General features: G+C 47.2%; 13 protein-coding genes and 1 long non-coding RNA gene across 32 annotated transcripts; 8 read left to right on the top strand and 6 right to left on the bottom strand.

The window, feature by feature from the left end:
* Positions 1-2,217: 2,217 nt before the first annotated feature.
* Positions 2,218-12,020, bottom strand: LOC120662959. The gene is made up of 7 exons (XM_039942002.1): positions 11,988-12,020; positions 10,968-11,165; positions 10,769-10,846; positions 10,459-10,558; positions 10,195-10,337; positions 9,687-9,833; positions 2,218-2,463 (listed from the first exon to the last, which is right to left on the bottom strand). The coding sequence occupies exons 1-7, from the start codon at positions 12,018-12,020 to the stop codon at positions 2,374-2,376; spliced, it is 789 nt and encodes a 262-aa protein (XP_039797936.1). The 3' UTR covers positions 2,218-2,373.
* LOC120662055 lies at positions 5,246-6,705 on the top strand. Its single transcript, XM_039941132.1, has 2 exons — positions 5,246-5,641; positions 5,755-6,705. The coding sequence occupies exons 1-2, from the start codon at positions 5,278-5,280 to the stop codon at positions 5,808-5,810; spliced, it is 420 nt and encodes a 139-aa protein (XP_039797066.1). The 5' UTR covers positions 5,246-5,277; the 3' UTR covers positions 5,811-6,705.
* Positions 12,021-12,764: 744 nt separating the features above from the next.
* LOC120659027 lies at positions 12,765-13,914 on the top strand. Its single transcript, XM_039937105.1, has 2 exons — positions 12,765-13,346; positions 13,432-13,914. Exons 1-2 carry the CDS (start codon positions 13,218-13,220, stop codon positions 13,639-13,641), a joined length of 339 nt encoding a protein of 112 aa, XP_039793039.1. The 5' UTR covers positions 12,765-13,217; the 3' UTR covers positions 13,642-13,914.
* A 722-nt stretch (positions 13,915-14,636) lies between these two features.
* On the bottom strand, positions 14,637-16,269 carry LOC120659026. The gene is made up of 2 exons (XM_039937104.1): positions 16,133-16,269; positions 14,637-16,010 (listed from the first exon to the last, which is right to left on the bottom strand). The coding sequence occupies exon 2, from the start codon at positions 15,753-15,755 to the stop codon at positions 15,033-15,035; it is 723 nt and encodes a 240-aa protein (XP_039793038.1). The 5' UTR covers positions 15,756-16,010; positions 16,133-16,269; the 3' UTR covers positions 14,637-15,032.
* Positions 16,270-17,159: 890 nt separating this feature from the next.
* LOC120662050 (probable glycosyltransferase STELLO1) lies at positions 17,160-19,923 on the bottom strand. Its single transcript, XM_039941127.1, has 3 exons — positions 18,201-19,923; positions 17,940-18,066; positions 17,160-17,849 (listed from the first exon to the last, which is right to left on the bottom strand). Exons 1-3 carry the CDS (start codon positions 19,781-19,783, stop codon positions 17,373-17,375), a joined length of 2,187 nt encoding a protein of 728 aa, XP_039797061.1. The 5' UTR covers positions 19,784-19,923; the 3' UTR covers positions 17,160-17,372.
* A 68-nt stretch (positions 19,924-19,991) lies between these two features.
* LOC120662052 lies at positions 19,992-22,477 on the top strand. The gene is made up of 5 exons (XM_039941130.1): positions 19,992-20,358; positions 20,468-20,615; positions 20,717-21,069; positions 21,179-21,248; positions 22,147-22,477. The coding sequence occupies exons 1-5, from the start codon at positions 20,255-20,257 to the stop codon at positions 22,156-22,158; spliced, it is 687 nt and encodes a 228-aa protein (XP_039797064.1). The 5' UTR covers positions 19,992-20,254; the 3' UTR covers positions 22,159-22,477.
* Positions 22,478-22,645: 168 nt separating this feature from the next.
* Positions 22,646-25,554, bottom strand: LOC120662051 (beta-glucosidase 26-like). 2 transcript variants are annotated; one of them, XM_039941129.1, is made up of 11 exons: positions 25,233-25,554; positions 25,076-25,134; positions 24,905-24,980; positions 24,760-24,831; positions 24,527-24,614; positions 24,196-24,439; positions 23,986-24,101; positions 23,587-23,804; positions 23,426-23,457; positions 23,224-23,326; positions 22,646-23,144 (listed from the first exon to the last, which is right to left on the bottom strand). In XM_039941129.1, exons 1-11 carry the CDS (start codon positions 25,498-25,500, stop codon positions 22,867-22,869), a joined length of 1,554 nt encoding a protein of 517 aa, XP_039797063.1. In that variant the 5' UTR covers positions 25,501-25,554; the 3' UTR covers positions 22,646-22,866. The 2 variants fall into 2 exon arrangements, with proteins under 2 accessions (XP_039797063.1, XP_039797062.1); XM_039941128.1 differs by having other exon boundaries at positions 23,224-23,457.
* Positions 25,555-32,148: 6,594 nt separating this feature from the next.
* Positions 32,149-32,625, top strand: LOC120662958 (skin secretory protein xP2-like). Its single transcript, XM_039942001.1, has one exon. The coding sequence runs from the start codon at positions 32,149-32,151 to the stop codon at positions 32,623-32,625; it is 477 nt and encodes a 158-aa protein (XP_039797935.1).
* Positions 32,626-36,789: 4,164 nt separating this feature from the next.
* LOC120662049 (CTL-like protein DDB_G0274487) lies at positions 36,790-40,271 on the top strand. The gene is made up of 4 exons (XM_039941125.1): positions 36,790-37,062; positions 37,203-37,442; positions 38,434-39,348; positions 39,454-40,271. The coding sequence occupies exons 1-4, from the start codon at positions 37,042-37,044 to the stop codon at positions 39,871-39,873; spliced, it is 1,596 nt and encodes a 531-aa protein (XP_039797059.1). The 5' UTR covers positions 36,790-37,041; the 3' UTR covers positions 39,874-40,271.
* Positions 40,272-46,487: 6,216 nt separating this feature from the next.
* On the bottom strand, positions 46,488-58,723 carry LOC120662048. Of its 3 annotated transcripts, XR_005670175.1 has the most exons (4): positions 58,298-58,723; positions 55,706-55,888; positions 48,188-48,337; positions 46,488-47,146 (listed from the first exon to the last, which is right to left on the bottom strand). XR_005670175.1 is itself a non-coding variant. In XM_039941124.1 (3 exons), exons 1-3 carry the CDS (start codon positions 58,322-58,324, stop codon positions 46,769-46,771), a joined length of 555 nt encoding a protein of 184 aa, XP_039797058.1. In that variant the 5' UTR covers positions 58,325-58,704; the 3' UTR covers positions 46,488-46,768. The 3 variants fall into 3 exon arrangements, 1 of the variants encoding a protein (XP_039797058.1); XR_005670176.1 differs by lacking the exons at positions 55,706-55,888; positions 58,298-58,723 and adding an exon at positions 49,211-49,657; XM_039941124.1 differs by lacking the exon at positions 55,706-55,888 and having other exon boundaries at positions 58,298-58,704.
* A 519-nt stretch (positions 58,724-59,242) lies between these two features.
* LOC120662046 lies at positions 59,243-61,790 on the top strand. Of its 2 annotated transcripts, none has more exons than XM_039941123.1 (3): positions 59,243-59,922; positions 60,290-60,439; positions 61,208-61,790. In XM_039941123.1, the coding sequence occupies exons 1-3, from the start codon at positions 59,260-59,262 to the stop codon at positions 61,589-61,591; spliced, it is 1,197 nt and encodes a 398-aa protein (XP_039797057.1). In that variant the 5' UTR covers positions 59,243-59,259; the 3' UTR covers positions 61,592-61,790. The 2 variants fall into 2 exon arrangements, with proteins under 2 accessions (XP_039797057.1, XP_039797056.1); XM_039941122.1 differs by having other exon boundaries at positions 59,243-60,129.
* A 10,754-nt stretch (positions 61,791-72,544) lies between these two features.
* Positions 72,545-79,327, bottom strand: LOC120662045. Of its 4 annotated transcripts, none has more exons than XR_005670172.1 (8): positions 78,861-79,327; positions 77,807-78,780; positions 77,062-77,111; positions 73,525-73,996; positions 73,270-73,329; positions 73,045-73,152; positions 72,919-72,960; positions 72,545-72,829 (listed from the first exon to the last, which is right to left on the bottom strand). It is a non-coding gene; the product is annotated as an uncharacterized LOC120662045 (long non-coding RNA). The 4 variants fall into 4 exon arrangements; XR_005670173.1 differs by having other exon boundaries at positions 77,807-77,876; positions 78,861-79,282; XR_005670174.1 differs by having other exon boundaries at positions 77,807-77,876; positions 79,103-79,282.
* Positions 79,328-80,808: 1,481 nt separating this feature from the next.
* On the top strand, positions 80,809-82,967 carry LOC120662044. Its single transcript, XM_039941121.1, has 2 exons — positions 80,809-80,877; positions 80,958-82,967. The coding sequence occupies exon 2, from the start codon at positions 81,281-81,283 to the stop codon at positions 82,217-82,219; it is 939 nt and encodes a 312-aa protein (XP_039797055.1). The 5' UTR covers positions 80,809-80,877; positions 80,958-81,280; the 3' UTR covers positions 82,220-82,967.
* A 2,560-nt stretch (positions 82,968-85,527) lies between these two features.
* Positions 85,528-89,014, top strand: LOC120662042. 12 transcript variants are annotated; one of them, XM_039941114.1, is made up of 6 exons: positions 85,528-85,770; positions 85,836-85,930; positions 86,343-86,447; positions 87,002-87,907; positions 87,998-88,147; positions 88,436-89,014. In XM_039941114.1, the coding sequence occupies exons 3-6, from the start codon at positions 86,424-86,426 to the stop codon at positions 88,817-88,819; spliced, it is 1,464 nt and encodes a 487-aa protein (XP_039797048.1). In that variant the 5' UTR covers positions 85,528-85,770; positions 85,836-85,930; positions 86,343-86,423; the 3' UTR covers positions 88,820-89,014. The 12 variants fall into 12 exon arrangements, with proteins under 12 accessions (XP_039797048.1, XP_039797052.1, XP_039797050.1 ...); XM_039941118.1 differs by having other exon boundaries at positions 86,049-86,447; XM_039941116.1 differs by having other exon boundaries at positions 85,819-85,930.
* Positions 89,015-110,132: the final 21,118 nt, after the last annotated feature.

The following is a 110,132-nucleotide window of genomic DNA, read 5'->3' as shown; positions in this document are numbered from 1 at the left end:
TATTCTAGAAATGTTTTCTGGGCCTATCAATTTTGTACAAGCCTATGCTTACCATATGCAACACTCTGGCCAAAGATGACATGCATCCAAAGGAAGGATCTTGAGATTTAAATAAAAGTGCATTAAACTAGTATTTAAAATAGAGAAAGATACATTGATTAAATGAAAAACTTTATATAACAAAAGTTGTAGATCTTGTTTCATAGAATCCAGAACAGTTGAGTTTGTATTTTTCCGATTTTTCTACGATTTTATATCTATTTTATAAGTTCGCTGTTTAATGCGTCCCGGACGCCAGGACCTAAATGTAATTTTTTTTTACATTTAGGTCATGTCGCCCAGCCAGAGGGCGACAGGCCCCCTGTCGCCCAGGCAAGGGGCGACAAGGGTATAGTTTTGAAATTTTTCGAAACCGCCATATATTTTTGAAATTTTAATTTTTTTTAAATACAAAAATGAAAAAAATCCAGGGCACGGCCGGCCTGGCCCATCGACCATCGCGCCGCTCGCCTGTCTGTCGCGCGACCTGATCAACCAACCCAACTGGTCCACCCCCTATCCTCTCTGCTGGATCTGGACCACCACGCTCGCTGCACGTTTCATCTCGAGCCAAACTTCTGTTTCAAGCCGAGCAGTAGGCTGCAAATCACGCTAAAGTTTGTCTTCTCTGAAAATTACTCGGGCGCGGGAGAGGAAGAGGATGCGAGCCTGTGGCTGCGATCCCAGCCCCAGCCCATTTCTGCTGCAAAGAGCCTCTTCATTCAGAAGCAACTTCTGTTTCGAAGAGTGAGCAGCACGAAAGGATCATAAAACTGTCTAGCCAGTGTGCCCATCTACCTAATGTCCTTTTTAAAATTCCCCAAATGGGCGCTGGACCTCATCAATACACATATGGCGAAACTGTTTGTGGAATGACTTTGAGGGTCATGGGAAAATTCACTTAGCTAGTTGGAAGTTGGTTAACTTGCAGAAAAAGCATGGAGGTATGGGTGTGCCTGATTTTAGAGATCTGAATCTGGTCCTCCTTGGCTCTTGGATAAAGAGATTCTTGAAAGATGAGGGGAAATTATGGTATAATATAATTACGCAGAAGTATGTGAGGAATGCTGTAAACATCTTTAGTCTTCCACACCCAAATTCTTCGGTTTTCTGGAGAAGAGTCCTTTGGGCATAAGATTATGACTGTCGACAATTTGAGCCGTAGAGGTGTCATAAAACCTCTTGAGTGTCAGTTCTGCTTGGATCATGAATCTGTCAACCATCTCTTTTTTGAGTGTGTTGTGGCACAATATATTTGGAAGCTCTTTCATAGCTTCTCAGGTGTTATGATCTCCAGTTATCTGGATCTGGCCAGCAAGTGGCCTTGTGAGAAAAAGTTTGCTTTGACTAACAGTATCTCTGCAGGAATACTGTGGGGTCTTTGGCTAACTCGCAATGATTTTGTGTTTAATCACCAGGCGTGGAAAAGCATGAAAACAGTTATCAGGAGAATCTGGCTGATTATGGTGGACTGGAAGCCAATGTATCAGGGGGATTTGGCGCAAGGTATGGACCGGTGGCGCTCTTTCTTGGAGGAGGCCCTCAAGATGCCACTGGCACTCGGCTGCTAGCAAAGAAGCTGAAGAAAAATGACTGGAATGATGGGAAGCCCTGGGTGCCAAACTTTTCTACCTGAAGCCCTTCCAGCCTCTTTCTTCCTTGTTTTTGGCTTCCTCTCTCTAGTCTTTTAGCTCTGTTGGGTGCTGTACCTGGTTTTAGTGTCTTTGTGGGTGCGCTGTGATGTGTGCTACTTGGACTGAACTTCTCTCAACACTGTAAACGTTTTTGGCTTCGTCTTAATCAAGATGGGGCAGGGCGCTTTTGCCTGTTCCTCTAAAAAAAGGATCATAAAACTGTTCAGGAAAAATGGATTTAATCACGGTGATAACGAATCATAAAACACACTTATTCACGCAAAGTCTGTAACCCCCGATAATTGTTTGGACACGGGAAGCAGAACCAGTTTATGAGATTATTCAGAGCCGGCTCTTGTTCATTCTCAGTCTTTGGGAATCTGCATTCACCTCCTGAAGTACTCGGAGTACTGATTGCGCTGCACTTGTTGCGATGTTGTTCCGTCAGAACAACTGACTGTAAGTCCATTATCTAAAAAAAAACTGATTGTATGTTGGAAACTCTCGCTAACTGACATGTTGGTCCAGGGGGCACATGGCAACGGAACCAAGCGGCAAATATCTCTTCTGCTTATAATGGAAGCATGTGCTCTGCAGCAATCAGAGGCTGTGAGATCAACAATTCTGCACAAAAAAGTTTCTAGTTCTTCCTTCAGTAGCTACAACAAATCTGATTTGGTCACTATACAATTTTACAGAGTCACAAATGTGGGATTGCACCCTCCTCGTGGTCGCCCTTGTGGAGATTGTGCAGGATGTAGAGAGAAGCCGACGACAAGAAGATGCACATGTTGGAAATATTTCAGTTAAGATAGATTGTGATCTTCACTATTAAGGAAGCGTTTAAATCATCTAAATGCGATTAAGAAAACCTAATGATAAAATCCTAATGGGCTGTGATCAGCAGGCCCATTAGGTCCGTTTCCAGAGGTTGGCCCCCAGCCCCACAGTGTCTATAAATATAAGATCGTGGTTAGCACCTTAATCACCCATTCGCGTCATTCTAAAACCCTAGCCACCGCTAGTCTGATCGCTAAGGGCACTGGAGGGGTTTGGAAGGCCAAGCACTCCCGTTGGCGCCTGAAGGACGCCGATTCGCTGCTGCATCTTCTACACCGACAAGAACGCCTACTTCCTCTACGGATCAGGCGTAAATGGCTGCTGCTACTGCTAACGCTGGTATAATATTTACCAATTTATTCCGCATTAGATTGATTTGTCATGAACTAGGTTATGTTAAGATCTTGGATTATTAGCCTCTAATGTTTAAGCCTGGCTAATTCTAACAATTGGTATTAGAGCCATCTTAATCTAGTCATGCACGGTCAATTTTGAGCCATGTTTATGCCTCTGTTTTCGTCGGTTTTTAAGATGCAAAACGTGCTGTGCAGATTAGATCCTATTGCACAGTTAAGTTTGATTCATGTTTTAGATGCAATTAGATCCTGCAGAATGGCTTTTATGTATTAATCATGCTTGATTAGATCTAAATCATGGTTAATTAAGTTTCTGATCACGAGATTAGATCTAATCTAATTCAATTTAGGTCAAGTTTAAGATTAATCTTGATCTGTTAATGCTAAGTGTCTCAGACTAAAAATAAATCATTAATGTTTATGCTAATTCATGGTTAAACCGAGACAAAATTGACGATTAGCTATGCAATTAAGGTTAGGGTTTACTGCTACTTAATCTGTTTACCAAATTAGATCTCTGTTCATGTTTAAATTCCGCAAATTAGATTCAGAACCATGAAAGAGATTGCATTAGTAAGCAATTGGAAGGAGGGGAAACACCAATTTCAGATCCCATGAGAAAAATCCCAAATTTATGATGAACCCTAACCCTAACGGATGAGTCTTTACCTGGAGGTGTGTCTGAGCCATAAGATCTCAGCGAAGGACACCCCAACGGAGCCCCTCGACGGGGAGCCGCACGACTCGGTCGCATGGCACCCCGGCGAAAGGACCCGGAAGGGCATCACGCGCACATGAGAAGGCGCATCAGAAAGCGCTGTCCCTGAGAGCTCGCGTGCGCATGAGGCAGGCGCTGCATGTGGGAGCAGTGGCGGCCTGCGGGTCCATGCACCGAAGCGGCGGCCGGCCAGCCGGACCTACAGCGGCCAGCTCCAAGGGTGGTCTGCGCGTGGCACACCATGGGCGCCAGGCGGTGGCCTGCGCGGCCCGCGTGCCGAGCCCCAGGCGGCGGCCAGGCCCTAGTGGGCGCTCCGCAAGCAGCCTGCAGGGCCGCGCCCCAAGGCGAGCGGCACGCCGCATAAGGGCCCGCGCACTGTGCTGCCTGCCAGGCCCGCGAGTGGCGCATCTGCACGCGGCCGGCGGCGGCGCATGAGGGCTGCGGGACCTGCGCGCGCAAGGCGGCGGCCATCCGGCTGGCTGCGTAAAGAGCGGCGGCGCCTCTACCTGAGAGCTGAGCGGCGGCTTGCTGCTGCGATCTGAGGAAGAGCGAAGGGAAAAGAGTGAGCCAGTTAGGTTTTCCGACCGGCTACAGAAATTTATATTGGATGGCATCAGTTTCCAACCGTCCGATCTGATCAACGGTCCAGATCACTTCACGTTAGGGTTTGTGGGCAGTTGGGCCAAATGGGCTGACTGGGCTTAACAGGCCGCGCGCAAGGGGATGTTTTTGGGCCTGTTTCATGAGTTTTAGCCCATTTAATGTTAAAGCCTTATTCTTTTACTGTTTCTTATGATTTAAGTTTAATTTTAATTGCTGTTATGTTTAAAGGTTTTAATTATTTCTGTTGCACTTATTATTACCAGCATTATGTTTATTTAATTTTTCATGAGTTATGTAAATGCTTTTAATTATATTTTAATTGCATTTATTCACTGAAAATTATGTTCATCCACCATAAGCAATTAAGATGCACTCTATTTAAATGGAACCATCGGGAAGTTTATTTAGAGCACTTGTAATTAATTCTGACCATCGTTGATTTAATTACGAGTTTTAATGATAAATTTCGTTTGTTTTCCCCATCGGTGATGCAAATTGAAATTTATGTATGATTTTAATCAGACCATCGTAGGGTTAATTTCATACTTCTTATGCGCATCTTAATTGTGAGTTTTATTAAGTTATTGTTCTCATGATTTTTAGTGAACACTGTGACGGGCTACCTGAAGTCTATTGAGCCCCTAAATGGCACCAACTACCCCCGCTGGTATAAAGATGTTCAGGTGGCCATTGCTGTGTGCGAGTATGATCTCGCCTTACGTCAAGATAAGCCAGCAGAGCCCGCTGATCCCAATGGTGATCGTACTGCCATTGAGAAGTGGGAGAGATCAGACAGGATGGCCAACATGATCATTAAGAATACGATCACTCCGGCCATCTGTGGTGCTATTCCTGATAAGGACAAGGATGGTAACGATTTGAGCGCAAGGCATACCTTGCCAAGGTGGAGGAGAACTTTAAGAGTTCTTCCAAGACTTATGCTAGCACCCTGATCATGAAGATGCTGACTTCACAGTATGATGGGCAAAGTGGAATCAGGGAGCACATTATGAGCACGTGTGACATGGCAAATAAGCTGAAAACACTATATATGGCTATCTCTGATGGTTTTCTGGTGCATTTCATCATGACTTCTCTGCCAGTACAGTACAGTCCCTTCAAAATAAGCTACAACACTCAAAAGGCGACTTGGAGCATGGCTGAGCTCATTAGCTACTGTGTTGAGGAAGAAGAAAGGCAGAAAGCTGAAAGGATGAAGGATGCTGTCAACATGGTCAGCGAGCGCTTTGGGCGTGTTAGCATGAGCAACACTCCTAAGCATCAGGCTGAGTCTGGCAGCAGTAGGCAGCATAAGAGAAAGTTTAAGGGCCATAAGAGCAAGGCTGTGTCACATAAGAAGACCTCTAATGAGAGGTTGTGCAAGTTCTGCAAGTCACCTAAACATGAGCAGAAGGATTGCCATGGATTTAAGGAGTGGCTTAAGAACAAAGGTACAATTACTGATTATGTATCTTTTATTGATGAATCATTCTTAGTGAATTTTTCTCCTAATACTTGGTGGATTGACTCAGGTGCCACTATGCACATTTCCAATTCACTGCAGGTATTCAGTTCGATCCGAACTATAAGAGAGGGGGAGCGAAGTCTAAGAGTGGCTGATGGCAATGAAGTGAAGGTTGAAGGCATTGGGAGCTTCAATTTGGAGTTACCAGGCGGCTTCAACCTTAGTTTGCATGATGTTCTTTATGTTCCCAGTTTGAAGAGAAACCTTATTTCTGTTTCGCGTTTAGATAAGTCGGGACATATTTGTGAGTTTGGCAACTCTGTGTGCAACATTAAATTTCATAATTTAAGTGTGGGCCTTGGTCATTTGCAAGGCGATCTTTATTTGCTCTCTCTTGATAAAGTTTATTCTGCAATGAATGTGGATGATGTATCGCATAAGCGTAAGCGTGATGATAAGACTTCTTCGAAATTGTGGCATTGTCGTTTGGGCCACATTTCGAGGGGGAGAATTGAGCATCTCATAAGAGAAGAGATACTCCATTCATTAGATCTCTCAGACTTAGATCAACAATGCGTTGATTGTATTAAGGGGAAATTCGCTAAGACAATTAAGAAAGGAGCTACTCGGAGTTCGGGCCTATTAGAAATAATTCATACTGATATTTGTGGCCCGTTCCCAGTAAAGTCTATTGATGGTTTGACTCGTTCATTACTTTCACAGATGACTTCTCTCGTTATGGTTATATTTACCCCATTCGTGATCGATCCGAGTCATTAGATAAATTCAAAATATTCAAGGCTGAAGTGGAAAATCAGCATAATGTCACTATTAAATTAGTGAGATCGGATCGAGGTGGTGAATATTATGGGAGACATGCTCCATTCGGCCAAGTACCTGGACCATTCGCTAAGTATCTTGAAGAGAATGGTATAAAGGCCCAGTACAGTATGCCGGGCGAACCACAGCAAAACGGAGTTGATGAGCGTCGTAACCGTACACTAATGGACATGGTACATAGCATGCTTAGTTATTCTACTTTGTCTGTGGAGCTGTGGATGGAAGCATTAAAAACAGTTGCGCACATACTTAATAGTGTTCCTTCCAAATCCGTGTCAAAAACACCTTATGAGTTGTGGTTTGGGAAGAAACCATCGCTTAATTATTTGCGTGTGTGGGGCTGTCCAGCCGAAGCTAAGTTATTTAATCCACAGCAAAAGAAATTAGATGATAAAACGGTGAGCTGCTATTTCATCGGATACCCTGATAAGTCTAAGGGATACCGATTCTACTGTCCTGATCATTTCACTAAGTTCGTTGAGACCAGGCAGGCTGTATTTCTAGAGGATGCAGGAATCAGTAGGAGCTTTCCGAGGAGGGAAATTAATCTTGAAGAAATACGGGCTGAGCTTCCCATCCCGGTGATTCAAGAAATAGTAACACCTCAGTTAGTGCCGCTGTTTGTTCCTTCCGTTCAGAATACACCATCTGTTCAGATTACGCCTCCTGTTCAGAGTACTAGCGCTGCTCCGCCTGTTGAAGTAGTTCCTGATCCTGCGAGCGAACAACAAGCTGAGCAAATGGCACCTAATATTGAAGTTGAGAACCCTGTCGAGGTGCCTCAGACTGCACCTCAACCAGCACCTCAGCCTGTTGAACCATTAAGAAGATCACAGCGGGCTAGGAAACAGACAGTTTTCCCTGATTATGAGACATACTTAAGTGAAGACATGTATGATATTGGGAAAGCTGATGATCCTAACTCGTTTAGAGAGGCAGTATCATGTGAGAACTCTGCCAAATGGGTTGAGGCCATGGAAGAAGAGTTTAAGTCCATGAGTTCCAATGATGTTTGAGATCTGGTAGATATTTCTAATGGAGTCAAACTAGTAGGCTGTAAATGGGTCTACAAGACTAAATGTGATTCTAAAGGGAATGTCGAACGATTCAAAGCAAGGCTTGTAGCCAAAGGTTTTACACAAAAGGAAGGGGTTGATTATAATGAAACTTTCTCCCATGTGTCTAAGAAAGATTCATTCAGAATCGTTATGGCGCTAGTGGCTCATTATGACTTAGAGCTACATCAGATGGATGTCAAAACTGTGTTCCTTAATGGTGACTTGGATGAGACCATCTTCATGGCACAACCGGAAGGTTTTGTTGTGAAGGGCAAGGAACATTTGGGATGCAGACTTAAGAAATCCATTTACGGGCTTAAGCAAGCGTCAAGACAGTGGAACCTTAAATTCGATCAAGTGATTAAGAAATTCGGATTTAAGGAGAATGATGTGGATAATTGTATCTACACTAAGATAAAGGGTGGTAAATTTATAATTCTAGTGCTTTATGTGGATGATATCCTATTAGCGAGCAGCGATAAGCGTATGCTGCATGAGACAAAGGGATTTCTTTCATCCAATTTTGATATGAAAGATCTTGGTGAAGCCTCTTATGTTCTGGGCATTGAGATACACCGAGATAGGACCAAAGGAGTACTAGGATTGTCTCAAAAAGCATATATTGAGAAAATGCTTAAGAGATTTAATATGGATAAGAGTAAGGCCACACCTGTTCCATTAGCGAAGGGTGATAAGTTTAGTGAAGCCTAATGTCCTAAGAACCAATTGGAATCAGATGAGATGAAGGACATACCTTATGCTTCAGTTGTCGGAAGCCTGATGTATGCACAAGTCTGTACGGGTCCTGACTTGGCATTTGCTACCGGAATGTTTGGAAGATATCAGAAAAATCCCGGAAAGGTCCACTGGGTTGGTGTCAAGAAGGCATTACGTTACTGCCAAGGCACTAAAGACTTCATGCTCACATACAAAAAATCAGATAATCTTGAAGTCGTGGGTTATACTGATGCTGACTTTGCTGGATGTGTGGATAGTAGAAAATCTACATCAGGATATATCTACACGTTAGCTGGTGGAGCTATATCATGGAAAAGCTCTAAGCAAAATTTAGTTGCAGCGTCGACGATGCAAGCTGAGTTTGTGGCATGCTATGAAGCAACTGGACAGGCTGTTTGGCTTAAGAATTTTATTCCGGACCTCAAGGTAATTGACAGCATTACGGAACCTATAACGTTATACTGCGATAATCAGTCTGCAGTATTCTTTTCGAGTAACAACAAGTCAAGTGGTGCTTCCAAACACATTGACCTTAAGTATCGTGTTGTGAAAGAAAGATGCCAGGATCGAACCATTAAGATTGAGCACATAAGAACTAATTCTATGTTAGCGGATCCGCTCACTAAAGGCTTACCACCGAACGTGTTTAAGCAGCACGTTACTAATATGGGTTTGGTGGATAGTCTTTAGATCCTGGTTTAGGGCCATTATGACTCCCAACTAACGAATAAGCGTTCTACCGAGGTGTTTCAGTGAGACTGTGGGTAATGGGGTCCCAGTAGTGCATCAAGCTACTGACGACGCATTGGTCCGGTACTTTCTGTTACTACTAAGGGTGAACATTAGTATGATACGAACATTAGCCTTAACCGTTCGATCAAGTGGGAGAATGTTGAAAATATTTCAGTTAAGATAGATTGTGATCTTCACTATTAAGGAAGCGTTTAAACCATCTAAACACGATTAAGGAAACCTAATGATAAAACTCTAATGGGCTGTGATCAGCAGGCCCATTAGGCCCGTTTCCAGATGTTGGCCCCCAGCCCCACAGTGCCTATAAATATAAGGTCGTGGTTAGCACCTTAATCACCCATTCACGTCATTCTAAAACCCTAGCCACCGCTAGTCTGATCGCTAAAGGCACTGGAGGGGTTTGGAAGGCCAAGCACTCCCGTTGGCGCCTGAAGGACGCCGATTCGCTGCTGCATCTTCTACACCGACAAGAACGCCTACTTCCTCTACGGATCAGGCGTAAATGGCTGCTGCTACTGCTAACGCTGGTATAATGTTCACCAATTTATTCCGCATTAGATTGATTTGTCATGAACTAGGTTATATTAAGATCTTGGATTATTAGCCTCTAATGTTTAAGCCTGGCTAATTCTAACAGCACATGGCGTAGCTGAGGAGGTCCAGCCCTGTGGCTATCTTCACCATCTTGCTCCTCTCGAACATCTTCACCAGCAGAATCATCACAATGACATGCCCAACTTTCGTCTTGAGCTCGTCGAGGGATGTGATCTTCATCCACTTTGGCCGTTCCTGTATGAACAAGAAAATAGCAGCAATTAAGGCTTACCGTAATATTTCGCTGGCTTCAACACACACAAAAAAGGGCATGCTAGCTTCTAGAGTTTGCATGGTCTTTTTGTGTTTCTCAAGTTAAGAAGAAAATCGTTGATTTCTTCAAAAAGAAAAGAAGAAAATCGTTGAAATGACAGGAGCTGTTAGTCTGAATTGACTCGGTTAAGCAGTTGACTGAATAGCAATTGGAGCAAGCAATGCAACGCCACTGGCTACATGAGTGTACTAATAGTCCAACTGCAGATCGCTGAATGATTAAAATGCTTTCAGCTAAAGCTTGTAAAAAAATGTTTCGAGCCTAGCTGAGCACTGGTGTTACCTTCAAAGCGAACATCCCAAACAGCGATGATCCCCTGAGGGCACGATCTGAGTCTGAAGGCACATCGCTGGAAGTATTGCTGATGAACAGCCCGTAAAGACCCATCCCAAATATCAGCATGACTGTTCCAGCAAGATACACATCTGCAAAACATCGATGCCCGAGGCAGCAGTTTAGCAACAAGTCACAGACACGCATTACCGCGGCAAAGACCGTTGCTCGTGCTAACTGAACAAGAACAAATGCGCTGGATGAACATCTCACCGATGGCCTCGACGACTTTGAGAACCATCTGCCCAGAATGAATTCCCTTGACACAGCTCGACCAATAAACTTGGTACGCCTCTTTGATGAAGACACAGCCCTGGTCACAAGTAGACGTCAGATAACAATCAGATCCATGAGCCCTGCTGTTCAGTAACAGTAGTAAAAAGCAATGACGCTTAAGAATGCTAAGCAGTCGGACAGCTTGTGGCTCTCCCATGAAAATTTGGGATAAACACTACTAAACCGTACAAGTTGAGCTTATGATTAGCAGCAGACATGGAACGGGCAGGAATCAAAGATGGCTTACGTTGAGGAAGCACAGCAGGGAGCCGGTCAGCGACCCGGCGATCGCGAGGAGGGCCAGGAACCGGAAATCAAAGATCACCTGCGCCACGAACAGCATCAGGAATTCAGCATGCGTGTGGAAGGCTTCCTCAAGATCATCGCGTTCATGTATCGGGCGAAGCGAATCTTGGAAGAAGAACGAAACAAACGCGGGAACGTACCCTCTCGACGGTGGTCTCGATGGCGGTGGCCTTGGCGGTGGGCACGACGGTGCCGTTGGTCCCGCCCACGACCCCGTTGTCGCGGGCTCGTGACGATGCCACCTCGCCGGACGCGGCGGAGGAAGCCGCCGCCGAGGCGACCGCCACGAGCCGGGCCGGCCGCTCCCGCGGGCGGCCGGAGCGCCGGGCACGCGCGTGCTACGGCCGGCGCGGCGCCGGAGCTCAGCAGGGTAGCCATCTCGCGGTGGACGGAGACACGAGCGACTTGCTGCTGCTGCCTCCTGGCACGTGCCGGTGGGGTTCGAGCTGAGCAGCTGCCCGCCGCGGCTTGCGTGCGGCAGTGCAACGCCGGGCTGGGCTTTGGAGTGGAGCGAGACGAGTGATCTGAAGGGAGAGGTGGGCAGAGCGGGAGCGAGAGATATACTCTGGCATCGCGCGACGTCGCGGTCGGGCGCGTCCCCACGCACGCCGACACATAGCTGTTTGGTCTGTTCCGGCGCGTGGAACACGCCACTCGAGAGCACGACACGGCGTGCGGCCGACAGCCTCAGCCCTCAAGCACAAGTTCATTGGTCCTGAGCAGACAGACAGACGCCGAGGAGATGGTGGCCCAATTCGGACGGAAGAGACGTGAGATCTGTACTGGAGCTTGGAGATGGTGCCCTACAACCAGCTCCGCGACCAGCAGCAAGAAGACGAGGAGTGGACGAGGCGCCCCCCCAATTAGCAGAACCAAGACGAGCGAGCAGCGTCGCCATTGAAGCTCAAGCTAGCCGTCTTGGCCGTAGCAAGCAATCCCGTCTTCGCCTCTTCCCGGATCGTGGCGATTCGTCATCCATGATGCAATTCCAGGTGACAGGGGAGTGGACGAACAGCTGTTTGGAGCTTCACCCCCCATTCAGATGGCGCTGTAGGTTGCGCTCCCAGAGCCGGACGGAGGGATGCAGCCGACTGCCAACAAGGACAGGCAAGGCAGTAGCCAATTCCTCTTCGCCCGTGTGTTTCTGCAGAGTAGCTTGCCTTTTCATTTCTGTCATACCTGTATGGCTGCATCTGGATTTCAGTGAAAAATGTTTGTTGCTTGGAAATCACATGCGTATTGCACAAGAGGGCAGAGCACGTCAGCACGAGCAGCTCCGCGCTGGAGCTACCAGATGGACAGAACTGATGTGATGTGGAAAATTGAGATACTCCCACCGTTTCAAATTATAAATCATTCCAAAAATCTTAGAGAGTCAATTTTTTTTAAGTTTAACTAAATTTATATAACAAGATAATAACATTTATGATACCAATTAAGTATCATTAGATTCTTTGTTAGCTATATTTACATAGTATACCTATTTGATGTCATAAATCTTTGTGTTTGTCTTTATAATTTTGGTCAAACTTTGAGATGGTTTGACTTTCCAAGATTCTTGAAATGACTTATAATTTGAAATGGAGGGAGTATATCTTTCCACACAGTTACTGTCAGACTTCTCCCGGCGTTCTTCGCCGCCGGTGAGATGGCGACTTCGATCACAGCAACAATCACTTTTTTGTGTTTGTTTCTCCCTTTTATTGAACTGGAAATACAGAGGGCAAAGCTCTCGGCGGTAGCCCGCGCATCGCGCTCTGGTGCGTCCACCCTTCGTACTTTTTGCAATTGAGCCCTTTTTTGTAAAGATTTACACATTCAGGCCCTTTTTGAAACGACTTGTGTTTCTGGACCCCGGGGTCGGCGCCACAGATCGTGGCGCCGAGGTTACACGTCTCGGCGCCAGGTCTGCACAGTCCTCCAGCGTGGCAGGGACCTCGGCGCCACAGATCTTGGCGCCGAGCTAAGCGCCACAGGTCTTGGCGCCGAGCTCGGCGCCATGGATCTTGGCACCGAGCGTGCTTCCTTAACCCCGCGCCCTCTTCCCTTTCCCGAGCGTGCCTCCATTGTTCATCCTTCCTTCTCGGGTTTTTTCTCCACCTCAACTCGCCCAACCCTCCGATTCGTCGTATTTGACTGTGAAAACTTTGATTTCATCCGTAGATCGTCAAGAGTAAGGTATTCTCTCTCACCTCCTAAATTTGTGTGTTTTCATTTGGTCTATTGTACGCGTATTTTCGAAATTTAGGAACTTAGGGTTTAGGTTGTAATTGTTGTAACGTGTATTATGCAACTAGGATGCCTAGGCGGGGGAAATCAAAGAAACCCCCCCGGTGCGGACTGGTGATGCTTATGTCCGGTTGCCGCTGCCAAGTGGATTTCCTGTACCGATGTGCTTCTGCGGTGATCCTTGCAAGGTAGATGTGTCCGTTGAAGAGGACACATATAGACAGAGATATTGGATGTGTGCCAACTATGCCTTCGATCCAACACCTCGTCAGATCCGCATTGGGTTGCTGGTTAGTATTTATGTTTTGTCTACATTAACTTCGATATTATTTGGAATCGTGTGTGAATATTGTGTAACAATGGATTGTTTTGTAGACCCCTCCCCCGCTCTGTGACTTTGAGCAGTGGATTGACACTGAGATCAAGGAGGAGGACAAGAGGTATATGGAGATGTGCAAGAAGTGGGAAGCAGAGCGGCTAGAGAGGGTGGAGAAGAGACGCCAGGAGGAGGCAGCAGAAAAGGAGCGGCAGGAAAAACAGCAAAGGAGGCTGCCAGCTGAGCGTAGGGAGGAGAGGGAGCGGTAGCTTGAGCGTTTTTGCTGTGCTAAAGCCGCAATGGAGGAGAATCCAGATGCTTTGAGGAAGGGGAAGTGGCCTCGTTGCACGCAGTAGGATACATGTTTTCATTGGGCAAGTCTAGCTAGTAATGAACTATTCTGGTCGACTGATGTCGTGCTATCATGTAATGAACTATTAGGTGTGTGCTATCTTTTATTTATGTCTGTTCTTGTGTTGTCATGTACTGAACTTTTTGATGAGCTATCATGTACTCTAGTTTTAATATATTGCCATCATTCCATGTTTCAGTATACTTCTGTGTTCTTATGGCACTTAATATGATCATAGTATGCGAGTTAATTAGTCAACATAATCTTATAGAATTAAAGACATTCAACAGGGGACATTACATAATTAAACAAAGGCAACACAGGAAGTGACATGTCCGGTGGTGTACAATACTAGAATGATAAGGTTCTGGACATAACCTGCACTAAACTGGAGAAGAAACATTGCATGTAGCAACGGGGAGTGAGGGGCCGGGCCGAGCAACAGCGGGTACAATATAATAGGTCGGCGCCAAGATCCATGGCGCCGAGGTCAGCGTCAAGATCTGTGGCGCCGACCTCCCTGACACGTGGCGCCAGCGTGGCTGCCTTGCTGGACGGGTGTGCGGACCTTGGCGCCATGATCCATGGCGCCGATATGTGTTACCTCGGCGCCACGGTCTGTGGCGCCGAGCTCCAGAGTCCAAAAACACAAATCGTTTCAAAAATGGCATGAATGTATAAATCTTTAAAAAAAAGACTAAAGCAAAAAAGACGGTCCACCCGCACGGTGCTCGGCACAGGTAAGACTGAAAACAAAACATGCAAAAAAAAAAAACATGCCTATCTATCTGCAACTAACCCTGCGCATGGATTACTAACAGAACTCCTAAGCCGGGCGGATGCTCAACGAAGACGTCTTCCTGCAGTTCACCGTTGCGAAATGCGGACTTCACAACATAGGCCAGCCTTTTGTGAGTGATAACTAAATTGTGGATTCTAAGAGGTTCAGTATGTTGCAACGAACCAAACAACTTCTACAATCAAAAAGCTTCTACAACCAAAAAGCTACGGGAGAAAAGAAATCTGTATGCCTAGTTATCCGGTAGGAGCGCGAGGACCTGTGATTCGTGACTCTCAGCTCTCCCTTATTACTGTACTTTAGGCCAAACATAGTGAGACGGAGCACACAGCCGTCTTCATCGTCACCTAAGATGTACTTTGCCTTGCCTCTCTTGCACATCACACTCTCGAGAAGGCAAAACTTGCTTCTGCCCAAGTAGGTGAGAGAAGCCCTCGAGTCCCTCTCAGATTCCTTGCGAAACAATTTCTCATCCGTCATCTGCCAATCCAATTCCATTGTTCCAAGCTCTATTGGAGTTTCGCTGCCAATATCAGAGGGAAGCTCCAGGAACAAATGCACCCATCCTTGTGAAGCCCAACCCACGCATCTAGCTCCCTGTCAAAGTAACCTTGGTCTGTGAAAGGCAGAACCCAGGGGTGCCACCTCCACACACGGTACTTAGTGTTGAAGGAGTAGGTCCTCTTCTGGAGGCCCGGGCGATCGCTGTAGGATGTGGCCATGAAGACGGTGAGGCCGTCCGAGTGCACGGCATAGGAGGTAATGATCTCATAGGCGTCGAACGGCGGCGGCGGTGCCGGCAGGCTCCTCCAGGACCAGCCCTGCTCGCCTGGATCATGCCAGCCGGTGGGTGCGCATGACATCGCATCAAAGGAGTGCTGTTTGCTGCAGGCCGGAGGTGAAAATGCATAGATCATTTCACGGACAGAAACGATGATGTCCAAGCCACATTGCAGCTGCGCAGGAACGGCAGGGCCGATAGCCAGTCCTGCTGTCTCGGCGTCGTAGACGAGGGCAGGGGTCTGTCCATAGCGTGCATCAGTAACGATGAAGATCTTGCTGCCAGTGGCGGCGAAGAGCATGTCAGAGTCCCCTGGTGACGCCAGCCGCAGCGGCCGGAGGGTCCGGGAGGTGCCCTGCAACGGCAGCGCCGGCGTCCGGGTCGTCGTCGGAGTCCGAGTCGAAACCGTCGGTGTCGATCTTGTGGACGCTGAACCCCTTCTCCCAGTCATCCAAGATCAGATAGAGGTGCTTCCGCCGCCGGGCTGGCCGTGACCTTTTGCCGTCCAAATCGCCACCGCGGCGCTGGTCTTGGGACTCCTGCCCCTGCCGCTTAGGCATATTTCTTCCTTTCTATAATGAGTCGAATCACTGAGGCGGATGTGGATCTAAAAGACCCTGCTTTGTTGCTGGCCGGAGCACCTACTGATGATCTGCAATTGCCACGGCTGGTGGGTGCCTCCCCTCAAACTTGCTTGTGGATCGATCTGCCGATGCAAAGCAAACCTTTTTAGAATAATACTATATAGAGAGGATCCTGCAGCAGTGTTGCAATCGAACAGGAGTTGGATTCCGAAACTGATTCATTCACAGTCGCGAGTGCGTGTACCTGTCGGGTTGGCTGACCCGATCGGCGGGACACGAAACCGCCGGATCCGAGCTTCTCGGCGGAGGAGGGGCGGCCGGATCGATTGATCTCCCTGTGCTCAGCTCCCCGCCTCTTCTCTCTTTCGCACCTAGGGTTCGCCTCTTTTCTAATCTCCTGTTTCTGAAACTCTTCTGTAATCGAGAAACTCTGGCCTCGTTTAGATGTATGTTGTAAATTTTTTAAAAGGAAATCTTTTAATATTTGAAGTACTAAACATAGATTAATCACAAAACTAATTACATAACTTGTATGTAAACTTCGAGATAATCTAATGAGCCTAATCAATCTATTATTAGAGCATATGTATTGTAGCAATTACTGTAGCAAGTTAGTGTCTAATTATAGCCTAATTAGGCTCATTAGATTCGTCTCGCAATTTACAAGCAAACTATGCAATTTATTTTTTATTTCGTCTAGATTTACTACTCAATGCATGTAAAATTCTCATTCGATGTGATAGTTTTGAAATTTTGAATTTTGCATTGTTTCGACACCGTCAAATCCTAGCGTGCTACGGCTGGGCTTTTTCTTTGTTTTTTTTTTGTTGAAGAAATACGGCTTTGGTTTCCTCTCCTTATCCTGCGGCCCAGTCCGGCAGTCCGGCCCAACCATGGCGCTGATGCCGTGATGCGTGCCCGGAGGTTGCTGAACTGAACGAGCCAGGAGAGATGAACACGAGCTACATGTGCGCAGCGCAGGCATCCGCAGGAGCAATCGGAGGAGAATTGTTTTCTCAAATCAGAGCAACTTTGTACGTGAAATTGAGAATGTTCCACTTCAGCAAAATGATTTTCTGTTATTTGATTGTACATGTACACTGAGGTCAAGTTGCAGTAGATTATTTTGCTAAAGAAAAAGATGGGTGTTAAATTGAACTTACAGCAGAAATGCAGGACAAAACGGGAACGAAACAGTATCTTGGACATTCTTTTCTTTTCCCTTTAGGCCCCCCAAATATAAAAATGAGAGCACCTCAGGACTTGAAATGTCAACATTCCAACACAAGAAACAAAGTTTCTATTCTCTGATTGTACATGTAAAGTGAGATCAAGTGACAATAGATTATCCTTGCTAGTAAGGTGGATGTTAAATTGCAGTTACAGCCGATAGGGTGGACAAAAAGGAACAAAACAGTATCCTGAGTATTGTTTTGCTCTCCATTTCCAACCCATCTTTTTAAAAAAAATAGTGGAACCCTTGATCAGACTAATTCCATAAGCAATGGATCTCCTGAAGCCATTACTCTGATTAGCTTTACAAATTCTATCTCATTACGAATCTTCAATGGGTACACTGCATCCGCTTCAGCAGTATAAATTGATAAGGAAGAGGTATTCGATGGCAAATCTGCTCTATAGATAAGTTTTGTCAAAGCTTTGGATTCAAAGTGGCTTGGTGAATCCATTGCAAGGAATAGCATAGGGACTGCAATACTGTGATGAATGTCTAGGCTTCCAATAGCTTTAACAAGATATGAGAAGTCACCAACATGCCGTTGAGGTATGTAAAATATCTCACTACTGCAATGAACTATCTTATTTTCCCCAACACTTCTTCTGTAATTAGTTTGATAATGAGTTTGGAAACTGCCAACTGCCTTTTTAACCATATCTCCTTGGTTCACAAACCACTCAATTTTGTTACCTTGCAGAGGCACATCTGACCATGATTCCTTCACCTGGGGAGAGGTTAATTTGATCATATCATAAACTTCACAAGTTCTTTATTTCGTGTATATGGTTCTAGAAAACATGACATGGATATGCACCTGGTTGGTTATCCAGAGCTTAGCCTTATCAGCATTTAAGAGGTTCCAGTAATTGAGGACCACATGATCGTGAAGGAACAGAAATCCTTGAGCACCTGCAAACTGATCAAACACCTTTGGCAGGTACCTGCAACGAAAAATTATCAGTAAGCATTTACAAAATCCAAGGGAATAAAGTCTTACTGGATGCAGCGACCAGTAAGATTTATTTAGTGTTGCAAAATTTGTATCAAGATAAGAAATGAAGCTATTTTCACACACTTGTAGGCTTGTGCCAAGTTGCTGAATTCTACAACAAGATCAGAGTTGCTTTGTTCTGAAAGAATAAAAACTGCACGAAATATCCGACCGTAAAGCAGCCTCCACTCTAGTGCAGTTCGTTCCACAGGTTCGGTGCAATGCACTATGAGCACAATATCACCAAAATGCTTCCTCCACTTTATAAGATTGCCAATCTCAGTGCTTACTTCTCCAATCTCCTCAACACCAAGATGCACTGAAGGCAGCTTCTTGGGGACAAACTCCTCCTTGTCCCCATGTCCAATTGTTGCCCTTGGCCGGTCAATATCCAGTGACAGCAACCGTGGTTGCCGGTACCCAATAGCAACCAGATCTTGCAGCCACGCAGCCATGAAATGCAAATCCTTTTCACCCCAGAACCCTTCCTCTGTCATTGCATAGCTCAAATCAAGAATGCGCTCAAACAGTGTCCGCTTACTGGATCGCCACTCCATTAGGAACTTTATCAACCTCCCTATATTGACATGGATGTCCTTCTCATCATCAAATGGGTGAGCATGCACATTATCGATCCGGTGTACCGTTGGTGGATAGACCACTAGGTACCCTCCAATCTCCCATAGTATCCTTTGCGCCCAGTATCCACGTATGACATCTGATGCCATTGGACTCACTGAGACTGACAATGCAAGCCCCCAGAATGCCGGTGAGTGGAACAATGTATTAACAGAGTTGATGGGTGCCATCATGCCCTGCGGCAGCGCGACCTTAGGTGCATACACATCAAACTGGAAATCGAATGCCTCCATTTCTAAAGACTTCCGGGTGAAGTAGAACACTGCGTCAATATCTGGAAGGCCATTGCACATCCCCTGCTGTATGAATTGCCCACCGCTGAATATCTCAGTGTAGAAATCCTCAGCGTCCACCTCACCGGCCTTCTCCAGCGGCAGACCCCGCGGCCAGACCGACGGCTGCCCAAAGTGCACGAACGGGTTCACGACCTTCCGGTTAGGATCGGCGTGGCTGTACTGCAGCAGCACGGCGCCTCCCTGCCGCTGGTCCAGATTGACATCGAAGTGCTTGGTGAGGTTCCCACCCAGGACGGCGTTGCGCGCGTCCGCGTCGTAGATGACCTGCGCCCCACGCTGCACGGCGAAGAGGTACGCCGCGGCCTTGCGCGCCGGCCCTCGCGCGGGGAGGAAGGCGACGGAGCGGAAGCCGAGGCGGGCCTGGTCGGCGAGCGTGAGCAGCACAGAGCCCGGGTGGGACCAGTCCGCTGGGGTCGCCACGTCGGCGACGGCGAGGAGCTGCCACCCGGGGACCGCCCGCAGCGGGCGGTGCTTCGGGGCGTGCGGTGACGCGGAGAAGACGATCCAGCGGGAGGCGCGGAGGGCCGGGTGCGGCGAGGTGGGGAGCGCCGGGAGTGGGGGAACGCGGGACCAGACCACGGATGGGTAGGGGAGGCGGCGTGGGGCGCGGAACGAGGCGGGGCAGAGCGCGGTGGGGGAGGCGCCGCCGTAGAGAAGGAGGAGAAGGAAGGGCGCCGAGGCGAGCGCGGCGAGGAGGACGTAGGCGACGCGCTTGGAGGCGCGCGGTGGCATTTTGGGGAGGGAAAGGGTGAGGTGACCTGATGATGTGCCAGGGCCTAGGGAGGTGGCGGCGGAGAGTCAACGCCGCCGGCCCAAGCGCGACGGCCGCGGCGCCTCGCTGGTGGCGCAGCCACACCTGGTCGGCACTCCGGCCGGCGAGGGGACCGGAACGCGGAAGGCGTGGACTGTGTGTGGAGTAGGCTGCAACGGAAATGGCTTTGGACCGAACTGCGGGCCTCTTTCGATGGCACGGGCCGGGTTAGTCTCTCGATTCAGCCCATTAACATACCCACGAATCCCAAACCCGCACGCCTCTCCGAGACGCTTGAAAATTCAAAATGGCGCTGCTCGCCTGTCAAACCCTCCCTACCTGTCAGCCTCAGGCCCACACCACCGAAACTTTTCGAAAATCCCAGCACGGGCTACACCCCTGCCTCCAACTCCCGGCGACCTCTCCTCCTCTTTTGCCGGCTCGTCGGCGGCATGGGAGCGGACTACCCCAACTTCGCGGACGTCTCCGGGGCCAGCGCCCTCCTCTTCCTCGCCGACTCCTCGCCCGCACCGCCTCCGCCTCCTCCCGCTCTCAGGTACGTTCCTCCCCTTCCTCTCGTCGTACCGCCGAATTGCGTGACCGCACGCACTCCGTCGTTGCAATTTAATCGACCCTCCGTTGTGCTGCGCATCTGCACATTGCAGCGACGAGATCTCCTGTCACTCGGGCTCCTCCTCCTACTCCGGAGCGTCGGCGAGCTCGTGCGTTTCCGACTCGGCAAGGCGCGGCCGCCCCGTCGATCCCCTCCGCGTGCTAGCCGTTGTCGCCTCCCTCCGCCGCATCAACCCTAAGGTGAGCAATCCGATTCCTCGATTGCTGATCAGCGCGCGATTGCAAGCCGTCTCTTCCGCAGTTACGCACTGAATACTGATGGCTCTGCTCGTTGGCTCCAGGTGCTCGCCGAGGCCACAAGCACGCTGTTCCACAGCGGGGCGGAGAAGAAGCGGAAGGGTGTGTGGATTGATATCGACAGCTACTACGACGACGCGGACCAGAGCGAGAGGAGCAGCGCGGTGGCTAGTGAGGGGAGCACCGTCACGGCCGCCACGTCCGTGGGCTCCACGGCCACGTCGGGTAGATGCCGCCGGCCTCCGCGGGCGAGTGATTGTGGTGGTGGTGAGAAGCCGCCGAGGAGGGCAGACGTGATCATGCAGTGGTTTTCGCGGTCGCAAGCTGGGCCGGCCACGGAGAACGATATCCGCGCCGCGGTTGGGGACAACTCCGGGACAAGCAAAGCGATACGCTGGTGAGCAGGACTTTGCCTCCAACACCCATTTTAAGCGGTTTTGAAATGGTTGCCTGATTGCTGCCTGAACATGTGTATCTGCTTGCTTCTGTTCGTGCGAAATTTGCAGGCTGCTGAAGCAGAAGGGGGGCTTGCGGCGAGCAGGCACTGGCGGCCCCTTGGATCCATATGTTTATATGGTAAGATAAGATTCGTGCAAGAGTACTTAAATTAGGATGGTAGTTGGAATTGGATTTTAAATTCATATGTGTTGTGTTGAGTGAAGATTGCTAGTTTGTTTTAGAAATTTTGAATTGGATCTGTATGGACCTGGGTTATTGTGCAAATTTTGAGTGGAGACAGTGATCAGTTAGCTATTCACTTCTTGGAATACTATACTTCACTAGTATGAAGTGGCGCAGCATAGGATGACATAACTGATTCAAGTGTACACTGATCATTCTTGACTTTAATATTTCTAGAAATTTTACTGCAAATTTCAGAGATATTGTGGTCTGGTAGAAAAGTTGAAACCCTGAATATCTTTGCATTTTGGTTAACTGTGGAGTTTGTAAAAATGCTTGTAGGAGACTAGTTGTGAGATAAGAGCTTTTGAATTGTGAGATTCAGATACTGGGTCTATAAGGTCTTGTGTCAGTGTGCAAAGTTCGGATTGAAAGAGTTAGCAATTAGCATTTTGTAGTGACCCAATATGGAATAAACATTTGAAAAGTTAAGATGAACTGCTGAAAATGATTTGTGCTTATCCTGCTTTACAAAGATCTTACTTGACTTTATAGTTCTGAAGGTTCTATAGATTGAATTATCAGCTCTTATTTCTTGAATACTTAAATTATCAGCTCTGTACCACATCGGAAAGTTGAACACCTGAAGGCCAATGCACATCCAGGAAGGTGAAACCAATGAAATGTATAATTTATAAAAGTGATGTGGTTGTCGCAGCATAGTGTACTGTTGCAAGCTCGAATAGCAGTTCCAACCACATCCTGAGTTTTTTAAATTTTGCAGAATATGTATTTTATAGTTATTAACCCACATAATTTATCGTGTATAATAACTTTTTGAATGAAATTTCAGGTCGCAGGCTGACCCGGTGAAGTTATCTAAGTTGTGTTTATTGCAATGGGGATGTTTACTGTAGGCTATTGGAGAGGTCAAGTTATCTTCTGAAGAGTATTTAGTAATTTCTGCAACCTGTCATCTTAATGTCCCAGTTTTGCCTTCCTATGGAAGTTGTCACGTTAGCACTATGAAGATAAGCTCTTGGACAAGATATCGGAGAGATAAATAGATATAGAATCTGAAGTATAAGTTTAGTACAGAAATTACAGTGATGCATCTATCATACTTCTTTGTTCATTTATGCTGAGCTGATATATCATATAATCGAATATAATTTTTTGGATAATTGAATAGTAAGTGTTCATGTTTCAGCCTCTTGGATGCAATGGAATTGTAATTTGGCCCTTTTGTGTTAGTATGGTATTGATGTTGTTGAATTTTTTGAGCGGAGATGATGTTGTATTTTGTGTCATCTGCCTGTCACCCAGTAATTGTGCTTCTACTAGTTCTGTTATTGAAGCTCAAGGTCTTTTTTTTTTAGCATGAAACTCAAGGTCTTTTGAAGATACCACTTTACTACCTTAGTATTGCCACAATTAACAAAGCCAGATGTGTCGAGCTTGAAATACAGTTATTTTCACGGTTTTTTAAAGCTAAATCTGACACCCAAGAGTTAGATGTGCAGAGTGAACTGTTGTGTCACACCTGAATCCATTGGCCCTCTTGTCTGCAATCCTAGCTCCTCTTCTTGGAGAGCATGTGCTTGAACCAGAAAGCTGAATCCTTGGGGTACCTTTTCAGTGTCTTGTAGTCCACATAGACCAGGCCGAACCGGGAAGTGTATCCAAGCCTCCACTCGAAGTTGTCAAGCAGTGACCATGCAAAGTACCCAATGACTCTGGCCCCATCATCTATCGCCTTCTTGAGCTCCGTTATGTAGTCTCTGTAATAACGGATTCTTATCGTGTCATGCACACCCTGAGTAATACTGGCGTTACCTGGTTGGTCCATTCCTGCAAGAGCATAACACTGGTTAAAACCAAGCCAGAGATCATTCTTCTTTGGAACTTAATATTTCTTATTCATGAGTACCATTTTCAGCAAGGATCATTGTAGGATTTTCATAGGTTTTCTTGACATAGTTGACAGCCTTGTTGATTCCCCACGGTACAATGTACAACCAGTAGGAGTTTGCCTGCACAATCAAAGAATTCGCAGTTACATAATCAGAGGCAAAACCAACTTTCAGTTTTCCCTGCCTTTGATATTTGTAGGCATCTAGCAGTACACGTACATGAATGCCAATAGGAACACCGTTTCTTTCATCTACAGAAACATTTGAGAAGCATATTAGTGAATGAGCATCTAGTCACAGTTGACAGCAGCACAAGAAACTGTGGAAAGTGATATACGTTCCAGAATTCAAGAATTTGGTGTTGTGGAGTCAGAACTTACAGACAAAACCAACATGCCAATCATCCTGGTAGCTGACTGGCATCAGGTTCCATGTCCCAGGGTCCTTCATGTAGTAAGAAGTGTAGTGGTTGATGCCAACGTAGTCTATGGAGCCTTTCACCATCCTGGACTCTTCATCGCTGAACAATGGCAGCCTATCCTTGACAATCTCTTGCATCGAGTACGGGTACCGTCCATTTATAATGGGGTCAAGGAACCTGTAAGAAGATTTAATCAGTTTTCTCCTTGAAATGAGTTGTGTTAGTTTGCTTCCCTCCAAAAGAATATAGCAACATTTTGTGGCTAGCTGCCAACACTGTAACAATGTCGCTGATACAATGAACTTCTAAGGTGAGCAGTGATGTTTGATGCAGAATGGAGTACTTTTCAGGTTTTTACCAGCCGAGGTGGAAGTCCCTGGCTCGCTGTGCTGCAGCTCCATCTGCACTGCTGTTGCTGAAAGGTTCGTACCACACAAAATCCAAGAGAATTCCAATCCTCCCCTTTTGGTGTAGCTGTCCAATTGATGAACCACTGAAATTTTAACTGAACCAAAATCGCAGCGTGCAGTGCACGCTTCTAATAATTGAACTGATTTGCCATTTTCACCTGATATTTATCGCGATATCGCTTCACCGCAGCTGCATGAGAAAGGATGAGATGGTACGCAACTAGGTACGGCTCTGTCGTGGAGTTGCCTCCGGCAGCACACTCGGAACACCTTCCTGGTGCGTGCAAGCCATTGTCGTAGCCCAGGGCAGCGACACACCTCGGCTCGTTGAAGGTAAACCAGTTCTTCACCCTGTCTCCGAATGTCTGGAAGCAGAATTCGGCGTAGTCTGCAAACGCCTCCCTTCATGAGTGCAATATACAGTTGTGTCAGTCACACGAATGAATGAGTTGAAATATTATATCCCAGTTCCTAGTTTGAACTTCTTACACAATCTTTGGGCTAAGCCAGCCAAGGTACTGCTCATGGAGTGCCAATGGGAGATCATAGTGGTAGAGGTTTGCATATGGGGTGATTCCTGACATAGCAACAGATCAGTCATTTTTTTGAAAAAAAAAAGTAGGCCAAAAATCTTTTCTTTAGGAATCATAAACAAGTAATAAATCTGACACGAAGATTGCTTTCTTTATAAGGTTATTAGTCAAGGCAGTTGAGAAATTTACCTTGCTGAATCATGTAATCTATGAGCCTGTTGTAGTAATTCACTCCTTCCCGGTTCACCTTACCAGTTCCATCTAAATTTTATACAAAATTCCACATCACAAATTCCCTTGACCCAACAAAATTGTAAAAATGGAGCACACTTACTTGGGAAAATCCTAGACCAAGAGATCGAAAACCGGTACGCATCAAATCCCATGTTCTTCATTATGTTCACATCTTCCTACACCTCAAAGAGCATCTATCAGGCATCACACAAGGACACCACAAAACCACAGTAATCAGAAATTCAGAACGCCCATACAGCGTATGACACACCTTGTACCGATGATACTCGTCCACCGTAACATCAGCCGTGGCATTGTTAGGGATCGTCCCTTTTTGCCAACAAGAACACAGCAATTCCAAGTATCAGTATGACAGTATCACCATTATTTCTTCTCGATACACGGTAAACTACTCTGCAACTTCTTACCTGGTACCTCGATGAAGGCGTCCCAGATGCTGGCCCCCCGGCCTCCCTGCTTGGCCATCCCCTCGACCTGGTACGCCGACGCGGCCGTCCCGAAGACGAACCCCTCCGGGAACGCGCGGCGGCTGAGCCCGCCGGCGTCGTAGATCTCCGGGTTGAGCCAGTAGCATTGCGCCGCCGGCAGAGTCAGCAGCAGGACATGAGCTGCTGCCGCCGCCGCCGCGGCTAGCACTACCACCGGTGCCGTGAGCTTCTTCATGGCTGTCTGCATGGACCTCCGGAGGAGAGGGAGAGGGAGAGGGAGAGGGAGCAGGAAGGCCGTAGACACCAGGGTTAACCATTTCGTTTTCCGGTCAAATCCCGGTGTTTATCGGAAACGAAATTTCGTTCCGAAATTTCGGTAAATTTCGGCGAATTTCGATGAATTTCGGTCGAAATTTGTTGAATTTTGAATTTGAAAACGAAATTTTCCGAAAAATACCGAAATTTCGAATCCCGGTAACTAGCGGAAACGGGAAATTTTCCGAAATTTCGGCGAAATTTTCGCCGAAATTGTTAACCCTGGTAGACACAAGCCGCGCCTTCCGAAGTCCTTAAAAAAGACACGAGCGAAGGGGCAGAGATGGTGGAGCCATGCTCTCCTGTTGACTGTTGTTCAACTGTCTTTAACCTCTATATTTTTATGAAAATTGCTCTTGACATCTATATCTTTAAAAAATTTACTCGCATGTATATGTCCTGCCACCAATCTTTTTTTTACCCGTATACCCTTCCGTACACCTCCATCCAGTTTACACCGTTAACATACCCTGGCATGTGGGCCCAACTAGCGAAGATGACCAAAATGCCCCTGTCCTCTCCCTCACTCTGTTTAGAGATTGTTCGGCTGGTAGAATGAATAGGATTCAGCTAGTAGAATGAATAGTATTATATAAGAGGAAATAAGTCGAGATAATCCAACGTCAGACCAGCCGAACTTCAGCACTTAGTCTTCGTTAGATATTGATGGAGTTCTCTCCCTGCTTTTCCTCCTCCCTCTCCTCCTCGTTGGCTTCTTCTACCTTAGCAAGGCCAGCGCCGCCGGCCGGAACGCGCGGCTCTTGCCTCCAGCGCCTTGGGAGTTGGGACCTACCTCTGATCAGCAACCTGCACCAGGTGGGCGGGCTCCCGCACCGCGCCCTCCGCGCGCTCGTCGCGGCGCACGGCGCGCCCGACCTCTTGCGTCTCCACCTCGGCCAGGTCCCCGCGCTGGTCGCCTCCTCTCTGGCCGCCGCGGCGGCGCTCATGCGCGAGGATGATGGCGCCTTCGCCGCGCACCCGTACTTCCGCACCGCCGACACCGCTGTGCACCAGATCCGGGCAACCCGCGCGCCGGGCCGCAGGCGTGGCCCCGCCGAACCACCCGCGCGTAGGGCGTAGGGGCAGGGCGCGGCCACCCGAGCGCCGGGCTGCAGGGGCAGCGACAGCCGATAGGCAGCGGCTGCACAGCGGCAGGCAAACAGCGAGCAAGCAGGCAGCACGCAGGCTGGCAGCGCGCAGCACGCAGGCTGGCAGCGCGCAGGCACGCAGCTGCGCGCAGCGGCGGCGACGAGGCCCGCAGTGAAGCTGGCGGTGACGTTCGTGGCGAGGCCGTCGGCGCCGGTGCCCCGGCGCGCGAGTATGGCCTCCTTGGCCAAGTCGTAGGTGGCTAGCTGCGATGCCATGACGTTCCTGGCTCAATTCACCGTGAGCGATGAGCTCTCTTGCTTGGCAGCTAGTTTGCTTCCTTGCGCAGTACTTAGCTCACGGATAGGCAGCGTGCTTGCTTGGCTGCGAAGCACCCGCGCGCGCCTGCGGCCGAGCTCCCGTCCGCGAGCTCCCACCAAATTCGCTTGCTCGCGAGGCAGCGGAGCTCCCGCCCATGCAGCCGGCCGAGACCATGGTCGAGGACCTCGAGGTGGGCCGCTGTCACTGGCGAGCGGGCTGGACTTCCTCGGCGGCGCTACCGGGACATCTTGCGGGAGCGCCACGATCTGGCCGCCCGCGGGGACCGCGAGCGTCGGGCGCATCGCCTGCTGCGGCGCGCGGGCGTGGGCCGATGGCGGCCGCAGCGCCGGGGCCGAGGCACATGCGGGAGCGGGAGGCGTGGCTGGCCCAGGCCATGCGGGTGCGGAGCTCTGGATGGGCACTGACAAGAGAGAGGGAGAGGACAGGGGCATTTTAGTCATCTTTGTTGGTTGGTTCCACATGTCAGGCATGTTAACAGTGTAAACTAGATGGAGGTGGATGGAAGAGTACACGGATAAAAAAAAAATTGATGGCAGGGCATACAAGTGCGAGTAAATTTTTTAGGGTATAGAGGACAAAACAACTTTCATAAGGGTGTAGAGATTAAAAACTCTGCTCAACTCGAGTTCTGAACTCTGAAGCCGACAGGTCGCGTGCCGATTGCGTAGCTGGAGCCTAGAACTGGAAGGATCCTAAACCTGAAGCTCACAGTTAGAGTTGATTGGAAGAGCGCTGAGCTTAGCATTGTTGGTTTACCGTTTCATTTCAGCCTGGCTATATGGTGGAACTTCTATTTGGTTCACCGGGTCTACGTATCTCTGTCTCACGCGCCGTCGTGCACTGCTCCAGGCTCGCTTGCACCGGGTGAGCCAGGCCCGGCAGAAACAGCCAATTTCTGCGTTCTGGCCACGGAGGTGGCATGCGCAGAGTGTGGACGGACATAGAAGAGAACCAAAACAAAGATCTGTTGTCCAATGCGTAGAGCCTGTCCGAGAACTCGTGCAGCCTCCTAAAATATCTTTCCGACTTTCGCAGCTCTGCTCGCCTCCACTCTTTCCCATACCGACGGACCAGCCGTCGTCTCATCGGGTCACTGCTTCAATGATTGGCAGCGTTTGTGCAGTTTTTCGGTGGTGTATCGAGCTAAAAACGAAAATCTCTGGACAGTATTAATGTACTAAGGGCCTGTTTGGCTCCAGGACTTTTTCCAAAAGTCCCTATCACATCAAAAGGAATCTTACTATTTTATATTATTAAATAAAATCTGTTTATAAATGTTTTTTGACAGCTGAGTGCTTTTTCGCGAGACGAATCTAATGAGCCTAATTAATCGATGATTGGCTACAGTGATGCTACAGTAACCATTCGCTAATCATAGATTAAGATACATCATTAGATTCGTCTCGCAGTTTAGCCCCAGGGTTCTGCAGTTAGTTTTATAATTAATATTTATTTAATACTTCTAAATACTAAAAAGTCCCTAGGACTTTTTTGAAGTCCCTCAATCTAAACACCCCCTAAAATTTTTATGGCATCACCACGCCAGCCTTGGAGTACCTCAAAGGCTGCATTACCTGCCTAGTCCTTGCTCCAAATGAACCTCTGAACTGACGCGAGTTGGATACAAGGAGAAAGGAGTACCACGCACAAACTTCAGAACGTGGCTATTGGATATCGTGTCAGCACTCAGGGACAAACAACCGAACATACACGTGCCTGCTGCAAACACCGGCTCTGGTCTGGTCCTGGGGATAAGCCTGCCAGGATGGGGATATCCATCCGGACATGGGCGCGCCCGCAACGGGAAACAGGTCCCGTGCGCATCAACCGGAGCCTTGCCCACCGCGCCGCAATCGCGTGCGCGTGCAAGCTTGGGGCGATGTCTGTCGTGGCGTGCGACGGCACAACGGAGAGGGAGAGAGGGAGGCGCCCCTCGATCCCGCGCGTCACGCAGTTGCGTCGCCGCAGGGCCGTTACGCCATGGTAGCTTATGAATCCTGGTCCCGTGGTCCGCAGCGGCGGGGCGGGCGCGTCGACGCCTGCCCCATGCCATGCCACCGGGTGAGGGGCGGCGGGCGCAGCCGGCAAATGGGCGAGGCGGCAGCCGGCGCGCGCGATCCGCCGCCGAAGGTCACGTCGGTTTTGACGAGATCGCCGTGTGCCGTGCCAGTTGCCACTGCCGGCCAGTCGGCCACCGACACCCTGCCAAGGCGCTCGGCTTGGTGGGATAGGCTGGCGGGAGTCGGTTGCGGGACGGGGGACCCGGATGCTAGGAAAAGCGATCGGACAGGTCCACGTGCCCACAGTAATCTTACTCACCCCGGGTTTTTTTTTTTGAGGGAAACACACCCCGGTTTCTCGGGGTATAAGAAACTTGCCGGTTTCTTTCTTTCTTTTTTGTTTCATGAAACGCATATGGATATATGACACCAGATTTTTTTTTTGAGTGGGAGACACCAGATTCTTTTGGAAAAAGAAAATATGCCGAGTTGGCCTGTTTGGTACGAGGAATTCTGGAAGAATTAGGGCCTCCTTTTCGGACGCTTTTGGGCCAGACTTTGGACGGGTCATGAAAAAGGCAAAAGTCTATTTTACCTCCTCCAACTATCACCAAAGTTTGGTTTTCCTCCTACAACTATAAAACCGGGTATTTCACCTCCCTCAACTTTTCAAACCGTCCATTTTACCTCCCTCGAGCGGTTTTGAAGACTGTTTGCTACAGTAACCGTAGTTTTGTCTTTTCTTTTTTTTAAAAATTTCAGTTGAATCTTTGAAAAATCATAGTAAATCACAAAAAAATCACAAAATAGAAAATCCAATTTTGTTGGACTCCACATGAGTAGATATACGCAGTGAATATATTATATGGTATACTTTAGTACAATTTTTTTACTGTAACTTTAGATATATACTTTTCTGTAATTAATTTATAGCTACAGTTTTCGTCGTCCCATTATGGTGAAATTTTTATGGTGAGCTAATCATTATATGATTGAGTTGTAGTAAAAATTTTATGATTATTAGATCATGTTTGACTGATCTATAGATTTATCTATATAAACTAGATAAATCTATAGAAAAATCTAGACGAATCTATAGATAAATCTATACCTCAGTCATACATGATCTAATAATCACAAAATTTTTACTATAGCTCAATCATATAATGATTAGCCCACCATAAAAATTTCACCATAATGGGACGACGAAAACTGTAGCTATAAATTAATTACAAAAAAATATATATCTAAAGTTACAGTAAAAAAATTGTACTAAAGTATACCATATAATATATTCACTACGTATATCTACTCATGTGGAGTCCAACAAAATTAGATTTTCTATTTTATGATTTTTTTGTGATTTACTATGATTTTTCAAAGATTCAACTAAAATTTTTTAAAAAAAGAAAAAGACAAAACTACGGTTACTGTAGCAAACAGTCTTCAAAACCGCTCGAGGGAGTTAAAATGGATGGTTTGAAAAGTTGAGGGAGGTGAAATACCCGGTTTTATAGTTGTAGGAGGAAAACCAAATTTTAGTGATAGTTGGAGGAGGTAAAATAGACTTTTGCCCATGAAAAACAAAAGGAGGCGGCACTGGAAAAAAAAGATCAGAGTAATTTAGGCCATGGCTTGGTTTTGGCCCAGCCCAGACTTACCATTCAGAGGAGCCTGAACCCCGTCCGGGAAATGGCGCCATCAGCCACTAATAAGCGTGACTCGGACCGGATTTGCCATCCACAGTTCACACGGATTACGACCTCGATGAACCACTCCTAAATTCGCCCATCCATCGGAATCTCCAAGGTCCAAGCGTCCCATGTACGGCCCAGATTTGATCTAGGCACAAACGCGCATCAAGAGTCTAGAAGGGTCCCACCGGTGACCAAAGACCGTGAGCGTCGCCGTCGCCAGCACCTCTTTGGACGCGCATCGCCGTCACGGATTCAGAGTGGCCGTGACGCCTTCGCCCAATCTCACGTCTCGACCGGATTTGACATCCACAGTTCACACGGATTACGACCTCGATGAACCACTCCTAAATTCGCCCATCCATCGGAGTCTCCAAGGTCCAAGCGTCCCATGTACAGCCAGGTTTGATCTACCCTGTGTTCACTTCCAAAATTTTTCTCTCCAAATTTCACTATTCACCTATCACATCAAATCTTTTACTTCATGCATGAAGCATTAAATGTATATAAATAAAAAAATTAATTGCATAGTTTTGATGTACATGACGAGACGAATATTTTGAGCCTAGTTAGGTCATAGTAGGACAATAATTACCACAAACAAACAAAAAGTGTTATAGTGTGCCACAGTGTCCGATGTAATTTTTTTTACCACTATTTTACGGATAGCCCTAATCACAAACGCGCATCAGGAGTCTAGAAGGGTCCCACCGGTGACCAAAGATCGTGAGCGTCGCCGTAGCCAGCAGCCCAGCACCTCTTTGGACACGCATCGCCATCACGGATTCAGAGTGGCTCACCCAAAGTCTTCTTTTATCTCCGTCATCCTTGCACCAGAATCGTGAACAAATCCCCATTCCCCAGTCGCTGTCAAGGTTCGGTCTGCCGATTCGAGGGGCGTTTAGTTCTCAAAAAAAATTTTGTCGAAATTTGTGTTTTTTTCTTTGGACACATGTATGAAGCATTAAATGTAATTAAATAACAAAATTAATTTCACAGTTTGGATGTACACGAGGAGACGAATCTTTTGAGTCTAATTAATGCATGATTAGCCATAAAAATGCTAAATAAACCCACATATGCTAATGATGCGGTCAAAAGCCCCAAAAGATTCGTCTCGCGGTTTTCCAGGTGAGTTCTGAAATTAGTTTTTTAATTAGTGTTCGAAAAACTCTTCTGATATCTGGTCAAATCGTTGATGTGACACCAAAAAATTTTTAGTTTGGGAAGTAAACGGCCCCTCGATGCGGACATTTTGTATTTGAGAAATTAGTCTGTGGCACATCCCCAAATGATGATTTTGTGCACAACACACTCTATTCTTCGATTTTGTGCACAGCACACTGCGATTTTGTGTTTTTGTCTCCAACACACCGCAGCACATAAATGATCTTCTTTGCACTTGTAAAAACCGGACCCACCCGTCAGCTCTCTCCTTCCGCTCCGCCGCACTGCCCAATGCTGCTGCACCGCGCGGCACCGGCCGCCGTTCGCCGTCCCGCCAACTCGCCGGCTGCGTCGGAGAGGAAGGTGCAAGGAGGAGGAGGGAGGAGGGGCGCGCCGGAGCCGTGCCCGCGCGCTGCTGTCTCGCCGGCCCTCCTGCGTGCGCGGCTGCGGTGCTTGCCCCCGGCCCCGACCTCTCCCGACGCGGCGGAGCTCGAGGCCGCCGGAGAGGGCCCCCTGCCCGGCGCGCTCGAGGTGGAGAGGCGGAGCTCGAGGCCGAATCCGGGAGAGGGAGGTGGGAGGGCCGCCGACGGAGCCCGTCCCGCCGCGCCATTGCGTCCGCGCGTGCAGGCCGCCGGCGAAGCCCGCCCCGCCATGGCCACCGTGGGGGCGCGCGCGGGCGGGTCCACGGTGCCGCCCTGGTTCCGCCATGGCCTCCGCCGTCGTCATTCTCGAGCTCCGCTGGGGACCCGAGGTACCGCCGCCGCCTAGATTCTCGAGCTCCGCCGGGGACGGCGCGTGCGCGGCTTGTCCTCTTCAGCGGCATGCAGGGACGTGCACGGCGCCGCGCTCGAGGTGCGGCCGTCGCCGTGCGTGGAGCTCGCCACTGGTCTCGCATCAGGTGCCTGCCCCAATGAATTGCTCTGCTCCGCTTAGAAAGAAAGAGTGTGTAGAGGGGAAGGAGGAAGGGGGAGAGGGAGAGAGCTGACGGGTGGGCTCAATTTTTACAAGGGCAAAAAAGACTTTTTATGTGTTGTGGTGTGTTGGAGACAAAAACATAAAATTGCAGTGTGTTGTGCACAAAATCGAAGAATAAAATGTGTTGTGCACAAAATCACCATTTAAGGATATGCCACAGACCAATTTCCCTTTGTATTTTGCAGCCGCCTACCGGCCGGTACGCGCGGCGGACGGCCCAACGGCAGCGAGTTCGCGCGTGCCACTTGCCCTGCGACGGCGAGCGTCTGCTGGAGCTGGGTGGGCATCGCGTGATGTATACATGACAGGATGATGGTTGATGGTGATGACATGCGGCGTAATCAAAGCTGGTGATGACCAGGGTTTTTTTCCCAACCGGACACCCCAAACCTGAGCACTCCGGTTCCGGTAAACCGGACCGGTTTCACCGAAAACCGGTCAAATCCCAGTGCAAATTCAAATCGTCCGGCGCATTTGGGAACCGACCGGTTTGACCGGTATACCGGCCGGTTTGGCCGGTAACCGGTCAAATTCAAATTTTTTCTTTTTTTTAAATTCAAATGCCCGCAAAGTATACTAAATAAATGTTTGTATAACATATTTTAGTCTAAATGAACCCTTCAACCCTCTTTTGTACTACTTTTACATTGTATTTATATACTTTTATATGCAAGTTTTTTTGTTTAACTTCAAATCCCCGCAAACTATACTAAATGAATGAATTTTTGAGAAAATTTGACACCATTAGATTTTTCGCACCGTGAAGTATTTTTAAGAATTTTTTGAATTTAAATTTAAATTTTGAATTTGGGCCGGTTTGGTACCGGCCAAAATCGAAACCGGACCGGACCGGTTTGACAGGTAACCCGTCAAACCGGACCTGTTCCCACCGGTTAGATGAACCCTGGTGATGACTTGGCCTGCTCGGTCCACGAGGCTCATCCGTCATCTTCTGCGCTGCCGAGCTCTGCAGCCATGTCGGTTACCGGCTCCAAACGTGCCATTTGTTTTGGGCATCTCAAGATGCTTTCTTTTTCTGCACGTGTTTTCGGCCGTTGAAACTTGCCCGGCAGGACTTCGCGCTAGTATCAAGAAGCAGGGACACATTTTTTTTTTAAAAAAAATTGGTCATGACATGGAAAGGGAATCAAGTTCTTGTTTAGTTGCATCCAAAGTTCTAAAATTTTACAAAATTTCCCATCACATCAAATTTTTGAACGCATATATGAAGTATTAAATGTAACTAAACAAAATAACTAATTACACAATTTATCTGTAATTTGTGAGACGAATCTTTTAAACCTAGTTAACCCATGATCGAATAATAATGATCAAATACAAACGAAAGTGCTACAGTACTAAAATTTCAAAAAAAATTGCAACTAAACAAGAGCCAAGATAGATTATGTGAAGCTAAAAAAAAAACAGATAACGATGGTGGAATCCGGGAAGCGTCTTGTGCAGGGCCGAGATTTGATCCCGCACATAAACGTCCTCGCGTGTACAAGGGATGTTAGGGACGGAAAGGGCAAGAGCGAGGCGTCGCCGTCGCCCCCGTCGAGACGCATCGCCACCCCGTTCGACCATTCAGGAACATTCAGGTCTACTTTTTATCCCCGGCGCCGTCAAGGCCCTCGTCTGCCGGATCGGATGGTCGAACGGCGGCGAGCCCGTGCCACATGCCCCGCGGGAGGATCAAGCAAGCCATCTCCAGGGCATCGCATCGCATCCGCACGACGGCGATGCGCAGCGTCGCCAAGACGCCAACCGTTGGATTTGTATCTCCTCCGCAAGCAAGTCTTCAATGGCTTCCTCGCACGGCGAACTGGCAGTCTGACAGTTGGACGCGTATCAGGTCAAAGTAAAACTTGGCCGGCTTCGCGTGATCTTCTGGGGTGCAGTGCTCTGCAGCCGTGTCGGTTGCCCGCTCCGAACAAACGTGCCATTTCTTTCGGGCACGTCAGCCGTCAGGCGTGCGTCAAAGATGCTGCCCCTTCTTTCTGCTCGTGTTTTTAGCGTTGACTTTTCGTGGACCTTTTTTGAAAAGCATTTTGCCTGGACCTCGTGGTACTACCAGGAAGCAGTGCGCGGAGCAGGGGTGCTTGTGTGCTCCAGCCCCCCTACTCCTATAGAACCCATGGAGCCCCTAAAGCCTTCTCAATATTTTTCAAGCATGAGTGAAAAAAAGCAAGAAGAAAGGAGGAGGAAGAAAAAAAAAAGAGAGGAAAAAGAAAGAAAAATAAGACCCTCAATTTGAATCTCAGCTCCACCACTGTCAGAAAGCAAGTACCGAAGCAGAGCTTGCGCTCTCTCTCACGCACAAGAGTAGTATGCAGAGAGCACTTGGGATGAAAAAAAAGAGAGGAGGCCGTGCGGATGATCACCCGGATCACAAAAATCATCAAGGGTGTGTTTAGATGCCCAAATCCCCTCAAATCCAAACTTTCCATCACATCTCTGTCACATCGAAACATTAAATATAACAAATGACTCATGCATGGAGTACTAAATGTAGGTAAATAAAAAAACTAATTGCATAGTTTTGATGTACGTTGCGAGACGAATTTTTTTAGCCTAATTAGGTCATGGTAGGACAATATTTATCACAAACAAACAAAAAGTGCTACAATGTGCTACAGTGTTCGATGTGATTTTCTCTCACTTTTTCAGGGATCTAAAGCCCTAAGTGATGAAGACGCGACGATGCTTTTGATGACAGCCGCAGGCATCATGAGGACGTGATGGTGATTTCACCTTTCTGTCACTCCTACTGGCACGGTGAAAAGGGTAAAGACGACGACGTCACGCAGGCACGATTCGCATAATCTCGTCCTACCAAGCCATTGCGCCAGCGCGAGGAGTACGACCAAGTCTGACTGACAATGTGAGCCCAGGCCCCCAGGTTTCGAAGGTGGCAGGCAGCCCGGCCCACGTGGACCAGACACACGCTGCTGTTGGAGATCGGAGTGACACTGTAACCGTGTGTTTGGTTGGAGTTTGACCCGGTTTTGGATGTTTGGATGAGGGTTGGAGGTGAATTGAGTTCAACCTCTGTCAAATATATTGTGGAGATGCATGTTGGAACCGTCCCCCAAAAACGACGAACGGAGCCGCTGCCGCGGGTTGGCACACGTCATGCTGATGCATGCGCACGTCCGTCGACTCTCCGTCTTCTTCCATCGCGCCAGCTCCATCCTCGTGACTTCCGTCGCACCGCCACCCCAATCCCGTCCCTAGGTCCGGTGAGGCCGGATCCGGCGACTGCTTGCCGATGCGGGCGTCCCTATCCATGACGGGAGGCGGGGCTTCCTTCCCGGCGCGGGCGAGGAAGTGGCGGCGGTGGCGGGAGGTCCGACGGGGGCGAGGAGGTGGCGGCGGCGGCGCACGGGCCCACTAACGGAGTGAGTGTTGCATCCAACCCGTATTCCCAATTTCCTGAACCAAACAAGTGATGGGTTGACTCCGTCCCCAAAATCAGAATTGTAACTAAACAATGGATGGATTGACTCCGTTTTCAAAATGAGGGTTGGATCCAACCCAACCCGCCGATTCCGCAACCAAACAAACGGTAAAAAAAAAAAGGAAAAACGGGGCAAATCGCCACTCTCCCTTTGCGTGCTCAACCTCAACCGTGTGGACAACCCAGGGGCCCAAGAAACCAATTTCTACTCCAAACTTCAATGCTGGGTGACCAAAAAAAAAAAGTCAATTTGCTGTCCAGCACACAGCGCAGCCACTCTCTCCCAACCTGCTGACGAGGAGAGATAGAGAGAGCTCTTAAAGGAATTGCTTAACTCCCCGGTCTCTACAAAACAAAACGTAAACGCCACAGGGCCGCCCACAGGAGCACGGGGGCGCACCGCGCACCCTGCCCACGCGCCCACTGCCACGCCGGCCCCACCACGCCCCCGCGCGAGGCCACCTCACGAGCGAAAAGGCCACACCAACGGTCACACATTGGGCTCTCGCAGTTTCGTTTTCGTCTCCTCTTCTCTTCTCCCTCTCCCTCCTGTCGCCAACGCCACCAAGTTACCCCCACCCAAATCCTCGCCCGGCTCCCCTTTCCTCCCTCCTCCTGTTCTCCACTTCTCCATACCACCAATCGTCCACCCGTTCCATTCCTCTTTGCCCAGTTCTCCATTCCGCCAGGAGGGACAAGGCGTCGAGGCCGCGGCTGCGCGCTCCGGCGGCCGGGAGCAGCGGGGCGTCATGGGCGCCGCCGAGAACGCCGTACGTTTCTTTCTTCCTTTGTCGAGTAACGCCGCCACGCCGGTTGCTCGCTTGCTCTGGCCGCCGCTCTGCCTCGGGCGCGGCTGGTGGGTTCCTCGGCTTCGACGTCTGCTGACTCCATGCCTGTGACGCGTCTGCAGGCGCCGTCGCGGCAGGAGGCCGCGCGAGACAGGGGCGCGGCGCCGGAGGCGGTGGAGAAGGTGGTCGTCGTGGACCAGGCGTCGCCTCCGCCCGTGTCCAGGCTCCAGGCGCAGCGCCCGCTGGCGCCGCTGCAGGTCACCACGCAGGCGCCGCCGCCGCCCATTTCCGTGGCCTCCGGCGCCGTCGAGCCGCCGCCGCAGGTGGCGGCGTACCAGCCCGTCCCGCTGGCCCCACAGCAGGTAGGAAGAAATGTCCAGGCCCAATTGCCTAGATTCTTGCAGTAAAATAAAACCTCCATCGGATTGATTAGGATTTTCGGTTTAAATAGTGGGATTGCCTCGGCCCTTTTAGGACATGTGGGCGTGCTTGGTTGCGATCCGACTGTATCAATTCAGGCTGGTTGGTGGGCTAGGAGGGTAGTACAATAATTTTGTTTGGTACCAGTTGGTTTAGTGTATTGGCGGTGTCCTGCACTTCTGACCTTTGGGAGTTCATGCTTTGCTTGCTGAACTATTCTACCACAACACTACATTGAATTATTCTATCACCATGCTACATTGACAGTACGGATTTGAAAGTACTGCAAAAGGAATATCTCTCAAGAAGGGTCAAAGGATAGTCTGATGCTGATAGTTTGGTGTAGATTAGGATTAGGATGGGCGAAAGAGCAGTTAACATGCAGCTTTGCAAGTTGTGTCGTTGATATTTGAAGATATGTTAGATGCCAATAGGACAAAGAGAGAGAAAAAAAAGAGGTACTAGTCTTTATGTGCCTGTTTTAGGCTTAGGTTCTTCAATTATGGAGCTTCCACATAGCACACGGCAGCAAGCCAATAATGCATGATGGAATATTCAACATCACAAGCGAATTGTGTTTTCTTTTGAAGGTGGACGCCAAATGCAATTTAATAAGCAATCAAAGTGCTCAACCTGCCACAATAGAAAAAGATCATAGGTGGGTAGTGTTTGACACGATTTTAGTGATCTACGTATGCCGCATAACTTATAGCTTTGGTTAACTAGCTACACATGCATGATTCATAGGTTTGTTAGGCACTAATGTTTCCTCTAAAATATGCTCAAGAATGTACCAATGCTTGGAATCGAATCTCTGAATCTGAATGCGACTTATCGGTAATCTAAGCTTGTAGCTGATAATTAATCTGTATCTGCTAATGACATTCTGGTTCAGTTGAGCTGACAAGTTGAGTAACTGATTTGTCGTTGCAGGGTCCGCTTCCGTCGCTCAACTCTCACAAGTACACCAACGGCATAACGCTGTGCCTCTTCTTGCTCCACCTTGCCGCAGCGGGGTTCGCCGTCGGGTTCTTCGTGTTCAAGACCATCCATGACAACACCCAGAATCCGCGGTCCCGTAATGCGCGGCGCGAGCGCAGCTTGCTGCGCGATTGGCTGCTCCCCGTGGAGGGCACGGTGGTGCTCAGCATCGTGCTGGCCTTTGCGTGGCAGAAGGCAGTGCGTACGTGGCCGCGCGCCATGGTGCGCGTGATCCTCTGGTCCAGCTTCGCCATCACCCTGGGCGTGGGCGCGCTGCTCATGTGCTTCTCGACGCTGGCCACCGTCGGGCTCGGCGTCGCCATGGTGGTGTTCTCCATCGGCACAGGGCTGTACGCATGCTGGGTGACGCGCCGCTTGGGGTTCACGGCGCGGGTGTTCGAGCGCGCCGTGCAGCCGGTGGACAAGTTCCGTGGGCTGAACGGCCCCGCGTACCTGATGGTGGCGGCCGGGTTCGTGTGGATCTCCGTGTGGTGCGTGGCGGTGATCGGCGCCGTCAACTTCCGGTTCCCCGGGCTGACGATCCTGGCGCTGGTGCTGAGCCTGATGTGGACGGCGGAGGTGATGCGGAACGTGGCGAACCTGACGGCGAGCCGGGTGATCGCGCTCTACTACCTGCGCGGCATGCAGTCGAGCGTGCAGTTCAGCTTCCAGCGCGCTCTGACCTACAACCTCGGCAGCGCCTGCCTGGGGTCGCTCTTCGTGCCCACCATCGAGGCGCTGCGCATCCTGGCGCGCGGGCTCAACCTCCTGGAGGGCGAGGACGAGTTCATGTTCTCCTGCGCGCACTGCTGCCTCCACGTCATGAACGGCATCTTCAGCTTCGGCAACAGCTGGGCCTTCGTCCATGTGAGTTCAGATCGGCGGCCCGTTCTTCCTTCTTCAATTGGCGATGCGATTGCGACTGGCACTGATGACAAGCGAGGTGGTGACTTTGTTGGTGTGGTGTTTCAGATCGCGGCGTACGGGCGGGGGTTCGTGCAGGCGTCGCGGAGCACTTGGGGGCAGTTCGAGGCGCTGCCGGGGATGGCGGCGCTGGTGGACTCGGACATCACGAGCTCCGTGTGCTTCCTGACGGGCGTGACGAGCGGCGCGCTGTGCGTGGCCATGGCGGGGTCGTGGGCGTTCGCCACGCACCGGCACTACACGGCCACCGTGTCGCTGCTGGCCTTCTTCGTCGGGTACCTGATGACCCGGATCGGCATGGCGCTGCCGCAGGCGTGCGTGGGGTGCTACTACGTGTGCTACGCCGAGAACCCCGGGTCGCGGCTGTTCGACGACACCATCCCCGAGCGGCTGCGCAAGATGCAGGAGGGCCGCGACCCGCTCGTTGTGCCGACGCCGCGGTTCCCGCACCCGCGCGCCGCCGCGTGACTGGGCTGGGCTCCTCCGTTCGGCAAGTCTTCCTGCAGGCCCTGCTCGAGCAACCCAATCACGCTGCTGATGGAGTGGAACTGGGTGAGCCGGTCTCAGCGCAGCTCCATTTGACTCGGTGTACGTGGTGATAGATATAGGCGGCGGCTTCTGCGGTCGCGTGGAGGAAACGGAACTGGAGCTGGATGGTTGAAGACGGATCTCTCCCAGTCTAACCCAGCCCATACTGCCTCGCTGCAAGCTGAAGCATTTGTAAATCCATCCATTTTTTTGTGTCAGTAGAAATGAGGAATTCTCGGGGTTTGTAGACAGATCTATTCCTGGATAGTCAATGTGAATATTTAACTTCATTTTTTAGTGATTCGGTCACTTGATTTGGCCATGGTGACCACGAACAATGGCTAAGTTTGAGGCCACGGAGTATCTGATGAAAACAAAATTAGAAGTGGTCTGGTGGGGAAATGGGGGATAGCAGCCGGTCATTGTCGCTCGTCGACCCGTAAGGCCGTAACGAGCATCCACCAGGTTATTTGCTTCTCTTCCCGCTGGCGAAACTGAGCATCCCTTTCTTCAAAAAAAAAACAAGAAAAAAAGAAACTGAGCGCTCCAAACCCTAATGTACAACTTGATTCAGATTTGCCATGGGATATTTCAGATCTTGTAGTGATTATGAGTCGATTTCAGAATAGTTTTCGAGTCGAACTAGATACTGGCACCTTCATAAATAAACTCGAGCTTATGGTTAGTGATGAAGCAATAAACATGTGGACCATAAGAGATTTAGACCTTGCCATTGTTGATGACAAGAGCGCTGATGACTGCTATATATGTTGAGGGAATGCTTGAGCAAGCTCGTTCCGTGGATGGCTTTTTCAGTGCCTATCCTAGTGTGCTTAATTGCCTCACAAACTCTCGTTATATAATATTTGTTTTGCTGACTGGGACATGCATCACATCCTATTTGATTGTTGCAATCACCTGCAACATCTTTCTCTCACCAATTGTGATGCAGGGGGCGCTCAGTGTTGCAATCACTTGGTGTCCTCTCATTCCTTGAAGGAATTGTGCCTCTTTTGTGCTGCAACAGTGAATCATAATGGATTTATGTTAAGTGAGGTTCTAAGTGATACCGCAGCTATACATAATCTTACACTAAGTTTTCAAGGAGAAAAGGTAAATCTGCGTTCACGCATTGACATTTATGCACTGTTACTACGTATGTGTACATTATACACGGGTTTGCTTCTTATTTTATATCTTTTGATCATATCTATGCTCAGTTGTAATTCCAAAATTCCATATTCGGTTGTAATTCTAAAATAGCATTTAAAATATCAAGTTATTGTTGTATATCTTACTGTGCTACTTTAACATGGTGCATGCTTTACTTCACATTATCAAACAGTTATCAGGTGTAAACATTGTCCATTCTCGTTTTCATTTTCTGAATTTCTATTTTTGTTTCAGCTTTGGATCCAACCGGAAGGAAAACAACTATCCACTGCGTTCAACAAACTAAGGAAGCTATCTTTGCATGATATTTATATTGAATTTTCCCTTCTATGGATGATTGGTTCTCCTTGAAGCTGCGCCATCTGTTGCGATATTTGACATTGAGGTACTTGTATTTGCTTGTTTGTCCTCATTTTTTGTACTGGGCATACTCTTTACTAAATAAATTCCTCCTAGGAATACAATTTTTTTTATAGAAAAGGTATGGACTCTTATTAAATATAGAAATGTACTGCTCTTTTATAACAGTAGTCTAATTTACTATTTTGAAAGGGAATATCAATTTGTTTATTTTGTTTCAGAGCTTTCTATTTGCTTCAGTTGTAAGAAATGTTTTACAATCTTATATATTTCTTCTAAGTTAGGGTGGCATTGAAATTGCAGGGGCTATCTTAGCCATTGCCATTTTTCTGACCCCATTCCTCAGAGTAGTAAGTTACTGCTGAAATGCACATGAACCTAACTATGGGCTGGTGCATGACCACTTTTTTCCTTAGGTTACAAAACATCCCAACTCATTGAAATGTCCATCGTTCCTCATCCTCCTAGCTCTCTCTATGCTGGAGTCAGGTCAGATTCAAGTGCTCAACTTACCAAGTGATGTTTGGGTGGCTTCATGACCTTATTAGCTCTTGTATTCTCCTACTAAACCCTATAAAAAACTCATTTTTGATAGCTGACTGCTATATATGATTCTTTAGGCTTTACCACTTGCCAAATCCTGCCTCACCTTTTTCTTTGGTCAAGCCCATGGGATGAAAACGAGCAGAGCACCCAGCTGCATACTTTCCACTCACCAAAACGTTGGCCACCAACTGCATGTGCATTACATTAAGTCGAGACTAGCATGCAATCAGGGACCTCAGAGTGGAATTAGGTATAATAGATTCCACTAGGACTTCAATGGAGTTAGGGCCTCCTCAACAAAAGGTGAAGCTAGTACTAGTTATTCATACCATTTTATTGTATCCAGGCAGAAGACAGTGGCAAGCGTAAAATTTAGAACCAAGACCAAGAAATCTGACAATCTGATCACGAGAGCAGAGAAACAAGATCAAAGCCCTCAATCCCATTCATGTTGTCTAGATTGAATTAGATTTTAGCCTACATCTACCTCCCTAATTACAACTGTGGCACTTCCATTCTGAATAGCTCTCATAATTCATAAATCATGAAACTTTTCCCTAGTATATGCATGAAGTAGGGTATTTGAATGGGAGGGGCTCATTCCTCAGGTCCGTAAATCTGTTTTTTTTTTTAAAAAAAAGGAATACGCTGTTCTTGGTATGACACCAACTAGCCCTTTACCAATCAAGTTGGGGTAGGCTGAGATGAAACCCACCATGGGCCTCAAAAGGATGGAGGTAGTAGCATAATAGTGATAATAATAGTTAAAGGGGACTGTAGAAAAGAAATGGATGCACAGCCTGAAATTAAATCCATGTCATCATGGCAGATTTTATTTTGTACATTTGTATAGTTTTTTATTTTATTTACTATTTTGTATACTCGTGTTAGATCAAGTCGTAACCATAATCAAGTCTTTATCTACAGTAATTTGACTTTTGGTAATTAATGACAATATTTATGGACTAACAATTTCTTGAGAGAAAAATGAATATAGTTTGGTCCATGGGTGCATGAGAGTACACTGATGCCATAAAAAGATTTGGAGATGATGTTCAAGCCATGGGCTCAAAACAAAGGTATGAAGATAAGGCTCTTTATACTTTGCCTGTTACATAGTGTTTAGAGGATGAACATGACCGGATTAATAGTATAGATAGCCGTACTATCAAGAAGGGGTCCTTGTGCCTTTATTTGTCTGTTCTATAGTGTCATTTTGCTCAAACACTTGCATGGCATGCATGAGAGCTAACAACATTTGAAAATGGCAACTAAGGTTGAGAAAAGTGTGCTGACTGTCTAGGGGCGGACAATCCGGTCCCTTGTGGCGGACAGTCCAGTCCCTTGTGGTGGACGGTCCGCAACCTCCTTGAAAACCTTTGTTATAAAAGGTTTGTTTCTGTGTGGCGCTGAGATGGATAACGGCGGACGGTCCGGTCCGCTAGATCGAACGTCCAAACTTAAACCCTAAACCCTACACTGAGAAGGTTTGGATGTTAGAACATGTTGAGGTGCTCCTTCGGACGGATAGTCCGCCAGCTAACTTCGAGGTTTGGACAGAACCAATGTTGATTCTGTGTGGGCTGCGCAGTTGAATGGCAGACGATCCGCCCCCTGGGGTGCGGATGGTCTGCTGGTCACTTTGAAGTTTTGTCCGGAGACGTTTTCAACCTGGTGCTTGGAGTTTTTGTACGGCGGACGGTCCGCCCCTAGGTCGCGGACAGTCCGGAGGGGCTGTAACGATCATCTCTAACACGCAATCATTGCACTCTAACTCGGTGGTTTTAAATGGCGGGCAATCCGGTTTGTCTGAGGTGGACAGTCCGTGAGAACTTTGTTTTCATGGGTTTTGGGTGTAACGACTAGATTTCGAGAGGGGGGCTATAAATATCGGCCGTGGGTGCTTTCTCTTGGCCACTTTGAAAGCTTCCTTGACACATTTGAGCTGGTCCCCCCCCCCCTCTCTCACTCTTTGCTTAGAAATTGCATTCTTGTGAGTGTTAGAGCATCCTAGTGCATTGCATCAAGAGTATGAGCTTTGTGGCACTAGAGAATCTTCAAATAAGTGTCATCGACTTGTTACTCTTAGGAGTTGCTGCTCCCAAGACGGCTTGGAGATGGTGATTTCGTGGAGCCCTTCAAGAAGATTGTGGAGGTGCCCCGAAATTGGTTGTGAGAGGTTCTTGTGCTCACCTCGCCAGAGTGGTGAAGAGCAACTCTAGTGAAATCGAGGTTTGGAGAGTTCCATTGATTCAAGCCGGCTCAAGATCAAGAAGAGTCTTGATAAAGGAGTGGTTGATTCTTTGAATCCACCTCAACATGGATTAGGGGTGAACGACAAGTCATCAACACCACGAGAAAAATTTATTGTGTCAAGCTCGGATATTTATCTTTCTCATTTCATTTCTTGCAATTTACTTTGAGCATTTTACTTTCCTAGAGCTTGAATTGCATCTTGAACCCTAGGTTGCAAATCCCATTAGTGATAGGTTTTGCTAGGCATAGGAGCTTTCTTGTGTTTCTAATTAAGTTTCTCTAGAGTTTGTGATTTTAGTTAAAAAACCGCCCATTCACCCCCTCTAATTGGTGTCCTTGATCCTAGAGTGGCCCACCTGTTGGTGACGCACATTATCCAACTAGAGAGAGTACCAATTTGCATGGAAGATTTTTGGCGAAATCTATTTATCGCATATGCAATTTCAAATTGATCCATCGCAGAGTCTTCTTCCTCCTCCGGACTCACGATGGTGATGGTAGCGGCGGGGGTTGCGAGCTAGAGGAGGGGGAGGGGTGGTCGAGAAGGAGTGGTTGGTGGGCGGAGCGGCCGCCGGCGAGGTCTGCAGCGGTCGGGGTGGCGGGCGGGGCGGACCGCCGGTGGCCGGTGGCCAGCGGCGGGGGTGAAGGAGAATGCGGCGCAGTGGTGGATGGGCGGCGTGGTGGCAAGAAAGGTTAGTGTGGCGGCGGTGGAAAAAGGTTAGCGTGGTAGCGGTGGAGGGCGACCGCAGAGGCGCTGCCGGAGCCGGGTAGGTGGAGGAGGCGGGGGAGGCCGGGATGGATGAAGAAGAAGGGGGCACTTCTACGTTGGGAGCAGTATGCAAGGAATAGACGCCCCCTGATTTTTCAGACTGGCGTTTCCTTGTGTTAAACTAGGATAAAGATCTTTTGCCAACCTTGGATGGAAGCTTAGTTTCTTGAATAGTTTTCTCCTTTCCCCTCCTTCCCTAGTATTTTTCACCTTCTCTTTGCATCATATTATGATTCCTTATTAGTGGCTAGTTTTTAGGAGAGCTGCAGTTTTTGAGCAAGCCCCTGTAAGTTTCCCTGTACTTCGATCGGCGATCGCATATGATGATGATAATATGAATAAGGCCATTTTGCTTACTATTAAGTAAAATTCCTCGTTTATCTACTGTTCTGTTACTGTTTCTTCTTCTTCTTCTTCCTTTTTCTGGGATAATATCTGAACAGAACACCTCTGTCACTTCCTAACCGTACTAAATGTTTGCTGGGAGGGGCATTTGTTGTCATATGCTCCTGTGGTTTATGGTTGCGGGGTTTACATGTTTGCGAGCTCTCATGATAGGGTCATGTTTGGTTCTTTAGCCTTGGGCAAATTTGAGGACTAAAGTTTAATTCTTGAATTAGCCCTTTAAAGTTTAGCCTCTAGAGTTTTTAGGATCCATGGGCTAATTTGAGGACTAAAATACACATTTCAATCATTGACTATACCTTCTATGCATGTGGGGTGAGGAGAAAATTAACTTTTTGATAGGATCCATGTAGAAATAGCTCCAATGAGTGCCTCTTGGAGGGGCTAATTTTTTTAAGGATGTTAATTCACTTTAGCCCAAATAGTCTCACTTGTTTGGATCCTTTGGGGCTAATATAAAATGGGCTAAAAGGAGGGGGGGGGGGGTAATTTTTAGCCCTGTATCCAAACAAGCCCTAGGATTTGAAATTTGCTCTTGCTATAATCTGACAGCGAACGAAAAAATCATATTTTTAGACTAATATTAAGGTCTTTTCAGCATTGTATTCTTAGAGCATATCCAACAGTCCGCCAATAATTCTTTCTCAATAATCCTTTTCAAAATAAAATTCAAAACACGCATTATATGCTTTATTGTAATATATGCTACTTTGACCATTACGTAGCAAGTTTATATGCTAATAACATCGTCCACAACTTTGGTGCCCAAGGAAGAACACCCCTACAATTAGAAGGAAATAACAGAGGTTGATGGATTGTTTTATATAAGAGAAAAAGGTCGATGGATTTTTTTTCCAAACAGGGGCATGCGCGTGCAATGTATTAATCAACTTTAAAAATCTGTGGATAGTCCAGCTATTTGGACCCCGTATGGAAAAAAGGGAACTTCTGAAAAAAAAAACAATACAGAGAGCAGATACATAAATGTCATTTAAAAACGCACACACAGTACATTCGCGCACAACATGTGACATCGGCATCACCATTACATTAGATAATCTGCGTTGAGGTAATATCTGTTGATATACCACAACTGCAGAAAATAGTAGATATAGACTTAAACCTAGTGCAGGTTCATAAGTTTAACTAAGGAACACTGAACAACAACGCTTCAATCGGTCAAACAAACCTCTAACCTTCATACAGATCTGAAATTATTACCTTGTGAGCCAGGTACAAAGATAAAATAAGAGTTTTACAATAAAGTGTACTATGAACATTGATAATATTTGAAAAGATGACATCACATGACATGTTCCACAATTTTTAATCGCCAAAAATTATCTTAACACTGCACTCATCTCTGATAAGTTGTTCAACTACTAAGTCCTGCTCATACTTGCCCTTCGGAAACACACATTCTGCTGGTAATATCTCAGAACGAGGCAATGCGCCTATCTTCTCGCAGTAATCACAAGTCTGGTAATCATTCAGAATAATCCTTTGTAATTTGCGAGCTCGCTCCATCACAGCCCTTAAAAATACCATTTGTTGCTCCATTGGACTAAAGCCAGTAATCTGAACCTCTCTCAATACCCATTCCTTACAACTTTTGAATTCAAACATCTTCCATGAAGGATTTATTCTGTCACCGTAAACCTTTCGTCTTTCCTCATCATCAATTATGCATGGATGTTCCCATATCTAATTCAAAAGTAAACATCTCGTTAATATGAAAGGATATTACATTCACTTTCATTTCAAAAAAAGTGGACACGTCATAATAGAAAGGAAGAGTAAAATCCTTTAAAAATGATTCAAGGGACTTCAGTTACCCAAATTTCACAATGGCCTACTAATGAAAAAATAACAGATTTTGTGGAACTCAGCTAATGGAGGGTTTCTGAGTGATTCATAAATAATGAGCTTTCTTAGGTTTACGGTATCATAGTTGCAATGGATGAGTTAGATTTGGGTATATATTTGATTCAAATACAAACACCTAAATTAGTTGTGAGCTTGATCTTGATCCTTTGCCTCAGTTCTTTTATGCATTTCCTACTATTTCCATTGGTTTGAGACCTCCAATACCTGCTCGTATTGTCTCTAACTTAAAAGAGCCTAATTCTAGTGAAATCATAGTGATATCCACTGAACCTAATAATAGTGTGAGGTGAAGGTCCCTGTAAGTAGTCAGCGTACAAAATAGGCATGCCATGGGTAGGATAGATATGGTTTCAACTTCCAACAGAATTGGTTCTTGCTTCATCTCCAAGTACAACAGTGCTTCAACAAAGAGAGGGGTGAGCCTAACGAGTAGCATGTAGCAGTTCTTTTTCGAACGTGAGGCCACAAGCCAGCACATGGAGAGTTAACCCCAGTCTAGCTTGGGCTTACAGAAATACGAGGATGAAGTATGAACAAGAGGTGATGGTGTCAGGTTTCCATATCCTGGCTCCTGGGGGAAGTTATTGTCATGCACATAGCCCACAGATGTTAGGTATTCTGCAACTTGAACCACATAACCAGGGGCTTGCTAGAAAATGATGTAAGAAAAACTGAAAAATAATTGATATAAACCACTTCGGTTTGGATGACAGCCAAACTTTAGAGTATGTACAGATAATGGTGGAGTTGAAGGATTTCTTACAAGCGAACAAAACAAGAAGGCTTAAAGCAAATTTGATTAATAAATAGATCACCTTCATTAAAAGGAAAATTGAGGAAACAAACAAAAAGAAGTACCTCGATATCAAATATTGCAACAGTAGGTGCAGCTTCCAGGAGAACTATCGTCCATAATAGGTCAAACTCAACAAAAATACCATGTAGAGATAGCTTCTTTAGTTGTTTGAATGCAGTGCAGAATTGTTTTCCTTCTGGATTTATCCAAATCTAAAAGAAAAGAGATGCAGAAAACAAGAACATGAATGATTAATATGTCATTTATCTTATGCTTCTGGATAATTGCAAAAAAAATATCCAACATATTTTAAACCAGTTAAACAAAATGAAGGTATGGATCAGCCATAGTATTCCTCGGATTGATATTAAACACTAATCTATAGATTATAATATATAGAATATGAAGCACACCTGCACCATACAGATTGTAATAACAGTGTACACAAAATGAACATGGCTTTACCTTTTCTCCAAGGAAATTTAATGCCAGGTTCTCTACAGCTGTGGTATCTCGTAGAACCTTACTTAACTTAAATCCATGATGATCAACCATTGCCATACATACAAGGTTCAATTCTTTAAGGGATGGGACAGCATTAAATGACAACGGGGTATACCGACAAATCCAACTATCCCAACGAAGCCGCTCTAGTTTTGGAAGGCACAACACTTCAAGTTTCCCCAAACAGCAGAAGCATAATTTAAGAACACTAAGTTTTGAGTCTGGTGCATTAATCTTCCAAGCTGTCAGTTGTGACAGACACGCCGAGTTAAAACGCTTAATTAAGCGTAACCGCCATCATTTAAACACATCAGGCGCATTAGCTTAATTAAGTGTAGCTCGACAGGCTGTTTCCAACCCACAGGCCGATCGAAACATACTAGATGTCTCGCACGAAGGCGAGCGCAGAAGGTACCAGCATAATAAAATTTTACAAAAATTGGTAAATAATATAAAGACTTTTACAAAACAGCTTTAAATTTAAAATTTCCAAAAGAAAAAGTAGCAGCGGAAGCGAATCTAACTAGAGGAGCATTATTAATACAGAACAAATAAAATAAACAAAATAAATCGAGAACTACCGAGGCGTGAATACAGGATGCCACATTGAGCCCACCGATGTGAAATCTAGCTAGCTCCTATACCTGAAATAGGGTAAACAACAAACCCTGAGCAACTAATACTCAGCAAGACTTACCCGACCAATGGGTATAACTTAGCCCACATATCTAGACATGCAAGACATCTGGCTAGTGGTTATTTTGCAGAAAAAGCGACTAGAGTAATTCCTTACTTTCATCATTTTAGCCCCAGATTCTATATAAATTAACCATAATCTATCATTTGCATAAATTAGCTATAGCAAACATGGTAGAATATTAATCACAATTTAAATTAGACATCAACATATATAATATAACTCATGTTCCATATCATATTACTACGATGTGACGCAGTTGATCAAGGTGCTCATATCCGAGAGCGACTGACGGCGAATCGATCCGATTTAACCTTGCAAGGTGGACCTAACGAACACGGCACGTGAAAGCCCCGTCGGACCCCACGCACCAACATTTCCCCTCCCCGCCTCGAACTACAGGAACCAGCCCAACGACATATAGTCAGCCGAGCCCTACGTGAGACCACCAAAAGTAAACATATGCAACTCCTTTCTCCGCGGCCACTCGATTACTCTAGGAGTTGGGTGCGGGTTCCTGTACTTTCGAAGCAAGGCAGTACTCGGCTTACCGGTTTCGACTACCTCATACTCCCGGCATGCGGCTAGTACAATTCAACATGATCACCAGGGACAACAACAGTACGGTCCTTAATCGACACAGACGGGACTAGGACACCCAGGAACCCTCTCCTGCTGTCATACCTACATATCCTTATCATTCCCGTCCGGTCTCAATTCTCCATTCATTCCATATCGAATACACAACTCATGTACTAGAATAGGAATATATCATATATCTCGCGAGTAACTGGAAATTACTCGACTTCTAATCATCTTATATCTCGCGAGTGACAAGAGAGCACTCGTCTTCTACCGGGAACCATTAAGCATAGCACTTCTATTGTCCTATACATATTAGTATAACTCAAGGAAACCTAGGCCTCATGCAACTAGGGTTCCAAATAATTTCTAAACCTAATGCACAAATAATAGAGACATATATAGGTGTCATAATTTAAAATAATAGAATGGGCACCGGGGCTTGCCTGAGGGTAACACTAAGTTAGTGTTAATATTATTTTCGGCCTTGGGCCCTTCCGACCTTGGGCCGAGTCTTCGGTTGCTTCAGCAGATCCTTCCATCTTCTGGAGATGCCCACCGAACACCGTCTTGTGGTTCGGCCCCAACACCGCGTGCTGCACGTCCACACGTTGTATATCTAGCATACATAAATAAGGTGCAATGATGCATATGTATAAATGCAGGGACGATGCAGTAAAAAGTGCAACAACACAAGTATAAGTTCACTATTGTCTAAACATGAATAACTACATAAGCAAAGGTTAAGTAAATCTTGCATGAGTCTAAATAAAGTTAAGCCAACTTATTTTATATTTTTACCATTTTCCTAACTCCAATTATGCATTTACAAGCTATTAAAAGCATTTTATCTAGCATAATTAAAACTATATAGTAAAAGTTGTCAAATAATACATTTTATAGTTCTATCCTACGGAGCACGAAAATATAAAGCTAACAAACTTAATTTTACATTTTTCCCATTTTTCTAACATTTCCTATGAAATTTACAAGTTTCAGCTTAAGTTGCAAACCTAACAAAACCGATGATACCGGATAACAAAACCGGTGGTACCGGTTTCAGGCACCGGTCAGATCAAAACCGGTGGCACCGGATTTCCAAAACCGGTGGTACCGGTTTCGGCCAGCGGCGCACAGATTGGCGCTCGGGAAGGTCGAGGGGGATGCTTACCCCGTGTTCAGTTTGCGCGATGAAGGCCGGAGAAGGGAGATCGACGTGTGAGGCGAATTTTCAAGCGGCCACGTCGATGGGGAAGCAATTTCAGCCGTGGAACGGTTCAAATGAGCTCGGGATGGGTGGAGGACGAGGCGAGGCAGGTGTGGGTGGAAGGAATCGACGCCCGGCGGTCGGAGATGGCCAGAGCGGCGGCGACGGCGGCTCAGCTCGCTAGGGCACCGGAGGAGAGAAAGGAGTGGAAAGGAACACGACGCCAGGAGGGGATAAGTGAGACGGGGATAAGGTGACGTGGCGCATCCTCGGCGCAGCTCGCCGACGGTGACGCATGGCACGCCAAGATGCGTGCTCTGCCCCAAACCCGCGGAAAAACCGGTGGCACTGGTTTCCAAAAACCGGTGGCACCGGTTTTGGTCCAGTCAGACAGAAAAATTCTTAGCTAATGGTTTTGGTCGCGTAAGTTTAACTAATGTCCGTGACTAGATTTAATTATAGGTGATTAACACCAGTGATGTTACAATCCTACCCCCTTAAAGAAATCTCGTCCCGAGATTTAAAGGAAAGGAAAAAGGCCGAGAGTGGATTTCTAAGTTTCAGCTGATTTGATAGTTCTTTACTTGATATGGTTCTGGAAGACATAAGTTTTCTAGCAACCAGACGGTTATTACCTAAATAGAGACTAACAGTGGCGCTGAGGGAACTAATCAATTGTTTTTCCACACTAAAAAGCTCCTGGGTTTCAGCTTTTGCAGCGAGTGACTGGGGATAACATGTGTGGTCACAATTACCATCGAAGTCAGCTGAAAAGGGGCCGGTTGTCTAATAGGATCCTGCAGAGACGAGAGGTTCTAAACTAGGTCAAGTTGATTTCTTCTACTTGCCGTCTCTCTTCAACGAAACCAGTGTACATTTCTCATGCTGGATTCGCTAATGGTCACCTACTATGAACTTCAACCTTACCACGGTTAAACCCTCGGCATATTTTCATCCTTCTTTATTTTTAGAATAACGAAGTTACTCTTATTAAACATAAATCAAGTAGATTCTTAAAGGGAGTGAATTCTCGCTTGGTTGGAACATAAACCATCACCTACACATTGGAAATTTCGAGGGACTAATGGAAATCAGAAAGAGAGGGCACATTCTTGCTCAAGTTGTTTATTATTATTACTACTTTATTATTATATATATATATATTTTAAGTGATATGATGCAAGATGTATATGTGGCCATGCAAGTTAGTGGTTTGTGACCCTCAGAGACTGGAACCTAATACTACCCATGTACGTTGTTATTCCTATACGGCCTACCCCCTTAAAAACAGACTTGCATTACAAGGGTTGCCGAAAAAGACAGTCGTAGCAGTTTATGTCCGCATGTACTTAAGCACCAGCGCGCACCCAGCAGCTCAATCGTATGCGTGCATACGAGGCCCTAGGCTCCGTCGCGGCACTATAGTTCGAGGAACACTCACTACTACGTAAGAAATCATAGAGAGCAACCCAAACAACACAAGTAGTTAGAAAAAGGTTTACGAATGGAAAAAGTCTATATCACCCCCTCAACTATGGGGTTGGTCTACATAACCCCCCAAACTATGAAATCGTCTATATCACCCCCTGAACTTTCCAAAACCGGTCAAATTACCCCCTAAATCAGTTTTGAAAAATCATAGTAAATCACAGAAAAATCATAAAATAGAAAATCAAATTGTGTTAGACTCCAAATGAGTAGATCTACACAATGAACATATAATATGGTATGCTTTAGTACAATTTTTTATAGCTATGAAGAAAAACATAGATCTAAAGCTACAGCAAAAAAATTGTACTAAAGCATACCATATTATATGTTCATTGTGTAGATCTACTCATTTGGAGTCTAACACAATTTGATTTTCTATTTTATGATTTTTCTGTGATTTACTATGATTTTTCAAAACTGATTTAGGGGGTAATTTGACCGGTTTTGGAAAGTTCAGGGGTGATATAGACGATTTCATAGTTTGGGGGGTTATGTAGACCAACCCCATAGTTGAGGGGGTGATATAGACTTTTTCCGTTTACGAATTATGAACACAACACGAGTTCTGTCATTAGTTAGTCGGTCTATCGGGTTTCCCATGTCAGTCCCATACCTAAACAATATGTGATTATACAATGCAATAATATTGCAATCCTATTCATGCATGATGACTATAATGTATGTGCTCAAGTTCTTAATTCATTTATATCTATTCGAGCAAGAATGCAAGCGGATCCAATTTAGATATATAAATTAAGGTGATTAGAAATGAGCGAAGATCAACGCTAGCACAACAGGATTATCCTCCGTAACGATGGCCGGGATGGATTACCATAGAGCATTGGGATGGATTACCATAGAGCATTTAAATGAATGGCCTAGAGACAAGTATATCTGATCTCAAATTAACATTGACCTCTAGTGGAAAACACCAAACTTTGGATGAAATGGAATGGTTACAGAACCATGGATATCATAAGATTAGCTTATTGTGGTGGGGAGAGATATATCAGAATAAACAACTAAGGGTCTCATCTAAGGGTAACATCCTTACTTTGGCTCTCAAGGATAACCGTCAAGGGGATTTTTACCCGCGGAAATGTGAAACACTAATCCCTACTAAATTCGTAACTTCGCATTTCAATTGTTTAACCCAGTAGATAAACTTTGTTCAAATACTAAGCAGTGGTTTTCAGGTTTTCTTAACCACATGAGGTGCGAAATTACTGAAAACGAGATGTGCACAACGTGAAGAGATTTACACTGAAATGCTAATAAACATTCAACGCAAAAATAATACGTATGATATAATGCATGCATGACCTATACGTCCTCACAAAGGAAAAAATTTGCCACTCAAACTATGACAATATACGGATAACCTTCGGTGGCACAATACGTACTCTCCCTGTATACACTAGTCATTTGCTACTAATCTTCCCTGCGTAAGCGGGGTTAGTGTACCTGCAGAAGAACCACAGTATATCATATCTAATACTAATAAATGGCTATGAGTTAGTTAATATTCTATTTACGGCCACCTGATATAACCTACACTATGTAGGGCTTATGAGCTAATCTTTCCTAATCCCTTAAGCGCAAAGAAGCGTATTTTTCCGAAACTCATTTTTAGTTTTAAAAATACCAAAAATAATAATGCTGGTACCCCCTGGTGCATCTCAGCTCTGATACCAGCTGTGAAAGACCCGCCGAGTTAAAACACTTAATTAAGTGTAACCACCATCATTTGAACACATCTTTGAACACATCAGGCGCATCAGCTTAATTAAGTGTAACTCGACAGGCTGTTTCCAACCCACAGGCCGATCGAAACACACCAGAAGTCTCGCACGAAGGCGAGCGCGGAAGGTACCAGCATGATAAAATCTTACAAAAATTAGTAAATAATATGAAGACTTTTACAAAACAACTTTAAATTTAAAATTTACAAAAGAAAAAGTAGCAGCGGAAGCGAATCTAACTAGAGGAGCATTATTAATAGAGAACAAATAAAATAAACAAAATAAATCGAGAACTACCGAGGCATGAAGACAGGATGCCACATCGAGCCCACCGATGTGAAACCTAGTTAGCTCCTATATCTGAAATAGGGTAAACAACAAACCCTGAGCAACTAATACTCAGCAAGACTTACCCGACCAGTGGGTATAACTTAGCCCACATATCTAGACATGCAAGACATCTGGCTGGTGGTTATTTTGCAGAAAAATCGACTAGAGTAATTCCTTACATTCATCATTTTAGCCCCAGATTTAAAGTAGACATCAACATATATAATATAATCCATGTTCCATATTATATTACTACGATGTGACGCAGTTGATCAAGGTGCTCATATCCGAGAGTGTCTGACGGCGAATCGATCCGATTTAACCTTACAAGGTGGACCTAATGAACACGGCACGCAAAAGCCCCGTCGGACCCCACACACCAACCTTTCCCCTCCCCGCCTCGAACTATAGGAACCAACCCAACGACATATAGTCAGCCGAGCCCTACGTGAGGCCACCAAAAGTAAACTTATGCAACCCCTTTCTCCGCGGCCACTCGACTACCCTAGGAGTTGGGTGCGGGGTCCTGTACTTTCGAAGCAAGGCAGTACTCGGCTTACCGGTTTCGACTACCTCCTACTCCCGGCATGCGGTTAGTACAATTCAACATGATCACCAGGGCCAACAACGGTACGGTCCTTAATCGACACAGACAGAACTAAGACACCCAAAAACCCTGTCCTGCTGCCATACCTACATATCCTTATCATTCCCGTCCGGTCTCAATTCTCCATTCATTCCATATCGAATACACAACTCATGTACTAGAATAGGAATATATCATATATCTCGCGAATAATCGGAAATTACTCGACTTCTAATCATATTATATCTCGCAAGTGACAAGAGAGCACTTGTCTTCTACCGGGAACCATTAAGCATAGTACTTCTATCGTCCTATACATATTAGTATAACTCAAGGAAACCTAGAGATCATGCAACTAGGGTTCCAAACAATTCCTAAACCTAATGCACAAATAATAGAGACATATATAGGTGTCATAATTTGAAATAATAGGATGCGCACCGGTGCTTGCCTGAGGGTAACACTAAGTTAGTGTTAATATTATTTTCGGCCTTGGGCCCTTCCGACCTTGGGTCGGGTCTTCGGTTGTTTCAGCAGATCCTTCCATCTTCTGGAGATGTCCACCGAATACCGTCTTGTGGTTCAGCCCCAACACCGCGTGCTGCACGTCCACACGTTGTATATCTAGCATACATAAATAAGGTGCAATGATGCATATGTATGAATGCAGGGACGATGCAGTAAAAAGTGCAACAACACAAGTATAAGTTCACTATTGCCTAAACATGAACAACTACATAAGCAGAGGTTAAGTAAATCTTGCATGAGTCTAAATAAAGTTAAGCCAACTTGTTTTATATTTTTACCATTTTCCTAGCTCCAATTATGCATTTACAAGCTATTAAAAGCATTTTATCTAGCATAATTAAAACTATATAGTAAAAGTTGTCAAATAATACATTTTATAGTTCTATCCTACTGAGCGCGAAAATATGAAGCTAACAAACTTAATTTTACATTTTTCCCATTTTCCTAACATTTCCTATGAAATTTACAAGTTTCAGCTGAAGTTGCAAACCTAACAAAACCGGTGATACCGGATTACAAAACCGGTGGTACCGGTTTCAGGCCCCGGTCAGATCAAAACCGGTGGCACCGGATTTCCAAAACCGGTGGTACCGGTTTCGGCCAGCGGCGCACAGATTGGCGCCCAGCACTCGGAATGGAAGAAGAAGGGCTCGGGAAGGTCGAGGGGGATGCCGTGATGCTTACCCCGTGCTCAGTTTGCGCGAAGAAGGCCGGAAGGGAGATCGACATGTGAGGCGAATCTTCAAGCGGCCACGTCGATGGGGAAGCAATTTCGGCCGTGGAACGGCTCAAATGAACTCGGGGATGGGTGGAGGACGAGGCGAGGCAGGTGTGGGTGGAAGGAATCGACGCCCGGCGGTCGGAGATGGCCGGAGCGGCGGCGACGGCGGCTCAGCTCGCTAGGGCACGGGGGGAGAGAGAGAAGGAGGGGAAAGGAACACGGCGCCAAGAGGGGATAAGTGAGACGGGGATAAGGTGACGTGGCGCATCCTCAGCGCAGCTCGCCGATGGCGACGCGTGGCACGCCAAGATGCGTGCTCTGCCCCTGACCCGCGGAAAAACCGATGGCACTGGTTTCCAAAAACCGGTGGCACCGGTTTTGGTCCAGTCAGACAGAAAAATTCTTAGCTAATGGTTTTGGTCGCGTAAGTTTAACTAATGTCCGTGACTAGGTTTAATTATAGGTGATTAACACCAGTGATGTTACATCAGTCCCCCCGCATCGCAGGTTGAGAGATAGAGATGTTGCAGTTGCTTGCAGCAATCAAATAAGAGGTGATGTATATCCCATTCAGCAAAACATATATTGTATAAAGAGAGCCTTGTGAGGCAATGGAGCACACTAGGGTAGGTACTGAAGAAGCCATCCACACAATGAGCTTGCTGAAGCATTTCCTCATCATAGCAGTCATCTGGTTCTTTCTCGTCGACAATAGCAAGGTCTAAATCTTCTACCGTTCCACCATCAATAGCTTGACTAACTAGAGGGCCAATGACATCTGAGTAATTGTTGACCAAATAGATCTTAAGTTGCAGCCTTGAGATGTTAGCTTCACTCCGTGGAGCACCCAAGAAGCTCCTTGCAGCTTTGGTTAGGGAGGCCATTGCTTTATCCATATGGCCAACTTCGATGGGGTTTGTATGTGGGACGGATAAGAAATCTTTGCAATTGATGTTGAGCTCACGGAGTGACCACGGCAACTGTTTCCACCGTGTTGATAAGATACTGTTGGATGTGATCTCCAGGCCCGATCCAAAGATCGGGCCAAATCTCCTTTGACTGGTGGGCCCCCGTCGCCAGCGCTATATTAAGAACGGGAAGGGGCCGGGGCACGGAATCCCAAGTTGACCGCCGCCAGAAACCTTTCCCACAGTCCCGATCCGATCTCGGGGAGCGCTAGGCCGACGGGAAGCTCCGCCAGCGCCTCTTCCCTCCACCACGACGTTCACCGGTGCCAAGTCCGTTCCTGGCCAGTGCCGGTACCCCGAAGGGTACCGGTACCCTCGCCGCCCACCGTCGCCGCCGGATCCACGCCTCGCCAACCCAGACTTCCTCGCCTCCATCCTCGACTCCATCGACGCCATGGCACCCGCCGGCACCTCCTCCTCCGCGGCAGCCGCCGCCGATGGTCTGCGTCCCCTCTCACCCATCTCTCTCTCTGACTCTCTCTTGTATTAGATTAGGAATGAACTCTTGATTATTTACTCAGAATGTACCCCTAGACTCGATTTGCGCATCTAGAATAGATCCTGTACAGAAACTAAGAACCAGTGATTCTAACAGATACCAGTCCTTACAGCCGTAGTTATGTCTAATGCTCCCAAGATGGACAATAAAATATCATCAGGAGCATGCTGAGCCTATTTTCATCCTCCTGTTGCTACAACAAAACAGATTGCCCACCATGACGTTAATGTAAGATTATTTGGTCGCAGTTATCACACTGAACAACTTGTGGGACTGTAAATATAAGGGCTAGGAAAAATGCAGTGCCGAAGACTTACCTGATTGTCACCATTATTTAGCTCCATGATTAATTCGCCTGACCTTCAGCACGCCATTAATTTGCGAGCTCCTTTTTTTTTTTTTTGCTTTCTTCCGAGATCCGGGGGGAGGTGGGGGGTGCTCAGATTGCGTGACTTCAGGCCGCCGAAAACGAATCTGATGCCTCTCCGTAGGCCCGACGGCTGCGCCGGCGGCGAGCGGGATTGGGGGGGGGGGGGGGGGGGGGGGGGGGGCAGCAGGAGCGGCGAGATTGGGGCGAGCAGGGGACGTCCGCGAGCTGGCGGCCTCACGCGGCGGCGACGGTCCCGGCGGACCGCCTCTCCGGACTCCGGGGGCACGCGGGTGGGGAATTGGGGCCAGCGAGAGATTTGGCGCAGCCACCTGCGAGAGAGAGAGAAAGAAAACGGAGGCGCGGGGCGCGAGCGACGTGGAAAACTGACTTCTGCGGACGGGCGGCTCAGGAGCGTCCGTTTCGTTTTCAGCGGCCAGGGTGGGGCTCACCACACCACACGTCAGCACTGTTCTATTTTGGATTCTAGGAATTGGCATGTACTAGAGAAGGAGAAGGTTTTCTTTTCATGTATGATTCAATTTCGAAATCTTTTTCGGCTCAGACTAGATACCCCCGTCCTCATCTGGGAACGGGTATACTTTCATAGATAGGCCGCAGCCTTGGATCTTCGGAAGATCAACATTTTGCCCTCAAGGACTGAGAGCTTTGTTAAAAGCAAACTTGAGTATCGGGGATCTCGAGGCTACGTCTTTTCCCTTTTCATCATGGAGCAAACCAACGACCATGTTCATATACGTCCGTCTCCTTTTTCTCCCAGTATACGTAGTTGATCTACTTTGGTCGTCTTTGGTGTTGGTATACGTACGTTTGATCACCAGTAGCTCAGCCTTCCTCCTCTTTTTTTTTTCATTCAGAATTTGGACGACGAGAATAGGCTCAGCAAGCAGCATGCTGACTGATGATATTTTATTGTCCATCATGGAGAGAGTCGACATAACTACGTGTGTAAGGACAAGTGTCTTATCAAATCGTTGGAAACATCTGCCATGGTTGCTCCGTGAGCTCAACATTGATGTCAAAAGATTCCTATCTGTTCCTTCCCCAAACCCTATTGAAGTTAAACAGATGGATGAAGCAATGGCCTCCCTAACCAAAGCAATTACTAGCTTCCTGGCTACTTCCCGCAGTGAAGCTACCATCAAAAGGCTGCAACTTAGGCTCTATTTGGTCAACGATTACTCAGATGCCATTGGCCCTATAGTTAGTCAAGCAATTGACACAGGGAGTGTAGAAGGTTTAGATCTGGCCATTGTGGATGAGAAGGAGCCTGATGACTGTCGCGATGAGGAAATGCTTCAACAAGCTCGTACTGTGGATAGCTTTTTCAGTACCTATCCTAGCGTGCTCCATTGCCTCACAAAACTATCATTGTATAATGTATTGTTTGCAGAATGGGACTTGCATCACATCTTATTTGATTGTTGCAAGCAATTGCAACATCTCTCTCTGTTCAACTGTGATGCAGGTGGATTCTCAGCATGGGAGATACAAGCACCAGATTCGAAACTTAGTGTTCTTGAACTTTCCTTCTGCTGCTTGGGGGAACTTAAGGTGCTCTGTCTTCCAAAACTAGAGCGACTCCGTTGGCATACTTGGATTTCTCCAAAAAGGCCCCTGTCATTTGATGTTGTTCCGTCCCTTAAAGAATTGAGCCTCGTATGTGGTGCCATAGTTGATCATCGAGGATTTATGTTAAGTGAGGTTCTAAAGGATACAACAGCAGTACATAACTTAACATTAAATTTTCAAGGAGAAAGGGTAAACCCATACTCATTTTTGTGACTAGTTGATTTCTTCAAATTTTTTCTATAGCTATTTTAGTAAACTATATGAGACAATTAACCTCGAGCCTGGGCTGAAAAGCATAGTAACCAACTAATCATTCATGTTCTTGTTTTCTGCATATCTGCCTTTTCAGATTTGGATAAAACCGGAAGGGAAACAGCTATGCACTGCATTCAACAAACTAAGGAAGTTATCTTTACACGGCATTTTTGTTGAATATGACCTATTATGGACGATAGTTCTCCTTGAAGCTGCGACATCCATTGAAATATTTGATATTGAGGTACTTCTATCTTTTATGGAAATCTGTTTCTTTACAATATGAGGCTAGTTCAAGCCTTTCTCTTTTTTCTCAATTATTACAAGGAATGCTTCCGCCATCATTTATAGATCCTCTATTCTTATTAATCTGAGTATACTGAAGGAAGTGTCCATTTCAATCATTATCATTTTTTTTCTGACCCCACTTTTCTAAAGGGTATCTGTAGCTAGGCATATATGGTCTGTAGTGCATGACCATTGGTTTCCTTAAGTTACCAAAACCCAGTCTGATAAAAAAACTACACCTTTTAGTTCCACATCATCCTATTTCTCTTAATCCAAGCTAGGTGGGACTCAACTCGTGAACCTCTTGAATTGGTGGCCTTATTGTGACAGGGAAGTGCCACTAACAATGGAATTAGGTGCATGGGTACCACTAAGATTTCACTCGGGGGCTTCTTTTCCCCTTTTTCTTCTTAATATATTTTATGCTTAGTTCTCCTGCGCGTTGGAGACCTAAAACATGGCCATGAGTAGTGTAACATGATCAATGCCCAAATCGACACATGCACACAAATCTAGCTCATCCATTTTTATTAACATCTTAAGGTCACTAAAGCTGAAGTTCCCAAAATTACTTGAAATTCTCCACTAGTTAAGCAGTTTTCTTTTTGTTGGGTAGGGTAGTTAATAGAAAGCAGTGGGGTAATTTTTTTTTACCATAGTTCCCAGATATGTTATTTTCTTAAAAATCTTCTTTATCTAACGTTCTGTTTTCTTTGGAATATAGATATGGGAACATCCATGCATACTAGATACTGAAGGGAGAAGGCAGACTTTTGGTGAGAGAACAAATCCATCATGGAAGGTGGCTGAGTTCAAAAGTTGTAAGGAATGGCCATTGAAAGAGTTTCAGATTACTGGCTTTAGTCCAATGGAGCAGCAAATAACACTTATAAGGGCTATAATGCAGCGAGCTTCCAACTTACAAACCATTATCCTAAAAGATTACCAGACTTGTGATTACTGTGAGGAGATAGGCGCACTTCCTCGCTGTGAAAGATTACCACCAGAGCGCGTGTTCCCGAAGGGAAAGGGTGAGCAGGACACAGCAGTTGAGCAACTGATTAGAGACATGCCCGACTGCAATATTCAGATAATTTTTGGGAATTAAAAAGTTATAGAACATTTTGTCGTGTCTTCCTTTCCTAGTAGTATCAAAAGATTCTTGGGGATTAAATTTCAAACAGCACATATAGCTTCATTATTCTCGGCGGCAGTATTGTGGAACCCTTGTTTTATTTTTGTCCATAAGGAAATGTACCTGAAATAATCGTCAGATTTTATGGATATCAGAGGCTCCTTTGATTGAATGTTGTTCTAGCCTTTGGAAGAAAACCTGTCAGCACTCCAACTACTTCAGGCGAATGCAGGTTCCCGAGCAACGAGGATCAACAAGCGATGGTGGTGAATAATTTCAGAAACAGGTTCTCCTCCCGTGCCCAAATAATCTTCAGCCAACCCAAAATTTGTTCGTCAGAAAACAGAAAATGCTGGTAGCTTAGCTGCTAGTGGTGGCCGCCGCATCGCGGAGCTGCGGAGGCCTCAGACTATATGTTGAGTGCGGCGAACTGGCTAAGGCATCAAAAAAACGGGTGCACGATCTCCGGCTGCCGGTGCCAGAGCGGCGAGACGACGGAGGAGTCCAGCGGTGTTGTGGCTGGCGTCATGAAGAGTGAGCGTTGAGCCAGAGCTGGATGCCTGGGCCGCTTGGGCAAGCAGACAAACGACGCTCCGACCCCGCTGCCCCCTTCCGAGGCACGGAGAAGTTAGGACGATGCGAGCGCCGCGTCGCTGGCACCGCAGCTCGGAACCCCGCCGCCGGCGGTCTTCCTCCTCCACACCGACCTTCTGTGGCCTCCGGCACGGCGCACTTGGATGTTGTGCGTCGCACCGACCAGGCAGCAACCGCGCGGCGCGGCATCCTCTGGTTTTCCGGCCGGTTGGATGGCTGCTCCACCGGCGGTCGTCGCGCCTGGCCTAACGCGCGCGGGAAGCACGGCGTGGGGCGCTCTTCTTCCTGGCTTCCCTCGCAGCCTCCCAGCTCTCCGGCAGGAAGCGAGATGGCCGGCGGCGCATGTCGGGCGGACGCTATTTGGTTACCGTCCCGGGCTCCGGGGTGGACGGTATTTCATTTACCGTCCACCCCCTGGGTGCCTAAGAGCCGTCCGTTTCTTACCCAACGATCGAGATTCACCAGGCGACAGCCACAACTGCACAAGTCAAGCCGCGGCCCCTCGCCTCGATACAGACGCGAAGACAGCGGCACGTCGTGCGGCCGTGGCCGACGTGGAAGTCGCGCCGCCACCGACGTCGCCGAGTTCGACGGATTGATCTCGTCGGAGCAGCAAAACGTGACTCCTCAACGATGAGGACGTCGCCGCCGGAGCGTCCCGCGGGCGGACCAATTTCCCGGAGGCCGGAGCCGCAGCACCCCGTGTTCCGAAGCATCCGGCATTCCGGCGCCGGGGCAACGCCGCCGGCCTCTGGGCGTGTGCGAGGTGCGCCGTGCCGGGTTGGTGCGGCTGCAGGCTCTGGCTCAGAACGCTGGACACCGCCGGGGCTGCGGCTCGCGCGCACGACGCCGACATCATTGCCATCGCCGGCGCAGGCGGCTGCCTTAACTTTCGAGACTCCGCCTACAGCGTGGCTGCTCGCGGTCTCGCGTGCATCGATGGCAGTTCTTGACAGTCAGCTGAGGTCGACCGGTCTGACCGGTCGGGCCGACCGGTCAGACCGGTCTGGTATGTACAGTCCGAGTAGAATTAGGATTTTTGTAAAGAGTCCTCATGTAATCCTACTCGTGAAGGGGTACGTCTTCCCCGGCCTATAAATATAAAGGCTAAGGCCGATTGAGATTATTCCCAATCGAATCAATACAAAAATCGCATTACTTTTATCTCTCAAATTCTAGCCTTTTCCAACTCTAGATTGCTTTTTTCCTTCGTCTCGGCGGCGTTTGAAGACGTTCTGAGTGGCCTGCCGACCTCAGAGCAACCCTACGATCACGAGCTCCGACGGGGTCCCTCCCGAGCTCGCCGTTCTAGATTTCCAGCGAGTCCCTGCCTGCACCGGTCAGACCGGACGGCGGTACCGGTCAGACCGGTCGGCGGTACCGGTCAGACCGGTCCGCCCAGGGTTTCCTGGGTGTTGATCGTTTTGACGATCGTTCGCGCGTTCTAGCGCATTCGAGTGTGTTGGCGCGATTCTGTGTCAACACACTTTTTGGCGACTCCGCTGGGAAAAGATTAATCTGGTTTTAAAACCGATCTGATCTACTCCCTGAAGAAGATGGGCTCTTCAGAAATCAACAAGGAGAACATCATCACGGCTACCATGGAGGAGCTCACCGAGGAGGAACGCAAGGCCTACCTTCTTGTGGAGGAGCACGTCAAGGCACAATTCTTGAAGGGCTTCAAGAAGGATCGTGGTGGCCTCGTCAAAAGGGTGGAGGAGTTCGTGCTGCCGTCTCTCAAGCTTAACCAGGATAAGATTGAAGAGATCCCCAATGTAAGCCTTTGTCCATCAGAAGATTATTGCTGCACAAGCTGCCACATATGACATGTTAGTTAAATTGAGTAGTGATGTTGATGCGCTTAAAGGTAAACAACCTATGTCAGATCCTAACTCATCAGATCCGAGTTCGGCTACCCCTGAGTTCACATCTGAACCACTCTATGGTATGCCGCCGAACTCGTTTTCAGGGCAAACCCCGCCACCATCGACCGTGCACACAGCACCGGTCGGACCGGTCCCACAGACCGGTCAGACCGGTACGACCGGTTACCAGACCGGTTACTCAGTGCCGTCGCCGACGCCTCTCGAGACAATTCCAGGTTCGGCTGCCCCTAGCCGAACTAATGAATTGTCACTTTATACACCGCCCCGCACTACTGCTGTAGCGGGAGTATCACAGGGATCTGGACCTAATCAAGGACCGATCCCAACTTCGTTACAGACGATGGCGCATGGAAATCCTAATGCACATCAGTTTTCTGAGTTCTATACCAGCCAGCACTATCAAGGCGATCTTCTTAAGTTCAAAGAGGATCTGGCAAATGCGATTAAGAATAAGCTTGGGGTGGATATGGGTACTACACGTTTATATTAAAAGCCTTATCCCGTTGAGTTTGATTTCACTCCTTTTCCTGCTGGTTGGCGTATTCCTGAGTTTACTAAATTTAATGGTGATGATTCTCGTACAACTTGGGAACACGTTAATCAATATGTATTGCAGTTAGGGGAAGCTGGTTTTAATGATGTTTTATGTGTGCGTTTATTTTCTTTATCTTTGACTGGAACAACTTTCTCTTGGTTTTCGTCACTTGCTCCTAACTCTATTCGCAATTGGGCTCAATTGGAGCGTAAATTTCATGATCACTTCTTTAGTGAGGAAACCGAAGCGGAATTGTTGGATTTAACATCGATTAGGCAAGGACGTGATGAATCTTCTTCGGATTATTTCAAAAGATTTAAAGAGATTAAAAATCGGTGTTTTAGTTTGACAATTTCCGAAAAAGATTTGGCGGATTTGGCATTTAATAGTTTACGTTCTTATTTGAAAGAGAAACTTGAGGGCTTTGAATATCATACCGTGAATTTCTTGCAAGTCAAAGTCATGGGTTTAGAATTTAAACTTAAAAATGCCAAAGATACTTTCAAGTCTCATCGGTCCAACACACACATTCTTGATCATGATTCGGATGGTTCGGACGATGATAGTAAGGAAGTATATGCCGCCGAATTTGTTTGGCCATCAAAGACCAAACCCGGTTCGGTTCCGTCGCTCAAGCCGATTCAAAAGAATCGGCAGGAGGAGCCGAAGTTTACTTTTGATGTTTCTAAGTGTGATCGGATTTTTGATGAATTGCTTAAGAATGGTAACATCCGATTATCGCATGCTATTCCATTTCCCGACGAGCTTAAACGACATGCATATTGTAAGTGGCATAACTCTACATCTCATGCTACTAATGATTGTAATGTTTTTCGTCGACAGGTACAATCGGCCATTAATGAAGGACGATTGGTACTTTCTGAGATGCAGATTGACAAAGCTCCTTTCCCTGTTCATACGCTGGAATTGAACAATCCAAAGGTGCTCATTTGGCCGGAACAAGCCGAAGGAGCCAAGGGAAAACATGTTGTCATCGGTGATCCAAGACCGAGGAACACAAGTGACGAGATCCTTGCCCGAGAAGTTATCAAAGAGAAAACTGATGATGGCAAGAGTACTCTGAAGATCATTATCAAGAATCCCAGACTCGGGGGGCAAGGAAGCTCTCCACCAGAAAATCGGTCTGCTGATCAAGCACGACCGGTCAGACCGGTTCATCCAACCGGTCAGACTACCCTGGTGACCGTCCCCGGACTTTCAAGCCAAAACGTCCGGAAGTGGGTACTTGGAAGACCAACGAAGTGAAGGTGCAGGGAAGAACTGTCAATCAGAAGTCCACCTTCAACCAGTTGTTGAACAAGTACACAAAGGCCGTTCAAAATGATCGGCCACTAAAAAAGAGACCGCGTTCACCGCCGCGCCAAGATCGTCCAGCATCCCCAAGGAGGGAGTCTAGCAGGCGCAGAGGTGATGTTGTTACATTATATCCTACTCAGAAGATGTATGCTACCATGCCATGGATGCCACCGGCTTCAAATGCAACGAATCCGGCATGGGAACATGGGGGGATATGGATGCTGTGTTTCCCGATGCCTTATCCTCCACATTATCAAGGGGAAAGCTCCAAGGTACCAGTACATGACCGATTGGGACCGCGCCAATCTGGTCCTATGCAGCAAGTTGCACCGGTCAGACCAGTCCATGCCGACTGGTCAGACCAGTCTCATCAGAGGCCGGGTCGAGCTCCTGTTCCAAGGTTTGAATATCGCGTCAAAGAAAAGAGAGAGGAGCAGAAGACTGTGATTGACTCAGAGAAGCTTAAAGCTGATTTTGTGGTTCAAATCGGTGAAATCAAAGTGCCCATAAAAGATACGGGCAAGAGACCGATGGATGTAGATACATCGGTTGGTGTTCCTTCACAAAAGCCGGTCATGGCCAATGATTATGAGGCCGGTAGCAGCAGGGGTGCAGCGGATAAGTACCATCAGCCTAGATGGTGCCCTTCGGGATTAACTCATACGCAAAAAAGGAAATTGCAGCACCTCCGCAACAAAGAAAAAAAGGAACAGGAGAAGGAGAAGATGAGGGATGAGGAGTTCAACAGATACAGGCCTATGTTCCCTCAAGGCAGTGGCCAAGACAAAGACTTGATCAAGACGAACATGACCGTCAGTGGTGTTGGAGGGAGCGAGCCCCTTAGTGCCAAAGGAGTTGCTTCCATGGAGCTCACCATGGGAAGTAAGACGCTTGCTACAGCTTTCTTCGTCACGGAAGTGCATGGTAATTACAATTTGATTCTTGGGAGGGATTGGATTCATGCAAATCAGTGTGTTCCTTCTACCTTGCATCAGTTTCTTGTTCAGTGGATCGGCGCTGAGGTTGAGATTGTCCATGGGGACACTTCATCCTTTGTTGCTTTAGCCGATTCGGATTCCATTAGTGCACACGACAACGTCAAGTGTTTATCGAGCGTGGATCTGTCCGATTATGATTTGATCAGTTGCACTAAGAATGGTTTTGTTTCTGCTGTGCTAAAGCCGATGAATAATCGGCTAAATCATTTAATGTAAATCAGATGAGTACAACAGAAATTCCAGAGGCGACCGGTCAGACCGCCAGTGCCGACCGGTCAGACTGGTCCTGTCCCGTTCAGCGCACAGGGCCTACCGGTCAGACCGGACACCCCGACCGGTCAGACCGGTCCAATGCAGAATGGCTGCAGCAGAGACTAGATCAATATCGGGCGCGTACAAATGATATGTGTGAAGCCATTGAAGATTCTGGTGATCTAGATAAGCTGGGACAAGGGTTTACATCGGCCGATCCTTTAGAAAAGGTAGACATTGGTGATGGAACTATTCCTAGGCCGACCTTTGTAAACAAAAATTTATCGGTTGAATATAAAGCCGATTTGGTTAATTTATTAAAGGAATATGTTGATTGTTTTGCTTGGGAGTATCATGAAATGTCTGGTTTGAGTCGTGATCTTGTTGAGTATCGTTTACCAATTAAAGCCAGTTTTAAACCTTATAAACAACCGGTTAGACGTTTCAATCCCATTATTTATGACCGAATTAAAACTGAAATTAATCGTTTACTTGATGCTGGATTTATTCGGTCTTGTCGTTATGCTGATTGGATCTCTAATATTGTGCCTGTTGAGAAAAAGGATTCGGGGAAAATTAGAGTGTGCATTGATTTTAGAGATCTTAATAAAGCTACTCCCAAGGATGAATATCCTATGCCTATAGCCGATATGTTGATTAATGAGGCTTCCGGACATCGTGTCATTAGTTTTCTTGATGGTAACGCCGGTTACAATCAAATATTCATGGCCGAAGAAGATGTATCTAAAACGGCCTTTAGATGTCCAGGATTTGTCGGCTTATTTGAGTGGGTGGTTATGACTTTTGGTTTGAAAAATGCGGGTGCTACTTATCAAAGAGCTATGAATTTAATCTTGCATGATTTGATTGGTGTCATCTTGGAAGTGTATATTGATGATATTGTCATTAAATCGGCCAGTTTAGATCATCATTTAGCCGATTTAAGAATCGCTCTTGAAAGGATGCGCCGGTATGGTTTAAAGATGAATCCACTCAAATGTGCTTTTGGTGTATCGGCTGGAAAGTTTCTTGGCTTCATTATTCATGAGAAGGGAATAGAGATTGATCCTAAGAGAGTTGAAGCCGTGAAGAAGGTTGGAGCCCCTACATGCAAGAAGGATTTACAGAAGTTCTTGGGCAAGGTAAATTTCTTGAGAAGATTTATATCTAACTTGTCTGGGAAGATCGATGCTTTTACTCCTATTCTTCGGTTAAAAGATGAAACCGAATTTACTTGGGGGGCAAAACAGCAAGAAGCATTTGAGAAGATCAAGATTTATTTGTCTTCACCACCTATACTCAAAGCGCCTAGGAGAGGAGTGCCTTTCAGACTTTATGTGGCTGCTGAAGACAAGGTTATTGGGGCTGTTTTGACTCAAGAGACCGAAGGGAAGGAATATATTGTTACATATTTAAGCCGACGACTTATTGATGCGGAGACAAGGTATACATTTATTGAGAAGTTATGTTTGTCATTTTATTATGCTTGTACCAAATTGAGACATTATCTATTATCTAGTACTTGCGTAGTAGTATGTCAAACCGATGTGATCAAATATATGTTACAGAAACCGATTTTGAGTGGTAGAATCGATAAATGGGCTTATGCTTTGGTTGAGTATGATTTGGCTTGTGAACCTTTAAAATCTATGAGAGGCCAAATTGTAGCGGATTTTATTGTTGAGCATCGGATTAATGACAAGCATGATTTAGAAGTCGGCTATATTACTTGCACACCGTGGAAGTTGTACTTTGATGGATCGGTTTGTGATGATGGTCAAGGGATTGGTGCTGTTCTTATTTCTCCGAATGGTGCTGTTTTTGAATTTTCAAACCGATTAGAAGAAGAGTGCACAAATAACCAAGTTGTTGTACTTTGGAGATTCTCTTCTGGTGGTGCAGCAAGTATCTAAGGTATGCCAGTGTTATAATAGTTCTCTAAATGCATATCTTCATAAATGCCTTTATATTATTTCCTCCTTCGATGAATTTATTATTAAACATATACCGAGGGAAGAAAATGAAAAGGCAAATGCTCTGGCTCAGCAAGCATCTGGTTATAATGTTACGAAAAAATATTTCAACATTCGCAAGCCGATGCAAACGAAAGCCGAGTTTCTGGTTCTGGACACACCGGTCCGACCGGTCGGTGATTCCGGTCTGACCGCCCAGACCGGTCTGACCGGTCCAGAGACCAGTCTGACCGGTGATGCAGCTGTTAGTTCTGATTCGACCAAAAAAGATGATTCAATCGTCTCGGCCGAAGCCCAGGATTGGAGGGTTTCTCTTATGTCGTATTTGAGAGATCCTGGTCGTGGCGCAAAGAGAAATATTCGGCGTTTGGCTTTCAAGTATGTTTTAATTGACGATGAACTTTATCGTCGAACTGTCGAAGATTTACTCCTCAAATGTTTAGACTCGGATCAGACCCGGATTGCTATGGGTGAGGTTCATGAAGGTATTTGTGGTACTCATCAATCGGCTCCTAAGATGAAGTGGTTACTTAGAAGAGCCGGTTTTTATTGGCCCACCATGCTATCCGATTGTTTCAAGTACTATAAAGGATGTGAAGAATGTCAGCGGTTTGGTGATTTGCAATTGGTGCCTGCTGCGTTGATGCATCCTATTATTAAACCATGGCTGTTCCGAGGTTGGGGGTTGGATTTCATTGGGCAAATTAATCCTCGATCTTCAAAGGGGCATCGCTTTGTGTTGGTTGCTACGGATTATTTCACTAAATGGACCGAAGCACCTTTGAAGAATATGACGCATAAAGAGGTAATTGAGTTTATTACTGAGCACATTGTCCATAGATTCGGCATTCCACAAACTTTGATAACGGATCAAGGTACTTCATTTATATCAAAAGAGGTGCGTGCTTTTGCCGTATCTTACAAGATTAAATTGCTCAATTTCTCTCCATACTATGCTCAGGCCAATGGGCAGGCCGAGTCTAGTAATAAGATTTTGATCAAACTTGTCAAGAAGAAGATAGAAGAAAATCATAGGAGGTGGCATGAAGTGTTATCCGAAGCATTATGGGCTCATCGTATATCTAGACATGGTGCTACTAAGGTTACTCCTTTTGAGCTTGTGTATGGTTAAGAGGCCGTTTTACCCGTTGAGGTGAATCTGGACGCATATAGATTAGCAAAACAAAATGACCTCTCCGCTGTTGATTACCATGATTTGATGATGGATAATATTGATGAGGTGACTGACAAGCGTTTGAAGGCTTTGAAGGAGATTGAGAAAGATAAGCTTCGGGTGGCCAGAGCTTACAACAAAAAAGTAAAACTTAAATCTTTTCAGGTTGGGGATCTGGTTTGGAAGACAATTTTGCCTCTTGGGATGAAAAGCAACAAGTTTGGCAAATAGTCGCTAAGTTGGGAGGGTCCATACAAGATTGTCAAAGTTATCTCCGGGAATTCGTATATGATGGAGACGGTGCAAGGTGAACGTCTACCCAGGGCTATCAATGGGAGATACTTGAAGAAATTATATCCTAGCGTTTGGCAAAGTGCGTGAAGACGAAGACGGCCGGTATTGAATATCGCCCTTAGTTTTATTTTTTAGAGTTGTATGCCCTGTGTAAAACATGTATATCAAGATAGTTCTTGCTTTTTGGCTTATAAAACTCACCAAAAAACAGGGGGCATATGTTGACAGCCAAATTTGGCATCTGCTGAGGTCGACCGGTCTGATTGGTCGGGCCGACCGGTCTGACCGGTCTGGTCTGTACAGTCCGAGTAGAATTAAGGTTTTTGTAAAGAGTCCTCATGTAATCCTACTCGTGAAGGGGTACGTCTTCCCCGGCCTATAAATATAAAGGTTAAGGCCGATTGAGGTTATTCCCAATCGAATCAATACAAAAATCGCATTACTTTTATCTCTCAAACCCTAGCCTTTTCCAACCCTAGATTGTTTTCTTCCTTCGTCCCGGCGGCGTTTGAAGACGTTCTGAGTGGCCTGCCGACCTCAGAGCAACTCTACGATCACGAGCTCCGATGGGGTCCCTCCCGAGCTTGCCGTTCTAGATTTCCAGCGAGTCCCTGCCTGCACCGGTTAGACTAGGGTTTCGTGGGTGTTGATCGTTTTGACGATCGTTCGCGCGTTCTAGCGCATTCGAGTGTGTTGGCGCGATTCTGTGTCAACACAAGTATCTAATCTTCTCTCCGAGATTTAAGGCCAAAATGCATGTACTTCTTCCGTTCCAAATTATAAGTCATTTCAAGAATTTTAGAGAGTCAAATTATTTTAAAGTTTGACCAAAATTATAAAGAGAAACACAAAGATTTATGACATCAAATAAATATACTATGAAAATATAGCTAATAAAAAATCTAATGATACTTAATTGGTATCATAAATGCTATTATTTTATTATATAATTTTGGTTAAATTTGGAAAAAATTGATTCTCCAAAATTTTTAAAATGACTTATAATTTAGAACGAAGGGAGTAGCTGCCAGTGGTGGCGGCTGCAAAAAATGGCGAGACAGTTGAGGAGTCCGGCGGCGTTGTGGCTGGCGTCATGAGGAGTGAACGGGTGAGCCAGAGCCTGACGCAGGCCGCTGGGGCGAGCAGACGAACGACGCTCCGACCCCGCTGCCATGCCGTGGCGCGGAGAAGTTAGGCCAATGCGAGCGCGGCCGTTGGCACCGCAGCTCGGGACCCTCCTCCGTCTTCAACACCGGCCTGCTGTTGTCTCCGGCATCGCGAGCTTGATTTTTTTATTTTTTTAGTCGTACGTGTTGCTGTAATGGTCGTGTTTGGTTGAGAGAACGATTTTTTTTAAAAAAAAAGATATATGCATGTATGGAGTACTAAACGAAGTTTATTTGCGAAATCTTTTCACAGATGGGTGTAACTTTTTGAGACGAATCTAATGACGATAATTAATCTATGATTTGCTACAATGATGCTATAGTAATCATTCTCTAATCATGCAGTCAAAAACCTCATTAGACTGGTTTCGCGAATTTACCAAGAGTCATGCAGATGGTTTTATAATTAAACTTTATTTAATATTTTAAATTAGTGATCAAAAATGAAAAAAGTTTTCGCGAAATTTTTTTCAGCCCAAACCAAACACGGGCAATGTTATCCCCAAGTGCCTCTACTGCGCACCCGAATGCAGGTATCAAATTGAGAGGTGGTCAGGATCTGTCTGTAATTTCAGAATTCCGTGTGGAACACACAGTCCAGCTTTCGCATAAGAGCAATTACGTGTGGCATCTGTGGAGGTAGAAATATGTATATGTATGTAGCAATATTATTTCTCCATAACTAATTTATGAGAAGCTATATTATCATTGACAAAGGTAATGGAAGGCCGAGCGCATGTCACTAGACCATGATGGATTACCAAGAGAAGTAAGGTTTGTAGAGTTTTCGTAACACGGAGGAGTAAATTCATTGCGGAGTGTTCAGCCCATGCGAATATATTACATAAGTAGTCAGATAATATATAAGCAAGGTTTGCAGTTCGGGTACGTACACACACTACGTAAATAGCTGTAGGCAAATAAAACTACTAGATGGCAGACGATGAGTTGGAGATTTGGGAGCGATGTTCCCATTTTCTTGATGAGTGTAGATCTTCAGATATCTGTTAGGCCTTAGAAGCCTACAAATTCACAGGTCAGTGTTAGATTTATTGTTTGTTGTTTGTTTTAACAAGGGAATATACTCTAAGTTTGATGTCAGAGTATGTACCTGATGCATCAAATTACCAGTTTTTCGGCTCACGATCTGAGTCTGAATTTTTTTGGTAAACAGGAGTCAATTCTGGAAGTACTTCTACATTGATAAAAAAAGAGAATTGATCTGCTGCTAATTTACCTGCATAGTAGTACGCTTCATTTGGGTCATCATCATCGGAAGTTTCATCTGAATATGTGAAGCCGTTGAAGGTAGGAGGGTTGTTTTTTTTTTCATCTTCTATTTCAGCTGCAGCGAGCATACATTTGGTCTATGTGTAAGGTTTGTTATGCCAGATATGAATATGATCACATAGGAAGGAGTATGTTTTCCATTTTTCTAAAAGGAAAGAAGTTTGAAACTAACCTTCAAATACAGCTCGGTTGCATTCCCTCACCACATATGGATCTATTTCTTCTTCCTAATCTAGTATGAAAGAATCATGGATAAAATTGTCAGTATGATAAAGATATGGTTACAGCAGAGAAATTAATCAATGTTTCCATCTGACAAATCAGCGGTTACCTTTGATATTGTAAAGAAGCAGTATTGTATTACTAGGAATGATATTGTATCACCAGGAAACGTAAAGAAGCAGGTAGATCAGCAGTATTGTAGTACCTGGAATGATATAGTCGATCTAGTAGAGATTTGTAACTCAGGTTTCTTTCTCGCCGGAGCAGGCAATCTTGCACCGTGAAGCAGATAATGCAAAAGTGAAAATGGGTAGGAGGTAGCCTTATAAAATGTGAAAACAAAGGAATGCAAGAGCATAAAAGTTGCAAGCTCAGGGGCGGAGCTGCGTGGTTGCGTCAGGGTCGGCCGACCCCGATGGATTTTTATAAAATCAGGGAGAATCACTGTTCTGAACTGTTTCTTAAAAGTAAAGACCCTGGCAAGAAATAGGAAAGGCCCCATCAACATTTTCATCTGGCTTCTCTCCTGAGCAAGCTGATAGGTAACGTGCAGAACAACGGAGGATTAGATTGATTTCTAAACAGTGGCATCGGCGTCTCCCGCAGATCTGTTTCTGTCAGGTAGCAGCAGCCAGCATAATCTCAGATCTAAAAGCAGATTAAGCAGCAACGGCAACCTGCAGAGGGAGAAACCAAAGGATTCAAAAATGTAACTGTGGACGGTGTTACATAATTGGACCCAGCAGAAGAAATGCAAAAGATTGAAAGAACAGCAAAGGTATGTAAGGATTGTGTAACATCCCAGTTTTCATCATGATTAAGGGGGAGTGTTGAAATTTATAATGCAAACTTCTAGAAGGTTCTATAAAAATAAGGATAAACTATGACATAATTTTATTCACCATGACAAGGTTCTAGAATGTTCCACAAGACTCATAAGAAGACATGAAGCTTGGATATTTTCTTGTCATGGTAAAATTTAGAATTTTCTAGAAATAGATATTTGTAGGGAACTTAAATATTTGTAGGGAACCTCCTAGAATGTGACATGTGTCACTCATCCAAGGGGGTATGGGTGCCTATATAAGGAGGGTGCCACCCCTTACCATGCCATACTACTCCACTCCATCCCACACACATCCAAGGGCATGGTAGAAGTAAGCATAGGTAGAGTGTGCTAGGTGTGTGTTCCTTTGTTGCTTCAATAAGGTAAGCGTCTTTATAAGTGTTAGTCTCCCGGTTAAATTTAAGTACTTAGTGTATAAGTTGTGATCCATCGAATGTTGGCTCTGCCACCCGAGATCACAAAAGGGTCTGGGTTTCATCGAAGGTTGGCTCTGCCACCCGGAAGCCAGTTTCATCTATTGGTAGGCTCTGCCTCCCGGAAGCAAAAGGCGGCTCTGCCGTCAAAAGGACCCAGTACACTAAGTAACTAGAAGCTGACCGACTCTGAATTGAGTTGGTGTAGATCCTCAACTTAGTAGGGCCACCTCAATTTCTAAAATAAAACTTATGTTGCAATTAAACTAGTAACGTAAAATAATACTAACATCATATGAGGTATTACATAATTACTAGGCAAACTATTTTATAATCTTGCCTTTCGTTAGTACATTCGTTCCCTCCAGTAACCAGCATACGCATGCTTGCACAAAAATCATATCGTCTCCATAAAAGTCTCTCGAGTCACCGTACCATGCCATAATTCCCAGACAATCATGACAGCACCTACCTCCTTTGCCATAACTTCATCCCCTGGAAGCCACAGAGTACCCACAACAATGACCTTGAAATGATCCGTCATGGCAGCACCCACCTCGCCAAAAATCGGGGTCGTCGCGCACAGTGCCGGCCGAGATATTTTCTCCGCCGCGCGAACCGCCTCACCTATTCTATAAAAGAAGCCGACGCCCCCTCCTTGCCGTCCTCACCCGCGCTCGCTCTCGCTCGCGCACGCGCGACACGCCCGCCCCACGACGGGACCGCGCACTGCCACCGGCATCACGCCGTGCCGCCCACTCCCGCGTCCCCACCTCGCCCACGCCGCTGCAGCGCCCTCGCCGGCTTTGCCGCCTCAGCGCTCGCGCCTTCAGCACTGCCACTGTTCGCGTTGACGACGAGCTGCCACAGCCCACGCCGTCGCCGTCCTTGCGCAACACCGCTGCTGCTCTCCTCGCCTATAAAAGGAGCAAGGCCGTGACGAGCCCCGTCACCAACCCAAGCACACCGAGCCGCTTCGCTCTACCAGCTGAACCACTCCTCCCGAGCCCAGCTCACTCACGAAACGAAGCTCCAACAATTGATCCTCTTCCTCGAGCTGTTCCGCGCCAAGGTGAGATGGCAGGCGGCTCCCCCGACCATTAACTCCACTAATAAAGGCCCAAAACACCCCAGGCCGTGAGCACTTAATCCAAATCATTCTACCAATCAATACTGTAAACTCAAAATCTCCTTCATATCAACTCCTTTTCACGTAACTCTTTTTCCTCCTATTTTCATCTCCATTTGAGCTTATTGCTTGCTTGTGTTTGTTTGCCGGTTGTGCCGTTCTCGCCCGTAGATCACGGAGTGACCGAGGAGGAGCCCGCCAAGGAGCCAGAAGACCCGTACCACGAGCAGGAAGCCGCCGCCGACGACGCGTACGCAAGCGAAGGCAAGTTTCATCGACTCCTACGTGAGCGGTTGCATCCATGTGAGGACGGTTAGCTGTAGCCTGGGTCTATGATCGATTACATATACCAGTACTTGAGTGATTGAGTGTGCTCATGCATGCATCTGAGTAGTCATGCATATCCAGAACTGAGAATAGGATACGAAGGGATCTGGCTGAGACCAGGGCAGCTGGGTATGCTGGAGCCGACGCTACCGTGGTGGTAGACTGGCAGGTGAGTGCTACCGTGGTGGTAGGCTCGAGTTGACATGTTGAGGGATGGTTGCTGCCCTGGTGAACCATAAGGACCGAGTTGTTTTGACATCTCACCTAGCTTACTTTAGTACGACCACAGGTTCCAGTATGGGCCGGACTTAGCCTAATCCCACTGGTTAGCCTGGCGGTCGCAGGGATGGTTTACGGGTATAGACCATTGGGGTCAGGGCCCGAGGGTTTGTGCGGCCGGGCTGGGGCGTGACCACGGCTGGGTGTCGGCTATGTCGGTTGTCCGTTCGGACAGCCGAGCGTGTGGGTACAGTGTACGACCTCTGCAGAGTGTATAATCCATTCGAATGGTCCGTGTCCACGGTATGAACAGGCTACGGTGTGGTCCTGACAACTAGTGAGCTACCTATTGTGGGTTGTGTCGGGAAGAGTTGCATACCATTAGTTGCATTGTTAGTAGAATGTGCTTATTATGTGTCGTGCATGTCAGTCCCCTCCCGTAGGGTGAGGTGGAGCTTGCTGAGTACTTTTGTACTCACCCCTGTTGATTTTTCTCCAGAGGATCCTGACTTTGTGCCAGAAGACTACGAGTAGATCGTGTCCGCACCCAAGCTGATCGAGTGGAGCCGTGATGGATGAAGAGCTAGTCCTCCATGTCGTTATGCTAGTTGTTATCCTATGGTTGTTCTGTGTAGCTTTGTGTTATCACTTTACTCCTCATGTACGTGTTAAATAAAGCTTTGTATGACTCTAGACTCCACTTGATGTAACATGTATTATGCCGGAGACCTTATTCGGTAATTAATACATGGTTTAGCCTTGATCTTCGGGTCGGGGCGCTTCAGATTGTGTCGATTGGCAACATACCTTGTATATGTAGTTTAGTGGACTAAATTCTTCAAGATGGGCCACACAACCTGCAGAAACCAAATCAATCAATCAAGGTGTAAATTAATATAAAAGTTGCATATAGATGTACAAAATTTAGAGTAATAAAAGTTGCATAGAGTTGTGGAGGTAGTATAATAAAAATTGCAAGAAGCAACAGATCCATCCAATTAATTGTCAGATGGAAGCAGTAATTGTTTTCAGGTAAGAAACAGAATATATATTTCCTATATTGTTTTATATTAAATAATACGTCAGAATCAATCAAATTAGAAAGTAAATCACAGAAGCATAAGTCTTCGCACAGGTGGTACATGGTTAGAGATGAATTGGTGATAGAATCAGGAGGGAAAGTTTTCCTAAAAAAAGGATTATTCTCCTAGCTTAAGGTGAGATGTTGATGAACACTACAAGAGTAGTTTCATAAATGTCAGCTTGCAATCAGCTATTTTTTTCTTTGGTACAGTATACACATCCGAAAACAATACTCATATCGTAGTGCATTAGGGAGGTACAGATCATGCTAACTGAAGTAAATAGGAATGAATGAAGTGGTGGGGAAAAAAAGAAAGGAAGGAAAAATAACGAGCAGGAACTAAATACAATCTTGTTGGCAGGGTTTATAATATAATAGAAAGGGTGAGTGCAATCATAAAAACAATCCCATAACTGATATATCTTATTAGGCAGTTCCATCAATGTTTCAAATGAAGCAAGGAAATACATTGGCTTAGCAGCTTCATTTCCCAGAAAAGATCAGGAGGGCCATAGGCTCTGCTTGTAGCCATTACATCCTGAAATTGAAATATTCATTCTAGGAGTATCGATCAAACAGTATAGGAATAGTAAATGTTCAGTAAAAAATTAGATTTGAAAGAAGATGGACGTTGTTGTGCAGAAAGCAATATGTCTTAACCATATAGGTGTTAAGAATCACAGCTTTCAGAATCAGCTCCTGAAATGACAACATCAAGAGTACATGACACAAACTGCCAGCAAAATTATGCAAGGGGTATGAAGCTAGGAGCATTTATATCAGCATCAGCTATAGCGGAAAGAAGCACAGGCAGCATCTACAATGGTATGCTATATCGTTTTCATAGTATCGAAGAAGTAAGGGTAATTGACTGTAGATAATGTGACAAGTTTATGTGAAGTAGAATCAATCAAACACAGGACTCTCTGTTTCAAAAAAAAAATTATCCGTTTCAAAAAATCAAACACAGGACTCCAACCCTCGAGAGTAAATAGCAAACTAATCTCTAAACTAACAGGTCTTCTTAACATAAGTCATAAATACAGTGTGTGTTAGATAACCTGAAATTTCACATTCACAAACATGTATTTGGTGCAACCAAAACATGTATGAGAACAAAGGACAGCTAGATAGAGTGAGAAAAGAAAAGAAGGTTGCTAACACCTGCTACCAATAGCTCTATAGTCAATACGCAAATAGCATGCATTATATAGATCACGGGAAAAAACAAAAATATTGAACAGAGGAACCAAACCGAGCGTAGGCCTCAAAAGATGCGGGGAGCGCAACGGCATTAAGGAGGAGACATCCCGCACGGCGAGACGGCGGCGGAGCGCAACGGCGCGAGAGATCGGCCGGACCTACTTGGACAGGGAGACAACCTCGATTCTGACGCGATCTCTTTCAGATTTTGCACAGGCACAGAGGCAGCCATGCCAAATCTAAGAATTTCCATGGGTCAGGAGAAGGAAGGAGATAGCTAGATTTTTGGGAAGGGGAAGGATGGAGTGGGGAAGCCTACGATGGAGGATAGAGAGCGCAAGTACGGCGGCGTGACGGCTCGAGCGGCCGGAGCCACGCTGCTCCCCCGCGGCCAGAGCCACGCCGGGTCCATACTCCGCGCGCGCCGACCCCTAGCCGCATGCGGGAGCATTGGACGGGCGGTCCTGCGCGGCTGGCCTGCCAGTGGGGCTCGCGGGCCTTCGGGACGCTGGAGGAGAGGGGAAGGGAGGTTGGGGAGGGGAGGGGCTGAGGGAGGCACACCCGGGCATCTTGCCCTGCTCGGCATCACGAAGAGTGTGAGGAAGGGGGCAGGATCAATAGCTATGGTCGGAGGCGGCGAGCAGCGCCATGGCGACCGCCGTGATCCTCCAGCAGCGCCATGCCGCCGCCGCCGCCTCCGGCATCCACTAGGAGTTGGAGCGGGGGAGGCATTTTCCAGCTTCTGGGTACGGCACGGCGGTTTTTTTGGGTTTTTTTTGGATGGACACCATTACAATTTTTGTGTTTTGGAGAAATACCATTACTATTCGACTATTTGGAAAGATACCATTACAATTTTTATTTTGTCACAGCAACACCATGGAGTACGTATCCGATGGACTCGAGCCCAGCCGCAGGCGTATACCCCCCGTCTGTTTTCCCGTATGGCCCATTTTGCCCCCGGCTCAAGAGGTAAAGGGCGTCGGCCTCCTCTGTCTTCCGCGGCCGACCGCTATCGTTGTCCTCCTCTGTCCTTCCCCTTTCCCTCGCCGCTGTGCTCCCCAAACCCTAGCTGACGGCGGCGAATCCAACTCCGGCGCCGGCGGCGAGTCCAACTCCGGCGCTGGCGGCGAGAAGAACCAATCCGAAGGCCGTTGCGATGGACCCTGTAGACCGCAATGGGTGATCCGTAGCCGCGCCTTCCGTTGCGCTGTCCGGTGGAGATGGCGGACGACGACAGCGGGTATGGATCTTCCTCCTCCTTTAGTTGCTTAGTGAATGATTGTGAGAACGGTATCAGTAGATTTGCTTTGGATTTAGTCTATCGATAGTGATTGATTCGATTTCGGGATTTTTCTCTTGTCGCTAGGGTTTCATTGTTCTCACTAGCTCTTAAAGTTGAAGGATTCAGTTCCACAGATAATAGTGGTAGAAAAGCATACACAAAAGGACGCGTGATTAAGTGGGATGTTGAAGTAGGTTCTTTTTCTTTCGATTTGCTGATGAATAGCCTGCGCAATGAGTTCCAGTGGTCCAGTAGTCAGTCTGCTAGTGTATGGTTCTATGACAAAAGGATGGGGGAAGATGTCAAGCTAGAGAATGATTTGCAGATGCATGACATTTTCGAAATGTATAAGGATCAGATGCAATGCGACTTTATTGTTGGGGTTTTTGACAGTTGTCATAGACAGGCTTATGAGTTTGATGCTTTAGAGCCACTTTGTGTGATCCCACCTGTTTATTTTGGTGATGATAACCCTGATCAGATCCCACCCAATAGCAAAGACATGCTAGCTGGACTTGGTAATGATGCTGCCGATCCTATTGACCATAATTCTGGGGAGGCAGAATTTTTACCAATAGATCCAGATCCTGAGCTTGAGGCTGACAGGGAGCCTGATATCTTTGACAATGGTGAGGAGTATGTTGGAGTTGATGATGAGGTTCAGTTCATGCCTGTACCATCTCCTCAGACAGCTAACAATTCAGCCCCAGAATCATCTAACAATGCTGAATATCCTTCTTTTCATGATGCTGATGAATTTGATGGGGTTCCCAATGCTGAAGGAGAAACTCCTCCTGAGGCAGAGGTAAATGATGCAGATCCAGAGGAGGTTCAGGTTATCAATGATCCAGAAAACCCCAAGATAGAAGTGGGAGAAAGGTTTCCTGATATTGTTACATTTAGGAAGGCAGTTAGGCATTATGCAGTTCTGACAGGGTTTGAGTTTGCCAAAGTCATCACAGACCAGACTAGGTTCATTGCCAAGTGTAAAGCTAAAGGATGTCCTTGGCGCATACATGCTTCAAGAATCTCTCATGGCAAGACAATAGAGGTGAATTGTCCTTGTATTTTGTATTCCTGTTTTGCACTGACCTACCATAAATTACTGATAATATTTTATCTTATTTGCAGATCAAAGTATTGCCTGCAAAGCACAATTGTCCAACTACTAAACTGAGAGAAGGGAGAATGGCAACACAAGGCTGGTGTGCAGATAGGTTGGGGGATTGGCTGAAGAGAAATCCAACTAAAGGTCCAAAGGATTGTAAGGAAAAATTAGAGGGGGATTATGGTATCAAGCTCAAGTACTCCAAAGCATGGTCAGGCATGAAGGTAGCACTAGAGCAGATCCATGGAAAGTATGAGGAGAGTTTTCAGCTTCTTTTCAACTGGAAAGCTCAGATTGAGTGCAGATAGAGTGTGAGAGGGTTCAGAAGAAGCAAAGGTTCAGGAGAATGTTTGTAGCTCTTAGACCTTGTATTGATGGATTCCTAGAGGGGTGCAGACCATTTATAGGTGTTGATGCATCCAATTTGTATGGCAAGTACATAGGACAGTTGGCATCCACAACTGGTGTAGATGGCCACAATTGGCTGTATCACATTGCATATGCAATTTTTGATAAAGAGAATGAGGACAACTGGGTTTGGTTCATGGAACAGTTGCACAGAGCCATTGGCAATGTTCCAAACCTAGTTATTTGTACAGATGCTTGTAAAGGTCTAGAGACAGCAGTTGGAGCTGTATTCCCTAATGCTGAAAATAGGAAATGCATGAGGCACATGTACCAGAATTTTATGAAGCAGTACACAGGTGATGTCTTCACTGATCACCTGTATCCAGCTGCTAGGAACTACACAACTGGAATGTTCCAGTGGCACATGAAGAAAATATTTGAGTTTGCACCTGACACAATTGAGTATCTGGAGACACACCACAGTAGAATATGGTACAGATGTGGGTTCTCTGAAAACAGCAAGTGTGATTACTTGACCAATAATGTGTCAGAGAGTTTCAATGCTCAAGTGAAGAAGTTCAAAGGGTTGCTGTTGCATGAACTAGTAGACAAGCTGAGGGAGCTCATAATGGAAAAGAGATACTTGAGAAAGAAACTGGCTAGGCAGTGGCCAGAAGGAATTCTGCCTAATGTCATGAAAGAATTGAATCTGATTAGCAACCAGCTCAAGGTCATAAAAGTTACAATGAGTGATGATTACATAGCTGAAGTCACCCTTTTGGACCATTGGAACAATCAAAAACGGCACACAGTGGACCTGCAGAATCACAAATGCTCTTGCAGGGAGTGGCAAGTTACTGGGAAGCCATGTAGACATGCTTTGGCCTGGATATTGTCCAATAGGGGGATCAAAATTGAAGACTATGTTCATGAGTAATACTCAGTGGCTAGGTTCAAGAAAGCTTATGAAGCCAGAGTTGAGGGAATACCAGATAGGTCCCAGTGGCCTCAAGTGGATCTTGGTTTCAAAGTGCATCCACCATTGTTGGGCAGAGGACCAGGGAGGCCAAAGGTGCAAAGGATTAGAGGGTGCATGGAAAAAAGAACCACAAAGAAAAAGGTTAAATGCAGCAGATGCCGTGCACTAGGCTATTTTGCAAAAACTTGCAAAGAGCCAGAGGTTGGTGAAGATGGCGCAAAAGGGTTGAGCAGGAATAAAAGGTAAGATTTCTGGCACAAAATGCATGAACTTGAACAATCAATTACTTCATGTCCAGGTACTGTAATTGTTGCATCTGCAACTTGTAGGAAGAAGTGCACAGAAGATGATGCTGGCCCCTCCAACGTGAAGAAACAGAAGACTCAACAGAAAAAGAAAGGTACCCCCAAAAAGAAGAAGACCCCTGCAAAGAAGAAGCAAAAGAGGGCAGAGGCAAACCCACCTCCCACTGTTGTCACCAGCATCAGAAAATTAGTGTTTGAAGGACAGTTTGCATGAGAGTGTTGTGTTATATGCCTCCATGCTTTGGCTTTTGGGACAAAAATTGTAAGGTTATGTCGTGCTTTTGGACACAAAAACTTGTAATATGTCTCCTTATGCTTCTGGCCACAAAACTTGTAATGTCTGTGTACTAGAATTCTGTTAAGTCTGTGATTTGGATATCTGAGACACAAGTGATGTCAAATATTTATGTCTAATATTTCTGTCAACTATATCATGACCAAGTGATGTCAAATATTCCTGTGAACTGTATCATGATAAAGTGATGTCAATTGGTGCTTTCTATTTGCACAGAAAGGACAAAGATGCTGCCAAAATTAAACACCCAACAACAGAATCAAACATAGCTCCGATTAGACAAGGGTCCAACCATACTGGTTAGAATTGATCAGAAACATAGATTACATGGAGCTCCAATTACAACCAAATACAACATGAAGCTGCACTCTAAGCTAACACAGCTACATGGATCCAAAGCTACATTACATGGAGCTTCAATTCTTCCAGTAAATAGAGATCATGACAACAACTAACAGTGCTACAAAAATGATAGCAGCATTGCCCACCACAATTGGCCTATTACCCTTCCTGAACTCACCCCTCAGTTCTTTGATTTCATTCCTCACATTGCCAATCTCCAATTTGATGTCAGCAAGCTGCATCTTCAGATCAAATGCCACAATCTTCAACTCCCCACTAACCTGCTGCATTCCTTGAACAACATGATCAGGAGCCTGCCCAACTACTTGTATGTGCCCAGAACCAATTGAGTTGTCCAATAGACGTGCTTGATTATCGCGCAAATACAGCTCATATGCTGCCTCAAACCAGAACTGACCGCACTTGTTGGAGCACCGGTAGTAGATGTTGTCGTTCTTGCTCCTGTGCTTAGCAACCGGCGCCTGGCATTCGGGGCAGTTGATAAGAGGGAGAGCCCTTCCCCGTTGCGAAGAGCTTGAACCCGTGGTGGCCATGTCGGAGGTACACGCGCGGAGGCGGAGTTGGCGTAGACGACCGGGTGGTCGACGACGGATGCGGATGCGGAGGCGGCGTCCACAGCAGGGTCGGGGAGCGGGTCGTAGGCGGCGTCGACGGCGGAGGTGGCGTCGACGGCCGCCGCGGCGTCCACGCCGCGGTGGAGCTCAAAACGGTCGCCGGCGACGAATCCCTATCACACGGGGAGTAGACGAGATGAGAGAGGGAGGGAAAGGAGGAAGACAGAGTCCCCGTGGGGGGACGTTATCCACTTGAGCCGCTGGCAAAATCTCCCATACGGAACTACGGAGCCGCGGGGTACGCCTGCAGGTGGGTCCGAGGCCGTCCCATACGTATAACATGGTGTTGCTGTGACAAAACAAGAATTGTAATGGTATCTTTCCGAATAGGCGAATAGTAATGGTACTTCTCCAAAGCACAAGAATTGTAATGGTGTCAATACAAAAAACCCTTTTTTTACATCTTTACTATTATAAATAATGCCACTCGCTCGATTATCACTCTTAAAATGACGTTTACATATTTAACATTCTTGTTTTGCAGCTCCTACAAATTTATCACTTTTGTCTACGTGGCAGGCCACGCGGCGTAACACGTTGGCGTACAGTCAGCAGGAATATGCAAAATGTCCTGAATGCCCCTGATCTCCTCCTCCCTTCTCCCTCTCCGACAGCTAAGTTCCGCAGCTCCTCTCACCGCCAGGCAGGCCCCACTCGTCTGCATCGTCTTCCACCTCCGGCGCCAGGGCCAAAGCTCAGCTCGCAGGCACGGCGGCGGCGCCGGGGCTACCTCCACGCGCTCGGCTGCTGAGCGCGCCCGTGCTTGAGTCCGTCGTGCTGCTGCGGCGGCTGCTGCGGGTCGGAGCTAGAAGATAGCGGGGAGGGAGGCACCGCGTGCGCCCGGATCGGCGTACGACGGTGGTGGGAGAGAGTCGAGCGAGAAGAAGAGTGGCTGGGAGAGGGAGCGTGCGTGGTGGCCCGCCGGGGATCTAGGCGTAGGGTGACGGGAGGCGCGGCTACGGTACGCCGGCGGGCAGAGCGACGGCGAGAGGCGGCGGTAGCCGGACGCCAGATCGAGCGGGGTCGGGAAGCGCCGCGCCAAGAAGCCCCGCCTACCGACCGTGCGCATGACGGCGAGCACGGCGCTGGCCTCCGCGGAGATCTCGCAGGCGAGCGCCGCCGGGTCGGGGCCAGGGCCATCGGCCAGGGAGGAGCGCGCGTGGTGGGGCTCCTCGGCGATGGGTCGATGCCGGCGGCGCATGGGTTCCCGGGGCTGCTAGCGGCTAGGGCTCGGCACGGGGAGACCGCATGGGCGGCGGATCTGTTGGGAGGGATCGGGGACAGCCGAGCAGGGCCGCGCCTTTTTGGAGACGGTGAGGGAAGGGAAGGAGGGAGCAGGAGAGGGGGAGGTAGAAGACGAACCTGACAAGTGGGACCCACCTGGTAGTGAGAGGACTTGGGGACCCGACCGTCAGAGAGGAAGAAGAGAGGAGCTGACCAGTGGCATTTAGGATATTTCGCATGTTCCTGCTGACTCAGCACCAACATGTCAGACCGCCGTGGCGTGCCATGTAGGCAAAAATGGTAAATTTATAGGAGCCGTGAAATAAGAATGCTAAATATATAGACATCATTTTAAAAGTGATAATTGAACGAGTGGCATAAGATGTAAAAACCGTCCGGGGAGATGAGGGTGGAGCAACAATCCGGGAAAGATAGCGGCATAGCGCTGGCCGGACGATGCGGATCCGACTGCTATAATTTTTTTTTTTTTTGCGATCGTGGACCAGAAATCCAGCCCAATTCAGGGATCGAAATGGGTCCTCACGGACGGTTCCCCCCCTCCCCGCTCTTCTCGCGATGAACTTCCGCCGCCGCCGTGCCTGGTGAATCAATCCCTGTGTGCGACCCGAGGAGAATTTCTCTCTCCCAACGTCCAGCGTGAAGTACTGGGAGATTCATCCGGACCTGGATCGATTTCTTCTCTTGTTGGTATGTATAATCGTTTGTTTGTTGGATTGTTTTCTCAATCCGATCCAGACCTTTTTTCTATTCAGTAAGTTGTGGATTCTTCGTGCTTCATGGTGTTCTTCGGGTCCAATCTCTCATTGATTCTCTCATCCAGAATGCATTGTTTAACGGAGGATTCAAGGTGCGACTGCAGTTTATTTCCACTCTGTGTTCTTTTTCATGCTCCACGTTAAATCTGTCACCGATTCGAACTGCTAATTCAGCCTGTATTGTGTATTCCATAAAAAAAAACAAATCAGCCTGTGCCAGTGTGTGATTTGATTTCGAAATTCGAATCGGACTGAGAACTGCCCGTTTTGTATTCGGATTTCTCTAAGATTTGTCGACGGGTTGGGACTGCAGTTCAGTTCCGTCACGGAATTGGACTGCCAATCGATCTCGAAAGTTTTGTGGAAAACAAGCTGCTCTAGTTTGTTTCGAACCGGTTGAAGCTTGGTCCGTTTTTTTATCGTAAAGAAGAAAAAAAATCTTGTCCGCTTTGTATCAGGAGTGGACCGAGAGGGGATACTCACGCCTACATAAATAAACCCTAGGGATCAGAATTATTCATTGGAACTTCAAGGTCGTAAAATTGTATTGAAGACTGGTCTGTTTTTGTACTACATACTTATTTAATGATGGCGCCTGAACATACACATGTAAGTTGTTTCACTTCAAACATCTGTGCTTTTTTTTATTTTGCTAAGGCTTTTTCTTCTTGAGGGGACCATAAAAATCTACATTAAATTTTGTCTTGTTAAATTAGAAACTTTCCTTTGATATCATGCCACACTTGTTATGTCATGCTTTACATGTAATGTGCATTCTGTTACCTCTCCTTTTAGAGGCACCTTTCTAAAACAAGAAATCATTTTAACCTGGATGTAAGGTTAGGCTAAAATGGGACATATTATTAGGTTTAAAGGTTTATTAGTTTAGTTGTCTAGTTACATTTAGAACAATGAATAGATTAGCTGTTGTTCAACAGAACTTGTTTAGCTGCAATAGTTCAACACAACTTTCTCTATAGTTAGTGATAAACCAAACAACTATTTGTATATCTATAATAAAAGGAGATGTGCTAGAAACATGTAATTTTATGTTCATAATCTTCCTATTAAATTATATGCTATTGCTAGACTTCTTTTGAATCACTAAATAACATTTACAGAGAAGTTAATATTAAATAAATCAATTGCTCATTATCTTGCAGCAAGTAGAGGAAGACATGATAAGCAAGTTAACCGATGATGTTTTACTCTTGATCTTGGAAAAAGTCAATTTATCAACATCAGTGAAGACCAGTGTGCTATCCAAACGCTGGAAAAATTTCCCTTGGTTGTTGACTCAACTCAACATAGATATAAAGGATATAAAGGATTTTTTCCATGGACCGCATGCCGAAGCCACAGTTGATCAGATTCATAAAGCAATGGCATCTCTAACTGAAGTAGTTAGGAGCATGATGGCCACTACCCGCAGAAAGTCTATTATCACAAAGCTCTGCATTTCGCTCTTCTTAACCAACATCTATTCAAACGAAATTGGTGATATTGTTAATGAAGCGGTTGAGAATGGGATGGTAAAAGATATAGAGCTCATAAGTGGAGTTGAGAGGTTTCCTTTTGATGTTCCTGATGATGAAATGGTAAAACATGCAGATGGTATTAATAGTTTCTTTGGTAACTATCCGAAAATATCCTGTTGCCTCCGAAGCCTCATCCTTTACAATGCAACTTTTTGCAAATCAGATTTGCATAATCTCCTTGCAAATACATGCATGGAGCTGCAATATCTTTATCTCTACCAATGTGATACTGGGATTATTAACCCAGTGTTCAAGATAGATGCTCCAAACTCAAAACTTAAAGTTCTAGAATTCGCTTATTGTTCTTGGATAAAAGTTGAGGTAGGTTGCCTACCAAAACTAGAGCAACTCATACTGGGCCATTGGTCATCGCCATATCTGCCCTTGACTCTGGAATGTGTCCCATGCCTCAAGGAAGTAGATATCTATTCTAGTACTGTGTTTTACCAGAAACAACCATTCAAGTTAAGTGAGCTTCTAGGTGGTTCAACATGCATAACTACCCTAACATTGGATTTCCTTGGACAAAAGGTAAACAAGCTAATTGAGCTTCTAAGTGGTATTTCTTTGACATAGTTTTGATACACTCAAAAAACTTGCTACTTTTTTTTGTCACTTCAGATTTGGTTAAAACCGGAAAAATATCAACTTCGCTCGGCATTTAGCAATTTAAGGGAATTATTGATCCATGGTATCTTTGTTGGATTTGGCATATTGTGGACAACAGCCCTTCTTGAAGCTGCGCCATCCCTTGAGACTCTTGACATTGAGGTATGTTCTGTACTTTTGTTTTTGGATAGAGAGTAGTTTGGTATCCTTTTATGGCTGTAATACTCGTTTGTGGGTTTAGTTAGTCTGAGTGATTCTTGCTGGGAAGAGCGCACCTAACAGAATTGGCAAGTTTCATGCAGTCATACCTAGGGTTAGCTGAAGATGCTTTGCGTCCTTTTCTTGATTGTTCACTTGCAAATTAGAAAGACATGCTCATGTTACATTTCACAACCATTTCATAAGTTTTGCAACCAGTTTTTAAATTCAAACAAAATTTTGATGATCTAGGTGTATGACCATCTATGCGGTGACGCTGATGAGGAGAAACGGACATTCGGAGAAAGAACTAATGCATCATGGGATGTGTCTGAGTTTGCTGAGTCTTCCAAGTCTTGGCCTCTCAAAGAGCTCAAACTATGTGGTTTCAATGCAACAGAAGAACAGATAGTATTTATTGGAGCAGTGATGGAGCGAGCTTCAAACCTGCGGGCTGTTGTTCTGAAAGAGCAGTACTGCAAGGACTGTAGTGCAATCAGCACCCCACTTGATCCTAGCAAATGCAGGTTCCCGAGCAACGAGGATGAACAGGAGATGGTTCTGAATAATCTCAGAAACCGGTTCTCCTTCGGCGCCGAAATAATCTTCAGCCGCCATAAATTTTCCTGTAACTAAGTGCCTCAGATTGTTTGGGAAAAAGGAGAAATTTGTTGGAAGGTGTGGCTTTACTTTCCTAGCACCTAGGTTGGACGATTATGTTCTCGCTTTTTCCCTCTACTAGTTGAATGCCCGTGCGTTGCTACGGGAGTCGATACCAACAGTCTGAGCTAAAAATTCAATTATAAAAAGATGCAAATCTGTCAACAAATATTCACCATTGTTACCAAGGTCAACTAAATATTCAAACAAATGTGCACTAAATATCATGCCACATACTAAGTTTATTAGCTCCATTTGTGCTGCTATTTCCAATGACCATATTCCTTCCTCAGTTTGACTATAGCACCAGAATTATGTAATGCATCAAGTACCTTTTTTTTTCTATCGCGCTTCACGTTTTCTCAGGTTCTTTGCATTCTTTTCTTCCTGAGACATTGCTGCATACCTTGCTCTTTCCCTTTCCCGGCTTACGTCGGTTATTATTATTGTTTGCTGATGGTAAATCGGGTACAGTCTCAGCCCCTCGTTGTAAATAGCACGACCTATATACTCAGTGCATGTGTTTTCTTAATGTAATGAATCTGTTGTATCATGTTTATTGGAAAGTTACCTTCGTTAGTGTGGTTTGCCAAATCTCCAAATGGAGTGCGAGAACGATTTGTTTCCATGGGATCCTTTTTATAGACCTGATAATAAATAAGACCGACACATTTTTTTCCCATTTCATGTATGCATGGGTGATTTACCTAGTCACTCAGAAACATCTCAACCAATGAACATGAAAAACATAGTTAAGTAAACGTGTTGCTATGGCAAAAAAATATATCACTAATTAAAGATAACACAAGGCATGGATGTAGCTAGAATTTTTATACTTGCCACAGTAAAAGCACTTGCTGTAGAAATTAATCCATATCCATGACTATTTTGAACAAATTAATCTGTCACCATAAATATTTTGAACATATCACGGCAAAAATCAATGACAGATGCAATGTAAAGCAAAGCTTAGGGGTAAAAAGAAGTACATGTTTGACCTTGGCGGATCGCGAAACAAAAAGGTCCGAGTAAATTTGTAAAGGCCATCATGAGTACACTTGTAACAAAATGGCATCATTTACACCCCAGCTCCGAGTTAAAAATGGTATGATCACCCTAGCGACAAATCTAATGTAAATATAAAAGACGGTGAACAATGAATAGAGAGGCACATAGATTTCTGGGCCTTTCAGCCCCTTCCCTGCAATCCCATGGTACCTTATTTGTCCCGGACTTGAATGCCACATTGCCACGGCTGCCTCGGCCACAGGAGAGGAGCAGCATGTGCTGCCTGCGCTTCATTAGCTCAACAAGCTCGATACCTCCATCCGACGACAGCACCACCATCCTCAACAACAGTACAACACCTTCAACGCGGCGTCCTTGCAAGTTAGGTAGGCTAGAGATGAAACCCAAAAGAAACAAGAATAATCAACAATACAAACCTTTGTCTAAAATGAATCAAGGAGAGCTATTGAGATACACTAACTTAATTTTGCCGCAATCATGTGAGCGCCCCGTGTGTTGCTATGGGAGACAACTCACCATGTATGCATGTATGAAATCAGCTCACCAAAAAAAAAGGTCTCAATTCAACTTTACAGTGGTTCTTTCATTACAACATCATATATGTACAAGTTATATATTTGTTTAAATAAAAATATATAGATGACACATATGCCCTCTTCAAATGTACTTTTTACCATTTGACATAGAGCAAATCAATTTGTCCGAAATAATGAGATGAGATGGTATTACCATTCAACAGATTCAGATAACAATCAAGCATAATATCTACAGTTAAGTAGCACACAAGAACAACCAAATGTTTTGAGCATGTAGTAGATGCCATAGTGTTCATTCAATAACAGATGACATAATAAGGTTTTCATGAAATCCACATGAACATTGAACAAATAATCAAGTGAGAAATATCACTTACCAAAATTGTCTTCCTCAATGACCTTTAGCCTGCAAAGAGCAAGCATTGCAGAAGCTTGACAAATGCCCCCTCAATCCAAACTGCTAAGATTGAGATTGTTCTTGAATAATTCCATATGTCTAACAGTCAAGGGTTTTCTAAACCCATATGCAATCTGATCTCCTGAAGCAATGTATTCAATCTCAAGTAACTTCTTGGACACACGCTCTCTCACAATATGATAATCCACTTCTATATGTTTTGTTCTTGCATGAAACACCGGGTTTGCAGAGAGATATTTTGCACCTAGATTGCCACACCACAATCTCGCAGCTCTTGGACTAGGAACTCCAAGTTCCTGTAACAACATTTGTATCCACATAACCTCTGCTGTGGCATGAACCAATGCTTTTTATTCTGCCTCCGTACTTGACCGAGACACTGTTGCCTGTTTTCTAGCACTCCAAGACACCAAATTATCTCCTAGAAACACAACAAACCCACCAGTAGAGCGACGATCATCGACGCAGCCTGCCCAATCAGCATCTGAGAAAGCACTAATAAGCAAAGAAGACCTACTGATTCTTAACCCCAGTTTTATCGTGAGTTTTATGTATTTCAAGTATAGATGGCCAAACGTGCATTCCGGTCCGGCCCAACACTAACACTATTCGGCACTGACACTATTCGGCACTACAGTACTCGACACTAAACATTAGTCGTGTCGTGCCGTGCCGTGCCGGCACTGCGTGCTGGCCAATCGGCCCAGGCACTACACTATAGGCACTTAACCGTGCCGTGTCGTGCCGACGGCATGGTCAGCACACCGTGCTAGTGCCTGCCCAGGCACTACCACCACAAAAAGACTCAAAACACTTCAAATTCGAGTTTGGGGATGGATTTGAGGAGATCGGAGATAGGAGAGGAGGATGGGAGTCGAGGAGAGGGTGACAATGTAGCATAGGGGCAAGACTAAATGGCCCAGAATGCCAGCCATCGGCGGCCGGTGGCACAGACCCGACGGTTGGAGCGGGAGAGGAGAGATGTGAGCGCGAGAGACAGCTAGACGAGGTGAGGGAGTGAAGTGAGTGAGTGTTGGGAGGGATGAGAGGCATCGGCCGCGGCATATATACGCCGGCCACTATGACAAGTCTTAAGTGGGCTCCCGATCCAGTAAGCCTGTAAGGCTAACAGCTAGTAGGCCAGGCCTAACGGCTAGTATCAGATAGGTACCGTGCTAGATCCGTGCCAGCCCATTATCCGTGTCGTGCCCATGCCAGCACTGCGTACTGGGGTTACGACCCACACATTACACTATGCTCGTGCCGTGCTAGCACTGACACTAAACCCACCGTGTCGTTCCGTGTTCATGTCGTATTTTTTAGTGTCATTTTTCACGCCACCCATCTGACATGGCCCATTTGGCCATCTATAATCTCAAGGTCCTCTTTACAGCAGTCCAATGAACAGTCGTTGGTGCATGCAAGAATTGACAAACTTTGTTTACACCAAAAGAAATATCTGGTCTTGTAAGTGTTAGATATTGTAAGGCCCCAACTATATTTCTGTAATTCGTTGCATTGTCTGGTCCAAGAGGACTACCTTCATGTGAGATAATTTTTCACTGACCGACAGAGGAGCTGCAACTGGTTTACAATCTGTCATGCCTACTCTTCTCAATATATCCGAAGCATATTTCTCTTGTGTCAATAAAATGCCATCACGAACCTTACTCACCTCAATGCTAAGAAAATAATTTAAATCTCTTTTAGAGAAAATGCTTCCTTCAAATTTTGCAACAATGCTTGGGTTGCCCTCTGAGTTGAGCTAGCAACAATAATGCCATCCACATAAATCAAGATTTCAAGACAGTCGTCGAGACAGCACTGATTGGAAACGCAGCACCTGTTGGCAGCACTGAAGGCGAGAAAGATGCTGCTGCGGACGACACGCAAATCATCTCCAGGTTCCATGCCAGTGCTGACTTTAGCTTCTATATCACCTGTAAGGCTGTAACATCATTTTGTGTACTATTTTCTGTAGAACCTTCATCAATTTGGTCAGTAATATTATGTAAATCAGACACGTGATCATCTATATTTTCTCCCCCATGATTAATGCTCGGATTTAGCAAACTTTGAGGAAGAAGAGAAATCTCCGAACGAAGGTGTACGCCTGCATTAGAATGGAGTTTGGAGAAAGGAAAAAATGATTCATCAAACGTGACATCACGTGAGATATACACTCTGACCAGAAGAGATCTCAAGGCATTTAAATCTCTTATGAATATTACTAAACCCCAGAAAAAGACATTGTTTAGACCGGTATTGGAGTTTGTGCTTGTTGTAGGTATTCGGCCAACAAACACAACCAAACACACGCAAGGAGGAGTAATAAGACCTTTGGCCAAACAAGCGTTCTAAGGGAGTAGCAAACTGAATTACTTTGCTAGGTGTTCGATTGATGAGATAGGCGGTAGCAAGAAAAGCTTCATCCTAAAATTTTAGTGGCATTGAAGCATAGGCTAAAAGAGAAAGACCAACTTCAACAATTTGTCTATGTTTCCTCTCGGCTGAGCCATTCTATTGATGTGCATGGGGACAAGAGACATGGTGGGAGATGCCACATTTAACAAAGGAGTGAAGTTTCTGATATTCACCGCCCCAGTCAGTTTGCACAGCTATAATTTTTCGATTAAACATTCTCTCAACGAGATTTTGTGAAAGGAATCAGGTGCTCGTAGCCTAAGAGGCACTACTACAAAAACGATTTTTATGGATGGGTAAAAACCTATTTTTAGGGGCGAACGTGATACCCGCCTCTAGTTTTCGCAGCTAAAAATTAGATTTGTACGGACGGATAATATGACCGCCCCTACAAATGATTTGTAGGGACGGGTCATGGGCTCACCCGCCCCTACAAATCGATTTGTAAGGGCGGGTCATGGCCTCACCCACCCCTACAAATCATTTTCCAGAACATGAAAAAAATAAAAAAAACACAAAAATAGGAAAATAAAAAATATCCCTACTAACCAGCCCACCACCACAAGCCCCTCTCCTATCGAGTTACAATTTTTTTGACGAGATATGCACACTTGCGTAAATCGGGATTCGAACCGTCTACCTCAAGCCTCGCGCGAACCTTTCTTACCACCACACTACACAGTCACTTGTGACTATTCAAGGTATGCCATTGTTTTATATTAATACTGAAATTGATTTGTAGTGGCGGGTGATGCCACCACCCGCCCCTAAAATATTTTTTATTTTATCTGAAAATTTATTTAATTGTTCACATATAGTAAAATAAATTTAAAAAATGTGAAACTTCTATACTATAGTTATTGTGAACTATAGAAACATAAAAAATATGTCAAGTATGTTTCAGTGTATATAAAGGTTAAGTGTGGAAACTTCAAAGTATGACTAGAGTTATATGAGACATTATATAGTTATAGCTATTAGAGAACTTGTAATAATTTTTTTGGAACGCTAGATGACCTTAAATGAAAAAGTTACCAACTACAAAGTTTTAGATCTCGTAGTTCTCTACAATTTTGGTATAAAATTCGACTTCATCCGAGATCATATGAAAAAATTATATTTTTTTGCGTGGAACCGTTTGTAGGGGCGGACCATGCCATCACCCGCCCCTAAAAATAGATTTGTAGGAACAAGTGAGGCCATGACCCACCCCTACAAATCCCTCCATTTTTAGGGGCAGTTCATGGTGTCACCTGCCCCTAAAAATGCTCTTTTTAGGGGTGGGTGAAGCCATGAACCGCCCCTAAAAATAACACTCATTTCTAAGAGTGGGTGAGGGGGCGATCCACCTCTAAAAATGCTTTTCTAGGGGCGGGTCGGATGCTACTGTAACTCCACTCTATTTGTAGCAACGGGTGGAATTTTGGTCCGCCCCTAAAAAAATCGGGGCGTTCCTACAAATCGTTTTTGTAGTAGTGAGGGTGAGCGAGTGAATTAGACAACTTAAAACCTTAATCTAAGTCTCCAACTTGTTTGCACAATAACTAAACTAAAACATGCTATCTAAATATCCAATTGTGGTTCTTCTAGTGTGAAATTCTCATCCCAAAAAGTGATATGCAACCTATAGCCAATCCTAACTTGATACTACTCTAAGAAAGTAAAGGCATACAAGTTGCAATATGAAATGCGAAAATATAAAGGGGATGAGAGAAAGCCGCTCCTACTCCACGTTTTTTAAGCACTCTATCGTGAGTATTGCTTCTCGGCTTCTAAGTCTCTTCCGAGATTCTTCTTACCTCGCCACCAAGGCTTGCAAGTCGCCACAGTCACCTAGGCCCCCGGGTTCCACTAAGGAGCTTCTCCACAAGGATGGGGGTCTCCACGTCCCCCACACAAGGATGTCGATGCCGCTCCACACCAAGCCGGAGGGTCGTTGATGTTCCTGGCGAGCCACCAAGACTCCAAGGATGGCCGGCACACCGAGTACAAGCTTGAGCAGCTATCAAGCACAGCACACAAGACACACAACCTTGCTGTCACACTCAAACTTGAGCTATCCTAGCACTCTGACTTACAAAGCTTGTGCTAAGCCTAATTGTTTGATCATTAAGCACTTGGGTTAGCTTGGAGGTGTTCTTCAAAGTGTATGAGGTCTCTCTGAACTCCAGCAACTTGAAAATGGCTGGGGTGAGGCGCTTATATAAACCATCAACTCAATCTAGCCGTTTTGTAGCTGTTGTTCCTTTTTATGTGTAGGCCATCGGAACTTCTGATGGTAGGGCGTCGGAACTTCCAGACAAACTGTGCCCTGATGTAGCCGTTGAGCCTTCTGGCAGCTGACGTAACTGCTCCGATGCATTGCACCGACGGGCATCAGACTTTCTATTGCTAAAGAGATTCCTGATCAGCTTCCTTGAGGTGCTGACACTACTGGAAAATGGGCCTTTAGAACCGGTTGAAAACGCTCATAGGTACCGGTTTTCCAACCGGTACCCGCAAATCGAGACCAATGGCCTCGCTCTAGGACACCGGGGTTTTCACCCGGTGCCTTAGGCATCCATTGGTACCGGTTGAAAAGACCAACCGGTACCAAAGTATTTTTGGCAAACAAAAATAAACCCGTTCCCTCCCATCCCCTCTCGTTCCCCTCGCATCGCTCACCAGTAATGCCAAATCATTCGAAGAATCAACGAAAGCATATGAATCGATTGATGCAAAATCCATAGATCCCACAAATCATTCAAAGAATCAATCACAAGATAGATACAAGCCATACAATCCCACATGCATCTCTATTTCAGAAAACTAAGAAAAAAAGTTGTTGTTGTTGGCCATTCAAAGAATCATGCGAGGAAGAAGAAGCGCTTGTTGTTGTTGGCCCGGGCAATGGAGTCGGCAGCGTCGAGGTTCTTGGCGATGAGCTTGTGCGCCTGGCGGCTGCGGATCTCCACTCGCATGCTGTCTGTCTTCTCCACCTTGCCGTAGCCTTCCGCCGACGCCTTCCTCACTGAGGCGCCACTGCCGCCCCTCTTCCTGGCATGCAGCCTCGACTTGATGCCATCCACCAGCCGCCCCAGCTGCCCCATCATCACCATCGTCTCGGTCTCTCGCGGCTCGCGCTCTTCCTCCACCAACAACCCTACGGAACAGCGAGAGGGAGAGACTTCGAAATCAAGCACCGCATAATTAAACAGCTTCAGTCTTCCAGGGATCGCTAGCTGTGCAAACGGAGGCATGGCCATGGGTGCGTAGCTGGAATGGAATCGGGTCGGGCATGTACCTTGGCAGGAAGAGGAAGTAGAACGGGGAGCTGGAGCCGAAGCGAAGGCAAGTGCCAGAAGAGACCGGCACACAGGACCACTCAAGGCCGGCTCCCGCGGCGGCGGCAGCCCGCGGCCCGCGCGACTCCGCAGCGGCGGCCGGCGGCAGCCCGCGGCCAGCTGCCTGTGCGCTCCCCCAGCTGCCGCCAGGCTCGCCGGATCTAGGGCCCCCCCGCCGTATCGAGGGGCCTCGGCGAGGCACGACGACAGTGGGTCGGGCGAGGCACTGCGGCTCCCACGGCCAGCTCCTGCAGCGGCCGGGTCCCACGGCCAGCTCCTGCGGCGGCGACGGCCGGCTGCCCGCGCGCCTGCGCCCCACGGTCGGCTCCCGCAGACCCGCAGCGGTGGCGGCCTGCGCGTCCCACGACGGCGGTGGCGGCCGGCTGCCCGCACGCCTGCGCCCCACGGCCGGATCCCGCAGCGACCGGCTGCCCTCGCGCTGCAGGGATAAGAGAGATGAGAGGAGGGTAAGAGAGATAAGAGAGAGGAGCCGTGGCCAGGACTTAAAATATCGAGGAGGGAGATCAGGCCGGTCATCTTTGGCACCGGGTGCTCATTTCAACCGGTGCCATTGTCCGCTCATTAGGCACCGGTTGGTGCCACCAACCGGTACCTATTCCTCTTTGTTTTTTTGGTACCGGTTGGTGGCACTAACCGGTGCCTATGCTGGGGTTTTGGTACCGGGTGATGTTTTAACCCGGTGCCAAACCCCTTATTTTTGAGTGCCGCTGGCCAAAGGTAACAGCTGCAATTGCAGCCGGTACTGATGCGTGGCATCAATACCGGCTGTTATACCTTTGGCCAGGACTTTTGGCCCGTTTTCTAGTAGTGTGACATCATTGCTCTGACACCTTGCTCCAATGGCCACCGGACTATCCGGTGATGAAGACTATGCTGTTGCGCCCTAGATATGCTCTCTGTGTGAAACGCCGATGCTTAGTCTGATGCCTATGATTTGGGGAGTGTCAGATCTTCCGGTGGTATAGAGGATTTTTAACTGATTTCAAAAACCACTGACAATTGGAGCCATCCTAAGGCGTCGGACCTTCCGGTCAGGGGGTCATCGGATGTTCCGATGGCCCACTAGAACTTATGGTGCTACTGATTTTCTAGTTTCCTCCTTGCACTTGTCCAACTCGTCGGAACAGTCATTTGGATTGTGTGTCTTGACGGTGGATTGGACGTCTCGACGGTGAATTGGATGTCTCGTCGGTAAATTGGACATCTCAACGGTGAATTAGACATTATCCATGGGACCTAAAAAATTCTACAAATATGATCTCGCAAACTTGTTAATCTTATTGATTGCGTTGTCACTCGATCACCAAAATCACTCAAAATGGCCTAATAGGGCCATGTTTGTTACACTTTGGAATTCATGGAATTTTTGAAACACTTCTGATTTATATTTAAGGAGGTAAATCTATGTGAATTTACTAAAGTCATCAATAAAACTGAGGTAGTATTAAGCGCAGGGCCCCACACATCAGAAAACACAAGTTCCAAAGGATATTTAGATGCACTAAAAGACTTTGAATAGGGGAGTTGATGACTCTTTGCCTATTGACAGGCATCGGCATCACACACTGACTCTTTATTTGACTCATCTAAACATGGCAAATTGTAGCTGCCAACAACTTTAGAAACTCTGCTACGTTATGTATGACCCAAGCGACTGTGCCACCCAAGCGACTGTGCCACCTTTGCAGTGCCACATAGGCTGGCCAAAGGGAGGCAGAGGACCACAGCTTTCGAAGTGCAGATCGACAGCCACGCTGCAGCGGCAATGCCCCCAGCGACGACATGGCCGGGCGCCGGGCGGTGGAGGGCGGTGGAGGGAGCTGCACGGCAGTGGGCACTGGGAAGGCCTGCTGGAGCCGCTGGATGTCAGCCTCCGGCGCGTCGGGCGCAGGGAGTAGTAGCGCAAGGCTGCCACCGCCAGGCAGGTGGAACGGTGGCCTCCGCCAGGCGCGGTGGAACGGCGGACTGCAGGCGCAGGCGCAGTCGCACAGCGGAACGGCGTCCTGCAGGCGAGCACGTCCTCCCGCCGGGCGGAACTCGGCGGCCTCAAGGCAGCGCATGGGCTCGGATTACAGGGCAGATGAATTGAATTATGAGGAGATGCATCCTTCGTACCGAAGCAAGGTCAAAAGAGTCCTGAGATGCCAAAATACATGTATTTTAGATTAACAAATGGATGAAAAGTGTCAAATGCCATACATAATAAAGAGATAATATTTCAAGAATTATTTTAGCGAACTCATTGTTTGGTGTCCTATAATTAAGAAGCACATTGTTTCCTGTACCATATTTGCAATTTTCTCCTTCAGCACTGACCTGATGTTGCCTCTGGCACGGCATCACGCACTTGGGAGTTGCACGTCGCACCGGCCAGGCAGAGCCCGCAGCCACCGCGCGGCGCGGAATCCTCCGGGCCAATTTTACTACAGGTTAGAGCTTCCAGAGTGGCTGGATCAGTGTGGTATTGGAGTTGAATTGCAGATCCACCCGGAGTTTATGATCGAGTTCTTTTCTTGTGCGGGGATGGTAAACAATTGGGGAATCAATCCCTTCTTGTTTGCGTCCCGAGGAGAATTCCTCTCTTCCAATGCTCGGGGGGCGAACTATCAGCTGTGCGCCTCCTAGTGATCGGAAGTTTGCCAGTCGTGTCGTGCTTCTTGGACTCCACCATCAGGACGGGAGCACATCCCTCTATTCCTCCATAATACGAGCGTAGTTTATTGATACAACTTGAGTGTTTCAACACCACTTTCCCTACGGTTAGTGATGAAGAAAAGATATATAATCAGAAGAGACGAGTTAGAAATATGTAACATGGTGATATGGGCACCGATGAAGTATATGTATTGATGTAATATGTTTTCTTAGAATTTTTTTACTAATCTCTTATTTGTTTGTGATCATGTAGGAAGTTGAGGATGACATGATAAGCAAATTAAATGATGATGTTTTGCTCTCGATCTTAGAATTCATGCTGAAATATGGAATACTCTAGAATTCATGCGGCAGCGGGCGCGGTCCAGCTCGGCCTCCCCCGCGCGGAGGCGCCCCGCCGCTGCGCACTCCACGGCGGCGACCACCGCGCGCGTGCCGGCACCGCGCCTCCTGGAGCCCCACCCGCATCCTCTCAGTCTGCAGGTGAGCTCGCTGCGGGCCGCACCGCCGAACACGGCGTCGCCGGCGGTCCCCGCCTCCACCGCCGCACTGGTGCTAGGCAAGCGAGCAGCGCACGGCCACGGCCGGCGGGGCGGAGCAGCGCGCGACGCGGCCGGCGGGGCGGAGCAGATGCGTTCGAGGAGAGAGGGAATGCAATTTTGCATTGCCTCTCTCCTCCGACGCAAAATGCCTGTCCAGTATGGCTCAGCTGTTGGAGGCATTGCCTCGCGTCTACAGGACACCGTGGAGAGGCAAAATGCTTTTGCCTCTTTCTATTGAAGTCAGTCTAAGGCGGAGATTATCAGAGCCTTCCCTACACGACTCAAAATTACTCTGGAACCCTGCAACACAGTGAGAGTATTTCTAACAGATTACTCATCTCTCTTTAATACTAAAAATTTATCATTTTGGTAATGAGTGTACTCCAGCAGATTAACAATTTCAACGCCAATATTTTTTTTATGATCGTCAAAACAAACCTCCTTTTTGCTCAAATCAAATGTTGGGGATTTCCCCTATCCTTTAAGTAATCCCTATTATTGGTAAAGAAGAAAGAAATATATAGAATACGAGAAATAGGTAATGCGCTGAAGATACTCCGACCAACTCCAAAAGACGGCAGCTCCACCCTACAAGGTTGGCAGTCGGCACGGCGGCAGTCGCCCTTCGTCTGGGGCTGAGTCGCACGGGTGAAGCTATGTTGGCTTTTCATGGTGCACGTGCACCACAGCAAAACCAAAAGTTATTAATATCTACCTTAATTTTTCTATGTGTTTTCTCTATAATTATATATATTCCTTTATATTTGAGTCGACCCAACTCGCAAGGCAAAGACCTCGACGACCCATATATTTTCTTGGGAAAAGTTCGCTTTACATCCTTGAACTGTCGCAGAAATCCGATTTTCAACCCTTACCTACAAAATCGGATAATGAAGACCATCCAAATGTTGAAACCGGTCAAATTTGGCCCTTTAGGTGGTTTTCTATTGTGTGAAAATTAAAAATATTCAAATTTAAACTAAAAAATTCATAAATAAGTCATTTTAAATTAAAAAATACAAAACGGGTATAAAAGTTTTTCTAAAAATGTAACCTATCTATTGGTTCGATACTTTTCAGTTATTCAGATCCAATTTTTTATTTCTATAATATTTAGTTGCTTGTAACTATGTATATTACTTTTAAATAACTAAGATTCAAATAGAGCAATAATAAATAGCTTACATTTTTAGAAAACATTTGGTACTAGTTTCATATTTTTCTAATTCAAAATGAATTAGTTTTGATTTTTTTAATGCTAATTAGAATTTTTATTTTTTAAAAAATACAACACCACCTTGGAAACCACCCTAGGGTCAAATTTGTTCGGTTTCAGTAGTTGGATGGCCTATGTTATTTAATTTTATAGTTGGAGGTTGAAAATCGGACTTCTGCGATACTTCGAGGGTGAAATTTGCACTTCTCCCTATTTTCTTACCCCTTGTACTATTATATTTTATATTATCCTTTTGACTTTTTGAGTACAAATGTAATTCTACCTAATTTTCAGAACATATAGGGCCAGGCAAGATGGTTCATCATGAGCTGGGTGCACTAACCAGGTGTGACATGGATTCGACTAAGGACTGTTTAGTTTCCAAAAATTTTCCTGCGTTTCAGTAACTTCGAACGTTTGATCACTAATTAGAGTATTAAATATGCATAACAAACAAAACACATTCCATATCCCTAGGCAAAATCGCGAGATGAATCTAATTAATCAAATTATGCAATGATTAGACAATGCCGTGCTACAGTAAATAATATCTTATGATGGATTAATTAGGCTTAGTAGATTCATCTCGCGATTTTCCGTCCATCAGTGTAATTAGTTTTACGATGAGTTTATATTTAATACTCTTTATTAGTGTTGTAAAAGGTGCCAAAAAATATTGCCCAAAATTTTTGGGAACTAAACGCGCCTCAAGCTCTACCGAGTTTTACAGCACTGTTGACGCTTTTTACGGGCCAACACACGATCGCGCTAGGTCGCGCGACGCGAGGAGGAGCTCCTTGCAGCACCTCCTGCGTGGAGCGGTCAGATCGGTTAGAGGGACCGGTCAGACCGGTCGCCGTGCAGAACGGCGACGATCCTACGAACGCTCGCCCGGGAGGGACCCCGTCTGGGCAAGCGCGTGTAGGGTTGCCCTAGGCTCGGCAGGCCAGCTAGGGCGTCCTCAAATGCCATGGAGACGAAAGAAGAACAGCATGTCGAGGTTGGAAAAGTAGGGTAAAGGTAAAAAGATAAAAGATGTGTTTTTGATAGATTCGATTGTTTTTTTCAATTGGCCGTGACCCTTTATATTTATAGGGTGGGGAAGACTTACCCCGCAAGAAATCCTGTTTATAGATCTAAATCTATTAAGAACTCTAATTGTACTCGGACTCCTCCTAGACCGGTCAGACCGGTTGGTCATGCCAGACCGTCTACAGACGCCTAGACCGGTCAGACCGCCTGGACACACCGGTCAGACCGGTCTGTTCAGGTACTGACAATTTTGGTCGTCAACAAGCACCATGCAGACCGGTCTGTTCAGGTTACTGACAATTTTGGTCGTCAACAAGCACCATGCCCATGCACTGCTTTTTTAAAACGAGTGCAGTGCGCGCGCTACAGCGCGCGTAAACTATTAGCTTGATTCCGTTTGTGAATATATTTTAGTTTCGATTAATTAAACTGAATTTCAATGAAGTAATCTGTAGTGTATGTACTGTACTCAGAGCTACGTAGAAGGCTAGGTATATGTCGGTACACTCAGATAGGGGTACCCTCTCCTAAAAGACAAGGACGAAGGCGCTCAGGAGCGGCAACCACGGACCACGAGCCCGGACCCCCCGCGGACAGGTCCCGAACCTCCGCGGGCTGGACCTGGGCCTCTACAAGTGGAAGCCGGACCTCCAGGAGGCCTGAGTCATCAAGCCAGCCAGGCGCAAGCCTCGGGACCTCCGCTCCCCGCTCGGGCAGGGGTCCGGAGCCGCCACGTGCCCCTGTGGGCGCGGTCGCCGACCCCCGAGTCCGGTGCCGCCACGTGTCCCACAGGCGCGGACCTCCGCTCCCCGCTCGGGCAAGGGTCCGGAGCTGCCACGTCCCCCTGTGGGCGCGGCCGCCGACCCCTGGGTCCGGTGCCGTCACGTGTCCCACAGGCGCGAGTCTTCCGCCTGAAGCCAGTCCTCCTGCCGCATTAAATGATGGTGGTTGAGGCGTGTGTTGCCAGAGCAGGGCATGAGCCGCCCTCCGACGGGTTGCACAGGCACGAATGACAACATGGTAAGCCCGTTAGTTACCGAGGCGGCTCGTCAATTACCAAGGCAAGCATTAAAGACTCAACGCCGCGCGCATGGGCGACGAGTCATGATGATCAGCTACTGACTGGAGCAACAGTGCACGCTGCTACAGTGGACCGAGAAAATAGTTCGGCGCTTCATCATGACCTCGACGCGCGGCGGCAGAGGCTAGACTCTACTCCGATAGGACAGCTCAAGACCATGCCTGGTCAGAAGATTCGTACGTTGTAAGATAATATATCGCCGGATCCACATGTCGGGGCCCCGCTCAGTGTACGTGCTCCCCTTGGTCATATAAAAGGGAGAGCACGCACGGTAGGATGACAAGTTCACACAGACACAAGTTCTCGGGACTTCTTACAAGTCTCTCTCCTCCTCCACACTCTCGCTCAAGCCCAGGGCTCTAGCAAGCTCTCATACAGCACTCTCTAAGCTCTGGCAATACAACTCACAGTGGACGTGCGGTATTACGCTCCGGCGGCCCGAACCACTCTAAACCTTCTGTGTTCATCGTGTTCATACGCCTCTAGATCGAGCATTCCTTGGCTGTCCCCAAGCTCATCCTGCACCTAGGATTAGGCGGGTGCAATCCGCCACCCGACTGGAGAAATCCTCCGACATTTGGCGTGCTAGGTAGAGGCTGGCTTGGTTTCCGCTTGATCGCCCACTTGGCATCTCCATGGCTTGGATTGTCGAGTTCCATGACCACCCGATGGGGGAGAGCGCGGCCACACCCACGCCGCAGGCCTCTCGTCGTCCAACGCCGAGGACTGCTGCCCACGGCGCGCAGCAGCGTGCAGCAGAGCATGCCCCCAGAGCCCCCGCGCAGGTCGCTCCGAGCGAGCCGTTAGCCGCGGCCAGGGAGCTGCTCTGCAACCCGCCAGAACTGGCGGTCTCGCCGGACGTGATGAGGTAGTGGCGCGACGACATCGACCGCCTCATCATCCTGGCCCAGACCACCCCCATCTCCACAGGGACTGGGTCGGGACAGCGTCGACGACAGGGCGGCGCACCAACCTCTGCGCACCTTCCTACAATGGGAAGCGCGCAGACAGCTAATCTGCGGGCAGAACTCAACCGCAGGCATGCGGGAGAGGACGCCCGCGTCTCCATGGAGCGGGCATGTGAACACCGGTTCAACATCGAGGGTCAGAACCACGACACCGATCTTGGCGCGGCGGCACCAAGGTCCCAGGGTCATATCCAGACCCCGGTGGCTGGTGTGGGCTGCGTCACGCTCGCAGAGCATCTCCGTGCGGTGGCCTGGCCACCCAAGTTCCGGCCGCACCTGCCGGAGAAGTACGACAGGACGACCAACCCGTCGGAATTCCTGCAGGTCTACATCACCGTCATCACGGCGGCTGGGGGTAACGACGCCGTCATGGCGAGTTACTTCCATGTAGCCTTGACCGGGCCAGCCCGGACTTGGCTCATGAATCTCTCCCCCGGGGCCGATCCAATCCTGGGGCGAGCTGTGCGCGCTGTTCTCAGCGAACTTCGCCAGCGCGTACCAGCAGCACGGTGTGGAGACCCATCTCCACGCCATGAGGCAGCAACCCGGGGAGTCGCTCCGGGCCTTCATCTCCCGCTTCACCAAGATACGTGGAACCATTCCCAATATTTCTGATGCATCTATTATCACGGCTTTCCGACAGGGAGTCCGTGACGAGAAGATGCTGGAGAAGTTGGCCATACACTAGGTGGAACTTGTTGCCACCTTGTTTGCCTTGGCGGACAAGTGCGCCAGGGCCGCTGAGGGCCGTGCATGGCACTCGGCCCCTCAAGATACGCCCGGGGGCCAGAACTTGCGCGGCAAGCGCCCGCGTCAGCAGGATGGTGACAGCGGGTCATGCTCTCCCAGTTCGCCATCAAGCAGGTCTGGGGGGAGCACAACTTCAACAAATCCCAGCTCACAGCATACCTCACTCATGTGAGGAATCCCGCTCCGGCGGAAAGCCGACTCTGGTCGCACCAAGCCCGCTCCGGCGGAAAGCCCACTCCGTCGCACTAAGCCGACCCTGGTGGCTCTCTCCGATGTTAAGCCGACTCCGGTCGCACCCCCGACTCTACATCTCTGTAAGTCCTACCCTTAGAGGCCCATCAAGGAATAAAACCTTTTCCTTCGTAACTAGGTAGTACTTCCGTGTGGTCCAGTCCGGTGAGCCTCCCCAATGGAGGGGTCCGGACCTCTACGAACTAGGTTCAGAAAAGCGTACTCACCCTCCAGGGAGGTCCGGAGTCGTGTAGCCGCTTAGCCTGGTTCCGTACCCTAAGCTTGCATGCTCTACCTCCCTAGGGCGAGTACCGTAGTACCGAAGACTGGGGGCCCGGAGGTCCGGACAGCTCCGGCCTCATAAACCCGTGTTCTGGCTTACATCGCACATCTCATGTACAACTAGTTATAAAGGAAAAGTTTATTCTCAGTTTGCCTCTAAGGATGTTACATTTCAATTTCAATCTACGCATTCTGTTTGCGCTAACCCCCGCGTGGTTCCCTCTCCTGTGTCCGAATTGAGTTGGCCGGCATGTGGTTCAAATAGGGACACCCTCACTGCTAGAGGGGGGTCCGGGTCCTTAGGAACCTGCTTCGGGGAAGAGGTACTTGTTCCCGGGGGTGGTCCAGAGCCTTGTGTAGCCGCTTAGCCTGGTTCCGTACCCTAATCCTGCGCACTCCACCACTCCGTAACAGGTGCCCTAGTACCCGGAACTGCGTACCTAGAGGTCCGGACCTCATTCTAGCTTGAGGGCTGGCCTCCTAAACTCTGTTCCACAGGACCGGCTGCGTATCTCAAAGGACCTCTGCCAACGGGATCCGGGACCACGTGGGCAAGTTACTAAACTCCAGCCCTAAGTTGTGTACAGGACGGGGGGCTAGAGTACCTGGAGACAGGCAGCACCAGCTACTGGCATTGCAGGCGTTGAAGGGGACGAATTCCCCCGCGAAGAACACCGGCGCAGTCCGTCCGAGCAGGCGACAACCACGACATGGATTTGGCCCCACCTACGGGTTCATACCTCGCCCGCAGGTGGGCCCGGGGGCCTCTGTTAGTACACACAGATAGGGGTACCCTCTCCTACAAGATAAGGACGAAGCCGCTCTGGAGCGTCAACCACGGACCACAGGCCCGGACCCCCGCGGACAGGTCCCGAACCTCCGCGGGCCGGACCTGGGCCTCTACAAGTGGAAGCCGAACCTCCAGGAGGCCTGAGTCATCAAGCCAGCCAGGCGCAAGCCTCGGGACCTCCGCTCCCCGCTCGGGCAGGGGTCCGGAGCCGCCACGTCCCCCTGTGGGCGCGGCCGCCGACCCCTGGGTCCGGTGCTGCCACATGTCCCACAGGCGCGAGTCTTCCGCCTGAAGCCAGCCCTCCTGCCGCATTAAATGATGGTGGTTGAGGCGTGCGCTGCCAGAGCAGGGCATGAGCCACCCACCGACGGGTTGGACAGGCACGAATGACAACACGGTAAGTCCGCCAGTTACCGAGGCGGCTCGTCAGTTACCAAGGCAAGCATTAAAGACTCAGCGCCGCGCGCATGGGCGACGAGTCATGATGATCAGCTACTGACTGGAGCAACAGTGCACGCTGCTACAGTGGACTGAGTCAGTAGTTCGGCGCTTCATCATGACCTCGACTCGCGGCTGCAGAGGCTAGACTATACTCCGATAGGACATCTCAAGACCACGCCTGGTCAGAAGATTCATACGTTGTAAGATAATATATCGCCGGGTCCATATGTCGGGGCCCCGCTCAGTGTACGTGCTCCCCTTGGTCATATAAAAGGGAGAGCACGCACAGTAGGATGACAAGTTCACACAGACACAAGTTCTCGGGGCTTCTTCCAGGTCTCTCTCCTCCTCCACACTCTCGCTCAAGCCCAGGGCTCTAGAAAGCTCTCATACAGCACTCTCTAAGCTCTGGCAACACAACTCACAGTGGACGTAGGGTATTACGCTCCAGCGGCCCCAACCACTCTAAACCTTCTGCGTTCATCGTGTTCATACGCCTCTAGATCGAGCATTTCTTGGCTGCCCCCAAGCTCATCCTGCACCTAGGATTAGGCGGGTGCAATCCGCCACCCGGCTGGAGAAATCCTCCGACATTTAACGCGCTAGGTAGGGGCTCGCTTGGTTTCCGCTTGATCGCTCACTTGGCATCTCCATGGCTCGGATTGTCGAGTTACATGACCGGGGATGGGGGAGAGCGCGGCGACACCCGCGCCGCAGGCCTCTCGCCGTCCAACGCCGAGGGCTGCTGCCCACGGCGCGCAGCAGCGTGCAGCGGAGCATGCCCCCAGAGCCCCCGCGCAGGTCGCTCCGAGCGAGCCGTTAGCTGCGGCCAGGGAGCTGCGTATCTAGATCGAGCATTCCTTGGCTGTTTCCAAGCTCATCCTGCACTTAGGATTAGGCGGGTGCAATCCGCCACCCGGCTGGAGAAATCCTTCTCGACCGGTCGGACCGGTTCACCCAACCGGTCGGACCGGTCGGCACCATTCTGCCGCCTCCACCGGTCAGACCGGTCCCACGGGCCGGTCAGACCGGTCTGCGCAAAACAGAGAGGCTGAACACTCTGCCCTCGAGTGTACAACCCGACAATCCCTAACCTAAGGATCTCGCTCCACCACCTCCCACCCCTCTGCATCCCGGCGGATGAACTTGACACAGCAGGGGCAGAAGTCGACGTCCGGGTGCCCTGAAATAATAATTGTGGCAACAAACCCTGAGTATACTAATACTCAACAAGACTTACCCGACCAGTGGGTATAACTTAGCCCACATACCTAGACATGCACGGCATTTGGCTGGTGGTTTGTTTTGCAGAAATAGCAACTAGAGGTGTATCCTTACTTTCAATGTTTTAGCCGCATATTTTATATAGATAGACTCTCACTAATGTTTGCCTATCTACACACGCATGTTGGAGCATCCAATTAAGATTCAGGATAGTATCCATTTTTATATCTCTAATATCTTAACTCATTTGCTACGAGGTGACAAAGAGATCAAGGCCCTCATATCCGCGAGACACGGCGAATCGATCCGATTTAACCTTGCGAGGTGGACCTAACCAACACGGCACGTATAGACCCCGTCAGACCACACGCACCAACCATTCCCCTCCCCACCTCGAACTACAGGACCGCCCCATCATCATATAGTCAGCCGAGCTCAACGTGAGACCACCAATAGTAAACATGCATCCTCATTTCTCTGCGACTACTCGACTACCCCAGGAGGTGAGTTGAAGCCCTGTACTTTCGAAGCAAGGCAGTACTAGGCTTACCGGTTTCGACTACCTCTTACTCCCGGCATGTGGTTAGTACAATTCAATCCCTGATCAGCACTGCCACAACGACCGGTCCTTAATCGACACGGACGGGGCTAAGACACACAGGAACCCTGTCCTGCTGCCAAACCTAATACCATCATCCCCGCCCGGTCTCACATCTCCATATACATTTAAATCCATTTCTCAAATACTAAAGTATAAAGATAATAATGTATCTCGCGAGTAACCGGCAATTACTCGGCTTCTAAAGTTTCATGTGTCTCGCGAGTGTCACGAAGTCACCCGACTTCTACCGGACTTATTTAGCCTGGCACCGCTATCGACCTAGACATACTAGTAAAAGCTCAAGGAAACCTAGGGATCATGCAGCTAGGGTTCCAATCAATTCCTAATACGTAATGCACAAGTAATAGATAAAACATATACATAGTGAATCATAATTTAAAATAATAGGACATGCACCGGGGCTTGCCTTGAGTCTGCTGCTCAACACTAGGGTGAGTGGGGCCTTGGGCCGACTCGCGACGCTCCTACTGCGGGGCTTGCCCCTAGGGCCCCTGTGGCTCCGCAACCACCTCGTATACGACGTCCTCCGCCGTGGCTGTTACACGTATGCATATGCATATGACATGAGAAATGCATGCACGATTTATAAGAATTACAAGTAATCAATACCTAAATAAATTTCCAACTAACTGTGTCAACAACCACCTATTTACCCCTGCTCAGCCCAGCTATACCGGTCAGACCGGTCCACCCGACCGGTCAGACCGGTCCCCCTTAGCCTACCGTGATACCGGTCAGACCGGTCCCTCCGACCGGTCAGACCGGTCCTACCCAGACCAGAATCTAGAAACCTTGGCGTGGTGTAAATCGTCCACCAGCCCCAAATACCTTTTAGGATCTAGTTCAGGGGTTCATGTAGATGCTTTTGACTAGAGGAAACCACCTAAAACCTTCTAGAACAAGAGATCGATCCAACCCTAACCTATTTACCTTGAATGGCTCCTCCCCCACGAAAAACTTGCGATCCCGCGTCACCCCATGGAGGAGAACATGGGGAAGTTGATCCTCCACCGATTTGAAGCTCTCCCCGCCCTTGGAATCCAATGGAGAGGAGGGATTTGGAGGTGCGGGTTTGAGGGAGGAGGGAGCTCGGGAGAGAGACGGGCTGGGCGCTGGGGAGGATGAATGAGTCGTTGGGAGAGAGAGGAGAGTGATTTAAATGCTGTGGGGTCCAAAACCGCCGACTCGGTTTAGACCGGTCAGACCGGTCGCCCATACCGGTCAGACCGGTCCGGGCTGAACTGGGCAGAATTTGTTAAAAAAATTCCCTCTAGTGGTTTGTGGCGCTAATGACCGTAATTAACCTTAATGACAAGTAATTAAAACCTGAGGTGTTACACGCCGGTGGCTCGTCCCCCGTCCACCGACCAGGGGTGGTGGACGGTAGTTCGTTTACCGTCTACCACTGGGTCACGCGGCGGTCAGTGACGATCGGCAGGATCCGAGTAGAGGAGGAAGGCGAGCTCGTGACTCATTTGGGCCTCAAAGCTCAAGAGGCAGCCCAGTAATCACCGTGTGGAACGCGTAGATCGCTCTGAATATACAAGGATAAAGATTCGAGAAATTGCTTTGACAAGGTTCCTCTCCTCCTCTGTAAATTGATGAAACTCCAGCGCCGCGGACAGCTCGCCAGGGTTCTTCCCCGTCGCCGGCCGGCCTTGACATCCTGTTCAGCTGTCGCACGACCGACGAGTTGCTCCATGC

The sequence above is a fragment of the Panicum virgatum genome, chromosome 2N (genome assembly GCF_016808335.1).
Source record: "Panicum virgatum strain AP13 chromosome 2N, P.virgatum_v5, whole genome shotgun sequence".
Classification (NCBI taxonomy): domain Eukaryota; kingdom Viridiplantae; phylum Streptophyta; class Magnoliopsida; order Poales; family Poaceae; genus Panicum; species Panicum virgatum.
This window is presented reverse-complemented; position numbering and strand designations above follow the sequence as displayed.

Coding starts and splice junctions, on each gene's coding strand:
- LOC120662055 (XM_039941132.1), top strand. CDS start 5,278: ATGACTTCTCTGCCAGTACAGTACAGTCCCTTCAAAATAAGCTACAAC. Junction 5,642..5,754: donor GGAGTGGCTTAAGAACAAAG/GTACAATTACTG, acceptor AATTCACTGCAG/GTATTCAGTTCGATCCGAAC.
- LOC120662049 (XM_039941125.1), top strand. CDS start 37,042: ATGGGCGCCGCCGAGAACGCC. Junction 37,443..38,433: donor TCCCGCTGGCCCCACAGCAG/GTAGGAAGAAAT, acceptor TTGTCGTTGCAG/GGTCCGCTTCCGTCGCTCAA. Junction 39,349..39,453: donor ACAGCTGGGCCTTCGTCCAT/GTGAGTTCAGAT, acceptor GTGGTGTTTCAG/ATCGCGGCGTACGGGCGGGG.
- LOC120662958 (XM_039942001.1), top strand. CDS start 32,149: ATGCTGCTGCACCGCGCGGCACCGGCCGCCGTTCGCCGTCCCGCCAAC.
- LOC120662051 (XM_039941128.1), bottom strand. CDS start 25,500: ATGCAGACAGCCATGAAGAAGCTCACGGCACCGGTGGTAGTGCTAGCC. Junction 24,832..24,904: donor TTGGTCTAGGATTTTCCCAA/GTAAGTGTGCTC, acceptor TATAAAATTTAG/ATGGAACTGGTAAGGTGAAC. Junction 23,145..23,223: donor AATGATCCTTGCTGAAAATG/GTACTCATGAAT, acceptor ATGCTCTTGCAG/GAATGGACCAACCAGGTAAC.
- LOC120662050 (XM_039941127.1), bottom strand. CDS start 19,783: ATGCCACCGCGCGCCTCCAAGCGCGTCGCCTACGTCCTCCTCGCCGCG. Junction 18,067..18,200: donor AACTTGGCACAAGCCTACAA/GTGTGTGAAAAT, acceptor TTTTCGTTGCAG/GTACCTGCCAAAGGTGTTTG. Junction 17,850..17,939: donor AGCTCTGGATAACCAACCAG/GTGCATATCCAT, acceptor ACCTCTCCCCAG/GTGAAGGAATCATGGTCAGA.
- LOC120662959 (XM_039942002.1), bottom strand. CDS start 12,020: ATGCAGCCATACAGGTATGACAGAAATGAAAAG. Junction 10,559..10,768: donor CCCTGCTGTGCTTCCTCAAC/GTAAGCCATCTT, acceptor ACTTGTGACCAG/GGCTGTGTCTTCATCAAAGA. Junction 10,338..10,458: donor CAAAGTCGTCGAGGCCATCG/GTGAGATGTTCA, acceptor GATGTTTTGCAG/ATGTGTATCTTGCTGGAACA.
- LOC120659027 (XM_039937105.1), top strand. CDS start 13,218: ATGTGCTTCTGCGGTGATCCTTGCAAGGTAGATGTGTCCGTTGAAGAG. Junction 13,347..13,431: donor AGATCCGCATTGGGTTGCTG/GTTAGTATTTAT, acceptor ATTGTTTTGTAG/ACCCCTCCCCCGCTCTGTGA.
- LOC120662046 (XM_039941122.1), top strand. CDS start 59,260: ATGCTGACTGATGATATTTTATTGTCCATCATGGAGAGAGTCGACATA. Junction 60,130..60,289: donor TAAATTTTCAAGGAGAAAGG/GTAAACCCATAC, acceptor CTGCCTTTTCAG/ATTTGGATAAAACCGGAAGG. Junction 60,440..61,207: donor TTGAAATATTTGATATTGAG/GTACTTCTATCT, acceptor TTTGGAATATAG/ATATGGGAACATCCATGCAT.
- LOC120662044 (XM_039941121.1), top strand. CDS start 81,281: ATGTTTGTAGCTCTTAGACCTTGTATTGATGGATTCCTAGAGGGGTGC.
- LOC120662048 (XM_039941124.1), bottom strand. CDS start 58,324: ATGGAGCTAAATAATGGTGACAATCAG. Junction 48,338..58,297: donor TAAATAATGGTGACAATCAG/GTAAGTCTTCGG, acceptor CTTTTCTTTTAG/ATTTGGATAAATCCAGAAGG. Junction 47,147..48,187: donor TTGCAATATTTGATATCGAG/GTACTTCTTTTT, acceptor CTTTTGAATTAG/ATATGGGAACATCCATGCAT.
- LOC120659026 (XM_039937104.1), bottom strand. CDS start 15,755: ATGACTGGGAGAAGGGGTTCAGCGTCCACAAGATCGACACCGACGGTT.
- LOC120662052 (XM_039941130.1), top strand. CDS start 20,255: ATGGGAGCGGACTACCCCAACTTCGCGGACGTCTCCGGGGCCAGCGCC. Junction 20,359..20,467: donor CCGCCTCCTCCCGCTCTCAG/GTACGTTCCTCC, acceptor TGCACATTGCAG/CGACGAGATCTCCTGTCACT. Junction 21,070..21,178: donor ACAAGCAAAGCGATACGCTG/GTGAGCAGGACT, acceptor CGAAATTTGCAG/GCTGCTGAAGCAGAAGGGGG.
- LOC120662042 (XM_039941117.1), top strand. CDS start 86,424: ATGATGGCGCCTGAACATACACAT. Junction 86,448..87,001: donor TGGCGCCTGAACATACACAT/GTAAGTTGTTTC, acceptor ATTATCTTGCAG/CAAGTAGAGGAAGACATGAT. Junction 87,908..87,997: donor TGGATTTCCTTGGACAAAAG/GTAAACAAGCTA, acceptor TTGTCACTTCAG/ATTTGGTTAAAACCGGAAAA.